At 46.1% G+C, this 117500-nt stretch overlaps 4 protein-coding genes and 1 long non-coding RNA gene across 5 annotated transcripts in view; 3 read left to right on the top strand and 2 right to left on the bottom strand.

The window, feature by feature from the left end:
- The window catches only part of clec19a (C-type lectin domain containing 19A), a gene marked incomplete at both ends in the record, with an annotated part of 3019 nt that extends 338 nt beyond the window's left edge, over nucleotides 1-2681 (bottom strand). The window contains 6 exon segments of the mRNA XM_080523207.1: nucleotides 327-459; nucleotides 1240-1326; nucleotides 1328-1334; nucleotides 1891-1960; nucleotides 1963-2051; nucleotides 2677-2681. Of these exon segments, the coding sequence (XP_080379333.1) occupies nucleotides 327-459; nucleotides 1240-1326; nucleotides 1328-1334; nucleotides 1891-1960; nucleotides 1963-2051; nucleotides 2677-2681 (391 nt within the window).
- An 18470-nt stretch (nucleotides 2682-21151) lies between these two features.
- On the top strand, nucleotides 21152-75293 carry smg1 (SMG1 nonsense mediated mRNA decay associated PI3K related kinase; the record flags this gene model as incomplete). The annotated part of the gene is made up of 64 exons (XM_080524022.1): nucleotides 21152-21228; nucleotides 22715-22872; nucleotides 24634-24786; nucleotides 25031-25167; nucleotides 25585-25643; nucleotides 25811-26024; nucleotides 27168-27293; nucleotides 27661-27733; nucleotides 27847-27944; nucleotides 28210-28383; nucleotides 31294-31515; nucleotides 36145-36246; nucleotides 38817-39083; nucleotides 39859-39989; nucleotides 40192-40353; nucleotides 40522-40640; nucleotides 40885-40972; nucleotides 41309-41410; nucleotides 41627-41767; nucleotides 41906-42156; nucleotides 42414-42610; nucleotides 42943-43104; nucleotides 43282-43436; nucleotides 44483-44628; nucleotides 45020-45337; nucleotides 45506-45650; nucleotides 46117-46267; nucleotides 46436-46556; nucleotides 46722-46976; nucleotides 47771-47922; nucleotides 48054-48195; nucleotides 48600-48744; nucleotides 48897-49035; nucleotides 49170-49391; nucleotides 49601-49781; nucleotides 49996-50157; nucleotides 50371-50594; nucleotides 50974-51128; nucleotides 51336-51558; nucleotides 58563-58809; nucleotides 59160-59389; nucleotides 59679-59930; nucleotides 60184-60322; nucleotides 60439-60548; nucleotides 60750-60968; nucleotides 61143-61336; nucleotides 61735-61907; nucleotides 63934-64213; nucleotides 64550-64822; nucleotides 65007-65241; nucleotides 65475-65701; nucleotides 65881-66037; nucleotides 66170-66359; nucleotides 66674-66963; nucleotides 67171-67380; nucleotides 67574-67711; nucleotides 67951-68103; nucleotides 68360-68539; nucleotides 69106-69333; nucleotides 71512-71723; nucleotides 72884-72984; nucleotides 73147-73323; nucleotides 73428-73534; nucleotides 73805-75293. The coding sequence occupies 64 exons, from the start codon at nucleotides 21152-21154 to the stop codon at nucleotides 73880-73882; spliced, it is 11049 nt and encodes a 3682-aa protein (XP_080380148.1). The 3' UTR covers nucleotides 73883-75293.
- A 1328-nt stretch (nucleotides 75294-76621) lies between these two features.
- On the top strand, nucleotides 76622-85239 carry arl6ip1 (ARL6 interacting reticulophagy regulator 1). Its single transcript, XM_080524024.1, has 6 exons — nucleotides 76622-76751; nucleotides 78726-78859; nucleotides 79485-79604; nucleotides 81167-81284; nucleotides 81938-82022; nucleotides 84133-85239. The coding sequence occupies exons 1-6, from the start codon at nucleotides 76716-76718 to the stop codon at nucleotides 84249-84251; spliced, it is 612 nt and encodes a 203-aa protein (XP_080380150.1). The 5' UTR covers nucleotides 76622-76715; the 3' UTR covers nucleotides 84252-85239.
- A 616-nt stretch (nucleotides 85240-85855) lies between these two features.
- Nucleotides 85856-87923, bottom strand: LOC308151199. The gene is made up of 3 exons (XR_013937283.1): nucleotides 87797-87923; nucleotides 86440-86641; nucleotides 85856-86114 (listed from the first exon to the last, which is right to left on the bottom strand). It is a non-coding gene; the product is annotated as an uncharacterized lncRNA (long non-coding RNA).
- Nucleotides 87924-90051: 2128 nt separating this feature from the next.
- Nucleotides 90052-96445, top strand: LOC308151198 (small ribosomal subunit protein uS8-like). The gene is made up of 5 exons (XM_080524025.1): nucleotides 90052-90063; nucleotides 90933-91070; nucleotides 91270-91349; nucleotides 91572-91657; nucleotides 96313-96445. Exons 2-5 carry the CDS (start codon nucleotides 90938-90940, stop codon nucleotides 96404-96406), a joined length of 393 nt encoding a protein of 130 aa, XP_080380151.1. The 5' UTR covers nucleotides 90052-90063; nucleotides 90933-90937; the 3' UTR covers nucleotides 96407-96445.
- The last annotated feature ends 21055 nt before the right edge of the window (nucleotides 96446-117500 follow it).

The following is a 117500-nucleotide window of genomic DNA, read 5'->3' as shown; positions in this document are numbered from 1 at the left end:
TGTGTGTGTGCGTGCGTGCGTGCGTGCGTGCGTGCGTGCGTGCGTGCGTGTGTGCGTGCGTGTGTGTGTGTGTGTTTGTGCGTACGTGTGTGTGTGTTTGTGCGTACGTGTGTGTTTCTGTGTGTGTGTGTGTGTGTGTGTGTGTGTGTGTGCGTGCGTGTGTGTGTGTGTGTTTGTGCGTACGTGTGTGTTTCTGTGTGTGTGTGTGTGTGTGTGTGTGTGTGTGTGTGTGTGTGTGTGTGCGTGCGTGCGTGCGTGCGTGCGTGCGTGCGTGTGTGTGTGTGTGTGTGTGTGTGTGTCTGTGTCTGTGTCTGTCTCTATCTCACCGCTGTTCTGTCTGTACCAGATCTCCACACAGTCCTCCTCTTCAGGGATACGGTGGATGCCGTCGTCTGGTTGGTTGCCGTCCCAGTAGCTGTATTCATAGTGGCTCCCATCCGTCCACTCTAGACTGCCCTCCTGTGGACAAACACAGTTGTGCAACATCAGAACATACAGGACTATGGCACCCTGTAACACTTTTTTTTCACACAAATAGCACAGACATTTTGATGTGTCTTTTTTGCTCTTTTGCTTTAAAATTCCACATTTGTGTGATCTTTGGGACTTTCGTGGACTTGGATCGATAATGGTTCTCAATCTGCAACCTGCAATAATTTGAATCATTATCTGCATACCTCTAGTCTACAGCATAATTCTAGTAGTCACTCTAGTAACACTTCTTCACATTCAACCCCCCTACTAATTTGACTCATAACCAACCATGCAACGATGTCAGCTCTACTCATTCTATATCTATGCTAACGGACACCAGTGGAGCGAAGAGGTCAGCTGAGGTCTGGCCTATTGAGAAAAGGCCAACATAGATATCTATGATCTAGATCTTAAAGGCTACTTGAAGACCCCTTCATAAATCCACTACAAAGAGTCTCCATTGCTCCAGAGCTGTAACTTAGTTCAGGTTTGTTTACTTAAGCAGCGTTGGCCTTTATTAAGCCTTAGCCTCAGCGTCCATATGGCTGTTACCTGACCTCTCTACAGACGTGGTTTATTGGGCCTGGGAGGCCTTTAGGGTGACTTTACCAGCCTGTGTGTGATTCATATAGGAAAAGAGTAGTCATTATCGACTTTGGGTTTCTGTGAGAGAGTGTGTGTGTGTGTGTGTGTGTGTGTGTGTGTGTGTGTGTGTGTGTGTGTGTGTGTGTGTGTGTGTGTGTGTGTGTGTGTGTGTGTGCTTACCTGTCTCCTGTCGTGAAGGCCTATCCAGATGTCAGTGGGGATCCCTGGGATGCGACTGTTGACCAGGTCATACACAAACACATTCTCCCTCCCAGCTGAGGATGACATATCACACACACACACACACACACACACACACACACACACACACACACAGTCTCTGTAGGCTTTTGAAGTACGATAAGGGGTTAGGTCTGCTTTAAGGGACTCCAGTTTTAATGCAAGGCTAAAGAGCTCTGGTCCTGGATTTTCAGCTATGCCTTTCAAGTACAGGCTGAGATGTTGTCCTTGCCGTTGAACTAAGGGGCTGTCTCCTACCCGAGAAACCAGGTGTGGGTACTCTCAATATGTCAGTACCATGATCAGTTGATCAGTTGATCAGTAAGAGGCAGGTAGAAACCAAAACCAGCAGGAATGCTGAACATGAGTCATGTATGCAGTACTATGTAATATGTATGGAACATAAGATGCTGAGATGAGTGGGAGTGTGTGTGTGTGTGTGTGTGTGTGTGTGTGTGTGTGTGTGTGTGTGTGTGTGTCTGTGTCTGTGTCTGTGTGTGTGTGTGTGTGTGTGTGTGTGTGTGTGTGTGTGTGTGTGTGTGTGTGTCTGTGTCTGGTGTGTGTACAGTACAGAGGTACTCTGATTCTTACCTGTGTATGGAGGTGAGTTTTGCTGACCGGAGGCCGTTGGAGAACTCGGCACAGTACAGGTCAGCCTCGGCCAGGTGCGGTTCAGGGGAAAGAAGCGGTAGCAGTGGCCCTCAAACTCTGTCCAGACAGGGGGCAGGACGCAGGGGGGCTGTGTCAGGGAGCTGCAGGGGGAGAGCTGAGGAGGGATAGGGTGAGAAGGAGAGAGGAGGAGAGTGGTGGTGGTAGTGGAGGGTGGGGGGGGGGGGGGGGGGGGGGGGGCATGGGTTAAATAGGAAAGAGGGCACAAGAGGAGGTGAAGACAGGGGGGAAGGGGAAAGAGGGAAATGGGAGAAAAGGTTAGGAAAAGAGAGTTAAGAGCGTTAAGAAGGTTTAAGAAGGAAAGGGGTATGGAGAGAATGCAAATAGGCCAAAGGGAGGATGAAAGGAGGAGATGAAGTGGAGAAGTAGACAGTGAAGATATTGAGCTATTGCACAAACTAGCAGTTAAACAAAACCATATTCAAAAGCACAGAGGTTTAATCATCATACTGTAGCTTTATTGCAGTTATACATACAAATGTACAGGTTTAGCAGGTTGCTAAAGTTACTCTAACTAATATTCTGTAGCTAATATTCAGCATTCGATGTATTCTGAATATTTAATCTCTTTCATAATCTTTCATAATACAAAGCAGACTGTCTATGTGTCTAATTTCTCTAAACTCACCGAAGTCTTAAAAGTAGGTAACATTTTCACACATCTCTTAACTCAAGCCATACTCTCCATAAAGACCCTAAAAGTCACACCCCATGTCTGAGACTGCTAGAGCAGAGTTGCCTTTATCGTAAAAATGCAAAGAATCAAGCCCAGTAGCTTTCTAATGCACTCCAGATTTCGGCGATCCCTCAAAATGCAGCCATCCGAATTCCTAGTCTTTCACTGAAATAAGTGCCACAAAAACATGCCTCGAAGAAGTGAGCTAAGCTAAGAAGTAAAAACATACCGTAATCCAAAGAAGAAAAATGTAACAATTGACCAGTAGTATGTTTGACTCACCGTGTGTGATCTTGATGTTGGTGGACGGTATGCTCCTCACAGGGAGAGCCCAGAGGACCAGGGCCAAGCTCAACTCCCAGCAGAGCATCTTCTACCACAGAGAGAGACACGGAGAGAGAGAGAGAGAGATCCACAGCCTGGGTGTGTGCGTGTGTGCGTGTGTGTGTGTGTGTGTGTGTATGTGTGCGTGTGTGTGTGATTACAACTTAGAGAGAGATTATGTGTCTGTGTGTTTGTGTATGTGTGTGAGTGTGGTGTGTGTCTGTGTCTGTGGCTGTGTGTGTGTGTGTGTCTGTGTGTGTGTGTGTATGTGTGAGAGAGAGAGAGAGAGAGAGAGAGAGAGAGAGACAAACAGAAGGAGAGTGAGAAGGAGAGAGAGGGGGAAAAGAGAGCGTTATCGTTCAGCCCCTTATTTTGCTTAACTGGCTCCACAGTTAAGAGAGAGAGACAGAGAGAGAGAGAGAGAGAGAGAGAGAGAGAGAGAGAGAGAGAGAGAGAGAGAGAGAGAGAGAGAGAGAGAGAGAGAGAGAGAGAGAGAGAGAGAGAGAGAGAGAGAGAGAGAGAGAGAGAGAGAGAGAGAGAGAGAGAGGGAGAGAGAGAGAGAGAGAGAGAGAGAGAGAGAGAGAGAGAGAGAGAGAGAGAGAGAGAGAGAGAGAGAGAGAGAGAGAGAGAGAGAGAGAGAGAGAGAGAGAGAAAGAACGAGAAGGAGACCCACACCCATATCCACATGCCCAATTCTCCCCGGTTTAATGAAAGAGAAGATGAACATTTACACTGAACACAAACACACTGTTCAAAAAAACATACAGGACAACTGAAGTGGAAAACTTGCCCAAAAGGATTCTCTCATCTTCACAACATATTGTAGCTGCCCTGTATAAACATCCAGATGTTGATTTAACCACCATCCCTTACATCAACCTCCTTTCATTCAGAGTAGTGATACGTTCAGGATGTTCTTTCATTAGACAACATTTAACTTTTAGGAGGTCAAATCAATCCCAGCACTGAAAAGGGTGGGAAAACACTTGAAATGACTTGAATCACTTGAAACTTTTATCAAGTGTATATTCCCATGCATTTCTAGTGCAGTGCTGTTCAAAAGTCCTAGTTGTTTGTGTTCACATTCTATGAACGTGAACTAGTTGAAATATTCTTAAAGGGATAGTTCCAATATCACATGGTTCCTTACCCTGAAGGGAGTCTATGGACGAAGGACAGACTTCAATCCACACTTGGGTTCTGTTTTCTGGGCACTCTGACTAAGCCATACATTTGCATGTCTGAAATTGCATTACTGAATCATCTCAAAATCATTCAAATCAAGCCATTGAGTCTTTTCACAAAATGTGGGATGTTTTGGGCTTGAAATTTCAAACATGCCAATCAGCCTGAAGAAGGTCTATGAAAGACCGAAACCTTGTGCAATAAAAACATACTGTAGCTTTTTGAGTGTGCGGATGCCCCTTCTTTTCATTCCATTGGTTTTTGGTTAGAAATGCTAAACGTTAGCAGCTAGTGACAGTGCCCAGATAAACAGAACCAAAGGGTAGATTGAAATCTGTTTTTGTCTATAGACTTCTTTCTGGGTAAGGAATCAAATATGTGATTTTGTCATTTTGGTATTATCATTTTGGCATTAATATTAATGAATACACTATTAACATTGGCTCCTCATGCCTGCTTGAGTGTAGTGTCACATTCACAACAGTCTCATACATTAGAATTTATCAGGAGTCGCCTCTACTTGGTTTCACAAGCATCTCAAGGTACATACTGTACACATTACGCAGGGCTCTCCAACTCCATATAAGGCGATGTCTTTGAGAATGTCAGGCTCTCAGGTCTTTCGACACTCCTCAATTTGTCATTGAAAGTGGACCTGATTGGAAACAGCCACTAAACTATTAGGGTTACCCTGATGATGACCTCTACAAAGTGCAAAGATCACAGTTAGCAACAGAGATTGCCAACCTATCCACAGTGGTCTTCATTTTAAGCTCCACGGGAGCCATACTAATACCTCTATAAAGTATTCCTTGCAGTCCAATGTACAAAAGGTATTCTGACACTATTAAAGGGACAGTTCACTAAAAAATCTAAGTTGGTCAGATGTTTTCAGACCTCATAAGTTGTTTATTGAGATGATTCCCTGTCTCTCACCATCTGTAGATCCAGCTATATACCAGGACCGCACGCCAATGGAAAAGATAAGCACCACCTACATTTATTTAGTGCTTACCTCCTCCATTTATTGTATTTATAATGTATATATATATATATATATATATATATATATATATATATTGCTGGATCAATAGATGGCATGTGGCATTAACTCACCTCCTCATTAAACCTCTTCTGAGATCTGAAGAGTTCTGAAAACAAGGTTTGATTTTAAAGTGAACTGTCCCTTAATGGAGGATAATGGAAATTTGAATAAAAACATTACATTATTAAGTTACACCCTTGGGGTTGCCTAGTTGCATTCGGTTTCTGCTTTAGCTAGCTAACTCTGTGATTGCTAAATGCTAAAGTAGAGACAGCAATGGAAGTGAGGCTATCATTGTGGTGCTTGTGCTTCCAAATCCACTATGCAGTGTGGCCTTCTATATGACATCAGGGAAACACCAGTGTGCGTCTGTCTTTTTCGTTTGAGCGGGAAACCACTTTTGCACGACCACATTTCTAATTCCATAAACAAACTAACAACGTCATGTGGAGAAGCTAATAACTTCCTCTAATAACTCTCTCAATCAGAAGTCAATTTGTCTCTCCTTGCAGAGGTCACCCCCTTGTGTGTGTGTGTGTGTGTGTGTGTGTGTGTGTGTGTGTGTGTGTGTGTGTGTGTGTGTGTGTGTGTGTGTGTGTGTGTGTGTGTGTGTGTGTGTGTGTGTGTGTGTGTGTGTGTGTGTGTGCGTGTGTGCGTGCGTGCGTGCGTGCGTGCGTGTGTGTGTGGGTGGATGGGTGTGTGTGTGTGTTTGTTTGTTTGTTTGTTTGTGTGTGTGTACACCACACCCTGCTTTTGCACAACCACAATGTCCGTCACAGTGAAGTCCCTCACAACAGTAAATCCATCTAGAGTCATCCCCATTATCCAACTCCACCCTTCAATCTGGGCTCATCTGGGTATGACACAGCAGACAGGGTTCAACGTTCCGGAAACTTCCGACTCTGTCACAGCACGCTTGGGTCCCAAGAGGAATGGGAATTATCAGAGAGGAATGGAGAAGGCCAGTTAATCATAACTATGTAAATAATACAGCAAGCTTTAGGAGGCAGGGAAAGGTCACTGTCTGGATGGAGAGATGACTTTCTCTCTCCCTCTCTCTCTCTCTCTCTCTCTCTCTCTCTCTCTCTCTCCCTGCTTTTCCTTCTCTGTCTCTCTCCTTCTACCACCTTCTCCCACTTTCCTCTCTCTCTCTCTCTTTCTTCCCCTCTCTGTTTTTGACTGATTAAAACTCTGCAGGCCTCTGCTGTTTTGACCTTGAGGTGTATCAAGTGGTGTTTTTACGGATAGAAAGGAAGCAAACTAGACTCTCCCATAAGAGCACAGCTGTGAAGACAGATCTTTTTCACTACTCTTTTTCAGCCACTAGCCAGCATTGCTATTCTATTCTATTCTATTCTATGCTACTCTGTAATTAGCTTCTAAATATGGAGGAGGTCATTTGGAATTGTCCTCTTGTGATGAGTATCCCTGGGATTTGTAAACGCAAGTTCCATGCACATTAACAACCCCCCCCCAATTTGGCATGGACACTTGATGAAGGGGTGTTCTTAGAATGACCATGGCTGCCCCTGTCTCTTTCTAGGACACTCTCTCCCAAGGATCTAACCCGTGACCCCTCACCTCTCACCCTCCTTGATGCTGAGGGAATCCACCTCTCTGGCCCTTTTGATCTTACACACACACACACACACACACACACACATTCCCCCTGTGTGTATCTACTGCCCTCTCCCCAACTGCCGCCTGGTCCTGAGAGCATGGGTGTCTGGAGCCAGAGGGGGCACATTCCTGCCTCTGTACCCATCTGATGAGGTCAAGGCTGGGGAAGACAAATGGCGTATACCCCTGACCCATAAAGCTCTGGGTGTACTGAGATATAATGATTTATGTGCAATAATTTAATTTGCTGTGTGTTGTGCAATCACTACTCATGTCAGTGATAATTGGTGATATCAACAAAAGCATTCACCCAGTTAAGCTATTACTCAACCTCAGTATTTTGTGCCCAGATGAACAATTTATAATAATAATAATAATAATAATAATAATAATAATAATAATGATAATAATAATAATAATAATAATAATAATGATAATAATAATAATAATAATGATAATAATAATAATGATAATAATAATAGTAATAATAATAACTACTATTATCGGTCAAACTGCCCATCTTTATCAAGGATTGAAAGAGATCTCTTTGCCTTGTCCTCAGCATAGGTGCATCTCATGTCACCTACTCTGTGTTGTCTCTCTGGCCTGTCTGTAAATAGCTCATCTCAGACAGTCCTCTGTAGTGGATGGTCTGTTGGTATCTCCAAGTCTCAAGTACGCTGTGGTGTTTAAATGTGTCTCTGCTGTTCCGTCGTCCCTTTATTGTTTATTAAACTGTTTGGTGCTGTTATGAGCCACTGTGTACATCTATAACATCTTAGTGGCTGAATTAAAGTATTACCTCACACATTAACACACACACACATACACATGGTTAATGAATTGCCTGTGTTCTCTGTGTGTGATTGGGAGGGGGCTTAAACATTCAGCGCCCACTTGGGCCAGACTAGATTTATGCTTCCAATCCCTTCTGACTCAGCCTTTTGGGCTGACAGAGCTGATCTATTACAGCACTTCTACATGTCCTCCCCCAGCTAATTAACTGTCTGTGGTGATGTATTTCTACTTCAGGGGGTCAGTTCTGTTTTCTGTGCCTATTGAGGTTGATTCTCTCCCAGTTTTACCACTCAATGATCCCCTGTCTTTCTTTCTCTCCTTCATTCTAAACCGCAGCCAACATCAGAATCATTCTCTGTGGACTTTCCAGCGACTACATCACTGGGTGTATCCACCATCCCTCCATGTGCAGATAATGTTCTCAAACACGTGAGGCTTCTAAATATAACCAATTCACTCCGGGGATCGATTTTAAGTCAAATCTAAGAATCATGGGTCAGCTGATACAGTACACTGGTGGAAGGATGGAAGGGTGAATTTATGATTCTACTTCGATGGACCAGACTGGGCTCCCTACCTTGTTAAAATACCATGAACCATATGTTAGTGCTAAAAGGTTAGATTCCCTGAAGGGCTGGCTGCATGGTGTGCAGTAGACCTCAGATGTAATGAGTAAAAAGAGATTGAGACCTTAGTGTGTCTTACAGAAGCTACAGGTCACATCCATACACTCTTGAAATGTGGCTTTCTTCTTCCTCTTCTTCCCTCTCTCTCACTCTCCTGCCTTCTTGTGTTTTCTTGTCTGCTGCCACAAATCTAGTCCTTTCCGATTGCAGGACCATAGACCTCAAGCGATATGGAGGCGCTGATCCAGGATGAGTTTTGCATTTCCCCCCCTTGACGGTAAACTGAGCCGAGATCTGAGCAAGATCTGCCCCAGGGGAGGAGACAGCTCTGCATGTCGCCTTTCCAGTGTACACTCTTCCAGGGTACTTCCAGTGTACCCCCCCCCCACACACACACACACACACACACACACACACACACACACACACACACACCCATTAAGAATCCATCCACTCACAATTAGAACATCAAGCCCGGTCCTGTAGAGCAGAATAGCAGAGCATCAAAGCGGGGAACAGGCCCATTGTTTTCACCGATTACACCACCCGCTAATTGATGCTCATTGACAAATGACCAGTTCCTTTTGTAATAGAGTTCTGTTTGGAATTAGCAGTTAATAGGCACTTGGTCCTGCTCCAAGCTTGTTCTGTCCTCTTATTAGTGAGTGTTATCAAGCAGTAATCTCTAGGCCGGAGAGAAGTTATAATGCTGCTGTCTAATTGTTTCTGGATCAATGCAGGAGCTTTGTAAATGAAGTGTGGGTAAGGCAGAGAATGGCCACTCAACTGAGACATTTTAGTTGATATACAAGATTCAGATTTAATTATGTGTATGCAGGAGTAAACACACAGCTGTAACCCCCCCCCCCCCTCCCCCATCAGAAAATACCCTTGACTTCTACTCTGTTTATTGTTCTGCATTTGTTACCTAGCAACACAATGTGTCTGAGTGAGTAAGTAGACACCATGGATAGAGGGAATATACATTAAAAGAAAGAGAGAGACAGACAGACAGACAGACAGACAGACACACACACACACACACGTACAGAGACTACAGACACACACACACACACACACAACACACGCACACACACACACACAACACACGCACACACACACAACACACGCACACACGCACATACACACAAAGCGAGAGTGAAAAGAGGGGACAGAAACAGAGAGAGAGGCAGACAATGAGAGTGACAGTTAAGCAAATAGGACCAATTCACTTTCTCATTTCATAGCTAGAAAGCAAATATGAGCCTATAATGCTTTCTTCTATTTCATGATAATGAGATGCAAAAATGAACTGTATTATTTGCCTATGCCTTAAGATCAATCTTTGCTCCATGCTGCCATCTTGTGAAATAATTTGATAACACATCAGCTGGGCCTCATGGGTGTGGCATGTATCTCCAATTGGATGAAGGGAAATTGGTTGCAGTGCTCTAGATGGTGGGATTTTGCTCTTTTTCTCTTGTTTTTCTTTCAAAGGATAATCGCACTCTCCTTTCATAATGTAATGCTTTTTAGACAGTTTTAGAGACAGAGGGGAGACAGATGAGATAGACAGGATAAGAAAGGCAGAGACAGGATTAAAAACCCTAGAAGAGTAGGGACACTAGAGTCTATTTTACACAGATGTCATCATGCTGTCTTCAGTCCTTCGATGGTGGTTCTGTTCTTAGGACTCCTTACCCCCTGGTTGCAGGACTGCTGATGCAGATGGCAGTGGCAAACTTGGTTTGGATGGAGTTAATTTAATTGGATTAGTATGGTGTGCCACTGCCTTCCCAAATATACAACATATACAGTGTGTGCATATTACTCAGCTAACTGTTAAAGAAATACTATTTCTCAGTAGCCTGCCAGTGGATAATTTGACTGACTGCATTTTCCATCTGTTGTCCAGGAGTGCAGCACAGTTGGCATGTACACACCCCTCATTTTCTGATTGTGTTAATTACACACATTCTTTTCCTAAACTGTCAATTTGTGTCTCAGGTTTCAGTGAAGTCTCTTGCAATGTGTCTCAAAGTTCAAGTAAACAGTCATCCCTGATGACCTGCTTTTTTGGAACTCTGTGTGTGTGTGTGTGTGTGTGTGTGTGTGTGTGTGTGTGTGTGCCTAGAGACAATAAAACAAGCCTTACATGCTACAAATGTGATGCCTACGTTTGCAAGGCACACTCTGACCTGATTGCAAAATGCCAATCCTGTGGGTGAACACACACACACAGGCAGAGAGACCTTGACCCTGACCACCGTTCTTGTGGTGTACCTCCTCTCTCAACCCAATCATCAAAATAGAATTATATGCACATGCAACACTACAGTAACAGCTATGATTGGGCAATGGTATAGTATATGTCCTGGCTTTCTTGCTTCTGCAAGCAAACACACACACACACACACACACGACTATTCATTCTGATGTTCTGTGAATTTGTTTTACAATAAATGTTCATTTTGGAATACATTTTCAGTGTCTATTCTTTCTATATTGCAGTTATTCAGGTTAACCAATAGTCTACATTGTTTATGTCTCATCAAATTTTGCACAGAGTATGTTGAGATGTTGAAGAACTGATCCAATGTGTTGTTTGGCAGAGATAGAGTTTCAGGGTGTAACTGGCCTTCTTATTTGAAATTCTCAAAAACGGAAATGAAATATTCAATTTCTACTGTGTATTTAGTCACATTACAGTAATTTTGTCATATCTATGTTCATTTTTAACATCTCACAGGTCTCAGCTTTCACCAGGTACCAAATTTAGCAAATTTGACAATGTAGTTTTTAAGATATGAAGCAGTTAATCAGACCGGTCTAATTAGACCGGGAACACCAAGGATGGGGGGGCAAACATGAACACAACCGGAGGGTTAAGAGTCAATTCTCTTCAATTGTGCAATCAACTCTCAACTCTCAACCTGCTCGGAAAATGGGCGTGGGGAACGACAGATTCCGGACTCTCTAGTCTCGTTCCCCAAGCCAGAAATCTCGCGTGAACCCATCCTTTTAATATTGCCTTTAAATTACAAAATAATTAAATTAAGATTATATAATGATTAAAGCACTTTGAGCCGCAACGTTTGCAGGAAAAGCGCTATACAAATAAAGTTATTATTATTAAGAAGAAGTCAGCTCGCTTCTTGATTGGCGAGCAGGGTTGCCAGATGGGAATGACATTTTCCACCCTAACCACAGTCTAAAACCGCTAATTCCACCAAACAATCTGGCAACCCTATGGTTTCTGGTCGGAAGTATTGAACACATTTCACATTGCAAACACACCTCACACCCCAGGATTTTGTTATAGGAAAATGTTAAGATCCATCTGATAACCGGGCGTTTTCTGTCGTTTTCAGACATCCGAAAATCGTGCCAAAACCGGCCAAAAACTCCTTATGTGTGTATCCCGCATAAGGGCCCAGCACTGACAGGGGCCCAAGAGAATCTTTTTAAAAATATACTATATTTATAATAATATTATTATTATCATAAGGAAGTTAATGTAGCCGACTTATAATTCTATGTATTAAAAAAAGTTACAAAAGAAACAAACTGGAGTTTTGTTTCTCTATGTTTGACAAAATTAAGCCTTATTATTTACCCCTCTATTTATTCATTGCATGGTTCAGTCCACCGCGCGCGAGAGGAACGTTACCGCGAATAGTGTGACAAGGATGGTGTGGTCATGGTGGGCAACGCCAAAGTCAGGTAAGGGTCTCAAAAGAGAAAAGTAAAAGTAAAGAACGAGGAGAGTGACAAAAAAGGGCGACAGCTAGTCACAAAGTAAAAAAAACAAAACAAAAAAACATTCACAGACCTTCTTTTGGGGTCCATAACATGTAGGCTACCTAGCCAACATTGTGTGGTTTAGCTCTAGCTAATCACTGCGTGGATGACCTAGTTAGCTCGCTACAGCTAATTAACATTAACTTCAAGTAAAGTTAACTTACAGTACACTGTCAGTATCATTTCAGTTAAATGTATGAGATGAGGGCAATTTTGGTCCAAATATAGGTTATTAGAGCTATGAACTCAGTATGAACTCAGACCCCATGAGTTCATACCCCTCCTACAAGCAATGGGGGAAGCATGTGGTGATATAGCTTCTGAAGCATCAGGGTTGCTGTACATATAATATACCTCATGTATACCTATGGCTTGCACTATGCACTATTGCACATCCTACTGTCTGTACATACCTTGCCTCTGTCTGTATATCTGTACACACCTATGGCTTGCACTATGCTATGGCTGGATGCCAAATGCATTTCGTTGTCACTGTACGTACTATGCCCATGACATTAAATTGAATCTGAATCTGAATCTGAATATTCTTATCATAGTATCATTTTTCGCTCATCATAGTGTTTTCCATTGAGCACATCAGTGTTCAATTGGTTCTTAGAAGTGTCTATTCGTTTGATGGCGTGTGTGTGCGTGTGTGTGTGTGTGTGTGTGTGTGTGTGTGTGTGTGTGTGTGTGTGTGTGTGTGTGTGTGTGTGTGTGTGTGTGTGTGTCATTTGAAGACAACATTTGAAAAGCTTGAATGCCACATTACATACATACACAGGCCCTCTCTCTCTCTTTGTTGGCACATGGCGTCACAGAGTAGGTTATAACGAATAATTTCTTCTAATACCCCTCCCCTCCCGTCCCGTAGATGTTTTTTTTTTTACGCTACTGGGGGAATGGTTAATCTCAGGATCTCATGGGAGAACTTTGCGCTCTCGACTGGAGTCATGTAACATAACGATTAATGTAACGGGTGTGTGTTTATACCTGGCGATATATAGAAGAGCGATTGAATTGCAAAATCGGCACATTTAAATGGCTTTTCAATTAATTGTTATCAATCGCTCTGACAACATGTTTTTGTTTTTTTGATAAGAATTCTACATTCTTGTTTAGTTTCAAAATGTTCAGTAAAACACAATTTTAGCTAGGCCTATTCCTCATTTCAAGGCACTGTTCAAATGTTCAAAAGTTAAAATGCTGTCATTATATTGGCATAGGCTTTCGACAAAATGTATTCATAAAAGTATGGCACAGAAATAGGATGACTGCGCGTGTCACAATGGTTTGTGACACGCAAATTGCAAATTACGTCAGAGCAAACGCAGTGGGATGCATATCTGGTTTGAAGTATCCGTTTCAGCCAGCACAAAACCTTGGCTGAAGGATAGAATTCAACCATGATTACACGTAATGTTGATTACACAAATGTTTCTCCAGGTAAACTCTTTCAGATTGTAGCTTGTATAATAGACACTTTTTAAATCGGATTATATATATACTGCATATATATACAGTATTATATATATTATATATATATATATATATAGTTTGACCGTCTGTGTATTAAACAGCAATTACTCAAGTTTGTTTTCATACATTGATATCATTAAGGCAACTGATTACTGTGCTTAATCATTATGACTCTCTATGTTATCCACAGCCCCCAACAGCTCTGACCAGAGTCAGGCTCTGAATGGGGGAGGAGGAGGAGGGCGAAAGAGGAAGAGGCCTGGATCCCACAACGCCAAAACCTCTGTTGCCGGCAAAGAATGTAGCGGGTCTGAGGAGTTGACTCTGCATGAGACTTTTGTTGCACCGGCACCCCCTGCTCCCAAGGTCCTGCGTAGGCGCCCTGTCAACGTTAGCCAGAGATGCTATGCTGTGACTTCCAAGGCCTGTGCTCCAGGCACAGGGGCACAGTTGGAGCCTATGGTCCACAGCCCAGCCCTCAACCCGGGCCAGAGGGCTGGGCCTCGGCCACTGCACCAGGGGGGACCAGAGGAGACCAGCCAGGGCCATGGATCCCCCTCCAGCGTCCGTCCCAAAGCCACTAAACGCCACCGTAACAGTAAAGGTAAAGTTGCTCTCTCTGGTGGGCTCTCTCTTATGAACAGTTAGTAGACAACTCTAAAAACGGAACACCTGCAAACCAATTCTATAAGTCTGTGCCAATTTGTTCTACATTTCTGCTTCTTTGTTAGTTTGCAATGCTTTTGTTTTGTTTGTAAACAGCCTACAACCTATTCCAAGTCTCTCCATATTGAGTGTGATTCACAATAATATTCATGATATACAATTAAAATCCCCAGGCCTACCTCTCCTAAAATACCAAGCCATTTGTTTGTTTCTAGAGGTATGCTGTACATCAGTCTGTAAAAATGATGTTCAAATAAGCCTGACACATGACTTTGAACTAATGACCTCTGACCATTTGTTACAGTGCGTCTGGCGAATCTTTATGCTAAGGGCCCGCTGTTGGGGAAAGGGGGCTACGGCTCAGTCTATGCGGGGACTCGCAAATCAGATGGCATGCCGGTGAGACAACATCCCCTTCCTCCTTCCTGTGTTTACAGCAAACCTCATGGGTCAAATGTCATTAACTTGAAAATATTTGAGCTGTGTGTGCTTGCTTTAGCTTGGAGTTTGCACTTTCCAGTTGTTTCCATTGTATCAGGCAAACACAATAAAGGCGGGCAGCTTAGGTATTTGACCCAGGTCAAATGACACTTAATTTTGTTTTATGGTTATCAACAATCAAAAGCTAGCCTGGGTGGTAGTCTACTGAAGCCTGTTGCCATCTGGCAAGTCAACAATGGAGTAGTGTTGAATGTAGGACTAGTTTGGTACCCAGGCTGTCTGAAACAGTCTGAAACAGCCATATTACTGTCAACATACTCAGTCTCACTGTCTCACATTGAAAGGACCTCATAATCTTAGGGAGTCTCCTTCTGTCTTGTGGATACTGTTGAATCATCAGTTATTTTAATTGACCGTATGGCATGAAGGCACCGCAGCTCCTCACATCAAGACATTTACATAACAGTCTACTTGAGTCAACTTCCTCACTCCGACACTCCCCCAACTCTCTTTCAACAAGCACACATCCTTCCCCAGCTCTACAGGAGGGCAACTCAGCTCTTTGAGGCATTTTTGATGGGACGAGGGAGCATTTTTTAAGTGAGAGAGAGAGAGAAAAAGAGAGAGAGAGGGTTGAGATGATGAATCCCGCTGAGGTAATGAATGTCTGCAGACAAAAGAGAGAGAGAGGGTTGAGATGATGAATCCCGCTGAGGTAATGAATGTCTGCAGACATGTGAAATACCTCCTGGACCATTCATAAACTGCCCCCAGTGTCCTGCTGCCACATTTCGATTAAGCCAATAAATCGCTTGATAAAGCACCAAATTTGGCACAAAGAAAGATTCTCTGAGAAAAATACGGAATGCCTCAGATATGGCTCCTCGGGGCCACTGATGTTGTCATATACAGAGCTAGTTGGGAAAGTAAAGCCAGATATACTGTATGTATGCTAGGAGCAATTCATAATAAAAGGTAATTCATAATAAAAGTTAGTTCTAGAGTTTTGAGTGTTATATCTGACTCAAACAGGTTAGCCATGTCACACATAGCTGCTATGAAATAAAATATGTCACTGCATGTGAACAATTTCTCTAGGAGGAGCTAAAATAGTATTTACCGACCAAAATACACATACTTTTACTTAAATTGCCACTAACTCCCTTTGAGACCAAAGTCTCTTTTTCAAGGGTGCCCTGCATACAACATATATACACATCACTATAACTTACATCAAGATTTTAAAAGGACACACATTATTATTTTTTACAGACAACAATCAATTATAACAACAGCAGGGTTAGGGTTGAAGCTAGGCCTAGGTTTGGATCTACTTTTTTTTTAGGGTTGGAGCTAGGATTAGGGCTGGTGGAACGCCTTGAAGAGGGCATCTGATAGGAATGTAAACAACTCTATCTTGTTGTGATCCACACGTAGGAAGTCCTGCCAAATGCCAATATCCCAGAAGGGCATGTCTGCAAACTCCTTGACCAAGTTTTGCTCTTGCTGTTCCCTTCAGAGAATCAACAGCTGTCCCACACAAGGTCAAGCCCTAAAGATCTGATGTATGACATTCAGTAGAATCATTAATTATACCGAATCTGTAGTGGCTCCATACAGTATGTACATCTTGTCAGGGTATTTTGGGGCCATTTTGAATACAGGTAGTCTGTGATAACCCTGACTCTGTGGGGGCGAGCATTGTCATCTTGGATGAAGGAGTTAGGTCCCAGATTGTGGAGATATGGGATCGCCACTGGCTGCAGAATCTCATCCCGATATCCCACTGCATTGAGATAGCCTTGTTTTACCAGTGATGGAGATACCGCCCCACACCATGACACTGCCCCCACCAAAAGCTGTTACTCGATCGGTGCAACAATCAGCATAGCGTTCAGCACGTCGTCTCCATACTTTGACCCTGCCATCCAACTTCCACAGACAGAATCTGGACTCATCACTGAACATGACAATCCCCCACATGCTCAGGTTCCATTGTTGGTGTTGCCGACACCAGCGCAAACGGGCCTGACGGTGAAGGGCAGTCATTGCAGGCTTCCTGGTAGCCTTATTAGCTCGGCAGTACCCAGCAGTTCCCATGCACACTGGTGCTGCCAATCAAGCACCTGATTGGCAGTACCTGGAGCTCAAAACAAGAGTGAATACCAACAGGAGAATACACTGTTTAGCATTGGCAATTGAGAATTTTGGCAAATTTTACTTGGGCGCTACCCACATAATTAGCTGTGCTGTTCATCCCACAACTGCATGATCCTAACAAGTTGGACATCGAGTTGGACATTATATAATGCCAATTGGCATTGTAACAACAGAGAAGTAATCGACCAAACACACATTTCTAGGGGTATCAAAAATTGTATGATTCCCTCAAATATGTCTGTTTAACCACTCCACTATAATTTCCCCAACAGACTGTCAATCAATGTAATTGCCCTCTTTTTCCTCCTCTGCCACGGTCTCTCCTTCGTCACAGTAGGTGAGCCTGTTATTATCGAAATGGAAAATGTGACACAACCCCAATGGTTTTAAACTCTAATTGGTGAATTAGATCTTAGATGGTGCAGCAAGGCAGATGTGCTAACATTCATTGGTAATGGCCTATTATGATAATGTAACTGCTGTGCTCCGGTGTCTGTCTGCTCAATCTGTCACGTCTTTTCTTTCATTTCCTTCTGCTGAAAAAAAGTCCTTCACTTTTCCCGGAATAACCTCTTAGCCCCATTTTTGTACTTTTGTACTGTTCTCTATTTTGCAACGATAATGTTATAATAATTTCCTTTTCGAGGGTTTTAATTCCTACACTTATATGCGGTCTTGTCCTCTTGTTAGGTGCACCAACTGTCAATCTTTAGGACAAGAGCATCTGTAAAATGACAGATGTAAATGCATCAAGGCTTTACAGACTTAGCCATTGTGTTATCAAGCAAGGACCGTAACTTGATCTTCCTATTCCACAGGTGGCCATCAAGTATGTGTCCAAGGCCATAACTGAGGAGCTGGACATTGTGAGTGTTTGTGGGCCCTGTGTCCGAAGAGCTCCTCGTAGGGTTTTAATCAGGATAGCACCAGCTTTTCAGATTGCACTCTATTAGTTAATGCTAATAACAATCCTAGTGTCAGCCTTTATTAGCACAACGCTAATTGCTAATGTAATAGTTGCTAATACTCATAGGAATCCTAACGGCACAAACATTTTTCCCCCTCATGGGTCCATCACACACACAGCCTGGGCAAGGGGGACCCATGCCCCTGGAGGTGGCGCTGATGAAGCAGGTGAACGTGGCCCCACCGAGCCCCTATGTCCTGCAGATGTTGGAGTGGTTCGACCAGCCCACGCGCTACGTCATGGTCCTGGAACGCCCCGAGCCCTGCCAGGACCTCCTTGCCTTCTGCCATGACCGGGGGGGTACCATGGGCGAGGGGATGGCGCAGCCGGTGATGGTGCAGCTGCTGTGGGCGCTGTGCCACTGCCGGGAGCGAGGGGTCCTGCACCGTGACATCAAGCCTGAGAACCTGCTCATCCAGACGGACTCATATCAGGTCAAGCTCTTTGACTTTGGCTGCGGGGCCCTGCTGAAAAATACCCCCTACAAGGACTTTGTAGGTGAGAGACAACAGGGGATGCATGTTGATAAGGTTTTTAGTATTGCCCTTGTTTGGTTTTACAAACTGAACTGTTGATATGTACTCACGATGGGATCTTGAGGGTTAGACATATACAATATTTAGAGCTTCTTAACAAAAAGGACTGGATAGGTCTAAGCAATTAGGCAAAATCATACCCTACCTAATCTTGCTTCATTTTTACACAATTACTTCCCTCTTAAATCTTCCCCCATGTCCGCCCCTCTCCCAGGCACCTTGGAGTACATCCCTCCAGAGTGGTTCCTCCAGAGGCGGTATCTGGCCGGCCCGGCCACAGTCTGGTCGGTGGGTGTCACCCTCTACAAAATGGTGTTTGGCTTCCTGCCCTTCAGCACCATCCGAGAGACCGTCAAGGGTCGTGTGCGCTTCCCCAAGAGAGTCTCCCCGGGTGAGCAGTCTCTTTCCACAACTACTGTGTCTGTTCCACATAGCTGAGAAAAGGGCTATTCCGCCCTCAAAACCAGAGGCACCAATCAGTAGTGTCTCGACTTAGGATGGAAGGGGGATGAAAGAGTTAAGAAAAGGGGGTTATGAGACGGACAGGTAGGGATGGAGTGATAGAGATGGTGGTCTGTGTGTCCCAATAGTGTGTGCTCTATTCCTCATATCCTCCTTCGTCTGAGGTTCCGCCCTTTAGATATTCTCTTCCAATGCTTTTTTTTTTTTTTTAAGTAATAGAGAAAAGACAATTGGAACGCAACCTGAGAGGGAGGAAATGTGGGTGGGTGAGATTACATGAGGTTAGGGTTAAGGATATATTGAGTCATCAAAACCCACAAGAGGACAAGATAACAATGACCGCTTCTTATAATGAAAGAAGTCTCTGTCCAATCATGCTCTGATTTCCTCATTGACAGAGTGCCGTCAGCTGATTCGCTGGTGCCTGAGCACTAAGGCAGTGGACCGGCCAACCCTGGAGCAGATCCAGCTCCACCCCTGGCTCCTTTGAGAGCCCGACCACACCCAGGTCTGCCTGGGTCTGCCCAGACAGCCAAACCCACTCTGGGAAAGATTGGTTAAAACATTTGCAATCTGCTTTGTCAGGAACAAGATAAACCTCAGATAACAAAACTGTTTTAGTACTATTTTTTACTTGTATCCAAATACGATGATCAGATCACAATCCCATCACAGTATACTGTGCCCACAGTGACCACATTTCTATCTCTCTTTGCTGTATTTAATAGGCTCTATGCACTTTCTGTGGCCAGATTGTGTCTAGACTGGATGTGAGAGAATGTGAGAGCTGAACAACAATAACCGGCATATTCCTAGAATTTGAATCAAATGAGTTTCAACCATGAGGGGTGTCATACAGAGTAATCTTGGCCCTTTACTGTGGCCCAACAAGTGCCTTGAAACTCACTTGATATGTGTACTAGAAGTGTTGCCGAGTGAATAGACACTTGAGTTGAGAAAGACGGGTGTTTTATGTCTGAACAAAGTCAAATGAAAGCTTTGCTCAAGAAAGACATTATCAAAATCACACCACATTACTGCGTCTCCTGAAACTGCAATGAAAAGATTGGCAGCTCTTTCAAAACATATGAAACCCTACAGGTATGCAAAACAGAAAGGGTTTCACTTAAATTTCCTTTGAAAGAAAATTCCTCCCTGAGCATCCCTTCACTGCAGTTCTTAGTGATTGTTATTATATCTCTTTCTTCTCCATCCTATGCAGAATAATATTTTTTCTGAATGTCACCATATCTCAGTGATAAATCTGCTCACATTCCTTTGTATGCAACTTTATCAACCTATTAGCTGCATCACTGACGCTCCAGGTTTGGTTCTCAGTGTGCATCCCTGTTTGCCCAATTTTATATTCATTTGACTCTGCCACTGTTGTCAGATGGGTTCATTTCCGTTGGGTTACTGGCATTTTGTCAAGCATACATTTCCCAGAAACTATGGAAAGTGGGAAGGTCAGACATTAAACACATTGTTGATTGGTTTCCTTATAGGAATTAAATGAAAAGTCCCTAAGCAAACATACTGTTAGGAATAGCTAGACTAGACAGGTTCAGTATAGAGCGCAGTTCAAACAGTACATTATCACATTTCACAATCCGCACCTGTGTTAGTGGGCAGTTATGACTAGGACCCAGGGCGGAAGTGGCGATGACGAAATGTTATGTGAGTGTGGGGGTTGGTGTGAAGGCCGCCACTGAAGGTTGGTGTGAAGGCCGGTTGGTGTGTGTGTGTGTGTGTGTGTGTGTATGTGTGTCAGTGTGTGTGTGTGTACTGAGCACCACGACCACCCCTCAAACGATTACGCTGGGGGGGACATATGAAGCATCGCTTGATGTGCATTCGCATGATCCCATTCCACCCCTACCGTGGCTACTCACGACTCACACTCCTACACTCGTGATGCTGTCGCTAAGCAACCTCATATTCCAAGCGATGTGCAAAAATGAAAAAATATCTGCTCACAATAAACTAGCTAGCAGTAGGAAAATAGACCTGCTCATACTAAACTAGCTGGCAGTGGGAACATAGACAATTGTGTTGATTGAGGGTCAGTTGCTTGCATTAGATCTCCTTTCAACAAAGCTTTTCTGGTTGCAATAATTTGTCATTTACCAAGAGTTGATTAGCTGCTGGGCGTTCGTTGTCCGACAGATGGCACTGCTATAAAGACCAGGGGGAAAGACCACACTATCAACAGGATTCGAAGAAGGAGTGGGGAGCAAGAAAAACGAGAGGAGGCCGACCCGACACAAAACATAACGCTCACTGGTAGCAGTGGCGGATCCATTAATGGACATGAAATAAAAAAACACACGGGAAAGTACACTTGTACACGGATTTGTATTCCCGTTGAGAGCGGGTCATGCTGTTCTCGCAAAGGTAATGAGCCGCAAATCCATTGGGTCTCGGCTTAGCAGCGCCCACAAACTGCAGCGAACCTGGAATGATTGTCAGCCCAGGTTGGTATCGCGCCACGGGCGCATCAGTCTAACATAGACCGGGGATCCGCTGGGCCTAACCTCAGCTTCTTTATTTAGCCTCTCTGGTGGCACACGTGAGGAGGGGAATCTGCTTTGTAGTAGCGTTAGCAATGATGTGTTGCCCTTGTGTAACAAGCCAATAACAATAACACACTGTAGCGGCCTAAGATGTCTAGTAACTAGTTTATATGTGTCCCATTCTCAGATTTAAAAAAAAAGTGCATTCCTCTTGTTCATTAGCAAGCTAGTTAGCCAGTTGCTATCTAGCTAACTTGCTAAGTTATGCTGACAAGCTAGCTAGCTAGCTAACGCCAGTTGTCTTTCCAGTTAGCAGTTTAGCTGTTGGTACATAACGCACTCTGCTGACGTCACAAGCTAGCGTAGAGTTATGTTAATATTAGTGCCTAGCCACATAGACAAGGACAATCTAACAACTGCATTTCGCATTACTATCCAGGATAACGACAGCTAACTGGTTCTCATGGCGCGTCGTGGCGCCCATGTTATTAACCAGCTAACGTCAGCTATTCAGCTACTTCTATTTAGCTAGGTCTCTACCTTTGTCTGCCGCGCAGATGTGCTTGTTAGCTGTTGTGTGATCGGGCTTGCGACGAGGATGGTGTGTGGACAAGCTTGGCAACAGTAGCATACATTACGAAGTCACGTTCACTGGTGTGTTATAGTGTCGGTTTGCTGCTAGCTGATCTCAGTTAGCCAAAACAATGCTTTAGGCAGGTAGCTGACGTTAGCTAGCTAGTTGGCTAGCAGCTGTTGGTAAACAGTGTCGTTTGTCACGATCCGATCTCATTTCACCCAATCAGTTTGTCATCTGGTAACGTCAGATACTTCACGTTAACCCGCTATTAGTCGGGTGTATTTAGCTAATTAACGGTCTCATTTGCTACGCGCGGCGCCACCCTTTTTATGACTGCTAGCTACCAAGCTGGCTAACGAGCTAACGTTAGCGTACGGCTAGTGTAGTGGAGGAACGATTTGGATTTAGGCTGTCAGCGATTGACGTGCATCTGTTCTGCATGTCTCCAATTGCATATCAATCAAGTTTAACGTGCAAGTGCGTTCAGGACGGGAGAAAGTTCTATTGATTTACACATCAAGACAATATTGACAGCTTTCGGTGAAGGTGCTTCAGAACATTCAGTTCAGTTCCGTTTATGCATTTCTGTTAAGAAAGGAATGTTGACAGGGTGAATATTAGTGCTACAACTCTACCTTTACTTGCTACCAATTGTCAAATTCGGAGGGATCCAGATCTATTTGAAGTCTGTAGCCTGGACCTGAACACATTTGGTTATTGCAAATTAGAAGGTTGCTAAGTGTGACATTGAAGTAGTAGGCTTCTGGGCTTACGAACCCAACCTAAATTGTCATTTTTAATGATTGAGCATTATGTGCCTGCTGTGTCTTCAATGTGTGGTGGATTTCACTGACTGTGTTTGTGGTCCAGAGGCGACAGTGTGTCAGCTAGCCAGGACGGTGTGAAGTGCAGCGCCTCCCGAGACCTCGGTCCAGCAGCTATCTACGACTCTGCGCCCTCGGACCGGCCTGGCTCCCCACCACCGCACAACGATGCCTTCACAGCCGCCGACACACTCGATGAAGGGGGTGGGTGCACTATTTTTTTCTCAGAGGCAATGTTGGACTATTCTGAAAAGAGCAAGATGAGTCTGTCAATGGGACCAGCGAGACTATGGTCCTGTTTGTGTATATATTTTATATATATATATATATATATATATATATATATATATATATATATATATATACACACACAAGTCTTGTATCCCCTATTCCTTGAAATAATGCTTAGTGTTTAAGTTCTCTCACTTTTTGGCGATAAGTGAAAGCAAGGCTTATGCTACAATGCTGACTGATTTTTTCAAAGAAGAAAGGAATATGCCATTAAACATATTTGAACAGGGTCACAGCCTTTGACCCTGTTTGCACACCCGATGCATGCATTTGCTTTTTCACCATGAATAGTTATTGCGTTACTATTATGGTGTACGGTAAGATAGGCCCTACATGCTGGCCTCTCTGACAGTTCCTCTCTCTTCCTCAGCATTGAGTCTCAGGGCAAGTTTCTGGTGAGGAAGTGAAAGAGAAAGTCAGTTTCAGATTAAATCAGTTTCTACCAAATCAGGAAAGCCCTGTATCTTCCCATCAATCTGTCTGCCCTGAAATTCAGGTTTTGGCACCTCCAGCTAGAGGTCTCCATGTGTTCAGCTCGGGTATTGTTCACATGTCACAGCTGATGGACACTGACCTGATTTACCTGAGCGTACCCCCCCGGACCCAATAAACAGCTCTGCTCATGAGACCGTTGTCATATAGTTGTCAGCATATCAATATCAAAACTAGCACCTGCTACACAGTCATCACATATCGAGAGGAAGTGCAACATAATGCAAGGTGGAGTAAGGTGAGCACTGAGCACCTCATCGCATTTGGGCTAAACAATCACGTTATATGCTAATATTTAGTTTCCCCAGTCGTATTTGTCATGACACATTCAATCATTCATTCCAACTGCGGCTGCGGGCATACATTGCCAGCTTTGCCAGCTCATGTTACTAGGGAGAAAGTTTGTTTCTAGACAATTTTTTTAAACCACTCTGGTCTAATCAGATCGGGCTAGAACCGGACCAGTGGAGTCTGTTCAGGTTCTGGTCTATTGAAATAATCCGGTCGGCTAGGAAATCTGTTTCGGGAAGATCTCTACCTCCCAGCTCTTCCTCATTAGTCACAAAGACGGGGGGGTAGTACTGGTGTATTTAATTTCTTTTGATAACAATGGTGAATATTGTGCACATTTCCCTTTTTGTGTCTGTGGTCTACTAGCTGTTGTTTAGAGAAAGGTACTGTAGTGGGTGTCAAAAAAGGAAGCTTGTATACTTTAAACTAGCATGCAGCTTGTATAGTTTAAACTACAATGACAGCTTCCTCCTCTAGCATGTTGACTCACAGAACATTTTGTTTACTTTGATCCTATAGGTAGAACACATTATTAATAAGTTGCAAGGCCAGAAACCAAGGAGTTTTTTCTTGCTCCAGTCATATGTGGTGGTCAGGAAAAACCTCTGGCTTAGTTGGTAGATATATCCATGTATAGATACAGTAACTCAGAGGGAGTTACCTGCCTCCAGACAGGTGTCGCTAAAATGTTTGAGAGATGAATTGCGTCTGTCCACATGTGACATATGCTGGACAATGAGAAGAAAGCAAATGTATCAACAGCATTATGACCATAGTTATGGTTGGGCTTGACCTGCTGTATGTCTTGACTAAACGTTTGAATTGCAATAACATTTCTCTCAGTGTTACCTAGCCTAACTTTTCTCTCTTTCTCCCTCTGGCCGCTCACAGGTGGATACGAAGCTGACGGAGGTCTCTGTGAAAATACTTTTGGTTGGAAGTCGCTGGGGCAAGAGTTGAGGACCAATGATGTGACCACTGACTTGACCACTTTTCAGCATGGAAACCGTGCTTTAGCTTCAAAGGACATGAGGAAATCACAGGGTAAGGCTCCAGGACAGCTGTGCAGGGTTGGTTTCTAGACTGGTGCCAATCTGAACAGCATCTATTCATCTCATGTGTCTTTAACAATTCTGATAATATTTTTTGTTGTTGATATACCTAAAAGTATTACACTGTAATGTAGGCTAGCGAAATCGCAATGCCGGTTTCTAAATCCATGCCGTTGAACAAGAAGCGAAACCTTCTAGTTTCCCATATAACGGTGATCCTCCTCCTCCTGCTGCAGACAGAGGGATGGCTCACTCAGATGAGTCTCGGCTGGCCAACCTCCTGCGCCGCGTGTCCCGGGAGGACGACAGGGACCGCCGCCTGGCCACCCTCAGACAGCTGAAGGAGTTCATCACCCACTCCGAAAACAAAGTGGTCAGTCACTCGCTCCATAAATCAGTCGATCTGTGTCAGTAAATTAGTCAGTCCAATGTTATTGGTATAGTGATTTGTTTTTAAGTTGTTGTTGCATTTGTCTCAGATCAGGTTTTATTGGTAGGCGTGTTAAGGACGCCCCTCAGGTGGCTGGGTTATCTAGGCCTGTGTCTATATGAGGGACTGTGGCATAGCAATGGTCGGGGACTCGAGGGGCTATGGCATGGCTTTCTGCCACACCCCCGGTATTGTTGTCGCCTGTCAGTCGAACCCCAGATAACCCACGTCTGTTTTTAGACTTGTGCTGCACGGCTTTATTTATGAGGTGGCGGATGGAACACCGCTTTAAGTGCAGCTGCCTCTCGAGGCGTCCTGTTGGATTGTGTTCACTGACAATGAAAGTTTCCCCTCTTCCAGGCCCTGGTGAAACAGTTGGATACGATCCTGAGTACCCTGAATGATATTTTAAATGAAAGGTAAGAGGAAGTTTCCCATGGCCCCTCCCTTCTCCCTCTCTTTACCGAAGCTTCGGCGTCAGCACCAACGCCCCTCCCCGCCCACGGAAATGAAGCTCTGTTACTGACCCAGTCAATTGAAGAGTGGATAAACATGCATACTTCCTAACCCCCCTTCCCCCCTATAGCAGCAAGCTGCTGTCAGAGCTGCGCCAGGAGGCGGCTGCGTGTCTCGGCCTGCTGTGTACGTCGCTGAGCTACGAGGCGGAGCGCATCTTCAAGTGGATGTTCCTCAAGTTCAGCTCGTGCGGCCGGGACGAGGTGAAGCTGCTGTACCTGGTGGCGGCCTACCGTGCCCTGGAGGCGGCTGGAGAGAGGAAGGCCTTCTCGCCCGTCATGCAGGTCGGCCGTCATGCAAATAAATGCAGCTCTGAATCGGTATCAAGAGAGATTTAATTTGAGTAGCTCTGAAGCAGTAGAACCAACGTGTTGAATTAATTATAATAATTAATTATATTTATATAGTGCTTTTCCGAGGCTCAAAGACGCTGACAATATGGGAAAATACAGAAATCAAAGAAGCAACAGATAACATGAGCACGTAGAACACAGAGTTAACGAACGGGGAACACGGTAACGGGGAACACGGCAGCAATGTCCAGCGGGGGAAGGGGGTGGCAGGGTTAGGGGAGATGGTTAGGGGTAGGGGAGGTTGTATGCGTGGGAGAACAGGTAGGTTTTGAGGTGGATTTAAAAGTGGAGAGTGAGGGTGAGTCTCTGAGTGGTTGGGGGAGAGAGTAGAAATACAAATGCTGAGATGGTATGTATTCCATTAGGTCAGTTATAGGTTAATGTTGTCGGTAGGAAAGTTATGTTTCAGCGCAGCCCTGGCTGTATTAAAGTAGCAGTCCCTTCGTTTTGATGACTGTGCTGGCCTTTCAATGGCGGAGATGCTGAATTAATAAGCTTTCTTCGAAAGACTGCAGGATAGCCTGGACATAACTTTTCTACCCCAGGGCCATCCAGGCCCTGAACACAGCAAAGACCTAGGTTCTGGGCCCTGGACAGTCTGGACGGATTGATGGCAGCTGCTGGATTGAAAAATCAGGTGTAGTGCTGAGGCACAAATGTGTACATTTCAAGCCTGCAAACTGCGACACTTTAAATGAATGTGCAATAACACTATGTGCAATATGACAACCCTAGGGTACATAAGGCTGCAGAGAAATAGGAAATGTTAGAATAGGTATAGCATAGCATAGAGTACAGCACAGTGTTTTATCTGTACAGTATAGTATAGTGGATAGTGTACATAGCCTTTATTTATGTAAACCAGCTCCTTTCCCTTCTTGTTTTTTTTTAGTTTTTTTTCTTTCCTAGCACCAGGGGAGCCACCCCTCCCAAATTTCGTTGTTTGGTACCTGTACTATAGCAATGACAATAAAGACCATTCATTCATGTCGGCAGCAGTTTTGGTGCAGATTGAAGTATTTCAAATGTCTGTATGAGAGTCTGGAAACTGACTGTGCGTTTGCCGTTCTCCAGCTGGTGATGAGCAGTCTACAGTCCATCCTGGAGAACCTGGACACGCCGGAGCTGCTCTGCCAGAGCGTCAAATGCATCCTGCAGGTGGCTCGCTGCTACCCTCACGTCTTCAGCACCAACTTCAGAGTGAGTGTGACACACACACACATACACGCTCGCTCCTCATCATTGCCAACTTTAGTGTGACAAGACACACACTCACTCATATGATGAGCCATACCTACAGATTAAAAGAAATACACTGGGGTACACACAGTAGCGCTTGAGCATCTGCCTGTGTTTTTCTCTTCCTCCTGTCTCTACACCTCTCTCCTTCTCACACATGCCCAGGCGTTCTGTCCTTTGAGACTCTCCATCTCCCTTTTTCCTTTCTCTTTCTCTGTCTCTCTCGCTTTCTCTACCAACCAGTCTTAGAAATGAACTCCTGATGGTCTCAGGTGAGAAGTGTGTGTGTGTCTGTGTATTTTCACTGACCGTACCTCTGATCTTGTAGGACACAGTGGATATCTTGGTGGGCTGGCACATTGACCATACACAGAAGCAGTCACTCACTCTCCAGGTCTCAGGTGAGTGGAAATTAAACCATTTGCATCTTTTCCTGTGTGTGTCCGTGTGTGTCCGTGTGCGTCCGTGTGTGTCCGTGTGCGTCCGTGACCTTTGATTTTATTTCTGTGTCCAGGCTGGCTGCAGAGCTTGGAGCAGTTCTGGGTGGCTGACCTGACCTTCTCAACCACCCTGTTGGGACAGTTTCTTGAGGATATGGAGGCCTATGCAGAGGTAGGACATCACCACATTTGCTTGCAGTTTGATAGAACATTTATTTGTGGCAGTTGGTAGAGCACTGTGCTAGCAATGCCTAGATCATGGCTTCTAGACCTGCGGAAAACAATGTACAAACAAACAGAAGCACTCAACTGTATTGTAAGTTACTTCGGATACAAGTGTCTGCTCAACGGAACCTCACAATTTTGGGGGGAAAAAAATCAAAAACAAAATGTTTTCCTCAAATCCAACTTGTCCCCTTGTCTAATCGTGTTTTTAGGATCTGGGCCACGTGGGGTCAGGGGAGGCGGTGGACGAGGACATCCCCCCGCCCACGGTGTCTCTCCCCAAGCTGGCGGCTCTGCTCAGAGTGTTCAGTACGGTGGTCCGCAGCATCGGTCAACGCTTCAACCCCATCAGGGGTCCTCCCATCACAGAGGCCTACGTCACTGATGTAAGGAGACACACTCACACACCAGAGATACTAGCCGCATCTCACGGCTCTCAGTGGTCACTGTGCTCTAGCACATCCAAAACACGCAGAACAGTAACCTTGACTCCGGTCACTGCAGTCGTTTTATTTAGACTAGATCAAACTAAATTAACTGATGAATTTATCCCTCACAACTACTCCTGAAAGGTACCTTTCTCCGCAAACCACAAACTACTCGCGCCGTTGTGAGACAGGGTTGCCAGATGGGGCGGGTTACCGCCGAATGGGCTACTGGGTTTAGCGGTGTGCCGTGAGAGATCATCAGATGTGCTGTGGGAAATGATCAAATTCCACTTAATTGGTCCAGAAAAATGAAGGCGCGAAAAAAAAAAGATTTCATACAGCTCTTGTATGGTTGCGCGTAGGTGGTAGGCCTGTAGGTGGCGGTAGCGCGATTAATAGCTTAATCTGACGTTGTTGATTTTTATGTGACAATGCTAACAACAAAGATGGATATTATTTATTTTTTTATACTTTATTGCAGGACTGTACATTACATTTCATAGGTTCATTTCATTCACTTTACAAGTTTTCCTCACTTGTTTAAGTTCATCCTGCATCATTTTTGTTTGTTTTTTAATTTTTTATAAAGTGGACAAGAAATAAAAATTAAAGAATAGAAACTAGAGAGAAAATATAGAAAAAGAAGATGGATAAATATTTGAAGAAAGATCCTGCTGCACCGACTCCATTGTGCTTTGTGGTGGACAGCTATCAAACGGTGCCATGGTCCCTAGCAAGCTTAGACACAATCTGCAAACAAAACACCCGTCACTCCAAAACAAGGACACAGACTACAGAAACAGGCAACTTGCGAATGCACGTTCTCACAGCTCTAAACGACGCAGAGCAAAGCGAATTTTATCAAAAACTCTGATTCCAAGTGAAGCAAATGTTCTAGTGAGAACACACCCTAAGAGAGACATTAATATTACTGGACTGCAAAGCCATTGTGAACACGATGCTTAGCTCTGATGTCATTAAAGACATTTCCAAAGTTCCCCTCTCGATTAAGACGATTGCCAGACGCATTGCTGACATGTCTGCAGACATCGAAAATGTTGTTTTGGAGAAGATACGTGGCAGTGGGCAGTTTGCTTTGCAACTTGAGTCTTGGCTCAACTCTTGGCCAATGCACGCTTTGTGGATGGAGACACAATCACAGAAAATTTATTTTTTGCAAGACATTGCATAAAAAAACAACAGGGGAGGAAATATTTCAGATCACATCAGAGTATGTCGAACAGGGAGGACTTCAGTGGAACAGCTGCGTAAGTGTCTGCACTGATGGAGCAGCAGCTATGTTGCCGAGACTTCCCAGCGGAGATATCTGATGTGTTGAATGCTGTTGTTCGTATGGTAAACTTTGTAAAAATAAGACCTCTGAAAAGCCGCTTATTTGCAGCATTATGTGAAGAGACGGGAGCGGAGCATAAGACGTTATTGCTCCATACGGCGGTCCGATGATTGTCCCGCGGAAAAGTGCCACCCGCGTGTTTTGAGGAGCTGAAAACCTTTTAACTGATGAGAAGTGTGATGACGCAAAGCTGCTTGCAAGTGACAAATTGTGCGCAAGGCTCGCATACATGGCCAACATACAGGGCCAACATACAGGGCCAGGCTTCGCACTGAGTGAGTATAACGACAAGTTCTTATAATGTTACGTATATGATAGGCTACTATGTATCATTTTGTAACATTTGGGATGGCGGTGTGCCGTGGGATTTTTTCAAGGTAAGAAATGTGCCGTGGCACAAAAAAGGTTGAAAAACACTGATTTAGCGGACTAGTTAGGCTGTAAATTGTCAATCCCATCTGGCAACCCTGCCGCTGTTTGTTCATCGCGTAGGCTAGTCTACACATTAACTCTTTGACTGCCAGCCATGTTCAGAGCGGAGAGCTCCACACTGCCAGACTTTTGGGGCATTTTCGCTGAACTTTGAAGACCCACCAAATATTGACTTTTCGGACTACATAAACATTGAACATATCTACCGAAACTTTAGACTCTCTTCTTTCATCAGCAAAAGAAAGTTTGTTTCTAGCCTCTTTGAGTGTTTAGAAATCGGCCGTAGAACATAGGGTGGTTTCAGCAAAAACACCTGATTTTGACCAATAAACAGAGAAAACGAGCTTTTTCTGCAGAACAGTTTTTTTTTTTTTTTTTTCTGCACTTTTTCTGTATCATCCGACTCTGAACTGTTTGAAGAGTCGCGCGATGGCCGCAATGCTCCGCGCCGCAATGCTCCGCGCCGCGTTTGGCACATACCCTGATCCGTTTCGCCATTACTACAACCCACAGCAAGCCACTTCCTTCTCCAGGCTTTTATCGAACTACTGCCCCCATCTGAGACCGAAATACATTACACCCAAGTCTGAAATTCTCTCGCTAAGTAGGTGTAGAACATGTCAATAACGCGATCCCCGCGAAAAATAAAATAAAATCTATAAGACGCCAATTGGCGTCTTTGGCAGTCAACGTTACTATTCTATAAGACGCCAATTGGCGTCTTTGGCAGTCAATGAGTTAATAATCAAAAAAAAAAAATAGCCTATATATTCGTCTTTTTTAATGTAGAAGGAATCAGAATATGTGACAAATTAATTTTAGCAAATTGTGCTTAGAGGGAATTATTTTCACCGGACATTATGACCGAAGAGGTTTAAATATGTCGGACTTCAACAGATTTTACCGGACAAAGATACGTTACTGATGAACAGACACACACACACACACACACTGCAGGAAATGTCTTAACATCAGCACAACCGTATCAACCCCATCTTTCCCTCCTCTCCCACGCACCTCTCCCCTCTATCTCCCTCCCATCTGTCTCTCTCTCTCTCTCTTTCTCTCTCTCCCCCGGCCAGGTTCTGAATCGTGTACTGGCGTGCGTCACCACGGCAAAGCAAGTGCTGTTCTCAGAGGCGGTTCTGACGGCAGGGAACGAGTGTGTGAGTGTTCTGCTGGTGAGCCTGGACCCGTCGGCCCAGCTGACGGAGGCGGTCATCACCTACGGCCTGGACCAGCTGGACTGCTGCAAGGCCTGCGGGCCCGACTACAGCCTGGCCGTGCTCAGCCTCGTCACCCTGGTGAGAAACACACCCAGATCAGTCTAGAGCCTGTTTACACTGGTGGTACCAAATAGGGCTGCAACTAACGATTATTTTGGTAGTCGACTAATCTGTCGATTATTTTTTCGATTAGTCGTGTGGCTTTTCGCTGCGCGTAAATGGCGACGCAGAAGCATAAATCCGGCTTAACTAGCTATCTAACCTAACGTTACGCCAAGCTACAGCTGCTCACAGAGCTAGTTGACTGGCTAGCTAGCATTGCTGGCTAGACTACAGACAGCTCACGTTAGTAGGCTACGCTTGGCGCTGTTTATCTTACAGACAGCTCGCTGGTGGACTCAACATAATTGAAATAGCATTCACTTATCAAGCATCATTCATGATCATCCACCATGACTACCTGGTATTTTAATAGCGACCACCCCTCACTTCATTTCATCTCGCGTTCTCCTGGCTTCAACATGGAAAACCCCTGCTACGTAACGTTACATACAAGCGCCTCTGTCTGTCACATGCGTGCCACAGGGCAAATAAATTAATAGCACAAACGCTCATAGCATGTACAGCCCTGTCCATGAGACGTTGTTTTCCAACATGTAACAGTAAAGCTAACATAAACATTACGACCCTAACAATATAACGTTAGCCAGTTGGCTAACAACGTTAGTTAAAACTTCCCCAGCTGATTCTTGCATGGCTCCCGTTTAAAAAAAAAAAAAAAAAAAACGTTTTTTTAAATATAAATTTTTTATGCGATTAGTCGACAACAACAATTCACGTCGACGAATTTTCGTAATCGATTAGTCGTGACTAGTCGACTAACCGTTGCAGCCCTAGTACCAAACCAGTCTAGAGCCTATTTACACTGGTAGTACCAAACCAGTCTAGAGCCTACAGTGTTTCCTCCAGGAATTTTTACAATGGTGGCGGATGGCCGTGACCGCACGCGCTACGCGCGCGATTTTTTCCGCGTGCACGCGCATGAAACGCGCACGCGCGCTCAAAACAACGATCACATTTTTTCTTTTATTTTTTTCTTTTCTAATCACAGCCAAAACTAGAGGATGGCCAAAAAAAAAAAAAAATGGATATACAGAATATAAACTTGTGACTGACAGTCACATACACACACACAAAGATCATCAGCTATAATATAATACGAAGTAGGCCTACATGAGCACAAAAGCGGCTAACGTTACTGATTAACTGTTTACTGTAGTGCGGAGAGATGGTAGTCGTAGGCGGCGTATCAAATGACAAAGCTAAACGTTTAATGAAGGACATGAACGATTGTCAACAACACACTCAAGCAGTAAATAGAACAGTCTAAACAACTTGGGTACTACGGACGGAACAATAGTCTCAACCTATAGTTCCGTGCGTGAATTATGTCAACCCACCACATTACAGAAGTAAAATCACAGTCAGATGGAGCATTCGGTAAACAGCTGAGTATCAGCTGAGTTAAAGAAAACAAACTCTTACCTTTGATGAGACCCACATGAGCCCTGTTTTCCCGTACTTCTCCCGTGTGTCTCTTATTGTCCAAATGTTCCCTGAATTTTAGCTGCATGTTTTTCCAGCATGTAATTCCGTTGTCAATAAAAAAATCGTTTCCCCTTCTTTTCCCCTTGACAATACTGTGTCGTTGCTAAAGTGACGGCACATAAGAATCGTTTTTTGACTTGCTAATGTCTGCTAACGTAGCACTTGAAACTGGCGCCGTTCTCTGGACTGCAGCTGCTCCCGCGTTAGCATTAGCATCCATCTTTTCTTCTCCCTTCTCACCGTCACGAGCTCAAATGACACTTGTCGGCCGATCTAACTCTAACACTCACTTACAGGACTTCTGACACCATGTCGTGTTATTCTATTAAACATACACGTGAGTCCTTCTGTATTTCAATGTAAGTGTCTTTATTTTAACTCGCTCTGTAAGCTCTACAATACCGGTCTCTTGTTGTCTCGTCGTAGCCTGCCCACCTGACCTGGGGGGTATTCCATCAACGTCGCTAAAGGAAAATCCTGGCTTATTTTTGATAACTCTCGCGAGACCTATCAGAATATGCCTGGATATTTTTAAGAACTCTCGCGAGATTTATCAGACTAAACCTGGATTTTCCCTTTAGCGATGTTGATGGAATACCCCCCTGATGTTACTACGGTGGCCTGTACACAATAACAATAATACCACAGTTCACATTTAGACCAATCAGGAGCCCTTGTGTCACGTCGTCAACTGAATGTCATTAATCTGATTTTGGATCAGCGGTTAGTGAGAGATGGGTGTGGATTTAGGTGCACCATTATAGCGCTGATCTAGGATCAGATATATTTTAATCAGCTAAAATGATTTTTTGCGAACTTTTTTGTTTTTTTTTGTTTTGTTTTGTTTTGTGCACTGAATCAATTCGTGGCGGAGGAAATTCATTCGTGGCGGCCCGCCACCAATAAATGCATGTAGAGGAAACACTGGCCTATTTACACTGGTAGTACCAAACCAGTCTAGAGCCTGTTTACACTGGTAGTACCAAACCAGTCTAGAGCCTGTTTACACTGGTGGTACCAAACCAGTCTAGAGCCTGTTTACACTGGTAGTACCAAACCAGTCTAGAGCCTATTTACACTGGTAGTACCAAACCAGTCTAGAGCCTGTTTACACTGGTAGTACCAAACCAGTCTAGAGCCTATTTACACTGGTAGTACCAAACCAGTCTAGAGCCTGTTTACACTGGTGGTACCAAACCAGTCTAGAGCCTGTTTACACTGGTGGTACCAAACCAGTCTAGAGCCTGTTTACACTGGTGGTACCAAACCAGTCTAGAGCCCGTTTACACTGGTGGTACCAAACCAGTCTAGAGCCTGTTTACACTGGTAGTACCAAACCAGTCTAGAGCCTATTTACACTGGTAGTACCAAACCAGTCTAGAGCCTATTTACACTGGTAGTACCAAACCAGTCTAGAGCCTATTTACACTGGTAGTACCAAACCAGTCTAGAGCCTGTTTACACACTGGTAGGAACAGAACCAAACCAGTCTAGAGCCTATTTACACACTGGTAGTACCAAACCAGTCTAGAGCCTATTTACACTGGTAGTACCAAACCAGTCTAGAGCCTGTTTACACACTGGTAGGAACAGAACCAAACCAGTCTAGAGCCTATTTACACACTGGTAGTACCAAACCAGTCTAGAGCCTATTTACACACTGGTAGTACCAAACCAGTCTAGAGCCTGTTCACACTGATCATGGCTATGAACAACTCCAGACCCTAAGTGTTACCTGGTCTCACTGGCAGTGTTATCAATGTGTGTTATTAGTGTTCTCACACAGTGTTAAAGATCACATCAAAGCAATTATGACGTGTTCTGTCCTGGGTTTCCGTTAACCGGCAATTACCGGTCTTTGTCCGGTAAATTTTGTTGAAGTCCGACATATTGAAAAGTCGTCGGACATATTGTCCGGTAAAAATAATTCCCTTTGAATACAATTCGCTAAAGTTCACATTCTGATTCCTTCTATTTTAAAAAAGACGAATATATAGGCTATGTATTTCTTTTATTATGATATGATTTGACACCGGCATGATGATGACTCCTAATGTGTAGGCCGGCCTATGCGAAACAGCGCACAGGTGCCACATGGGATTGATGCCAGATGGGATTACAGCTTAACCAGTCTATTACCGCTTAAACACAGTAGCCCATTCGGCGGTAACCCATGCCTATCTGGCAACCCTGCCAACCCGTCCACCATAGTAATACGGTTTCTTGATTTCCCATCTATGGGTGCGTTCGTAAACACGCTCTGGAAATCCGATCAGCACTCGCGGAACGCCTCTCGTCCAATCGAACGACTCGGTCGCTCTGTGACATCGAAGCCAGCGTGCGCTCCGGCGCTCTCAGAGCGTGTTTACGAACGCACCCCTAGAAGTTTCTAGCCAGCTAGCTGAAGCTGCTACACACACTAGAGCCATGGCGACCGAACGGCAAGTTAAACAACATACTATAAAAGTGACATTGTTTTACTCATTACTCATACATTTGTTGTCATTCAGTTATACAGTTATGTTCTTCCCATTGTCATACTCCCGAGCTAAACGAAATGCCTTCCCAACCAGCGAGACTTATAGAAATGACGTTGTTTTATTGATTTTAAAAAAAAAGGTAAAACTGGAAAGAGAAAATAGAAAACTCACATTAATCCCAAACAATTTAACAAACTTCAGTTAACGTAATGTGGAGTCCGTTCATTGATCGATGCTGTCTGTTCAGTTCCCAGTGAGGCGCCCGTTCAGCGCTGGATTTGACGCATGGCATAGCGCGCATCCGTCAAATCATGTTATATTATTATATATTATATAGCTCGCATCTAATCGTATCGGATGAGAAATAGACATTAAATGGCATATATAGGCCGCTACACAACAGTAATCACCGCGACAAACAGCTATATTAGATTTGGAGAAGAAAAAAAAATATGATTTTGCAAAAAAAATTTTTTATTATATTTTAATATGATGACCGGAATATATCACGTTTGTCCGGTAAATCGAATTCTTCCCGGACACGATGTCCGACGGCAAATTTTTCTAACGGAAACCCTGGTTCTGTCTGATGATACCCTTCGCTCTTTCTGTGTTTCAGATTGTGGACCAGGTCAACACCAAGTTGCCTGCCTCGTTTGTGGAGAAGCTGCTGGCACCAACCTCTCAGCTACTGGAGCTACGTTTCCACAGGGAGAAAGAGGTGTGTGTGTGTGTGTGCGCATGCATGCATGTGTGCAAGGTTATCGTTAAACCCATTTACACCAGCAAGAGAAGTGTGTGTGGGAGGGTGATAAGACATCAAAACCAGGTTTACAGTAGGAGAGGTGGAACACAGCACCTAGTTGAAATGGGGTGAGGTGTGTGTGTTTCCTAAATCAAGAGTAGAACAGTGTGGGTGTGTTTGTGCCTCTAGCTGTCTCTTAGTTTGACTGGAATGCACGTCGTACAAGAAAGTTGAATAGAAGCCAACTTGTATTCAGGTGAGACCTACAGGATTCCTCCTTGGTCAGGGCTTTTCCTGGCTCAAAATAAAGCTTAGGTGGAAGTGGAGGTGAAGCACATGCGTGAGAACTTTTTAGTGCGCCAGCAAACCAGGTGCTTGTTCTTATAATCGTTGTGCTGATTATTGAGGTGTGTAAAAAAATTAAATAAAAAAAATGTGTCAGTCATGTGTTCATTGTGCTACTCCCTCAAGGACAAGAACAATTACCTATTTAAACAATCGTTTGGTGGCTAATTAATTTGTTTGTTGTTGTTGTTGTGGTGGCGGTTACTCTATTCTTCTTTTTTATTAATTGTTTTTATTGGTTTGACTATACATGTTATTTTATGACCTTTGTAATGATGCAGTATTACGTATCCTGATCTCCTGAGAGATTTCTTTTTTCCACTCACAGTTGCTGTGAGGGGGGGGGGGGGTAAATTTCATGAATCTCCTAGGGCTGCCACAAACGATTATTTTCATAGTCGACTAGTCACCGATTATTTTAACGGTTAGTCGACTAATCGGATCATAAATTACAGCTTATCGCACAATTACTCAATCGCTCTTATTTAGCATCTTCTAAATCAGCTTCTAAATTTAGCTTGAAGTTGTTAGTTGTTGTTGTAGGCATGTGCTAACTAAAAATAAAGACAATTAAAATGATTGTTCACTCAAAAATAGATATTTTAATGAACTTTGCAGATTTATTTCTGGCATCACTTGCATGCAATGTAATGTAAAGAGTAGTAGAGAGTGCAAACTGCTGAGTAAAATGAGGTAGGCTAGGCACTAGGCAACCAAAAGAATACAAAAACAAAAATAAATACTTGTACAGAGTACAAAAGTTTTGCTTTGCTTCACTCATCTCTGGCATCAAACATACATTTTAAATGTATTGAATAGTGCTGCAAAATAAAATGAGGTAGGCACTAAGGCAACTAAAAAAGAGCAATTATCCACAAAAAGAAATGTTTGTAGAGAAAAGGTTTGGTCTCAATCAAATAACATAACAAAGAAAAGTGCAGGAGACTGAGCAAAGAAATTGTTTCTCTCCTGTGTGGACTATTCATTCATAGTGAGGAAAGTCAGCATTTCCACATGTTCTGGAGAGAGGCTTGCTCTCTTTTGAGAGCAGATGTTCCCTGCTGCAGAGAAGATCCTCTCGGATGGTGTGGAGGTTGCAGGGATGCACAGAAAAGATTTTGCCAGCTTTGATAGTGTGGGACTGGGGAAACGCCCCTAATGTGCGTTATTTTGGCAGGCGAGATGTCAAACTTTTCTACCACCTCCTCCTACAGCACATAACGTAAAATAATGTAAGAAGGCTTTTAACGTAACAATATCATTAGCCGCTAACTAGCTTACCGAGACGAGCCATCGTCTTCCTCGTCATCTGCCACAACGTGCTTCCTTTTTAGATGCTCGCGCATCATAGACGTGCTGCCATGATAAGCGAGTTCAGCTTTGCGAATTGTATATTTTACATTCTTTTTTTCAACGTTGTGGTTGAAATGCCCCCACACTTTAGAGGTACGAGGATGGGAAGACATTTCTCTGTTTGTTTTTCCGGGGATGTCACGTGTGCCCCGGATGACCGACACTGCGCATGTACATCAAAGACACTGGGAGACGCTAGCCAGTGGCAGCTTCAGGGAAGAAAAACGAATGCTTATCGCTTATTTCAGCTACAAAATGTAACATGTTTGCCTGGTTAAATAAAGGTAAAAAAAAAAAAAAAAAATGCGACGACGTCGATTACCAAATATGTCGGCGAAGATTTTGGTAATCGACGTCGTCGCGACTAGTCGACTAATCGTGGCAGCCCTAGAATCTCCCATCAAATTGTTTTGCCTTACTGTGACCAGCCCAGCTGTGAGCATGAGTGAAGAGTAGGCCTACATGTTTCCAGGCTGCCTAAGCTTTTTCAAAACAGGAAAAACCCTGTTGGTGTAGTGATGAGGTTTTGAGGTGACCGAGAATGCAGAAAGAGTACATTCATTGGCTAGAGGGCTTCTTGCATACTAGAGCCCTGAAGCTTAGAAAGTCAAGACTGTCAGTATGTGTTTGGACTTGATGTTGGTACGACTCACTGTGCTTTTGGATCTTTCGAGCGTGTGGTGTGTGTTGGCCTGTGCATCTCCTGTACATTCGTGTGTGTGTGTGTGTGTGTGTGTGTGTGTTGGCTTCTCGGTGCATGTGCATTCATGTATGCACTTTTGTGTGTCTCTTCTGCACATGAACAAATATGTGTGTGTGTGTGTCTCCGTGCGTGTGTGTTCCCCCAGGTGATGGCGGCGGCCCACGGCGTCTACCAGGCCGTCCTCAGCCTCAAGAACATCCCCATTCTGGAGGCGGCCTACAAGCTGGTGCTGGGGGAGATGGGCTGTGCCCTGGCTAGTCTCCTAGCCCCCCTGGGCGCCACCGCCTGTCCCCACATCCAACACCCGGTGTTCGCGTCTCTCACCCTGGACCCCGAGAGGGCCGAGTTCACCCTCATCTTCAACCTCACTGCCCTCACCACCATCGGCAACACTAAGAACTCCCTCATAGGGGTACGTTCGCTTTGTTTCTTTGAGCAAAGTGTGTACGTTTTCGGGGACCAGCTCTCTCTTGGCTAAAAGAAAGAGATTCTTAATCTTTAATGAGATTAATCCGGTAGAATAAAGGTTGGGTAACGTCTGATGATTATCCTATGAAATGCAGGTGTTTTACCTTTTTGTAGTTGTTTAGTCTTGGTGGTAAAGTGGTACAGTCAGTAGCCTGAAGTCTTAAGCTTTAGCCTTTAGTCAGCCTCAAAGTAAGTAAGTAAAGCTTTATTTATATAGCACCTTTCATACAAGAAATGCAGCTCAAAGTGCTTTACAACAGGAATAAGAAAGTGAATATAAAAACATATACAAGCATAGAATGAATATAAAAGCAGGGGAAAACAGTAAAAAGGTAAAGATAAATGTAAAAAAGGGAAACAATGTACAACCTCTGCCTTAACGATACGGCAGCGTCAGATCACAGTATTTTAACCAACTGCATTTGTACTGTCGTCTGTCAACTGGATCTGTAGCCTAACTGTTAGGCCCTAACAGACTAGAGAACCACGCCTGTTCACCTCAGACTAGAGAACCAGACCCGTTCACCTCAGACAAAGATAGCTTATAGCTATCAGTGCACTCGAACAACATTGTCTGAGCTTTTCCAAGAGTGCCATTGTATAGTGGTTTATGTCGATTTGATGTTCATGGATGTACATGTTGAGCGGAGGTTGACTGTTGTGCTCAGGTGGTTGTACATGTACCCATGCTCTCCCTCTCTCCTCTCCCTCTGTGGTAGATGTGGGCCCTGTCTCCCACTGTGTTTGCGCTGCTCAGCCACAACCTGCTGGTCGTCCACTCTGAGATGGCCGTCTACCACCCCGCAGTGCAGTACGCTGTCCTCTACACACTCTACTCTCACTGTACCAGGTAAACACACACACGCGCTATACCCACTCTACCTGAGGTCTGCTATCATGTCCTCTATTCACAATGTTCATGTGTACACTGCTCTTGTACTACGCGTAGTATCGCTGTACTCAATCCCCAATGGTCTTTGACTCCCCTTGTAGATCATTATAATTGATCTGACTCTGATCCCTCTCCCCCCCCCCCCCCCTCTCCCGTGCAGACATGACCACTTCATCTCCTCCAGTCTCTCGTCGTCCTCTCCCTCTCTGTTCGACGGCGCTGTGATCAGCACAGTCACCACGGCAACCAAGAAACACTTCAGCACGCTGCTCAGCCTACTGGGAATGTTGCTGAGCAAGGAGCACCTCTACCCGGAGGCCAGGTACACACACACACACACACACACACACACACACACACAGTCCGCCTTGAGGTGCCTACTCTGTCTACCTTATGATCACCATAAGCCAAGGCTATAGATAGATATCAAGAGGTCTGTTTTTTTTCTTCCCATCAATGTGGTGTTTTGTCTGTTTTTGCTTCTGTGCAGAAAGCTGCTGCTGACTTGGGCTCTCGAGGTGTCTCTGATGATGAAGAAGTCTGACACCTACTCCCCCCTCTTCGCCCTGTCCTCCTTCCACAAGTTCTGCAAAGGCCTGCTGGCCAATGGTGTGTGTGTGGGTGTCTGTGGGTGTGTGTGTGAGATGCTTTGTCTGCGTGGGTGGGTGATGTCCATCAACCATGATGTACATTTACAAAAAATCAGTGTCAACTTTGTCATGCCACTCATATCCATAGCCTTTTGGGGGGTGTATTAAAGTGTCTTATTTTGTGTGTGTGTATGCCGGGGGTCTTGCTTGTGAGCGTGTGTTAAAGTGAAGGGAGTGTGACGTCCCTCTGCTCTTCTCCATAGCACTGAATGAAGACCCGGCCGTCTGCCTGCAGACCTGCAACAGCCTCCAGGTCCTCTCCTCCTCCCTGTCTACTGAGCTGCTGCAGAGGTAACACACACACACACACACACACAGTAGTCTTATAAATGCTTGTGTGTATTGACATGCGGCGTGTGTGTAACATCTTCTGTTGTGTGTGTGTTAATATGCTGTGTGTGTGTAACATCTTCTCCCGTGTGTGTGTGTGTGTGTGTGTGTGTGGATATGCGTGTGTGTGTGTGTGTGTGTCATCTTCTCTCCTGTGTGTGTGTGTGTCATCTTCTCCCGTGTGTGTGTGTGTGTGTGTGTGTGTGTGTGTGTGTGTGTGTGTGTCATCTTCTCCCTTGTGTGTGTGTGTGGATATGCGGTGTGTGTGTGTGTAACATCTCATCCCTGGCCTGTCAGGTGTGTTGACGTGTGCCGGGTGCAGCTGGTGCACTCTGCGGTGAGAGTGAGGCAGGCCTACGGCAAGCTGCTGAGGACAATCCCCCTGGACGTGGCTCTCAGGTCAGCAGAACCGCCCGCCTGCCTCTGTGCGGTCTGTGTCTCTAGGACGTTACTCAACAGTATAGAGACCCTGTCCAGTCATGAGCAGACTTCACACCTGGAGATATCTCTAAGAGTGTCGTAAACGTTTAATGACAGCTATTATCAGTGTTGTGTGTCGCCACCCTCCCTGTTACCACGTACCACGGTGTTTCTAAAGGTGTGTGTGTGTCTCAGTAACCACAGCCACCCAGAGATCGGGGAGATCTCCCTGGCCATCAGGCGTCACATGGGCCGAGCCCCCAGCAGCACCTTCCACCCGCAGGACTTCAGTGACGTCATCAGCTTCATCCTCTACGGCGCCCTGCACCGCGGCGGGTAGGTCTAACACACTAGTGTGTGTGTGTGTGTGTGTGTGTGACTTTCTCAACAAAGAATGTGTGTGTGTGTGTGTTTCATCTCTGTGTGTGTGTGTGTTTCATCTCTGTGTGTGTGTGTGTGTGTGTGTGTCCACAGTAAAGAGCCGTGGCTGGAGCGACTGTACCACAGCTGCCAGCGTCTGGAGAAGCGGGACGGCGGGGCGTCATCTCGTGACGGGGGGGCGGGCGTCCGCGAGGGCGGGGGAGGCGTGTGCGTGCCGCGGGCCCTGCTGAAGACTGAGGCGGTGATGTGGCAGTGGGCCGTGTGGGAGGCGGCTCAGTTCACGGTGCTGTCGAAACTCCGCACCCCGCTGGGACGGGCACAGGACACCTTCCAGACCATTGAGGGTAAGAGAGAGTGTGAGTGTGTGTGTGTGCAAACATACGACACCTACCAGATCATTGAGAACACGCGCACATACCTGACACCTTCCACCATTAAGGGCAAGCTGACCATAGATGCACAAAGTTATGGCAAAAAAAAAAAATATGTCACCAAACACTAAGAAATAAATGGAGCAATTTCATTTTCATCTTGTAGTTGAGAATTCCAGAATTCAGAGAAGGTGTTCTCATCTGAATCTGTCTCTCTCTCTTTCCTCCAGGGATGATCCGCAGCCTGGCGGCCCACAGCGTGAACACCGAGCAGGAGCTCAGCCAATGGAGCGGCGGCGACACTGACGACGGTCACCATGCCAACCAGCTGCGGCTGGCGCTGCTGCTGCAGTTCCTGGAGAACCTGGAGAAGCTGATGTACAACGCCTACGAGGGCTGTGCTAACGCGCTGACTGCTCCTCCTAAGGTAAACACACACACACACACACACACTTGAAGTACAATGCCTGTCAGGGCTGTGTAAATGACACACACCTGGTGAGGCTGATGTCCACCGGGGTTGTGCAGGACTTACAGGTGGGTGTAATCACCATCAAGTTTTTCCAGTGATTTGAGTTTGGACCATCGTTGTTGGAAATAATTGTGTTCATTAGTGTTTGTCAACCTCTGGAATCATACCTCTGTTGATGTATGTCATTTTTCAACCCCCAAAATAAAATCCAATACGACACCTAATCGGTCGAGTCCATTCAGTGCCGGGTTTTGTGCTAAATTCCCCATTCCCGTCCCTTCTCCCAGGGCATCCGGACGTTCTTCTACACCAACCGGCAGACGTGTCAGGATTGGCTGACGCGCATCCGCCTGGCGCTGATGAGGGTGGGGCTTCTCTCCGGCCAACCGGCTGTCACCGTCCGCCACGGCTTCGACCTGCTCACCGAGATCAAGAACAGCAGCACTCAGGTACAGGCCTCCACGCTGCCACGTCCACTCAACCACCAGCAGGCCCGACACACCCAGGCTCTCTTTGGAATCACATACTACTACTGTACCTACTCAATGATTGCCTCCCCAGATTAAGTGAATGAGGTACAACATCCTCTCTCTCTTTGTCTCTGTCTCTTCTCTCTCTGTGTGTAGGGTCCGGAGCTGGAGGTTCCTCTGATGATGCTGGTGGAGGCTCTGTGTGAGCTGCGCTGCCCTGAGGCCATCCAGGGCCTGGCTGCCTGGAGCCTCTCCAACACAGGCAAGAGCTTGGCCTGGGTGGGCTCTGTGGCTCTGCAGGCCGAGGGACGGTAAGGAGATGCTGTTAATGTGCCATAGTGTGGGACAGTTTATAGTACTGACGTGTCCTACAGCTGACAAGTGTTCTAACCCTGCCCCCCCCCCAACACACTTCCTACTCCTGGTGGATATTCCATCAACGTTGCTAAAGGAAAATCCAGGCTTATTTTTGATAAATCTGGTGAGATTTATCAAGATAATCCTGGATTTTTATGAAGTCTCGTGAGGCTTATCAGAATAAGCCTGGATTTTTCCTTTAACGACGTTGATGGAATACCCCCACGTATTCTCTCCTCTCCTTCTAAGATTTCATGCTGCTGACTTTTTTAATTTTATTATTATAATATAATACATTTCAGTAGGACCTCTCCTCCTAAGAAAACAAGTCTTCCATTGATGTGTGAAGGCTGTTGTTTAGGGCTGGGTATCGCCACTGATTTCCCAAAACGATTCGATTCCGATTCACAGCTCCCAATTCGATTCGATTCACGATTCGATTCGATTCGATTCGATTCCGATTCGATCTAGTTACAATATACATTTTTTGCTTGAATATGAAAGAGATTCTCCGAACTAATGCTATAAATGGTTCAAGGAACCCTATAACATGTAGTATTGTTAAACATATCAATGAATTGACTCCAAAGCAGTTACATGAATGTGCTTTTTATTTACATATGACTTTGCTTTTGTCCAGCTCATCTCTATCGTCACATTTTTAAAATCCAAAATGCACCCAGACATCTGACTTTAAGCCTGGTGGTGACTTGAGTGTCCCTGCCATCGCCATGTTTTTAGATTTTAGTGTTGAGACCTCACGTTGCGTGAGATATGATAAATTCTTGTAGCGCGAGATCTGGCCACGAGATCTCGTTGCGGGTTGAAGCTGCAAGCAAAAAAAAAAAAAAAAAAAAATTTTTTTTTTTTAAAAATCGATCTCGGGATTTATGAATCGATATATCGCTCATTTAATGAAGATCGATTCAGAATCGGGAAATCGATTTTTTGAACCCAGCCCTACTGTTGTTGTAAGTGTGCTGGCTGCGTGTGTCGTCAGGTTTGAGAAGGCAGCTCTGGAGTACCAGGAGCAGCTGTGTGCCGTCACGGGGATGGACTGCTCCATCAGAGGCTTCGACCGCTCCCTACTCAAACTCTCCGGCTCCACCAACAGCAGCACGGCCAGCCCCAAACACACCAGCAACGGTGAGCGCACACACACACACAAACCTGAGATGGAGGATAAAGTCATACTCATTTCACACTACTGGTTATGCCTCCATGATATTGCTGAAACTGTACTGGAATGGATAATATGAATATGATAAATGTTTCAAACCAACACAGTATGGTTTCGATTGATCCTGCACTGTGTAATTTAAACGTAAATAGTTTATATCTAAATGTTTTATTTGGCCCTCATGTAGTAAAAATGTACCTCATTATACTGTGATAACAGTTCCTTCAAGGTAGTGTGGGTGATGAGAGATTGCCGAAAGTCAACATTTTCGAACAATCTCGTAGATTGTCTGAAACCCAACGAGTGAATGACCCTCGGCACACTTATTTTTCACACAAAACCGTCTGTCTTCTCCAGGTGACGGCAGGAAGACTGTGCTGCTCAAGTCCAGCGAGTGTTCGGCCGAGGTGCTCAACTTCCTGGCCAACAAGGCCAGCGAGTGCTACGTGGCGCTCTGCGACTGGACCTCGGTGCAGGAGTGGCAGGCCAGCGTCCACGCCCTCAAGAAGAACGCCAGCAACCCGGCGACGGTCAACCTCAAGACGGACTTCAACTACATCCGGGCGCTGAGGTGCTTTGAAGACGGAGACTTCCAGGAATGCCGATCACAGCTGGAGCTGCTGCCTGGAGAAGACTACGGCCTTCTGAACTCCACCACCACCAAGGACAAACTGGGTAAGAGAGCTCAGAGTGAGCTCAGAGAGAGAGAGAGTGTGTGTGTGTGACGTGTGTCTTATTGTGTGTGTGTGTGTGTGTGTGTGTGTGTGTGTGAGACGTGTCTTATTGTGTGTGTGTGTGTGTGTGTGTGTGTGTGTGACGTGTGTCTTATCGTGGGTGTTTCAGATCTCAAGAGACTCCTGCCGGCCGTGTTGAGCCCAGACCCCTCCGAGCTGCAGAAGGCCATCGAGGTGCAACTCCTCCGGAGCGCCGTGGGCATCATGACGACAGTCAATCACGACGACGAGCCGAAGGCCACGCCCACCTCTGAGTGAGTGCCGTTTGTCTGGGACATCAGAGCAGTGTCCACCAGTCTTGTTCTTGGGGACTCGCCCCTTCAGACCCAACAGCTAGGCCTTTTCTCTTGCTGTGAAGGGGCGGCAGGTAGCCTCGCTTAGAGAGGCTGTCTAGCAACCGGAGGTCGCTGGTTCAATCCCCGCCTCAGGAGGAAGTCGGATGTGAGCTGGTGACTGGAGGGTTGCTGGTGTCATATCTATAGCACCACTGCTGTTGTGCCCTTGAGCAAGGCACTTTAACCCCTAATTGCTCCAGGGGCGCTGACTATGGCTGACCCTGTGCCTAGGGCAAAAAATACATTTTGTTGTACTTGTATTTTCATTGACAACGATTTTTGTGTGACTGACAAGTTGAATCAAATTTTTTTAAAAGCTGGTGTCTGTCGTGGAAGTGGTGTTTATGTGATTGCGTTAACATGACTTCTGTGGTTGCTGCTGCAGCACCCTGGTTCGGTACCTGAAGCAGACGGGTCGTATCTCTCTGGGTCCTCTACGTCTCTCCACGCTCACCCTCTCCGACGCCCTGCCTACCCTCACCACCCTGCAGCTGCACTGTGCCTCAGCACTGGAGAACACGCTCACTGGACAGGAGGTACGTGCACACACACACACACACACTTCTCAACCTGCAGTTGTTGTACTACTGTACAAGCTTAGGAGAAATCACACTCTCAACAGGCACCAGGTCTAACTCTTTCTGTCTGTCTCTTTCTCTCTCTCTCTTGCTCTCTCTCTCTCGCTCTCTCTCTCTCCTGTGCAGGACGATCTGATTCCTCTGTACAGCGAGGCTCTGAGCACCTGTAAGCAGCAGGATGTCCAGCCCTGGCTCCACGCTCTCAGATACACCATCTTCCAGAGAGAACTCCTGCTCAAACTCAATGGTATGTTTTATTTCTGTGTTGAAAGCTCTGTGTGCATGTTTTAGACTGCCTGTGGGAGGGGGGGGGGGGTTGCGTAGGTGTGCAACTGATTTCTTACATTACTCTCTCCCTCCCTCCTCTCTCTCTCTCTACCTCCCCCTCCTCTTCCCCCCCCCCCCCCCCCAGGCTGCTCGGCTCCAGTCGACGCCCACCTGATGGAACTCTGCCTGACCGCCGTGAAATTCGCTCGGAAACAGGGCAACATCGCCCTGGCAACCCGTCTGCTCGGCCAATGCGGCGAGCCCGACGAAGAGGAGGTGGACGACGAGGAGGGGGAGGGGCTGAGCCGCGCGTTCAGACGTCTGACGCTAGAGGGCACCGTGGGGGAGAAGTGGGGCCCCGAGCTGCAGATCGAGAAGGCCAAAGTCCTGTGTACGGCAGGTGAGTCACGTCTATGGGCCTCTACAATAATGTATATGTCTATGGGTCTCTACAATAATGTATATGGCTATGGGCCTCTACAATAATGTTTATGGCTATGGGCCTCTACCATAATGTATATGTCTATGGGCCTCTACCATAATGTATATGGCTATGGGCCTCTACAATAATGTATATGTCTATGGGTCTCTACCATAATGTATATGGCTATGGGCCTCTACAATAATGTTTATGGCTATGGGCCTCTACCATAATGTATATGTCTATGGGCCTCTACCATAATGTATATGGCTATGGGCCTCTACAATAATGTATGTCTATGGGCCTCTACCATAATGTATATGTCTATGGGTCTCTACAATAATGTATATGTCTATGGGCCTCTACAATAATGTATATGTCTATGGGTCTCTACAATAATGTATATGTCTATGGGTCTCTACAATAATGTGTATGGCTATGGGCCTCTACAATAATGTGTATGGCTATGGGCCTCTACAATAATGTATATGTCTATGGGCCTCTACAATAATGTAAATGGCTCTCAAATGGCCGCCTCTCCTTCACTCTGTCTCATGGTAGTGCAATAGGGTGCACTTTGGCCGAGTCCTAAGAGCACTACGTAGGGAACAGGGCCACTGTACCCTAGACCCCCTAGTCCCTGCACCCTACACACTTGTGTACATCTGAAAAGATTAGATGGCGTAAGCAACATGGTGAATAACCTTGTTTGATTAGTCATCAAAGATGCAGCTTCTTACTGCCTTGCCTATAACCACCCCCTCCCTCCTCAGGTCAGTCCATGGCAGCCATGGAGATGCTGAGCTCGTGCGCCCTCTCTTACTGCCGCTCTGGCAAGTGCGAGCGCGCCGCCTGCCGCTCGGTGCTCACTCTGTGCAAGTGGCTGCTGGCCGACTGGAAGGACCTGACCCCGCAGCTCAAACAGGTGGGGAGTCGGATTACTCCGTTACGCCCGTTAAGCGTCCGTGATTGCGGCCTTATTCCGACGCAGCGCCGAGCTGCCAAGAATGGCTAAGCTTCTCGTTGAACACAAATGTTTTGTTTTTTTCTCTCCAGGTGGTGAAGAGGTCGGTGGTGGTGGTGAACCCGGCGACCCCTGCCGCGGCCGCTCTGCCCCCCCTCAGCCGCAACATCGCCGCCCTGCTGGAGCTGCCTCTAGAGGACCAGGGCATGCCTCGCATCACTGCTGAAACTACAGGTAGGCGAGAGAGCTGTGTGTGTGCGTGTGTGTGCGCAAGCTCTTACTCACACACACGCACAACCCGTCACCCTGTAGCTATGTTGATAGTTAGTTAGTTATATTAGGTGTATGTGGATTACTACTGCCTGCGTTGACTAAGTCCCTGTAATTTCCAATTGGGGATTAATAAAGTAATATTGTATTTAATAAGATTTGAGTCACGCAACACCACTAAGATCACGTGTCATTACTTTCTATGACTTTTCTATTCCTATTATTATTCTACCAGTCTATTGTTCGACAGTGAGACTCATTTTAATAGTGAATTTATTGATTCATTTTAGAGGCAAAATATCTGGTGTGCTTGTTGATATTTAGTATTATTAGCTTCCCCTAATGCTCTGTATGTCTTCTCTCTCCAGTGAGTGTGGGGGTAGGGGAGCCAGACTTCGTGCTGGGCCAGCTGTACCAACTCTCCACCACCCAGGCTCCGGAGGTGGCCAAGTCCTGGGCGGCCCTCGCCAGCTGGGCGTACCGCTGGGGCAGGAAGGTGGTGGACAACGCCAGGTCCGTTTACCCCCCCCCCCGATTAAACAGGAAGTTCTGACTTAAGACACTTACAGTATGTCAAGACCTGATCTGAGCAGAGAAGACGGTCTGTTTGGAGAGCAGAAACAGCCATGTCATTCTGTCTTTCTCTCTTTCTATCTCCTCTCCAGCCAAGGGGAAGGTGTGCCTCTTCTCCCGGGTGAGAAAAAGGAAATTGAGGAGCTGCTCCCATCATGCACCAGTGAAGAGGACAAGGAGACCATCTTCAGTATCCTGGGCCAGGCCATGTGTCGCCCTGCCGGTATCCAGGTAGGAGGCGCCAACCTGAAAGGCGACTGTCTCAAACACCGACATTTTCTAAGCTATCCACCCAGTCATCCCATCACTGTGTCATTTAAAGCCACTAACGTCGTCACTAACGACTTTTCCCCCGCCCCCCCCAGGACGAGGACATGGCGCTGCAGCAGGAGGAGGACGAGGAGGACGACATGGTGGACGTGATCTGGCGCCAGCTGCTGAGCTCCTGCCCCTGGCTGGGCGAGGCGGGCGAGGCCGTGACCGAGGGCCTCATCCGCGTGTGGCGGCGCGTGGTGGACCGCATTTTCAGCCTCTACAGGGTCTCCTGCAGGGCCTACTTCACCTTCCTCAAACTCAACGCCGGACATGTAAGAGACACCGCCCAACCCGTTTGACGACAACGCATAGATATGGAATATATACAAAACTAATAAGAGAATTCTTTATTTTCCGCTCAGACCCACACGTTTTAAAAGTAGGCGTTATTAAATAAAACATTTAGGTTAATATTGTGTTTCTCATTTATTTTCTTTTGATCTGATTATCCTCCCCGTTTTTTTTGTGTCGGATTCTCCAGGTGCCCATCGACGAGGACGACCCCAAGCTGCTCCTGTCCAATCAGAACAGCAAGCAGAGCAACGACGACGTGATCGTCATGGCCACGCTGCGCCTGCTCCGCCTGCTGGTGAAGCATGCCGGGGAGCTGAGAGAGGGGCTGGAGCTGGGACTGGCCTCCACACCCACCGCACCTTGGAGAGGTAAACACCAGGCTCCCCTCCCTGTCTGTGTCCTCCTCTGTATTAGCTTTGGCCCGGGGTGTAGAAGCTAGGCTTCCCCCTTTTATGGGCTTGAGGTTTTAAAAGACAAGTCGAAAGGGTGGGATAGCATTTGTACCTATTTCCTTGCTGTCTAGTGTCTACATGTGGCGAATTCCACAAGATAACGCTCTCCACCCCCCCAACCGCCCCCCAGGTATCATCCCCCAGCTGTTCTCTCGTCTGAACCACCCGGAGGCCTACATCAGACAGAGCATCTGCAGCCTGCTGTGCCGCGTGGCCCAGGACTCTCCTCACCTCATCCTCTACCCCGCCATCGTGGGCTCCCTTTCACTGGGAGGAGAGGCCCAGAACGCAGGTGTGCCCACACACACACACACACACGCACACACACTACTCAGACATAACTGTCAGCATTCCACACTTTTTCCCACACTCCAACCTTGAGTCATGAAATTCAGCCAACAGTTTTTTTTGTTTGTTTTATTTAACTACTGTTGTGGTTGTGCAACAGTGATGCATTGGCAGCCTGTATTTACTCTTTTTTTCTTTTATTCACCGCTGTCTCCAGGCAACAAGCTTCCGGCGGCCCTGCCCACGTTCCTGGGGAACATGCAGGGGGAGGGTCTGTGTGAGGGGGAGGAGCAAACGGGCAGCAACCCCGCCTCTCAGGAGAGCGGCGGGCGGGGGGAGGAGCTGGTGCTGTGCTCCAGCCAGGACCAGGCCATGATGCAGGACTGCTACAGCAAGATCGTGGACAAGCTGTCTGCCGCCAACCCCACCATGGTGCTGCAGGTAAATGTCCCCTCCCCCGTTGGATACCAATAGTGTGAATAGTGGCCACAGGTATCTTAAGGACAGTTCACACCAAAGATCCGAGATGAGACCTTTTTAGAACATCCAACTTCTGAATTATCTTTTGGTCTGAACTGCCCAGTTTTAGAATGTTGGTTGTCGAGTTTTTCTCTGCGACGCTCTAAAACGGTCTCGTTGCGGATATTTTGTTCTGAACCGGCCGTAACATGTAAATATTTCCCTCTGACCAGTTTCAGTTTTACCATAGTACAGGTATTCCAGGTGAATATGCCACTACAACTTGCCCTATTGTCAATCAACTATCTAAAGGGATTCTGATTGTTTCTGACGTGTGTGTGTGTTTGTGTGTGTGTTGCAGGTCCAGATGCTGGTGGGCGAGCTGCGCAGGGTGACCCTGCTGTGGGACGAGCTGTGGCTGGGCGTGCTCCAGCAGCAGCACATGCACGTCCTGCGCAGGATCCAACAGCTGGAGGACGAGGTCAAGAGGGTCCAGAACAACAACACACTGCGCAAGTGAGTCTCACACACACACACACACACACACGTGTCACCGATCTAGTCATATCAGATCAACGACTGCTTCAAGAAAGAAAGGGAGAAATTAAGGAGTCTTGTTAAATTGCGTTCAACCAGCGCCTCCTAGTGGTAAGAATGCTGCTACAACACCAGTGTGTTTCTCTCCCTCCCTCTCTCTCTTCTCCCTCCCTCTCTCTCGCTCAGAGATGAGAAGATCGCCATCATGCGTGAGAAGCACTCTGCCCTGATGCGGCCCGTGGTGTTTGCGCTGGACCACGTGCGCAGCATCACGGCGGCGGCGGCGGAGACGCCCCACGAGACGTGGTTCCAGCAGACTTACGGGGAGGCGCTGCAGTCTGCCCTGGACCGGCTGAGGAGCCCCCACAACCCTGCCAACCCCGCCAGCAGCTGGGTCCCCTTCAAACAGGTGTGTGTGTGGGGGGGGCCAATAAGAAGCGTGTGTGTATTTAACCCCCCTCCCCCTCCTGTGTATCTGAGTCTCCAGCAGAGTGTGTGGGTGTGTGTGTGTACAGTGTTAAAGCATTTCTCCTACCTCGCCCCTGGTGTGTCACAGATCATGCTGTGTGTGTACAGTATTCAAGCATTTAACCCACTTCCCACCTCCCCTGCTGAGTCTCCAGCAGAGGTGTGTGTGTGTGTACACAGTATTCATGCATTTAACCCCCCCCACCTCTGTGTATCACAGATCATGCTGAATCTCCAGCAGAGGTGTGTGTGTGTGTGTGTGTGTGTGTGTGTGTGTGTGTGTGTGTGTGTGTGTGTGTGTGTGTGTGTACAGTATTCATGTATCGCAAGGACAATAGACTGTAGCTCAGCTTCTACCCCAGGGCCATTCAGGCCCTGAACACAGCAAAGACCTAGGTTCTGGGCCCTGGACAGTCTGGACGGATTGATGGCAGCTGCTGGATTGAAATCAGGTGTAGTGCTGAGGCACAAATGTGTACATTTCAAGCCTGCAAACTGCGACACTTTAAATGAATGTGCAATATCACTATGTGCAATATGACAACCCTAGGGTACATAATGAATGAATGAATGAATGAATGAATAAATGAATGGACTTTATTGTCATTGCTACAGTACAGGTACCAAACAACGAAATTTAGGAGGGGTGGCTCCCCTGGTGTTAGGAAAGGAAAAAAAAAAAAAACTTTTAGAAAAAGAATAAAATCACAAGAAGGTAAGGAGCTGGTTTACATAAATAAAGGCTATGTACACAATCCACTGTACTATACTGCACAGATAGTTAACTAGGGTTGTCATATTGCACAAAAGTATTTTTTCACGTTATTTAAAGTGTCACAGTTTGCAGGCTTGAAATGTACATGTTTGTGCCTCAGCACTAGCATAAGGTTCAGAGAATAGGAAATGTTAGAATAGGTATAGCAGTGTTTTCTCCAGGATTTTTCACATTAGTGGCGGGGTGGTCGTCTTTCGCGCGCGCAGCGCGAGTGATATTTTTTTTTCCGCGTGCACGCGAAAACAAATATAATTTCTTAAATAGCGGTTAAGTCATTAAAGCCGAGCAGGTGATTTTATATAGAAGGTGATCAAATACCAATATTGTTATGTACGACAGTATGTCATTGCAGCACTTTGTTGCACTTTACGACGTCACGTTCTGTTAGAGCTTTACGACTGTGTGTGTGTGTTGTCAGAATGAATGGCACTTGACAGCAGTGTTGTTCCGATACCATTTTTTGATCCCGATACCGATACCTGACCGTGCAGTACTTGCCGATACCGAGTACCGATCCGATACCACGGTGTTTGAAAAAACTAAACAAAAAAACATGTTTTTTGAGCCGCATACTCACCTCGATGTAAAATTATTGCTAACACTTAGTCTGGCACTGCTCAAAACCTTTGTAAAACAGGAAAAAATACCAACAGAGAGTGAATACTGAATGAATACTTTTTTTTATTGTCTACCTGGTATGGTGACAAGAAAATCAACCCCTTATAAAACCTGAAATGTGGCTCTCACAGATGCCAATCAGTGCAATATCCATTTAAGATATAAAACAGTCGTAGTAGTAGTGCAACAGCGAGTGAACATTTACAAACAAAATAACTTTAGTACTTAAAAAAAAAAAAAAATATCGGATTTTTTTTTTGTGTTAGTACTCGCCGATACCGATACCAGCATTTTTGTGCGTATCGGTGGCCATGCCGATACTAGTATCGGTATCGGAACAACACTACTTGACAGTAAACGGATCTCAGTTTGTATACCTGTGTGGATCTACATTTATTAGTATAACACAAACATAATAAATTAGATAGAACAACCCTGTTCATTAATGTTCATTAATGCTTGAGTTCATGCTGTGTGTGTTATTGAGACCGTTGGGAGAGAGAGCTCGGGTGAACTAAGAAAGTTGTGTATGAGAGTTTACAATTAAACGCACAGATTACATGAGAGAAGCTATCTGTCATTATTTCAACCACTGTCCAAGTGGGGACGTTACAATACTTTCGTTTTAGAACGAAACGTTAGCCGCTTGCAGCGTTTTTAGCAGTCACCATTCTTGAGCAAAACATGATACAAACAAACATTCAAATACTCGTGTCGTCTTGATTTTTTTTTCGATTTCAATGTATGACGCATCATTTGAAAGCTTACCATCTGTAGTTTCAGACTATGTAAACAAACGAAAAATTACGTAAGCAAATGGTTATTATTTATCTGGTATTCATAGCTTTCAGTCACGTGGTTTCTTCCCTAGCAACCACCAACCTGACGGGCAAAAAGTATCATAGCAACATCGCTCAACATGGCGATTTACCGGCTGCCTACTATTTAGACCACCTCACCCATGAAGAACTATCAAGATAGTGATAGGAGTGGAGGATCGACTCCATTCAAATGGTTTTGGATTCCATGTCTTCTCCTCTATCCGGACACGTTGGAATTATTTTCCTAACCCCCGGAGAATCAAAGTTATTAACCCGCAAAAGGTGCGTCCTTGACCGGCTTTCTCCGTGAATAACGTAATATGGAGGTGGTACAAACACAAGACTATTATTGCTAAATTCACCATCAGTATACGGTCATTTTGAGCCCTTAACCACCTCGCTGACACCCCGAGAAGATATACTTTTAACTCTTTGACTGCCAGCCATGTTCAGAGCGGAGAGCTCCACACTGCCAGACTTTTGGGGCATTTTCGCTGAACTTTGAAGACCCACCAAATATTGACTTTTCGGACTACATAAACATTGAACATATCTACCAAAACTTTAGACTCTCTTCTTTCATCAGAAAAAGAAAGTTTGTTTCTAGCCTCTTTGAGTGTTTAGAAATCGGCCGTAGAACATAGGGTGGTTTCAGCAAAAACACCTGATTTTGACCAATAAACAGAGAAAACGAGCTTTTTCTGCAGAGAAGCAAATTCAAGCAAAACGGTGACTGACGTCCACATATTTTAGTTTTAGTGACACCTCAAACATCTGAAAAGTTGTTTACTTCTATGAAACAATAAAAACAACACAGGAAAAAAGGCTTTTGATGACAAAATAACTACATTTATTCACAGATTTAGAACATTTAGAATCATCATCACTCAATAATATTTTTTTTCTGTGTGGTAGGCTTTGAAGCACTCTCCTGAGTGCAGGGGTACATGGCAGGACCTGCACCACATTCTGGTCTCTCTCCTTTTACCCCTTCGAACGCAGACCCTACATTTTCTTGCTGGCTGTGTGTTATTGCTGGTGGGCCTTAATTTTTCCAACTCATGCCTGGCCATCCGGCCATCCAGCCTGCTGTCTGGGTCTCTCTGTCTTGCTGCCCTGGTTTGTCGGACCTCCTCCCCCCCCTCCTCCTCTCTCCCCCTCCTCCTCTCTCCTCCTCTTCCTCCTCCTCCTCCTCCTCCTCCGCTACATAGGTTTTTTCAGTCCACGACCTCGCCACCCTCCTCATGAACTCCAAGTGTGTTTTGCACTTCCCCGGGTTCCTGGCCTTGTACAGCACATATGCATTGAACACACACAGCTGAAATAAGTATGCCACAAACTTCTTTGACCAGTTGAGTGTTTTCCGTATGAATGGGTAATATGCAATGTTCTGGTCAAGTTTGTCCACCCCATTCATGCAGGCATTGTATGCCACAACACACTGCGGTTTGAGCTGACCCACCTTCTCCTTCTTCCCCTTCTGCCACACCTCCACCCTCTGCATGCTGTCATGGTGGCAGGTTGTCACCATCCTCACCAGACGCTTGTCCTGCCATGCCATAACCAGCACCCTGCCATTGTGCCGCACCACCCTCCCCTCCACACCCAAGTCGTTCTTTGTCGGCTCCCTTATGATCTGCGGTTCCCCCCTGTTTTTTCGCAGTGTTCCGCAGACGTTGGTTTTGGCTTTGATCAACTGCTCACTCAGTTGAACAGAGTTGTAGAAGTTGTCCATGTAAAGTGTGTATCCGTGTCCTGTGAGACGGTCAAGGAGGGAGAACACTGTGTCTGGGAGTGTGTTATGCTGGCCAACATAAGGCTTCATGTTAAAACAATACCCAGTATAAGAGTCACACAGTATGTAGGATTTAATTCCATACTTCACCGGCTTCTGAGGGTTATACACTTTGAATGATAGGCGGCCACGCCACTGCATCATTCCTTCATCAATGCAGATACTTTCAAAGGGCTGATACAGCTCTTTGAATTTGGCTACAACATGATCTAAAATAGGACGCACTTTATACATTTTATCTGTGGCGTCCTGTGATGCATTATTGTTGTAGTGGAGGAACTTCCAGATGAGCTGATACCTGTTCCTGGACATGGTTTTATTGAAGTATGGAGTGGCGTCCTGTGGATCCACACTCCAATACATTTCTATTTTTGGCTTTTTTATGTAACCGGTGATGAAAGTGAGTCCAAAGAATCGTTTCAGTTCTGGGACTGTCACCGGTTTCCATGACCTCCCTCTGGAGTGTCGGGATGTGTCGGGATGTGCCTGTAAAAACTGCTTGGCATACAGGTTGGTTTGATCTGCAATGTGCTGCAGCAGCTCATCAGGAATAAGCAGCTCCAGGAAATCAACCGGCCGGTCAGATTCCAGCTCTGCAGCAGCATTCTGGGGTCCAGGGGTTGCCGTGAATGGAACCTTTGTGGGTTGCCAGTCACCGTGACCCCAACCAGCAGCTTTCTCTGAAGACAGCCGTCTCCTTGCAGTAAACCCACTGGTTGAGGCACGTCCTCTGCTCGATTCAGGAACTGTAAAATATTGAAATATATACCATTTTATACAAAATATATATACAAAAGGCATGTTTTATTGCTTTGTAATGATGTAGTGTAATAGTAATAGTGTTATACTGCTCTAGTGATGGTTATAGTTTCAGCACAACACACACAGGTAGACATCAACACAGAGAGGTCACACACAGGTCATCAACACACACATCAACACACAGAGGTAGACTTCAAAGACACAGGTCACACACAGGTCATCAACACACACATCAACACACAGAGGTAGACTTCAAAGACACAGGTCACACACAGGTCATCAACACACACATCAACACACAGAGGTATACTTCAAAGACACAGGTAAACATCAACACAGAGGTAGACATCAACAGAGGTAGACATCGCACGCGCACACGCACGCACACACACGCACACGCGTGTGAAACAGCCTCTCTGACCTGAGGCAAGGCACATTTATTTGTGTAGCACATACATGTAGACCCAAGGTTACCCATAACTACCTCATAACTAATATTAGCCTTACATCACATTACCCATAAACATCCCCTCTTCATCTCCCTCATATCTGCACACACACACACACTCACACACACTCACACATACAGGCACACACACACACACACACACACACACACACTCACACATACACACACACGGTCTGTAAAGAATACAAAAAGAAAAACTCATTCATTCATTCATCATTCAACAGTTTTACCTTTGCTTTCCACACGTGTGTCTTGGATCGTGGATCCGCGCTGATCTGGAGAGGAGCCCCTGCTGCTATCCGATATGGGTGGCAACCACTCGTCTGACGAGTCGGGGTACTCGTCAGACGGGCCGCGCGTCTTCTATACCATGACCTGATCGGCACCACACTCCTTGCAGATCCACTGCCAGACAAGCTCTGTGCCAGTGTCAACTGCTTATAATGCTTCTCTCCTGCTCTCGCTATTTTCGCTACTCGTTTCGCCATCTCTTCAACCCTCAACAAGCCAGTTCCGTCTCCAGGCTTTTATAGCTGAGCTAAATCGAACTACTGCCCCCATCTGGGACCGAAATACATTACACCCAAGTCTGAAATTCACACACTAGGTGTAGAACATGTCAATAAAGCGATCCCCGCGGAAAAAAACCCAAAAAAACAAAGACGCCATTTGGCGTCTTTGGCAGTCAACGTTACTATTCTATAAGACGCCAATGTCTTTGGCAGTCAATGAGTTAATATGAAACTCGATCAACCGGGAGTTCTACCACTGCTGGACGAAACTCCCAACTCCCGCTGTTAGCGGGGCAAGGGAATATTTATATCCGGGAATTCGCTCCTTGCTGTGTCCATGGTGATAGGAGTGGAGGATCGACGCCATTCAAAAACTTTTGGATTCCATGTCTTCTCCTCTATCCGGACACGTTGGAATTATTTTCCTAACCCCCGGAGAATTAAAGTTATTAACCCGCAAAAGGTGCGTCCTTGACCGGCTTTCTCCGTGAATAACACCGGTTATGGAGGTGGTACAAACACAAGACTATTATTGCTAAATTCACCATCAGTATACGGTCATTTTGATGATCATCATATCATAGCTTTCATGTGACGTCTGATGATAGATACCACTTCTGCGCCGAATGTACCGCCACCGTAATTTCTAAACGGTTTGTGCTATCGAAAAAAATCCAACTGTCCCTGAAAGCTGAGATGTTGCACTTCAACCAACATATAGGATATTACGGTAAAATGTGACGTGAGGACATTCTCAGAGTCAGTTTACTCACAGTGATTGGCGGAGCGTTCAGGGACACATGCTTTTTTTCAGTTCTCCGGTCATAATAACTCGCTGCCTTTCTGCGCAGCCTGAATCAAAGTGGACTGTCTGAATCATTTGGTGGCGGAGGAAATTCATTCGTGGCGGCCCGCCACCAATAAATGCATATAGAGGAAACACTGGGTATAGCATAGCATAGAGTACAGCACAGTGTTTTATTTGTATAGTATAGTATAGTGGATAGTGTACATAGCCTTTATTTATGTAAACCAGCTCCTTTCCCTTGTTTTTTTCTTTTTTTTTTTTCTTTCCTAGCACCAGGGGAGCCCCCCCCTCCCAAATTTCGTTGTTTGGTACCTGTACTATATCAATGACAATAAAGACCATTCATTCATTCATATTTAACCCCCCCCCCCTCTGTGTATCACAGATCATGCTGAGTCTCCAGCAGAGGGCCCAGAAGCGGGCCAGCTACCTGCTCCGCCTGGACGAGATCAGCCCGCGCCTGGCCTCCATGGCCGCCACCGAGATGGCCCTGCCAGGGGAGGTGTCCGCCACCGACGCCCTGACCATCCAGAGCGTGGGCAACACCATCACCATCCTGCCCACCAAGACCAAGCCCAAGAAGCTGCACTTCCTGGGCTCGGACGGACGGAACTACCCCTACCTCTTCAAAGGTACCAGGCCGGACACGAGCCTGCCTAAGTGCTAGGGATAACTCTGCTACCTTTTAAATACCTTTTAAGTACTTATAACTGATATACTGACTAATATGCATATTCTCCATCAAGAGAATAGATAGAATACATAATATGCAATGCCCACCTGGTTGCACAATTTAGTTATTTTTACGTTGTGGGGGAAAAAGGTTCAATGAACAATCACCTTCTGCCTGAAAGTTAAATGTTTCTGGGGGGAAAATGCTACGGTTTTGAGTACCGTCAGCCTGAACCCTTAAGGTCCAGTTTCTCCATCCCTCCGTCCTTAATTATATCCCTCACCCGCCCCCCCCCACCCCACCCCCCAGGCCTGGAGGACCTCCACCTGGACGAGCGCATCATGCAGTTCCTGTCCATCGTCAACACCATGTTCACCAAGGTCAACCAGCAGGAGCAGCCCCACTTCCACGCCCGCCACTACTCAGTCACCCCGCTGGGCACGCGCTCTGGCCTCATCCAGTGGGTGGACGGCGCCACACCGCTCTTCGGCCTGTACAAGCGCTGGCAGCAGAGGGAGGCAGTGCTGCAGGCACAGAAGGTTAGGAGCGGTCGGTCGTCTTCGACATGAGGAGCAGATTTGATGAGATCTATCTGACCTAACCCGTACTCTAACATGACAGGCTTCTCAGTAACCTCTCACCTCTTTTTCTCTTCACCTTTCTTGCTGTCTTTCACTCTCTGTCCATCCCTCTTTCATTTTGTCTCTCTCTCTCACCCTCTCCTCCCTGCCTCATTCTCCAATTTTTCACACTCCCTCCCTCTCCTGCTTGCCTCTCCTCCCTCCCTCCCTCTCCTGCTTGCCTCACCCCTGCCTCCCTCTCCCCCAGGCCCAGGACTCGTTCCAGCAGCAGGCCCAGCCCTTGCCCCTGGTCCCCCGGCCCAGTGAGCTCTACTACAGTAAGATCGGCCCCGCCCTGAAGGCCGTGGGCCTCAGCCTGGACGTGTCGCGGCGCGACTGGCCGCTCAGCGTGATGAGGGACGTGCTGAAGGAGCTGATGGAGGCCACGCCCCCCAACCTGCTGGCCAAGGAGCTGTGGTGCTCCTGTACCACGCCCAGCGAGTGGTGGAGGGTCACACAGGTGAGCTAGGGGGGTTTCACAAAGGTGACACAGGGGTCAGAGGTCAAATGGGCGGGGGGGGGTTGTTGTTAAGGGGTTTGAAGTAAAAGTACCTGTGGTCAGAGCCATACACAGAGTACTCTGGCATGTGTGTGCCTGTGTCGATGCCCAGATAGGTTAATAACATGGAAGTCAATGTGAAGTAGTGATGGTGGTGAATGTACTGATTGTGAGGCTGATCTGCCCTCTCCTCTCCTCGGCTTGGCTTACGCAGTCCTACGCCAGGTCCACTGCTGTGATGTCAATGGTGGGCTACATCATTGGCCTCGGCGACCGTCACCTGGACAACGTGCTGATTGACATGACAACAGGAGAAGTAGTGCACATCGACTACAATGTCTGCTTTGAGAAAGGTGAGGCTTTGATTTTATTGCTTGCTGTGTGCATGTGTTTGTATGTCATGATGATCATTTGTGTGTCTGTCTGTAAATACATGATATGTAAATGTGTGTGTGTGTGTGTTGTCCAGGAAAGAGCCTGCGTGTGCCGGAGAAGGTGCCGTTCCGTATGACCCACAACATTGAGACGGCCCTGGGCGTCACCGGGGTGGAGGGCATCTTCAGGCTGTCCTGTGAGCAGGTCTGTCATTGCTGCAGTGTTTCTAAATGAATAAATGACAATTACACATTACAACATTTTAAGTATGCTTTATTAGTAGCTGGAGGAACGTGGATGAGGAATATAACCAACGCTGACCAAAACAAAAAAAACTATAAGATGTAACGAAACGCTTTGCTTTGTGGGTGAAATGCTTAGTTAAACGTCTCTTCTGTGCACCAGGTGGTGCAGATGATGCGCAGGGGCAGGGAGACCCTGTTGACCCTGCTAGAGGCGTTCGTCTACGACCCCCTGGTGGACTGGACGGCCGGGGGGGAGGTGGGCTTCGCCGGGGCCGTGTACGGAGGAGGGGGCCAGCAGGCGGAAAACAAGCAGAGCAAGAGAGAGATGGAGAGGGACATCACCCGCTCCCTCTTCTCCTCCCGCGTGGCCGAGATCAAGGTGAGGCAGCCGGGGCAGGAGGAGGGGCTTAGGTAGACGTGGCACCTGTCTATCAATCGCCTGTGTTTCGCCTCGATTTCTTGCCTCCTTTTCAAATAACATTGGAGGAGGAGGAGTGTGACGTCACGCCTCGAGTGTAGCTTTCATGTAGCTTTTCTCCTGCGTGTGTTTCAGGTGAACTGGTTTAAGAACCGCGAGGAGATGCTGGGGGTCTTGCCCCAGGTGGAGGGGGCGGTGGAGGAGTACCTGGGCCTGCAGGAGCTGCTCTCCCAGGGGGAGAAGCTGCAGGGCACGCTGCTGGAGGAGATGGGCTTCCTGGACGGGGCCGAGAGCCGAGCCGACCACCTGGTACTCACCCTGGAGCACAGGTCAGAGCCTCACACACACACACACTGGTACTCACCCTGGAGCACAGGTCAGAGCCTCACACACACACACACTGGTACTCACCCTGGAGCACAGGTCAGAGCCTCACACACACACACACACACACACTGGTACTCACCCTGGAGCACAGGTCAGAGCCTCACACACACACACACACACACACACACTGGTACTCACCCTGGAGCACAGGTCAGAGCCTCACACACACACACACAATTTTGCTTTCTGATACTCTGAAAACTCTGAAGAGTTGTGTGTGTGTGTGTGAGAAAAATGTATGCATTCGCTGCAATGTAAGTCGCTTTGAATAAAACCGTCAGCTAAATGGCATATATTATTATTATTATATTAGTAACCCCAGGCCCCTCTGTGTGTGTAGGTATTCGGAGCACACCCAGCTGCAGTCCCGCCAGCGGACGGTGCAGGAGGCCATCCAGGGGAAGCTGGTGGACCTGGACCAGTGGATCTCCCATTACCAGGCAGCCTTCTCCAGCCTGGAGGCCACGCAGCTGGCCAGCCTGCTGCAGGACATCAGCAGCCCCATAGACCTCGGTAGGACACACACACACCAGGGTTTCCGTTAGAAAAAATTGCCGCCGGACATCGTGTCTGGGAAGATTTCGATTTACCGGACAAACGTGATATATTCCGGTCACCATATTAAAATATAATAAAAAAAATATATTTCAAAATCATATTTTTTTCCCCCAAATCTAATATAGCTGTTTGTCGCGGTGATTACTGTTGTGTAGCGGCCTATATATGCCATTTAATGTCTATTTCTCATCCGATACGATTAGATGCGAGCTATATAATATATAATAATATAACATGATTCGCATGCGCGCTATGCCATTATGTCCAGCGCTGAACGGGCGCATCGATCAATTACGTTAACTGAAGTTTGTTAAATTGTTTGGGATTAATGTGAGTTTTCTATTTTCTCTTTCCAGTTTTACCCTTTTTTAATCAATAAAACAACGTCATTTCTATAACCATATATCTCCGCAACTTGCAATGCGCATTAGCCGTGTTGTAACGGTTTTCCTCGTTGACTTGGTTGTCCGGGGTGCCAGTCAGGGCGAGGCCTGACAATTTGAGTTAGTGTGGGGTTGTTTTAGTCAGTCTTTAGTCAAGTTAAACCTTTACAAGCGCTACATGCATCAAAACATGAACCCTTTTTTGTTATACACATGTGAATAGGTTATTGTAATATTATAGCATTTTGCACAACAGACGAAAATTTGTACACAAAGGACATGTGTTGCAATTCAGGTGCACTGTATTGTCACGAATAAACAAAGAACTCTCAAAAAATCTACTCAAATATGCAACCAGCGTTAACTTGGGAGTGTCCAGTTCACAAACTCCGATAGGCTTAGTGGTGTCGGGTTACCCGCGCTGCTTTAGATGAGCAGCTCCTGCTCTCTCCCCAGCTCCGGTGCAAGCGTATGACATTCCCAACGGCCTTGTATCCAACTGTATCCTTACGGGGCATTGTATCCAAAGGAATCATTACGTTTCATCCAGCTCTTCGCGGTCCGAGTAGGCTAAAACATTTACCGAGACGCAGACAGCAGACGCGACCTGCGGCACAAACACGAACGGACGGAATAATCCACTTCCTGGTTTGTTTGAATCATCCCGCTCTCAGCACTCGGTGAGAGACACCTTATCATTTCGCGTCGTCTGTAGAGAACGGGGATTGGATGATTTACGATTGGATACCGGCAGCGTGTGACGTGTGACAGCATGTGAAAAAATCGTGGAAGTGACAGTCGGCGGCGGAGACATGGCAGATGTGACCTTGCCCTCCCCAAGGCGACTTCGGTCCGCAGTTTTAATTCGGTTACAGGCACACTGGAGAATACAGGGATTTTTTTAAAATAGAAGGAATCAGAATGTGAACTTTAGCGAATTGTATTCAAATTGTGCTTAGAGGGAATTATTTTCACCGGACATTTATGTCCGAGTTTTCAATTTGTCGGACTTCAACTAATTTTACCGGACAAAGACCGGTAATTGCCGGTTAACGGAAACCCTGACACACACACACAAGTACATACGGAGTCCAGAAAAAAGGGGAAGAGATATATTGAGGCTTTCATTAAACGGAATCGATTCCATGGTCGAACCTTTCTCAGAGGGAAGCCATAACTAACTTACACTTGGTTTTGCCAACGTTTATCCTTGGTGCGGACCGTCTGTTGTTTTTGGTGATGGGCAATGCATTTGCCACGCGGTAGAGGGGTATGTCTAGACAAAACAAGACCATGTTTTGGAGGGGATTGATTCACGACCTTGCGAGAATTGTGTATAGGAGACTCGAGGCACAGAGGGGTTAAAATGAATTCTTAACACGCTCGCAAGGTTTTGTGGGTGGGAGGGTTTGATGTGGGCTGGGACCGTAGTTGTGTGTGTGTGTGCCTGCACAGCCTACTGCAGCAGCCCTATAGGGGGGTGAGTGCACGCCACAAACTAGCTTGCTAGCCTCAGTCCACTGTGCATGCTTTCCACCTGTTAACAGATCCAGTGCCTTGACCTTCTGCCACTTCTCTCCTGTCCCCCCCGTCCTCAGGCCCACCCAGCTACGTCCCCGCCACCGCCTTCCTCCAGAACGCAGGCCAGGCCCACCTCATCAGCCAGTGCGAGGGCCTGGAGGCGGAGGTGAGCGCCCTGCTGCAGCAGCGCCGCGGGGCCCTGCGAGGCTGCCTGGAGCAGCTGCACAGCTACGCCACGGTGGCCCTGCTGTACCCGCGGCCCGTGCTGCTGCGCCACAGGGCCCACCAGTGGAAGCAGTGGATGGAGGAGCTGGTCTGCGACATGACGGTGGACCACTGCCAGCAGATCTACAGACAGTGAGAGAGACACACACACACACAGTCTCTTTGTTTGTTTTCTTCCTCCTCCTATTTGTCTTTAGTGAATTTCCCCCACTCTTTTTCACAGCTCTCGTTCCCTTTTTTTGTGTTTCCCGGCGTTTGCCTGTGCCCTTCTCTCCTTTACTGTTGCTTCCCCCCCGTCTTTTTTATTATCCTTTTTTCCTTCTTTGTCCCTCTCCATCTTTGTCGATGTGCACCTGTAATGTGACGTATGGACGTATGGATGTTTGTGTTTGTTGTGTATCGTTGATACAAAATGTTGACCGTCCTAACCGTCCCCTCCTCTCCTGCTCCCCCCTCCTCTTCTCCCAGGTACGAGGTATTGTTTGCGCCCCAGCCCCCCCCGGCCACCTGCCAGTTCCTCTCCAGCGTGGAGCTGGCCCTCCAGCACCAGGCGGCGGAGACCAACACGCGGGTGCTGCGGGAGGCGGAGCGGGTCAAGGCGGAGGGCACCAGCACACACGCCTGCGAGGAGCAGCTGCAGGAGATCGAGCGCTGCATCGGCGTCTTCCTGCACGAGAACCCGGAGCAGGGCTCACCCAGCCTGGCCGGGATCATCGCCTCGGCCCTCTGCGCTCTCACCAGGTGTGTGTGTGTGTGTGTGTGTGTGTGTGTGTGTGTGTGTGTGTGTGTTTTTTCGTGTGTGTGTGTGGGCTTGTGACTTTCTCAACGAAGAATGTGCGTGTGTGTGTGTTCATTTTAAACCCCTTTTTCATGTGTGTAATTTGGAGATATGTGTGCTTTTAACACCCCCTCTCTCCCCCCCCAGACGTAACCTGGTGATGGAGGGGGCGGCGGCCAGCGCTGGCGAGCAGCTGGTGGAGCTGACGTCACGTGGCGGCGCCTGGTTCCTGGAGGAGCTGTGCAGCATGAGCGGCAACGTCACCTCCCTCAGCCAGCTGCTGCAGCAGTGCCAGCTCCTCCCCCACGACCTGGACCTCCCCTCGCCCGCCGAGACCGCCCAGGCTGTCTACCTGTCCAACGCTGTCTACACCTGCCTGCAGGTGTGTGTGTGTGTGAGACCTGGGTTGAAATAGCGTTTGCTTTAGCCTCTCTGGAGCTCTGTCTGAGTAGAACCTTTGGGACTATTTTATCGGTCCCATTGCAGCAGTCAACCACATCTTTATGTATCTGACGGTCTGTGCCTCGTTGAATTAGGTGTCATTTCAGGGCTGGATGAAAGCCTGCGCCTACTGTGACCAATTACTCCCTCTCCCTCCCTGACCTCCACCTCCAGGAGCTGAACACCAACTTCCGTCAGATCATCTTCCCAGAGGCGCTGCGCTGCATGCTGAAGGGTGAGCCCACCCTGGAGAGCATGCTGGCGGAGCTGGACCAGCTGGTGGAGCAGTGCTCTGACGGCCTCTCCCTGACGGGGCTGGCCGACGCCCTGCACGCCCACCTCCGCAGCGCCGCCATGGGCCTGGAGGAGGAGCCCCACTCCCACTGCCTCCACATCACCAGGTAGGGCTGGGAGGGGTTGGGTATCAAATAATTCATTACCAGTCGATATTTAATTTGTGTCAGTGGTAATGTATGAAGATATTTTTGTTGTAGTTCCGAGGGCTCGACCCTCCTCTTTCAGTAGTCATTAAGAGATGTTGTCAAGGTTTGAACACTTACACGCTCCTCTCTCCCCCCAGGATGTTGCGTGCTCAGTACTCTGAGCTCATCCAGCCGCGCAGCATGGACGGCCCGGGCCAGGAAACGCCCAAGATGTCCGCAGGACAGATGCTGCTTGTGGCCTTCGACGGGATGTTCGCCCAGCTGGAGACTGCCTTCGGACAGCTCACAGAGAAGGTAACAGACGCTTTCGCTTTCTTCTTTTACGGTTGCTGCCTGTGAGACAATACAAATACTATACAGATTGGTCTGTGAAATTGAAACGCTGCTGTTTCTCTCTCTTCCCCCCCCCCCCCCCCCCCCCTCCAGCTGAGCTCTATGGAGGTGCCGTCGGCCTGGCGCAAGGTGGACGTGATCCGGGAGGCGAGAGCGGCGCAGGTGCACTTCTTTGACAACGCAGCCCACCGGCAGGTCCTGGAGGAGGTGTTCTTCCTCAGGAGGCTGCAGACCATCAGAGACTTCTTCAGACTCTGTGGCTCCTTTGCCCAGACCCTCTCTGGTAAGACCCCTGGACCTAGTGGTTTATTTTCTTACTCAAATCCCCCCTTTGTCTACAAACTCGTAGTAATGTAATCTTAACATGGTAACTGACCATGAAGTATTTTCATAAGCGCTTTGTTTTATCTGGAACTTAATTTAAAGCTCTATTATGAATGGGTCTGTGTGTACAGTATCAAATCCCCACTATGTCTGCTGAGCTAGGGACGGACAAAAGTCCCAACACGTCCTATGGGTCTCCATGACTGCGGCAGTAGATGTCTGCGTCAGCATGATCTATTAACCCCTTCCTCTCCTCTCCGTCCCTCCCCTCAGGTACGTGTCCCCCAGCGGGTGAGGACCCCCCTCCCTCCAACGGCCCTGTGCCCATGGGCCTGGCCAAGCCCCTGTACCGGGGCGCCCCGGCGGCTGGAGGCCTGGTGGCGGTGGTGAGCGAGGAGCAGATGACGAGGCCCATCAAGGCCTTCACGGCAGAGTTTGTGCGCCAGATGCTGATGGGGCTGCCCACCCAGGCCCTTGGGCTGGCGCTCTGCAGCGTCCTCTCTGCCCTGGGCCTGGACCTCATCGCCCAGGTGGAGGCCAAGGACTTTGGGGCCGAGGGCAAGGTAGGGTGGCGATGGAGCACAGGGAAAATAAACAGTCAGTCTGTCAAAGGGGTAGTTCACAAAACCTTTCTTTTTTTTTTTTATTGTTCATTGACATCCCCCCCCTCGCTCGTGTTCAGTGTAGCATTTCATCACAAAATGTTAAACAAAAAAAACAACAATCTTTTTTTCCCCCTTTACGAAACGTCTTCTCCTGCTTGGTGGCAGGTGTCTCTGGACGAGCTGTGTAAGAAGGCGGTGGAGCAAGGCCTCGCCGGGGGCCGCCTGTCCCAGCTGCTGCTGAACCGGGCCAATGTGCTGGTCTCCTCCTACGACACGGCCTGGAAGAAGCTGGACCTGGTGCGCCGGCTGGACGCCAGCCTGGACGCCTGCAAGGTCAGCCTGCAGAGGACCCAGCTGCACATCGCCATGTTCCAGGTGAGGTGAAGGTGTGGAGGTGTGTGTGGGGGGGGAGGTGTGTGTGTGTGTGTGTGGGGGGGGGGGGGGTGGTGGTGTTTGTGACGTGACTCCAGCTGTACATCACCGTATTCCAACTAAGAGGGGGGAGAGCGACGTGTGCATGTGTGGGGTTGAAAAGCCCCTGACCCTGGTGTGTGTGTGTGTGTTACAGTGGCAGCACGAGGACGTGCTGGGCGCTAGGACCCAGCCCATGAGCGTGAGCCCTCCGCCCCGCTCCATCATCCTCAGCAGCATGAAGAAGAAGCTGTACAAGCTCAGTCAGGACGAGGCCGCCATCGCTGCTGTACAGGTCAGCAGGAACATCCCTCCTACAACTACATTATCATTTAAAACTCAAGAGGCTCCAAGAAAGCCATTTCTCATATTCACATCAGCGTGGCCCGTCTCTGTGTAAAATGTTCATATTGATATAAAATAATGCCATGTTGGATACTAATCACTATTGGGCCTTCTGACTTAAACGTGCCGTTTTTTGTGTGCTTTGATATCTCGGTGAAATGAAATATCTGCTACGTCTCCCTCCCGCAGGACAAGTTGGCGGTCCTAGAGGGCAGCATCGAGCAGCGTCTGAAGTGGGCAGGGGGTGCCAACCCCGCCCTGGCGCCGGTGCTGCAGGACTTTGAGCTGACTATCGGTGAGCGGCGGTCCCTGGTGACCCGAGAGAGTCAGCGCACCAGCCAGGTACGTCCTTCCCATGGGAGCAAATGAACAGGGGTTGAGTGAAGGCCCCTCTTAATTGTTATGTTCGGGTTCATGATTTTGGGACCGGGAAAAGCTGATCCTAGAACTGCTTTCACTTGTTTTTGTAGTTTATTGAGATCCGAGGTGATGGGAAGGAAGGGAAGGCACTCATGGACAATTGAGTCATCCATCTTAGATGCCTCGAAAAATAAGAACTTCTGCAGAATTACATTTGTTGTTGTTTTCCTCTCGCCAGGTCACATTCCTGTGCTCCACCATCCTGAACTTCGAAGGTCTGCGCACGCGGACCCCCGACGCCCTGAACATGGACACGGCTCTGTTTGAGCTGCTGAAGCGCTGCCAGCAGACGTGCTCCTACGCCGCCCAGTTCAGCACCACCGTGTCCCCGCTGGAGCTGCAGCTGCTGCACAGGCTGGTGAGTCTGACCCTCGTCTCAGTCCCCCCCCCTCAACCCCCACTGTCTCAGGAGGGGAATGACACCCTCTGACGCTCTGAGCCTCGGTCGACCTCTGGTAGGACGTGGAACCGATCTGGAGATGAGAAAGCATCCGTCATGAATTAGGTCCTAGTTTTTTTTATGTTCGTGCGCCCTCTCATGACTCTGTATGGGACTGCTACTTACAGTACGTTACCAAACCAGACCTGATGAATCAATTGTTGGTTACTGTTGTTAACATGTGTTCATTTATATGCACTGTTACATTTACACAACTGAGAGTAAAGCGCCTGAAGTGTTTCATGTGGAACGTGACTGGCTCTGTCGACTGCCTCGCTGAATAATTTGATAGATTTTTATGAACATTTCCACACTAAATGGATGCTTCACCTTCGGCCACAGATAATGTGATGCTAATTTCAAGATCATGTATCGAAGACATTCGCTGGTCTCTCTCTCAGGTCTTTAGACAGCTACCTGCTATGCCTACTAAATAATCTAAGTATTCCATTTCAAACACAGCCTAAATGTGTGTTTCCCCCCAGACCCCGGCTTTGGACCTCCCCATCGGCAGCCCTGATTGGCTGTCATACGCCCAGAAGACCCTGAGCCAGGAGCTGTCTTCCCAGAGGGCTGTGCAGGAGGAGCGGGAGCAGCAGCTGGACACGGCCACAGAGACGCTGCAGCTGCTGGTGGACTCCATCAAAGGCACCCTGTCCACCCACAACCGCCAGCTGGCCGACGTCAAACACCTGCTACGCGCCATGGCTAAGGTATGAGCTGTGACACACACACACCTGCGACTATTTACACTGCTCCACAAAACACCTCATATTAGGGCTGCATGATATATCATATATATTTCAGCATCGTCATCGCGATGTGCGCATGTGCAATAGTCACTAGGGCTGGGACGACGCGTCGACATAGTCGACGTAATCGACTACGTCGACTTGCGTAATGTGCGTCGCAAATAAATAACATGGCTGCGACCAGTGGAAACATGGAGGAGGCTACTAGCTAATGTTACACAAGCAATGTAGCTCACCACAGTTTGTATGTCTTGTCTTCTGGTGTTAGTAACGTTAGCTATGTAGCTGGCTAGCTACGGTAGCCTATTGTCATTGTGGTGATCGCACCTACGTTATCTAGCTCGTAGCTCGCATGCTACGTTAGCATCAATTTAGCTAATCATAACATAGCAGCATTTCTAACTGCAATAGCGGCACTGCGCCGACGTGGTGGCGGGGGCGCTGTTTTGCAAATAAGTTAGCTTTTGTTTTTGCTAGCGAAATAGCTGATAGTATGTTGACTGCTCAAGGAGAATACATATTTGAAAGTACAGAATGCCTGAGCCTTATATTGCATTATATTATATTATATTTTGAATGGTCATCTGGTGCCTGAATATTGTGTTTTCCTTTACATAAATAATGACATTTCCACCATAAATTGATGCAGAAAGGGCACAAATTGGTGCATATCAATTCACCAGAATGCAAGAAATTAAGTGTTTGATGTTTAAGGACCCCCAGACAGCCCTGCTTCATGGGCCCCCCCGATGTCAAACACCACTGGTACCACCTCCGCCTCATTTTGAGCCAGGAAAAACCCTGATGGCCATGTTGGCATTCAAGTTGGCTAAACATAGCAGTGAGTCTGCCCTGTGTCTGGGGCTGTTTGACAGAGGCAGTTACAGTAGTAGTAGTAGTAGTAGTAGTAGTAGTAGTAGTAGTAGTAGCAGGTCGCCGAATTAAAGGTGTCTGTGTTTAATTGCAGGCCCACAGACAGCCCCCATACATCAGCTGATCATTTAAAGTGGCGGCCGTCTGAGTAATGTGCATGTCACACGCTGCTTTGTTTTATAAGAGCAGCAGCTATTACCCAGAGTGCTTTATAAAGACACTGTTAAACAGAGAGACAATACAGCCATTATTTTGGGGGAAATTAAGTGATGCATTAACCGAACAGTAAAAAAACAAAAACGTTAGACTAATCGTTAAATTAGTCGTTAGACTAATAGAAAAAATAATCGCTAGATTAATCGTTAGAAAAATAGTCTTCCGGGACAGCCCTAATAGTCACAGCACATCGCAGCACTTGCAATGTTTTGATTCCAGTGGTCTAGCACCACGGTCTACTGTGCACACATATATGTCGGCATGGGTTCGAATCCGGCCCATGCCCTGCTGACATGCCCTCTTCTCCTTACTTTCCTGTCTATCTTCACTGTCCCTATCCAATAAAATGAAAAATATGAGTAGGATTGCCCCACTCAGAACCTTAAAAAAAGTAACGTCAGTTGTATGGAATTATTTCCACTACAGAAAAGACGATGTTGACCAAAAACAGGTACTTTTGTCAACAGTGCCTAGCGATTGTTGCCATAGCACGAGGTAACATGACTAATTTATTTAACCATTTAAATTGGCACCACAAAGCTCTGTGTGACGAGAGCGAAGCCAGAAAGACAGACTGCCTTTGCCGGTGGAACACTAGAAAGGTTCCAAAGGGCAAAGGGAAATCACTGATGCGATAACTTTTCACCTTGCGAAAGACATGGTACCAATTTACACAGTTACCAAAGACGGTTTTAAAAAACATGATCCGGTCGCTTGACAAGCGGTAATACCATCTTGTACCATGTACAAGACATGCAAAGGCCAAGTTGAAACAGAAAAACAGTTATTTTTTACCATTTTTATTTATTTTTTAGTTGTTTTTTTCTATGCAGATAAACTCCCTTACAAAATCATTCTAGAACAATTTATTAATTAATAATTTCCAAATAGAGCTATTCAAGTCTTCTGGTGAAACATTCCTGTCTTTTTTTCATTTCGCAATGTATATTGCATAAAAAAGATATATCGCAATGTCCGGTTTTTTTCAATATCGTGCAGCCGTACCTCATATTATATGAAACACTAACATCTCGCCTCTAAAACCCTCAGGACGAGGAGAATGCGCTGGCGGAGGGGGAGGAAGTGACCTACGAGGGCAGTGTGCGGGAGTTCCTGTCGGACTACAAGGCGTGGCAGGACAACGTGCAGATGGTGCTGTTCACCGTGGTGCAGGCCACCGGCCAGCCTCGCAGCCAGGAGCAGGTGGAGCTGCTGCAGGAGATCCCTGCCACGCTGAAGGAGCTGCACACGCAGAGCCAGAGGTGTGTATGGACACACACACACACACACACGCACAGAGAGCCAGAGGTGTGTATGGACACACACACACACACGCAGAGCCAGAGGTGTGTATGGACAGGATCCTGCATACACACACCCACAGAGCCAGAGGTGTGTATGGACACACACAGAGCCAGAGGTGTGTATGGTGTCCTGAAAATCTGAGTTCAGACTGACTGGTCCTTGGTGAAACTTGAAAAAAATGCGATACTTTTGAGTATTTAGTAGTTGCAAGCACGACTCTGCTACTCAAGAACAGAGCAGAAGTTACCTAGACATGTACATCTTTACTCAAAGCTCTCCTCTCCAGGGCGGGGCTTTCACACGTTAGAAATCTGAGGTGGTAGCCTTGGACAAACGGAATGGCTTCTGAACAGGACAATGGTTCCTCACAGGAAGCATATTCTCTGATCTCTAACAGACAGTCAGGTGTTTTCTCAGCCGTCGCTGCCTGCTCCCCCAGGGTCATCTGCATTATCTAACGTGTTTGTAGCGTTATAGGAGGACTGCTCGTAAATACAACGTTACACTGTCGCCCCAGAGTGGTCAACCTGTCCATTCCTTAGTTTAAATTGAACATACACAGGGGAGATAATCAAAAGCAAGACTGCCAGATCAGAGACAACTTCCCTGATCAAAAGGTATCTGTCCTCTCTGAGTAGAACCAGGGGTCACTCCAGTCAGCACACCTTGGTTAAAACTTCATGGGCCGGTTTCACAGACAAGGCTTAAGCCTAATCCTAGACTAAAAAACATCTTCAATGGAGATTTTACATTGAAAGTGTGATTTAGTCCAGGACTAGGCTTAAGCCTTGTCTCTGAAACCGGCCCCATGTCTAGGGGTTGTGTGTTTGAACTAACAACTACATACATACATGTTTAACGATTAATAACAGTAGAGTCATTAAGGCATGTTAAATGGAAGTATTACACTCACTAAACAATCACTATTACATATACATATTTTGCCATCACAATGGACACGCTGCTGCATACACACACACACACACACACACACACACACACACACACTCACAATGAAATGAAGGGACTACGTATACAGAGCCCAGAGGTATACACACATTACACACCTGCACACACGCACACTAATGTAATCTGATGTTCTTGTCCTCACCCACAGTGTGTATAACGGTCTGGTGGGCTTTGCGTCTCCGCTGGTGACAGAGAGGGGCAGTGACTGTGCCAGCCCCACCTCTGCCGCTCAGACCAGCTTTGCAGCAGGTATGTCCCTTTTAAGGATCACATTCTTACAAGCAGCCAAGTTATGGCTAGGACATCTTTTACCACCACTTGCTTTGAAGGGAATATCCCTAATTTTTTTGTTCTTCACATCTTTTCTTTGTTTCTCTCTCTGTTTTACCCTCATTCTCTCCCTCCCTCTAGCAGTACGATGCAGTGGGGTTAAGACAGAGTCTGACTCCATGTCCCAGAATGCCCGCAAGCCCTTGCCCCGTAACCTGGGCACCCCTGCGGACACCCCGCCCAGCACGCTGCTGCTGACCAGCAAAGGCCTGAACCCCAGCCCCAAACGGGCCGTACGCGACCCCAAAACGGGACGAGGTACAGTACTTAACCCCAGTAGAAGCACATGTGCATCTGACTCAACGTCCCAGGTCTTGCGTCGTGGGCTAGTCTGACCTGCTGGTCGTGTGTTTGCGTTGCAGCTGTCCAGGAGAGGAACTCGTACGCAGTGAGCGTGTGGAAGCGGGTCAAAGCCAAGCTGGAGGGGAGAGACGTGGACCCCAATAGGCGGATGAGCGTCACAGAGCAGGTACGCTACACGACTCCTCCAACGTTGTTCTCATCTAACCTCATCGGCTGTTTTAGGGCGTCTCTTGACAACCCAAATAGATGGAGCGTTTACACCGTAACAGATTGCCTTACCTGCTTGGAGATTTAGGCAGTTTAACCCCATTGAGACGTAGCTATTTTGTGTTCCGTGTTATGTGACATTGATCACTTAATTTCTGTCTTGACTTTTTTTTTCCCTTGGTACCACCATTTGCCGCTCCTTGCCATACCTCTATTACGCCCCCTACAGGTTGACTATGTCATCAAAGAGGCCACGAACATGGACAACCTGGCCCAGTTGTACGAGGGCTGGACGGCCTGGGTGTGAACGGCGACTCCGGTAGATCTCTTTGGTCCAGCGAAGGGTTAGACATCCACCAGAATCCACCGGGTCTGGGGCGAAGGAGCCGCGCAGCACCCGTGCCGCACATGAGGGGGGAAGGGGGGCGGACGCCTAGACTACCCCCCCCCACACTCCTGGGGCACCACCTGGGACCCCTGTAGCACAGCTGCACCCACCCCCGGCGATCCAGCTAACACAACGCTAACGGGTCTGCACCCGTCTCCTTAACGGTGTTTAGGAGGGAGCTGTCCGGGACGGGGAGGGGGGAGGGGAGCAGGGGGGCATGATGACATGGCCCCCCCTTGCTTTGAATAACCTTTTCCCCCCACCCCCACAATCCACCACCAACCTCCACCCACGATTACCACCGCCCCTGTTGACCTAAAAAACGACAAACACGATTGATGGTTCGCCACAGGGGGAAATTCAGCAGGAAATGCAAATACCTTATATGGGCGCACGCCTGGGTTCATTTACATCCCGTCCCTTAAAGAGCAGAGTTGGGTTACCCAGCATGCTGTTGGGGTTGGACCTCTTAGTGGGGTCAGAAGAGGGGCGGAAATCCAGGTGTCTTCTGAAGAGCCTATGGGCTGCTCCTATTTTTTGAAATCTTCTCCCTGATGGTACAGTGATTCTGATTGGCCAGTGGCAGATCTGCGTGCTATGTGATTGGGCAGGTGTGGCGTGGGGAGGCGGGAGAATTCGTAGGCTCAATGGACTCCATCCAAAGCCTGGGAGAAAAATTATTTCAGGAAAAGAAAAAAAAAAGACGTTTAAGACTGTGTAATCAAGACTTTTATTTCTCCTCTAAACATGACTTGTAAATGAAGAAAAAAAATTATGAAACTACTTATTTTACACCTCTTTAAAACGTGTATCACTCAAGTTCACATTAAAAATTGATTGTCAAGTGGAGATGGTTTTTGAATGTCTTAGCACTGTGTACAATGTGCTTCAAGTTAATGGATCCTTTTGTCCGAGGTTTTTTGGGTTGATTTGTGGATGGACAGAGGACAAAGTAGGGAAATATGTAAATTCTCTGAGCGATGAGACCTTGGAGGGAAATTCAATTTCTAACCCCTTTTCTTAAATGTGCATCTTTAATCTCTGTTGTGTACCGTTGGCTTTTTCTCCCTATCCCTTCTTTGAAAGTAACTTTAGACTTAGATTGCTGCCTTTTTTTGACTTGCCTGTGGAAAAACTTTCCTGATATACATCCTTCCTGATATGAACCCCCCCCCACCCTTCTAGCTTGCGTTTTACTAATATTGACTTTCTAGTTTTACATTTTTAGTGGAGGAGAAAAAAAAAGTAATAGTGATGTTTTTGGTGATGGTGCAAACTGTTATTTCTTAAAGATTTTATTAGATTTTGTTTGATGCCAAATAAACTTGGATTTATACGCTCCTCTGTCTCTTTTCTTTGTTGAAAATAAACAAACACTTTTAATGCACATTGCCTTATAGGATTTTGGGTTTTGTGACAGTAAAAGAAGAAATTACTTTAAAATAAGCTGTTATAAACTAGGGGTCTGAGCATTCAGCTGTAACATTGTAGCTGTACATTCTTTCGATTGATCTACATAGGATTTATAATTTGTATTATAATTATTGCATTTCTCACATTTGTATGGTAACTACAATCCTCTCCCCACCTGAATGCTCAGAGGGTAGTTCTGCTAGTTCTCTTTGGATCTACCTACACATGTGAACAAACATTCTCAGTGATGAAGTTCAACAAATACAGATACAGATCCTCTCTCACTGATGATCAGCTGTCCTTCGCATCTCCACCTCAGACATTCAACCAGACTTCAGTGCACTTGTTCAAGCCCAAGGCAGACTGGACTTTTCTCACTGAACACAAAAAATAACTGAAAAATATCAAAAGCACTTGTTGCTTTTTCTACTCAGATGCTTTGCTCTGTGTGTTGTAACTTTATAGTAAGTTACAGTTAAAATAGATTGATTAATATGTTACATGATTGATTCAGTTAAAATAGATTGATTAATATGTTACATGATTGATTCACTGTTAAAATAGATTGATTAATATGTTACATGATTGATTCGCAATTAAAAGATATTGATAAATATTGTGATTGATTCACAGAAGTACATTTCTGTTGTATTAGCTAAGAAGAAGAACTGCATGTTCCAGAATGTCTTGTAGAAAGACGTCATATAAGTTGACAGTTTGTTGTTTTTGAGAAGTGTGAATTGTACATTGAATTGAAAGTGAATATCTAATAGCTCGTTTTATTGAAAAAGAAAGTGATCACAAGTGTATGTCAGCAGATTTGTATATAAAGAACCTTTCAACGCAAAGTCCTAGCCATCATTTCAGAAGGTTGAAATACTGCACTGTGACTCGTAATGTTGTATGTATGTAATGTTAATAAATAATAGGCACAAACTGATGTTGTAAAAGGTAAAAAAGTAAATAATAATAATAATAACTTTTATTTACTTTTCCTGCAAACGTTGCAGCTCAAAGTGCTTTAACATATGTAATGTAAATAAACTCACATGTGATCTGAGTTTTCCCATATGTAACAAATGTTTGAATCATAAAATATGTTAATCAATTAATATCAGTGAACTCTGGCTGAGTGGTTTTCTCTCTGGAGCCCTTTGCACTACCTTTCCCATAAAGCCTTGCGCTATGACGCAGAATTTAGGATAAAAACATCCTGCCAACGTCCGTTGGGTTGTGACCTGCCAGAGAGACTAGAGGAGGCGTGTGCTGCGTCCTGGAGCCGTTTTAAAATCCCCTTCAAAACCACCGAAACCCTCGTAGGTGAACACAGTTGCTAGCTATGGCTGACGGAGACAACAAAAGTGCAAACATGCTCGTAAGTATCCCATCTTCGATTTGTACAACATGTCAGCTAGCTACTGCTATGCAGCCCTGGCCCAAGGAAGCGATGCTTTGTTCCTTGTGTGTTCGCTAGTACTACCAGATATTAACTACTACTGGCTACTAGTGCTACTAACTACTACTAGCTACTAACTACTACTAGCTACTAACTACTACTAGCTACTAACTACTACTAGCTACTAACTACTACTAGTGCTACCAGCCAACTGTCGTGTCAGACCTATGTAGGTAAAGTCTGGCGTGTCAACGCTGGATGACCAACAACATACATTAGCTAGCTGTCATTTAATTGACGAGGATTAGCGAGTTGAAATCTTGCCAAACAACAAAGCGCTAATCTGGCCATCTGCTAAATTAGCAAATGTAGCGGAGCATCAGATTAGATACCTACGATAGTTAGAGCATCAGATTAGATACCTACGATAGTTCGACTCGGAGGTTCGTAAACAGCGGTTCATTGTTGGCCTAGTTAGCTAGCGTGGCCATATCAGTAGCTAACGCCATCAAGTACAGGATTCTCTACTAGTTGCGTAAATGGCAGGTGGGTTGTTGAAAGGATGTGCTCTGGTGTGTTTCTCCTTTTTCAAAGCTAGCTAAACGGCTGCTAGTTAACTGGCTACTGGAGTGTGTTGAATGTGACCATGCAGTTATAACGATAGGACACATTACATCGCGGCCATTCGGCAAGTGTGATATTCCGTGATGCGTAGTGTCATTATTATTAATCAGATTAACCAAGAATCTGGCCCTGTCGACCACGATGTTGCACGGCCAGACAACAACGGGTGAAATGCGATGGCATTACGCTAGCCTGTGTGCTATTGCTTGGAAACTAGGCCATGTCAATAATATTTTTAGTTGACATGGCCTAGTTTGATTTGCTGCCCTGCCAAATAACCCTCTACTAGTCTCTTAGTCACCGTTAGGCTGTAAACGAAACGTGCTGCTGCATAACAAAGTCGTGGACCTTAGAGGAACAGTCAAGGCCTCTGGTTGACAGATTGTGCTGCACTTGTCTTGGCAGGAGGCAGCTGCGTGGGAACGGCCCATGCCAGAACAATGCGGGATTCTTCCTCTGACTCTAGCCATCAACAATGACACAACTGTGCTTGAGGCTTTTTTTTAAACGTTCAATGCTGACCAGGTTAATTGATGATGGTGTTAAAAGGCAGACACAGTGGTTCTTATGGCATTAGCCTGGAGGAATTAGCTAACCGGTGGGTTGTATTTCTGTAGTTGGATGGTAGTCTGTTCCTGCCTTGGATGTCTGTCCTGACACTAATGCAGGCTGATATCTCTGTCTGGCAGAGTCCTGCTTTATCTGATCTCCCCGCCTCTGGCGGAGGGAGTGTCACATGCCTGCGTGTGCTCTCACATACACAGTACTTCATCATCCTGTTCAGCTCATACTGCAGTAAGGGTGTGTGTGCCAGCCAGGGACTAGACTTTTATAGGGCAGCCCTGAAGGAGACATGATCTTGACTTTTATTTAAATGTATCATGTGTACAGTACACTTGAAATGTAGACTCCCCGCCCAATGTCTCTTATTGTACAGCCAGAACAGGTACATGGGCACATTTCCCACTGATTGCTAGGTGGGAGGTCAAAAGATATCGCTCCTTAGGGAGTGTGGATGTGTGATGACTTTTGCAGGCGTTCTTATAATTTCTTCTCTCTAAAGGTTTACTGTTTTGTTTTTTTCGGAGTTGGGCAGTCCCCTTCATATTTTTCATTTTATTGGATAGAGATAATGAAGGTAGACAGGAAAATAAGGAGAAGAGGGCATGTCAGCTGCAAGGCATGGGCCAGGTTCAAACCCACACCAACAGGGGCATATGTGTGCACTGTAGACCACGGTGCCAGACCACTGGACCACCTCAGGACACTTTCCTGTCCTTTCTGACTGGCCCCTTGTTCCCCTTTCTAACCCCTGGTGTCTCTCTCCAGGCGCAGGAGACTGCCCAGCTGGAAGAGCAGCTGCAGGGCTGGGGGGAGGTGATCCTGGCCGGGGACCAGGTGCTGCGCTGGGAGAAGCCATGGTTCCCTGGGGCCCTGGTTGGTGTCACCACCTTGATCTTCATGTGAGTCACACACACACACACACACGTAGACTATACCTTCATCTTTCTCTTTTGCATATAGCACACAATTTCAAATGCATGTGTGTATATACATACTCACACGTGTGCATACTCGCCCTTCTCTTACACATGCCCGTCTCCCCCATTATCTCATTGTACAGCCTTCTCCTGTGAAGCCTTCCTACTACTACTAGTACTGCATACTACTGTCAGCAGATCTCCGGCTTGCCCTCTGCTGCTGGTTTAGTGTTGCAAGCCTGTTGTCACACTACGGGGGGAGGGGAGGAGGATATAGGAAATGCCGGGCCATTGGTGTTGCATTAATTATTCACATGATGAACACACAGGGCGTTGTTACCACTAGTGTTGCTTTCCTTGCTAACCATTACCCCTGTTTTGGTAGAACATGGGAACAGAGGCTGTGCATCCATCCACATCACCTGTGTTATGATGCATGTTCCTCTTCTCTGTGTATTATTGACTCTGCTTGCAAACCAAACGTCAATTCCTCCCACCTTCCTGTATCCACTTATCAATAAAGCTGTTTTTAATAATGGTTTGAAGAGCAGCAAGCAGTCGAAGATGATTTCTGACTTTCTTTCTTTCCGTCTCTTTATCCTGGCAGGATGATCTACTACCTGGACCCGTCCGTGCTGACAGGGCTGTCCTGCTCCGTCATGATCCTGTGCCTGGCTGACTACCTGGTTCCCACTCTCGCCCCCCGAGTGTTCGGCTCCAACAAGTGGTGAGGGGATTGAGAAGGATCTGGGCTGTTAAGATGGGTGGAGGTGACGGGGTGAGCGGTTCGGTGTCATCTGGGGATGGGTGCTGAGGTCAATATTACCAAGTCCTGGGTAAAAACACTTAGCCCTCACAAGCTCTGTGCAAAACCACAGTTTTGTGGCAGGCTTGGTGGCAAGGTTTCTTATTTTCCTTTTGCTGACATCAGGTAATTTGTGATATAGTGGCTCTGAAAATGGACCCGGAGTGGCATTTTTATCAACAGCTCTGGGTTTCTGCTGTACCCAGCTACCGAGCTAAGATGTACTTTGTTCTCAGACACTGACTTGGGTCCATGAGCTGTTTTTAGTTGTTTTTAGTTGTATGTTGTCCTCTGGTACCTGCTGAACGTGAAGCCAGTTGACATTTCCCGTCTCTTAGGAAGTGACTGTTAGGCATTATGACATGTCCTTGTGGGAAGCCCTCTTCGCTCAGGGAGAACTAGACACCCGAGGCAGGATTGAGTGACAACCTGCAGTTGCTGCTGCGGCCGCTGCTGGGTGTCTGGTGTCTGTCCTCTAGCCTGAGTCAGCAGCTGTCTGTGAGCACAAGCAGGCCTTGCCCCTTTGCCCTACTACACCTTCCACGGAGACGAGCACACGGGCACACCACGGCAGAAACCTGAGGCGTGTTCAAGACCTCATAGATTATCAATGGTTTAAGGAAGTTCAATGTTATGTAATGCTCCGATATAACCCTAGCCATTCTACAATTGGTTTCTACCCCTGCAATGTTGCAAATGCAGGCCTGAGGTCTGTGAATGGGGTTAGTTCGGCGTAAAGGTCTCTGGCCTATTTTAGAAGTCAGGAACCTGTGGAGGATATTCTGTCTGTTTTATTTTGGTTTCTGGCAAAGGCCTCGTCTCACTCCCTCCCAGGGAGACCTGCCATGTTCTCACTCCCTCCCAGGGAGACCTGCCATGTCTCACTCCCTCCCAGGGAGACCTGCCATGTTCTGGGGCCTGAAATAAGTAGTGGTGTATAAGCAGAAAATGGACTTCCATCTCTACACCCCCCTCCCCCTCTGGCTCTGACATCTATCCATACAGGATAGATCTGTAGGCCTGTCGTCCTTGTCCAACTGGTGTGCTTGAGATTTTGGGTGTTTTGAATTAATTAATTGAAGGACAATGGACTGGTCTTGGATGCATTACTACATTGACCATTGCTAGTTGTTTAGCATACACCCGCTTGACTGACCACATGTGGTCTCCTGCGCAAATGGTTCTGAAATGCAATACGGCACATTTGATCTTTCCCTGGCATTGCGTGGTCCTATTAAAATTCTTTGGAGTTGCTCATGATGATTCAACGTGAGTCAGTCAACGTCTAGTTTCCATTGCGTTGCTCTCACCAGTATTCATGTCAGATTAGTCATTAACTTTGAAAGATTTGATATTTCAACATCGATGTGGTGAAATGGGGCCTGTTATGTTTGAATTGGAAGATAATTGAGGTTATAGTTGAAGGCCACACCCTGCTGCTACTACTACTGTACCTCCTGAGTCTGACCAACATCTCCCTGCAGGACCACAGAGCAGCAGCAGCGCTTCCATGAGATCTGTGGCAACCTTGTGAAGACCCAGCGCCGCACGGTCGGCTGGTGGAAACGCCTCTTCGCCCTCAAGGAGGAGAAGCCCAAGATGGTATGCATACATACACAAGCCGAAGGGCTCTGTCTCTGGTTCTGTTTTGAATACTTGGGAAACGCATCTTTCTTACTTGAAGTCATCATTGATCTGACTGTTGGATCAGTCAAAGCAATGGGGTGGAAACCACCCCCACCACACTTAAAACAATAAATAATAGTTATATATATATACACTTTTTAAAATGATAAATCTTATCTCTCAACATCGTTGGTTACCACAAGCGTTTGTCGAATAGTATTCAAACAGGGCCTTTCACAGATGGATTAAATGTAGTATGTTACATCTCTGGCCTCAGATTAAGAAGCATGTGACTTCTTTTAAAGGAAGGAATAATGGTTTAGTTTTGCCCCTTCAAGGCCGTTCATGGCATAACTGAAGACACCCAGTCCTCGTCCGCTCTGGAGCTGTACAGTACGACAGTGTCACGGTGTCTTATTTTATAATGGGCCCTTTCTCTCAGCAGATATAGATGTGACCTGTCAGCTGATTCTCCCTGCTGCTACTCCTCCATTTAGTGTGCCGTGAGCTGGGCTGTATTGAATGCCAGGCTGTAATGACTCAAATTGATTTCCCTGTGTAGAATGTTCCTGTGTCTCTCCTCGTCCTCATGCAGCATGCCTTTTGTCCTTTCCTGTTCTCTCCCACAGTACTTTGCGTCGGTGATCAGCAGTCTGGTGGCAGTGGCCTGGATCGGACAGCAGGTCCACAACCTGTTCCTCACCTACCTGATTGGTGCGTATAAAGACACTAACTTATAACAGCGTATATTTGAATGAATGGACTTTATTGTCATTGCTACAGTACAGGTACCAAACAACGAAATTTAGGAAGAATTGAATTGATGTCCATCGCCCTTGTTCGGTATCATTCTGCACATATCTTCGCACCCGTCCTGTAGATATTACACTGTACATAGATTGACTTTTTATATTCATTGCACATATACTGACTTTATATTAATTTATTCACTCTAATACCGTAGACTAGGTGTGGGCGGTTTTCATTTTTTATACCGGGAAACCGTCCCCAATTTTCGGTTAAACCGTGGGATTTGTCTGAGCTGCCATTTTCGATTGATTAAGCCCTTTCCTTTCTGCAAACCTGCTCGAACACTTTCCATGAGCAGTGCTGAAAAAAATGCACTATAAATAAGTACAAACAGCTCTAAAAATACTTCTGGTTCGTAATGAGACTATGTTGGGACAAATTTTACTATGTATGGGAAACACTGAGGAGGATCTTCGAGAATACTCATGACCCTGTCTAACTTCAGAGAAATTACGTTGCCATGGTTGAAAAAAATAAAACAAGTCAGGGTCAACACATCTCTGAAATACCATCATGATTTATATCCTACCACAGTCTACACATCGCTGCATATAGGGATTTTCCTGATTTCAGGCACGTGTCAAGAAAACTTGAAGCTTCATACAACGTAAAATCTGTGACAATAATATTGTATCCCCTTAATGTGAAACTTATTGAATGGCATTGATCAGCAGCTGCTCAAAACTGATGCTGTCAAACGTGCTCCAAATCTCACTTGTGAAGAGTGAATACAGGAAGTTGCTGTGTTTCTCTTCCTATTTCACCAGCTTCCTTTTAGACAAACAGCGTCACCTCTAGCAACTGCAGCACTGCGAAAAAAAGCGGTGTCAGTATTTAGGCCATGAAAGGAGGCCACTGTCTTTCCGCAAAAAAAAGCATGCATTACCCTCCTTTCTCCGCCCGTAGTAACAAGGTCTTGTTCTCTGTAGTTTCATTTGATGTGCCAGAAGACGTTCACCAACAATGGCACCCAGTTTGTATAGGATTGCTTTGCGTAGTGATTTCGTTTTTTTTTGTACCGTTAATTGTTGGTTAGTCGGGGCACGTTTGGGTTTTAGACATGGATGACCTTCAACTGTAAAGGTGCCATACTACTAATCTCTTATCCCAGGTGGGAGTTCAGCTTTATGATCACATCTTGTTACTGTAAAGCCTGAATGCTTTAGGCGTGTTGCAATTCCTTTAATGGTAAAGTTGAGTCATTGTCTGCGTATAGCTTGAAGATGCCTTATGAACTCCTCCCCATCAGCCTAATCTCTCTGTCATCCGTGGGGACGGTGACGGGTGGTGAATCACCCTGCACACCAGTTGGACCTGTTTAACTGTCAGTGTCAGTTCTCATGGGGCAGGAGAGGAGTTATGACTTGAATGATGTAATTAAGGACAGGGAGGGGAGAGTCATGGAAGAGGCCAGGAAGTAGGCCACACACAGTGCCAACTGTTCCAATTGTTTCACAAGCTTCCATTCACTGCAGGGGCTGCGTCTCAATAGTCTTTTGTGGCGTGATGGCTCTCAGAGCCTGTATGACGGTGCTGATCAAGGAAAGGAAGCTATGCAAGACTGTTGACATTTGGCTCCTAGTGTGTATATTATATACTGTAGATATCACTTTTCAAAAAATGCTGGTTGAGAGAGGACGCTGGCGTTGCTTGTTCGCCGCTTCTCCACCCGAAATCTAGGTGTAATTGCAGTATATTGTAGATTGTCCTACAAAAACACTTAGATTTATATTAGTAATCTAAAAATTTATTAGACCCCTATACTTTCTTTTGTTTCTTTTTATTATTATATACTTATTATTACTACTCGATCTTTTCAGTTTGTGAAGCGTCTTTGAGTGTTTAGAAAAGCGCTATATAAGTCCAATGTATTATTATTATATCCTTCCTCAGAATCTTTATTCCTGACATCTGATCATTCTTCATCTCAGTGGAATCAGCAGCCTCTTATTTAGTCCTTTCAAGCATGGTTGTCTTAGTAACTGACCAGTCTTGTTTCCTGTCTCCTCCTCAGTGAGCTTCCTGCTCCTCCTGCCTGGCCTGAACCAGCACGGGATCATCAGCAAGTACGCCGGCATGGCCAAGAGGGAGATCAACAAACTGCTCAAACAGAAGGAGAAGAAAAACGAGTAAAAGAAAGGACGTTGAGAAGAGGGGAGGGGGGGATCTGCGAGATGGACGACGAACGAAAGAAAGGATGAAGAAAAGTTGATTCAAAGAGAAGAAGAAAAAAGAAGTAGAACAAAGGTCGCCTGCTTCCTTAGTCTCGGCACAGAGCAAGACCAATTTCACATGCTGAATGACTCTTAAACCCTCTCACCAAACCCATTCATCTGGTTGGGGGGGTGGGGGGGAGGGGAGGGGGCGGCTTTCTGAACATCCATCCCCCCTATGCATGCAGTCACCACATTGGGGGGGTAATTCGTTAAAATTGTGTTTCTCACCTGTGTTTAAGCCCACACAAACACTTACTTACACACACACGCACACACAAAGGTCTTGCCCTTTTTGTTTCTCTAGCACATGTATACATGTTTAAGATGCCGGTCAGTAATGTTTATTTGCTTTTTAAGCCATTCCCCCTTTTCTCTTTTTTTTGGGCCAGAAAAGCGACGACTACTGAACCGAAATCTAAATACCCTCACTGTCCTCCGTTTCTCTCTAAAGATATTGTTTATGTGATGGGCGGTAGCCTCCATGTTGTTTTGAAAAAAGCTGGGGGAAACGAGATGTTACAACAGTTTACCTTTTTAAGCTTTCTGCTTCTGTTTTAATATTGCACTGAAACTGTAGAAGAAACTGGATCTAGAGTAAAAACAGACTGTCCTTTGGTGGCGTTGCATGTGCTAGTGTGAGGCGCAACTGGTTTAGACCCACTGCTGTAAACGCTGCTAGCTGGACCCACTATGGTCCATTAGCGCGCTCGCTTACACCCCTCTCTCTCTCAAACTCCTCTGGTCTGGGGTGCCTCTTATTGTAAATATGCCTCCCTCTGTCAGTCTATCTTTATGTGTTGTATCTTTTGCCTAAGCTCTATTCCTGACCTCTTTTTAAGCCTCTCCTTCATTTCACCTGTTATTCTTTTTGAGTTCTCTACAAAGAATGAATAAAGTCTGATTTAAATTAATGTTGACTGCTTTTGATTTTGTTTTGTCATGTTTTCCTTTTGTTTGTGGTTCAAAGTAGTCACATACATTTGAGGTTGGAATTCTAATTATATATTGACTGCAGTTAGAGCCAGGAGATCTTGCTGAATTCAGAAATGTTTAAAAAGAAACTCCTTTTCAACTGTAGCTTTCTATCCTTCTGTTTTTGAACGTTTTGTTTATAGAAGAAGAAGAAAATCTGTCCAGGTACAGGCAGCTTCAAACCAGTCCATCTCACTAGCTTTTTCCCTTCAGGGCCAATCCTGTCAGTAAAACATGGTGTCAAACTTGGCCTTCATTAAGCCAAAAGAAAGAGCGCCTAACAGATGGCGTATAGCCATTGGCTTTACTTCACATCAGTCATCTCCCACAGTACCCCTCGGAGCTACACCTTGCTGCCGTGTGATTCGCTGAACTCAAATACTAACAAATACTTGAGTCATTGTCATTCCAGGTATATATGCGATGTGCTCAATAGCCTGGGGACAAGGTTATATAAAACATGACGGCATACTCAGACTTTCCAGTCATTCTGAAGCAAGTATTTATTCAGAGAGAGCCCCGACTCCAGTGTGTGATTTACAGGTTCAGTTGAGCTTCGGGGGGTAGTTTTCTCAATGAGGCTGAGTGGTTTGTGTCAGTGTGTTTTAGTGTCTGGTGCTCCATGTAGTGAGTAGCTGGGTTTAACGTGCGTCAAGTTGACTTGCAGGCCTCAATTGGAGAGTATGTGAGTGTGTTCAGTTGAGTCTGAGAGCACAGCAGTCAGTCTCCCAGCGTTGTGCAGCCCACAGCATTCTCTCCCCAGACTGTCTCCTGGGCTTCCCTGGGCCTGCTGGACCCCTCTGCTCACCTATAGGACACGGCAGAGGTAATGATGTGTGTGCACGGTCCAGTCCCATAACCTACGGATAACGTTTTTTTTGGTTCTCGGGAACTCTTCAACCAATGAGATTTTGGTTGCAATCCACAATGAATGTTAAGAACCTACATACATTATACATACACTTCTGATTGTTCACAATTCAATGGTAATTGTTCAGAAACATTTTTACCAATTACTGTAAAAAATCAGGAAGGTAAAAGGTTACAGTGGATACTGTCTGAGTTTACGTACAGCTGCACCATAAGAGTGTCTTCATAAAAGTGTGTGTCTGTGTGTGTGTGTCTGTGTTTACCAGTGAGAATGTTGTGCTGATGCCACAGTGTAGGTCTGCCTGTAGGGCTGTTTTGTGGGTGGGCGGGGCCGGGGCTGTTGTGCTCGCTCCTATAGGTTGTCCAGTAAGGGGTGGGCTCAGGAGGGTTGGTGACCTCTCTCATGGCCACACCCTCACGGTTATTAGTCCAGTTCCTCTGGCCCAGACTTTGCAGGATGTCGTACTAGAATAAGAAAAAGGGGGAAGATTAAAGGGGAAGGACGGAGTAACCAATGAAGGTCGGCTTTTGGTACAGAGAGTAACGACATGTAAGAGAGATGGAGATACTGATGGATTGGAGATGGAGGTATAGAGGAAAGGAAACAGACCTGTCCCAATTCTCCACCCTGCGGTGAATACTTGTGCATGTATGGATTTAAAAGCATTGGACTGGTGTAAACCTGGCCTTTTTCCACACCAATCATGTGCTTTCAAGTCCAGTTGAGGTAGTGCACAAGGATACCTTCAGGGTAAAGTCTGGACCATTGGGACACAGAGACACATGCTCAACGCACACATACAGCTGACAATGTAATCTATATTAGTTTTACATACAGCCTACATAATTATTCTACTGCCCCTTTCTGTTTCTGTCATTGTCTTTTTAAATAATTTTTGCTTTTATATTGCTGTTTAAACTACATAGTTTTTTTTTTATTATATTGTTGTTTTTATCTTTATGTCCTATGCACCAACCACACCAAGTCAATTTCCTGTATGTGCGAATATATTTGGCAATAAAAATAATTCTGATTCTGAGATAGAATGTGAGATTGGATGGTAGGGCTGGAAAAACTGGAAGGAAATATGAGGAGGAAAGTGATGAGCAGGTGATGAGAGAGAGGAGGGAGTGGAACACCGAACAGGAGGAGGGATGGAAAGGGACTCATACCCAACTCAGTCGAAAGGACACAAAACCCTTGACTCTGCAATGTTCCCATATTGGGGTCACACGATACTGCACACGGTACTCAAAGCAAAAATCATCTCCTGCTGATTTAAGCAATGTTTGGGGATGGACGGAGGACTTTGAAGGGACATGAATCAATGTGCACCTTGATAGTTCGCAACCTCTAAATATGAGGCCACAGTGCTATCTACTGTTCTGGTAGAGTATTACAAGCAGGCTTTTATATTTTATGGCAGCAGTACATGTTGGCAGTCTCTTGTAGCACTATGACCTAGAGGTAGTAATGAGAAAAGCTACATATCAGGAGTCTTTATCTATGACCAACTAAAACACAGCACACACTATCAAACAGCACACAGTACATCAATTAGTGACACAGTTTCTATGACCAGCACTATAGGTTAGTGTGGCAGTGCCAGTGTCACATACTGGGATGATGTCTTTGGGACAATGGACGTCTCTGCTGTGCGTTTGTGATTGGTCGGTAGGTGTGTTACTCAGGTCCAGCTGTCCGGAATGCTGGGAGGGGTATCTTGGATCTCTGGGGAAGAAAATGAGTGGCTGTCCATTGGCTTCCCTGCCGGAGTAAGTCTGTAAAAAGTGCCAGGATTAGGAAGAGGATGGGCATCACTCACACACTGAATTATCCCTGTGTGTGTGTGTGTGTGTGTGTGTGTGTGTGTGTGTGTGTGTGTGTGTGTGTGTGTGTGTGTGTGTGTGTGTGTGTGTGTGTGTGTGTGTGTGTGTGTGTGTGTGTGTGTGTGTGTGTGTGTGTGTGTGTGTGTGTGTGTGTGTGTGTGTGTGTGTGTGTGTGTGTGTGTGTGTGTGTGTGTGTGTGTGTGTGTGTGTGTGTGTGTGTGTGTGTGTGTGTGTGTGTGTGTGTGTGTGTGTGTGTGTGTGTGTGTGTGTGTGTGTGTGTGTGTGTGTGTGTGTGTGTGTGTGTGTGTGTGTGTGTGTGTGTGTGTGTGTGTGTGTGTGTGTGTGTGTGTGTGTGTGTGTGTGTGTGTGTGTGTGTGTGTGTGTGTGTGTGTGTGTGTGTGTGTGTGTGTGTGTGTGTGTGTGTGTGTGTGTGTGTGTGTGTGTGTGTGTGTGTGTGTGTGTGTGTGTGTGTGTGTGTGTGTGTGTGTGTGTGTGTGTGTGTGTGTGTGTGTGTGTGTGTGTGTGTGTGTGTGTGTGTGTGTGTGTGTGTGTGTGTGTGTGTGTGTGTGTGTGTGTGTGTGTGTGTGTGTGTGTGTGTGTGTGTGTGTGTGTGTGTGTGTGTGTGTGTGTGTGTGTGTGTGTGTGTGTGTGTGTGTGTGTGTGTGTGTGTGTGTGTGTGTGTGTGTGTGTGTGTGTGTGTGTGTGTGTGTGTGTGTGTGTGTGTGTGTGTGTGTGTGTGTGTGTGTGTGTGTGTGTGTGTGTGTGTGTGTGTGTGTGTGTGTGTGTGTGTGTGTGTGTGTGTGTGTGTGTGTGTGTGTGTGTGTGTGTGTGTGTGTGTGTGTGTGTGTGTGTGTGTGTGTGTGTGTGTGTGTGTGTGTGTGTGTGTGTGTGTGTGTGTGTGTGTGTGTGTGTGTGTGTGTGTGTGTGTGTGTGTGTGTGTGTGTGTGTGTGTGTGTGTGTGTGTGTGTGTGTGTGTGTGTGTGTGTGTGTGTGTGTGTGTGTGTGTGTGTGTGTGTGTGTGTGTGTGTGTGTGTGTGTGTGTGTGTGTGTGTGTGTGTGTGTGTGTGTGTGTGTGTGTGTGTGTGTGTGTGTGTGTGTGTGTGTGTGTGTGTGTGTGTGTGTGTGTGTGTGTGTGTGTGTGTGTGTGTAGCCAGTGGAAGTCTGACCTGAGCATGTGTGGTGGTATAACTGCTCTCACAAGCCTGACCTCCCAGGGTCAGGGTGCTCTGGTGCATCAGGCGTCCACACCCACGCCTCTGGCCTACAGCCTGGGCCTCGCCTGGGTGCCGCTGCCCAGCCGGAGTGTCTCGAATGTGCGACATCTCCCCCCAGCTGGCCATGGACACACTGTCTACCTTGCTACCCTGGCCGAAGCCCACAGTCCCTGTAGCCGTCCGCTTGTCCTTAGACATACTGTTGGTGTCCAAGGCCCTGTAAAACAACCAGGTGACCCCATTGAAAGCACAATGATGACAGCATCATCGGCAAAAACATTGATGAAATGAATGACATGGAAATTCACTGAAATGAATACTATTTAATGTTATTTCACAGCACTGCCATGTTGATAAAAAATGTATTGACATATACTGATAATTGAAATGATGCATTTTATATTCATCATAGTACTCATAGTGTGGGCTCTTTAGTACTTACCCAAACTACAGCCAATATTATACATACAGCACAACTGTTGCAGTTCTATTAATTGTTGAAGGTTTGTTGTTATGGATACAGGAAAACAAGTCCAGCTGCAGCATAGATATAGAATTACAAGAGAGGACTGACAGAACCATTTAGCATTGCGTAATTTTAACACCTGAGTGGTGCTCCCCCATACAGTTTCAATATATATATATATATCTATCTATGGTGGTCCCCTACCAACAGCAAACAGAAAGTAGTTGAGAAGTTCCTCTGCTGCACAAAACCATCTTGCTCTTGAACGTACCTCCTTATCTGCGTCTATTTCCGCCTCCAGCCGCGCGAGAATTTTCTTCTTCCAAGTCGCGTCGTAGACTTCCGCTCCCTCTTCTTTACGCCATACTGCAGAACTGGTAAGGCTGGCGAAAGTTGCTACTCCTATGAAATCCCTCTGATATCTAAGTCATCCGACCAACTCAGAGTGCGCAGTCTTCGAGGGCAATGAGCTGATGAGACAGGCATTTAATGATGAAATCCTGTCAGATATAGCTTATTGTTTCCTCAAGATGTTATGCCCCAAATCCAGAACAGTCCAGCCCAAGATATTTTGCCTCTGTATCTTGTATGTGAGCTGTCTTCCTACTGCCATGAACGTTGGCGTAGATCTAACAGTCCACACCGCATATCTGAGCCTACTATCGGTTGTACCAACCAGTATGATGTGACTGTCGAGTGTTGAAACCGCAGTTGTTAGGTAAATGTCCTGGATATAGCTAGCTACCTATTGTAGCTTGCCAGTCATGTCCGGGGTCTGTGTACAAGTTGCTGGGTAACAGCCCACCAGCCCCACTCCTACAAACTGGCAACACACAACTTTACGACCTAGAGTGCTGTTCCACTCAGCCAGCTATGTCATGGTTTTGGAGAAAATATAATCTTGCCTGCCAACTGGTGTTAGATGATACCATCAATCCCAGATGCCCTACTCAGTTACTGTTTCCTACCTACTGTCATGCCCTGACTACGAGTTTGAGAGTTGTGTAGCAAATATTTTCAATACATTGTATTTCTCCATAGAGAGTGTGATATAGGTTGTCCCTTACACACTCAGCTGAGGACAATTTGGCAACTGGCAAGAGGTCTAGACCTTTTTAGCACAGGTGGTGGTGCTCTTGCCCTGTAATCTAGGGATGCTGGTGTTTAACCATTGCAGATAATATAGGCTCAAAGCTCTAGTGTTGCTTTTAAATGTAATATTGCTGTGTTTGTGTTGACCCCATAGGCATCATGGTGCGTATGAACGTACTAGCTGACGCGCTGAAAAGCATCAACAATGCAGAGAAACGTGGCAAGCGCCAGGTTCTGATCAGGCCGTGCTCCAAGGTGATCGTGCGCTTCCTCACCGTCATGATGAAGCACGGTGAGTTGAGGGAGAAACAATTGACAGCTAATTACCCTCATATACACACACACACGCACACACACATGCATGCATTTGTCCTTGAGAAATGATGTTAGGAAGGTAATGTTGTCCTGACTGGGCCCGTGCCCAGGCGTAGCCTAATCATCCTCACAAAAGATGAGTTTAAAATGAGCCTCATGTCTCGTCCTCTATCCAGGCTACATTGGCGAATTTGAGATCATCGATGATCACAGAGCTGGAAAAATAGTGGTCAACCTCACGGGCAGACTCAACAAGGTGAGTGGATTCAGGCTTTATTTCCACCCCTGTCCCCTAGTGAATTCAATCAGTAGTGTTTCATGGACTTATAGAGTTGTGCACTTCGCACTGTATACTCATTGTCATCTGCTGTAATTAAGCCTCCTTTTCAGAACATTCATTTGGCATTCTCCAGTGTGATTCACCTCAGTGTGCCTGGGCCCTAATGTGTGTGTGTGTGTGTGTGTGTGTGTGTAACAGTGTGGAGTCATCAGCCCCCGGTTCGACCTCCAGCTGAAGGACCTGGAGAAGTGGCAGAACAACCTCCTCCCCTCCAGACAGTTTGGGTGAGTGACATCACTGCTCCTTCATGTGTTTCACTTGTCTGGGTTTGCCCTCTGTCTTGGATGCGTGGTCTAGTCACAGTTGACTGATGTCCACATTACATTTACATTGCATTTTTGGCATTTAGCAGACGCCTTATTCCAAAGCGACTTACAATCAATACATTTGACTAAGCAAGTGAATCATCAATCCACCAGTCGTAGCAGGAAGAGTAATCTAGCTCAGGCCCGGGGCCATTGGCCGTCTCAGTGATGGAAGGAAAAGTTTTTTTATTTGTATATATATAGACACTGGAGAACAGGGGGGGCATAGGGGATACAGTAAAGGGGAAAAGCGGGTGTCTCAGGAGACGCAGTGCTGGGGGGTAGTAGATGTCTCAGGAGGAGCAGTTAAGGTGTAACCTGAAGAGACGGGTCTTCAGTCTCCGACGGAAGATGGGGAGTGACTCTGCAGTTCTGCCAGCCGTGGGAAGCTCATTCCACCAGCGGGGAGTCAGTGTAGTGAAGAGACGTCGGGCAGTGCAACTGTCATGTAGGTGTAGAGGTGGTGGGGCCAGTCGGCCAGCAGAGGTGGAGGAGCGGAGGACAGATGGGAAGTGTTCCATGGTCCTTTGTTAAGGAAGATTCAGATTAGGTTGGAGAGTTGCAGGAACCTCAACTAGAGCTCACATGGCCAGCCCAGGTACAGGTACATGCCCAGCCCAGGTACTTACTGTGTTTCTGGGACTTGAACGTGCTGCTTGCAGATACACAGGGGTGCTGCAGCTGGAATCAAACGATTGGAAGGATTTGCCGCTCTCCTCTCTTCAAATGGGAAGAAGGTTAGAGAAGGTTAATAGGTTGTTGTATGCCTCAAATGTAGACATCGCCTTTCTTGAACCCTGTAACTCCGGCAGTAACTGTCTTATTGAGGCTGAGCATTTCTGGAGCCTTAGTTGTGATGATGGTGGTCTTCAGGGTGTGGAGAGTGCTGGTGGGAGCATGGTACTGTACATAATCCATTCAGGCGTGCGTGCGTGCACATGCAATACAGTGTTTCCTCCAGGATTTTTCACATTAGTGGCGGAGCGGTTGTCTTTCGCGATAAACAATGTTTTTTTGCACAGTGTTTGAGTGTGCGGATGCTGTTATTATGCAATCATTATTAATCATGAAATGTATTTTGGAGTCAGATATAATGGAATGTTCAGTTGTGCAAGTTGGTCATGTGACCACTTGTATGAGTTTGTTCAATCATGTCCTTGACTGATGAATAATCAGGAAATAATTAAATAATCATTTGGAACAAATGTATGTCTTATGCTTGACCTGTCATCTATTTTCAGTGTTTTCTTTTCATATTATATGTAGTATATGTATAGTGTGTTTGACAGTCAAAAGTTGATTTGTGTTTTGAAGTTTCGACAGGTGTACGTGCAGGGTACCGCAATTGAGTTCTATTCTGTTTGTGGGTAACGTGCGTTCTCACTGCAAATGGATCACTTCGTGAAGCGATAGCAAGCGTACCGAGACCACCCTCTCTAGACGGACTCGGTCTGGTTGATTTGCTTCGGAGCAAAGTGCGATTGCTGTGTTCACATATTCCCAAACAAACCGAATTAGGAGGTAAACACTCCCTGATTCAGACCAACAAGCTAGGTGTGAATCCACCCTTAAACACATGTTGAAAGTAATCGAGCCTCGTTACGTAGTTCCCTCTCGTCTGCATCATGACCGATGGGTGGACATCTAGGGCCACTGAGTTCAGTAGTTGCGCACTACATCACAAATGTAACATTATTATACAAGTGCAGTACAGTTCATCAGTAAACCACTGTCTAATAATAATTGGAAAAAACGAAACCGAACTGTGACTTAAAAACCGCGGTACATACCAGACCGAAATGTTTGCGTACCGTAACACTCCTAATATATACATAGCTTGCATACAAGTTACGTTTTGTGGTCTTTCACCATCATTTGTGATTGATTTAGTAGCCTAAATGTTTGGGACTTGGGTTAGGCCATAGGTTTTCTGCTACTGCAGTCATGTTGCATTCGTGCTCTGTTCACATAGCTTTTTACTCCTATGTATCTGGAAGGCAGAACTCAAATGGCCTATATACAGCATCTACTGGAGGTGTTATGCATGTGGAAGTGTTAAAATATTTGTAAGCTGCGGTTCCTCAAGTATTGCTGCTTGTGCAGATTATTCAGCCGCTATTGCAGGCGGCATTGTCAATTGCCCAAAAAGCGTCTGGTCTATCTGCTGGCCATTAGATTAGTATCATTCAGCACTACTGCTTGCCTGGAGCCAGACAGAATTCTGCTTCTATTTCAAGTGAAATGGAACCAGAATTTCCATCTGGCTCCAAGCAACACAACTGCTGCCACCACTGATAAACAAGTCACTTAGGCAGCAGGATATCACTATTCTAAAGCTGTGAAATGTGGGACCCTGTTCAAATGCTTTTAAATGCATCCATCCCTCACCAACGTACTGTAATAATATCTGGTCTATAGCCTACGTTATTGGATAAGTCAGTCAAGGGCTTTCTACCCTGCCTTCGCCTATTCCAACTTCACATTTGTAACGTTTTTTTAAGTGGGCTGTGGTTCAATTCACAAATGTACCGTATTTTCCGCACTATAAGGCGCACTTAAAAGCCTTTAATTTTCAAAAAAAACCGACAGTGCGCCTTATAACCCGGAGCGCCTTATATATGGATCAATTGGTTAATTTGTTGATCCATACTGGTTGTACACGGCGCTCAAGGCGCTCTGTCAAAATGTTTCAGTACGACTGGTAAACTACAAAGCCGCACCGCTTGCAGCATTACGGTAATCAGTAAACACCAAGTAGAAGCGTCTCTACAGTCACTATTCGAATGAAGGCAACAGCGCGAGCACGGGACATGAACATCGATGAATTTCGAGGCGGTCCTTCTTGGTGCTTTCAACTTGAAGTTTTAAAGTACCCACTCGATATAATAAACAACAGTTTAACGATCACTAAACACTTATAATTTGTGTATTGGATTCATTATTCTCGTTTGCCGGAGGCTACCGGTAAGGGAGGGTTGACTTGTAAACATCGTTTTAGCTCGTGTTCAAAAGCAAGAACTGTGTGTTCATCTAGTTATGTGTAGTTATGTGTTTTTAGCATGTCGATGTTCTCCCAGTATGTTGTCATGTTATTAAAATACAGTTGAGACCTTCGTAGCGATGTGTTTTGTTAGGAGCGTTCGTAGCTGTGGCTGCGTTCATAGCTGGGGCTGCGTTCAGAGTCACTTTTCTCCCATTCAGTGTTTGAGGTGAACCAACATTCAAATACGCCTGTCGTGTTCAATCTTTCTCTGATTTGAATGTATGACACATCATTTGAAAGCTTACCATCTGTAGTTTAAGCATGTGTAAAAACTGAAAAATTACGTTGCACATTTCACCAGGAGCTGTCACATATTGGTTGTTGGTTATAATTGTATAGCCTATTGGTTGTTTTCTGGTGTTGTTTTGCTCTGTTTGTAGTCTACTTGATGTATTTTTTATCAGCTGTTAAATCACCACAGCGGTTAATCCACTAATAGAGATAATAGCAGATTGAAAATGCTTGTAGCTAACTACTCTATATCTCGTGGTCGCAGCTATTGCGAATTGCTATTCACGCGAGTCAGCTGTGAATCACCGCAGGTCCTTGACGCTTGTTGCAAAAATGGATGACGAACGGCTGATACTTGAGGTGGAAAAAAATATATTTTTGACAGTGGAGCAGGTAGAACGTTGACGGTGACAACGCTCAGGTGGAGCATGGACAACGGGAAGTTGACACAACACCGATGGAGAGGTGACGCAACGCAGTAGGTGGAGCTTGGGCGTAACGCAACCCCAGTCAAACGTTTGACTGCAGTATTCTATATTCTATTCTATGCGCCTTATAATCCGGTGCGCCCTATATATGAAAACAGTTCTAAAATAGGCCATTCATTGAAGGTGCGCCTTATAATCCGGTGCGCCTTATAGTGCGGAAAATACGGTAATAGACTGGTGAGATGATTCATTGATGACTGGCTAAAATATTGAAGAAAACTCTTAAAGTGATGTTCCATTCCGTATACATCTTATAGTAGTTTTGCACTTGGATTTGATGTAGTCATTTATCTGAAGTAGTTTTTGTGTGTCTCGCTTCTGTCAATGTTTAGATGCAGCTTTTGGTCAGCTTGTGTTTCCTATTGAAGCCTGTTCATACAGTAAACATCTTAAAAACACTCAACACTCGAATCAAGGATATGTTATGAGTCCTTCTTTATTTCATTATTTATAAACCCACTTCTGAACCTAATTTTAGTTCCAATTCAAATGGCAAGTTTTAGTTTCTATCAGATAGTGCACCTGAGTCAATCCAGTTGCGCATTTGTTAGGAAATACCATGTTCCAAACGGGACAGAACATGTTATTTGGAAACTAAAACTTACATTTTTAAATTGCCGTTGGCAAAGTATTTCAGAGTTAAGTTTGAGTGTTACTTTTTAAAAATATATATATTCAGATTATACAACATAACTGTCAGCGGTGGTACTAGTGCTAGACAACTATAGGATGTAGAACAACTATAAGAAGAAGAACATCTCTTAAAGCAACATGTTCTCTAACCTAACAATGTGTCTATCTCACCTCTACAGCTACATAGTGATGACCACTTCGGCCGGTATCATGGACCACGAAGAGGCCAGGAGGAAACACACTGGAGGAAAAATCCTTGGGTTCTTTTTCTGACCTTGTTCATGTGCCAGCAAATAAAGTTTATTTCCAATGGATTCTATTTTTGAAACGTCTTTATTGACTATGAAGCCTGATGGGTATACAATATTTGAAACAGTTGTGCAGATATATTGATTGACCAGGCTCTCTTCATGCATGTCAGATTTCCTCAGTCCTGGTCTGTGTGTGTGTGTGTGTGTGTGTGTGTGTGTGTGTGTGGTCAGGGCTAGAGCTACATCTTACTGCTTCTCCTGATGTAACAAAAACAACTTCTAGCGTTTGTGCGTCTGGGGTTAAAATGCAGGAAATTGCCTATTCAGAGGGTCGATCTATTCTACAGTGTATTGGTACACATTCACCCCAGGGCTACAATCACCACTCAGCCATCACAGAGCCACTTCACAGGTATTGAGTGGTGATGACACTGCACAACTGCTGTTTTGTATTATCTGTGGTCATTTCAGGGCTACCTACGGCAATAGCTTTCTCATTCTCAAAAGAGAGGCAGTTGTGTTGGGATGGGTGTATTAAGTACAGTCATCAGACAAGCCCTTATAGAGTTTTGGATAAGGCCTTACCAGATGACTTGTTAATGTTTCAATGAGTTCTGCTCCCACATCAGTGGTGACTTCTCATGGGGCACTGGTTGGAAGTGGGGTGGTAGCAGAATTCGAAGGGGCAATAATAACAGTAGGAATTACGGTCATGTAAAGACAGGGTTATGATGATATTACATAATTAGGTTGTCATACAAGCCATCACTGGTCCTGTCAAGTGCTTCTGTCATCTGTCCAATCACATTAGGCATTAGGTTCCTCCCAAGGGGTTGAATATGTTTCACCCTGTGTCAGTTATATAGCCTCCACCTACTCTGAAAGACTCTCCTATCACTGAGCCAGACTGGAAATAATGACTTACAGCCACACTGCCAGATTCTGACAGTTAGAGACTCATATTCAACAAGCTTTACTGGAATGTGATTGAGAGTACATGATCAAATGTGTCTCATATTGAAAGCATCACCTGCTGTCTCACTCTCAGGGCCTTATTAGCTAACCTACAGCATTCTGCTCAGCGAGCGTGGCCATAGATGATGGATCAATCAGCGCCATGGCAACAGAAGGGCAGGTAACCCATCTGTGCAAGCAGTAGAGGGCGTGAACTGCCTGTCGGTTAATTAGCATCATTTATTTGGCAAAGTGATGGCTTTATTGTACTTTGACACAATTATATCATGTCATGCAGACTGGATCATTTACAAAGAAGTTTATCTTAATTTCACTTACGCATGTCAACAAAAAGTTCAAAAATACCAAACAAAAACTAAAAAACAATTGCCTATTACAGTACAGATGGAAGAGAGAACCTACTATGACCTCAACCACAACTGATACATTTAGGCTATATCCACAGGACCATTTCTATGTGCAATAATATCAGAAAGATTATACTTTATTGGCAGAAACACACTTTCTTTGAAACTGATAGAAAAATATGAGGTGTAATCAATAAGCTTGTGCACTAGTTCTGTTGCCTGGGCAAGAATGGGCACTGCCACTTCATACGCCAACAAATCGTTATCGAAATTCAAAGTTTCATAACGCTGATACTCAAAAGCAATGAAAGAGGAATCGATCACAAAGATATCCTTTATCAATCCAAACACAGGTAAAGTATCATCCACATCCGAGATAATCATAGACTTCCCACTGATGTACTTATTACCATTGAGGACAATCCATTTCACAGAGATGACAGATTGTATGACATGAATGCCCCAAAAAATCTCTGAGTTTAGCCTTAACATAGTCAGTATTCATCACCTACGAGACAGGCCCCAGTACTCTCTCATTTGCAAAAATATGATGCTCAATGCCTTTTACATTCTGACAGCATTCAAGAAATTGATTATGTTTTACACGTGATTTACAAACATTTTTAAAGTTTAACTTAGAAGCCCACTGCTTAAAATAACTGTGCTTTGCCTCAAATCGCATGCACATACTCCTTATTAAAGGACCAAGAGATTCGATTTGACTAGGAAGATGCAACATGTAATGCTGCTTGGGTATTATATTAGATTCAGGGAAAAGTTGTTTAAACTGATACAGGTGTTGCTCAATCATAGTTTTGAGTCGTGCTATGGTTTGTAAAGAAATAATGGGAGCAAGAACTATCTCAATCAACTTAATAATAAATGTAACATACTCATTGTCCAAATCATTCAAAAGGAAAGGTAGTATTTTCAAAAGTATTAACATTTGCCCACACGACTGTGTAGCCGTACAGGATATACTAGGACCCTTGAGTACACAACAAGAGGAGGCGATCTATATTGCAACAATACGTTTATTAACAATTCATTAAAAACACCTGCACCAGGATCAGGACGAGTAATATCAAAAGTATAAAATCAATCTCTACGGCAGAGTGGTCAGGCGGCACCTGGCTTATTTCAATTGGGGTCCTTGATTCTCAATTCATCGTTACATGTAAGACAGACAAAAAAACTAGTACTATCTACAAGATAATACAGACAAATAACTAGTACTATCTACAAGATAAACATACATCCATCATGGGAAGAACAATACAACAAAACATAAGGTATGTACAGCGGGTAGGACAGGTGGGGACCCAGTGAGCAATAGACGTCTTTTCAACCTCGCGTCTAGAATATAAACCAATATAGACCAGCTATATTACGGCTATATTTTCTACTTATCTTAAATGCATGAAAACCGTTATTAAACCCCTCTAAACTGTCAGAATACGTCCCAGACGTCATGTAGTATGAGATTCCATGTAGTCTAGCATAGTTATTCATGCGGAAGTGGTGGTTTAAATTGCGTCTATACGTCGCTGTCCTTTAACCCAGATAAATGCGGTCTGTGTCTAAACCTGTTTTAGTCTAGCAGCACGTTGAGTTTAAATTAATACCCTAAACGCCTGTAGATTGTCAAAATATGTACCAGACCGTCATTTAGTCTGAGATTCCATGTAGTCTAGCATAGTTATTCATGCGGAAGTGGTGGTTTAAATTTCGTCTATACGTCGCTGTCCGGAGATAAATGCGGTCTGTGTCTAAACATATTTTCTACTTATCTCAAATGCATTAAAACCGTTATTAAACCCATTCTATTGTCCTTACGCTCTACTCTATGACTATGAGGCTGGGAAGACAAATCGGCAACACACTACATTAACTGAATTGAGATTATATAGAAAAATAGTCATAGTACCTGGTGTTGATGACTGCAGAGGAGAGTCTATCATTGTAGAGTCATCAGTGGCTTTTCAAACAAAGATCAAAGCACATGAACAACTTTAAACAGGAACAAGTAGCACAGAATGAGAGGAAAGACCAGTTATATTTTAAAAATACAAACGCATTGCTTACAGGCATATTCTTCTTTGTCCTTTTCTTTTAATTCAAAGAGGTCCATAGAAACTGATCGTTAAAAGGAAATATCGTTCAAATGTGCTTTCTTAAATACAAAAAACGTCACATAATAATCGCATTACGTTTTGCTACATGTAACCGGTTGGTTATTATTTCCAGTTTGCGGTTAATGTAATTTTGGTTAACAAATGCTTTCTTTCGCTACGATTGGAGACGGGTTACCACGTGACCATGGGACGTATTGAATTTCCCGGTTGGAACAGTGAAAAGTAGTATTTTTGGGATGTTTTGTACATTGGCACTACATTATTATTGTTAAAACACTATTCCGCTAATACCATTATTATTATATAGTGGAATGCCTATAGAAACTATTGTTGTGGTTAAACCGTGACCTACATTGACGTGCCAGAGAATGACTACCCTCCCTCGAAACCATCGCGGGTATCGCTTCTCGGCCTTTTGGCTAAGATCAAGTGTATCTGGTCCAATCAGACAGTGAAAATGACTGGAGCTTGGCTCAACCAAAACGCAAAAGACCACAAAAAAAGGCAATCCGGAAAAAACCAGACAAAAAGACTACTCCAGAACCCAAACCCCAACGCCATACAGGTAAGCCGGCTCCCCCCCCCAAACCCTCCTCCCCACCCTCTTCCTCTCTCCAGTCATCACATGCTCCTCACCCTGCACAGCCCACCAGCCACCCCCAGTCCATGCTCACCGGACCGTACGGGCCACCGAAAATCACCTCATCAACAACACAGATGAGGGGGCCACCAGGCAGTCAGAGGGGAGACAACCCCCACACCATGAGCAGCCAAGGGGAGGTACCACACTATCTGGCCCCCAACGACCCATTGGAGGGCCTCAACCTCATGTGCAACAGTTTAGCAAAAATTGGAACAAACCAAATCCAAGAACCATGAGGATAACAATCTCATCTCTCAACACCAGAAGCCTCCGGCAACCAGACAAACGGGAGGTCGTCTACCAGTACATCACCCAACATCAGTCAGACATGTATATCCTCCAGGAGTGCGCCATCCCATTCAAGGAGATGGACGCCACCCTGGAGGAGGAATGGACACGGGGGGACTCTCTCTGGTCAGGCTCAAACATTGATAGAGCTGATGGGGTCGGCATTTTGGTGGCCAACCCTTTTCTGCAGACCAAAAAGGGGGAGGTTGTAGAGAGCGGGCGAATCCTGGTTCTGGACCTAGAGATCCAGGGTTCGCCGCTGAGGGTCATCAATGTGTACGGCCCAACCAACGTGGCCAAGAGAGTCTCCCTTTTCAAGAAACTTCGGTCTCTCCTCCTCATCCCCACACCAGTCCTAGTGGGGGGAGATTTCAACTGTGCCCTCCGGGATGAGGACCGCAGCAGGCCCAGGAGAGACCGATCCACTACAGAACTTCAGTCCATCATAGACGACTTCCAACTGGTAGACGCCGGTGGCACCTCCCCGCCGACACACACAAGGGTGAGTTCCTCCGGGAATTCTTCCTCCAGGATAGACATGTTCTTGCTCTCGCCAGGTCTGAGGATGGGAACCCTGACCAGCCAGGCGGCCCACTTCTCGGACCACAGGATGTTGACAGTGTCCCTGGAATGGGATGGCCAAACAAGAGCGGGTAGGGGTACCTGGAGGATGAATACATCGATCCTTCAGGACCCAACAGTGGTGCATTCCTTCTCCAGGCGCTACCTGGAGTGGAGGACCCTAAAAGAACTGTTCGACTCCCCGATAGAGTGGTGGGAGATGGTTAAGGCCAGGACAAAGGGCTACTTCGGGTCAGTCGGAAGGAGGAAAGCGGCAGAACAGAGGGCCAGGTTTCAACACCACAACGCGGCCCTCCAACGCCTAAGTCTCCTACAACTGGGTGGTCTGGATGTGGCCCGAGAACTGGCTGAGACCAAACAACACCTTGCCACCCTCTACCGGGAGCAACAACAAAAGAAACAGTTCAGGGAAAAACTCCAGGGCCTGGAGGAGGAGGAGAAATGCACACGCCACTTCTTCCGCAAGGCACGGTCAAAACACAAGCCTATCCTGTCCCTATACGACACCAATGGGGACACCGTGTCAGACAGAGGCAACATCCCGGGGGTGGCAAGAGAGTTCTACGAGAGTCTCTACAACATCAAGACAACCGACGAGACTCTCATGGCCACCTTCCTGGATGGTCTGGACCGGGTCCCCGAGGGTGGTGAGAGTGAGAACCCAGAGCTGACCACGGAGGAGCTCACCCGGGCCGTGCACTCCTTGAATACACACAAGGCCCCTGGACCGGATGGGATCCCAGCAGAGTTCTACAAGACTCTCTGGGATCTCCTCAAGGAGGACTTGGCGGAGGTCTTCAAAGCCGTCTACAGGGAAGGGAGGCTTGGAGAGTCAATGAGACAGAGTACGGTCACACTGATCCCCAAGAAAGGGGACCTCAAGGACCTCCGGAACTGGCGCCCCATCAATCTCCTCCCAGTGGACTATAAAATTATGACAAAAGCCCTCACCCAACGGTTTCAAACCCTCCTCCCCTCAGTTATAGCCCCTGACCAAACCTGTAGCGTCCCCGGTAGGTCCATCAACGACAACCTGCTCCTGGTAAGAGACCTCATCCTGCACTCCCAGGAGCGGAGGTCCCCTTTAGGCCTTCTCAGCCTGGATCAGGAGAAGGCCTTTGACAGGGTTAGCCATGGTTTCCTGCAGAGGGTGCTGAGGGGCATGAACTTCCCCCAGCACCTGCTCAACTGGACCGAACTCTGCTACAACAACATCACGAGCAGAGTTCGGATCAACAACCAGTTGACAGACCCCTTCCCCATCAAAGCTGGAGTACGGCAGGGATGCCCCTTGGCCCCTCTACTGTACGTCATCTACCTGGAGCCGTTCCTACGGAAGATCAGGAGCTCCCCCAACATCATGGGCTACCCTCTACCAGGGGCCCGGGGGGAGAGGCTCAAGGTGGTGGCGTACATGGACGACATTACCATCGTCGGCACAGATAGTCGCTCCATTTCCACAGCAACGAAAGTGGTGGAGGACTACTGTGCAGCCACTGGCGCCCTGATCAATAGGGGTAAGTGTGAGCTGTTTCTGTCGCAGCACTGGCAGGAGAACCTGGCAACCTCCTTCCCTGTAAAGACGGAAAACATTAAGCTGCTGGGGATCACCTACCAGAAAGATGGAGGAGCCTCCGGCAGCTGGAAGGAGACCATCCGCCAGGTCCAAAAGAAGATCTGTGAGTGGAGTGCACGGCCTCTCACAATGACAGGCAAGATCCTGGTCCTGAAGGCTATTGTTCTTCCCATTCTCCTTTACCTGGGCAGGGTGTTTCCCCCAGACAGAGCAGTATCCAAAACCATCGAAAGGATCATGTTTACCTTTGTCTGGGGGAGCCAGATGGAAAAACTAAAACGCACCACCCTGTACAAAACAGTGGAGAATGGGGGGAAAGGGGTCCCAGACATCCTAAACATCATTAGGGCACAGGGACTCTCCAACCTCATCAACAACATCAACAACAAAGATAGGAAAGCCAGGTTCTTTGAAATATACTATGCCACACCCATCCTCCGGACACTCAGGGTGACCGCATCAATAAATCACACTGTGCCCTACAGCTGGGACCCCCCTCCAGTCTACAAGATATGGAGGGACTTTGCCTTCAAGACAGGATTGTCCGCGGCTGGGCTGGCCTCATGGAAATACAAAGACATTATGACCTTCATAAGGTCGAAGGAAACCATTACTCACCCCAAGGCCAGCACAGCCGTGGACTCCAAACAGGTATGGAAAAACATTAATCATAAATGTACTAACAATAAACAAAAAGACATTGCCTGGATGGCTGCTCATGGTTGTCTCCCCACTAGGGAATTCTTGCATAGGCGGCACATCGCAACGACTGATAAATGCCCCCACGGATGCACGGACACAGAACACATTAACCACCTGTTCTGTGAGTGCTCCGTGGCCAGGCGGGTCTGGGCCCTGTTTGTTCCCTCTGTCTCCCTAAACAGCCTGCTGACCCTGCCCCGCTTGACGAGCGAGAACATCCTGTATGGTCCTCCCGGGGGGTGCACAACCCCCCAACTACAACAACAGTGGAGGATCATCAGCGCCGTCAAGCAGGTACTCTGGGAGACGAGGAACATCAGGGTCTATCAGAAACAGAGCGTCCACCTGACAACCCTGAGGAGGAGAATCACCCTCTGCCTCAGGGACCATGCTATTGTTGACTTTAAAAATAACCCGGATCAAGCAAGAGCGGTGTGGGGGGTGGAGAGATGGAAGGACGTCATCCTCTAAATCCCCCCCCCATGCCGCGCCGCATCGCCCAACCCCCCCCCACCCCGGGCCTACCTCACTACACCACCAGTTCCTGCACTATCACCTTCACCACCGTTCCAGCACAAGCCCTGGTCAGCAGTATCACCATCACAAGGACCAGGAGAGGAGCAGCGCACAACACCAACAGGGAAGTTTACTGCACCTTCCACCACCTACACATGTACACAGCACTGACCCACTTCCTACCCTCACCAGAATATCACCACACACAACCCACAGCCGAACCAGCCGTCTCTGCCAGCACCACCAGCACCAGGATGACCAACACCACTGGGTCACAGGGAAGTACTGATCACCCGCCTGACACCAAAATGCACACTACACAAACCATGCACACCTCCCTTCTCTCACTCCTGTATCTTTTCAGGCACATGTCATATCCAGCTCTGACACCTACCCAGGCTTCCAGACCCAGGAGCAGAGACCGGCGGGAACCACCACGTCACCCCAGCACCAACCCCAGGTTCCAACTCAGCGACCCCAAACCCCCTGTTCCGGGCCCCCCCCCCCAACTCCAGGCCCCCAGCTACAGGCCCAGTCCCCTACCCGCCAACCCCCAACCCCCAGCCCGGAACAAGCTGAGAAGAGCCAGGGAGCTTTTTCCCTGGATAAGCTGTGTACAGGTTTTTCGCCTCTGCTTGCCTGCCATGCGCCGAGCTCTCTGGGCCTCTCCTCAGGGGCCTCCGGTCGGCCTGCGTGCTCGATCTGCTCCGCCGCTGGGGCGCCTGGTCCGGCTAGCCTCGTGAAGGGCTACAGGAGTCTGAGCCTGGTGGGCTGGGCCGGATGCGCCGGTGGTGGGGCGGGTCGGGTGAGTCGGGTGTGTGGGGTCCCTCGGGGGAGGGAGGTGGGGGAGCCACGGCTTTGCACTGGTGGGCAAACTGGATAGTAGTCGCTCTACAACTAGAGGGCTGCAGGGGAATTTTTTCCCGGATGCACAGCGAACAGGTTTTTTACCCCTGCCTCCTACCGACACTGGAACCTGGACACTGAACACTGAACACTGAACATTACACTACACTGGACAATACACTGAACACTGAGCACTTTAGTTAGTTTAATGTTGGTTGTTGTTGAATGTAATGTCTTAAATGTCTGATTGTTTGATTAATTGATTGTATATACGGTGTTGTGTTTTTATAAAAACCAATAAAAAACACCTGTTCTTATCAGTTTAATATCTGATACGTCCCCTACCCGGGGACGTTATATTAAATTGTTTTTTGGAGCAGGGAGATGGAATAGGGGCTTGCTCCTTCCACACCACGCATCGACCTGGTATTGCAGTACCTGCAGGAACATAATATTTCAACGGCATTTCAAGGTCTAAATATAGGCCAAATTGGAAATTGAAACAACGTCTATGTTTAGACGTTGAAATGCCGTTGAAACATAGACAGGGAAACAACGTCTATGTTTCAACGGCATTTCAACGTCTAAACATAGACGTTTTTTAAATTTCCAATTTGGCGGATATTTAGCCTCGATTTCGCCTAGACGTCTACGGGCCATTTGGACGTTGTTTAGACGTCTAATCAACGTAAAATTGCTCACTGGGGACATACACCACAGGTGGGGGCGGGGGACAAAACACAAAGTATGTACAGTGGGTAGTTCGGGTCTTTTCACTGCAAAACCGTATCACTGCAAATACACTGCAAAACGTATCACTGCAAATACACTGTTAAATAAAGTATGGGGTAGGTTGTACCCAATAAGGCATGCGAAACACTACACACTGCAGCTGACTACACTGGTCCTACCTGAACTATACTGTTACCTCCAAGCGGGCAGCCGAGACTAGGCTTCTAACCGGAACCCTGCTAAAAAATACTAGTATACCTAAAACTACTAATAGTAATGGCATTTTACCAGATATTTGACCAATCTGCGAAGTAAATCGTTACCAATAAATTTCTTCACCAATGTGTTTCTAAAGGTGTGTAATAACATGTCCTAAAAGGTTGAAATTCAACTCCCGTGGGAAACCTCATAAAAAACTGCTCAAAGTTGGGGTACCGATAACCGATTTTCGAAAATTCGAAAATGCTTAAATTGGACTTGAGTAACTTTTGAGGGGTCAAACTAGGCATTTTTCATGATTCTGAGTTGATTGCAAGCATTTATTTGTCACCAAGAGCACATCCTGGATGGGGGGTGTTTTGACAAGGCAATCCGTGCCCACCTCCTCATTGATGCAGCCATCTATCAGCACATCATGAAACATGCCTTCACTGAGGAGGAGCTTGGTGAAATGAGGACCTTAATGGAGAAGGTGGCTGATGGTAAGATGGGAGCCCGACACACAGATCCAGTAGTGGCACTGTTTGAACATAGGTTTGAAGAAAACTTCAAAAGACTCGCTGAAGGCCCCGCGGTGGTGTAGCGGTCTAAGCACTAGCCACTAGTGCAAGCTGCCCACCGGGGACTGGGATCGAATCCCAGCTCGCCAGACCCGGATATGGCCGGGGCACACACAGGGAGCGGCATATTGAGCGGCCGCTCCTGAGGGCGGTATAGGAATATTTCCGGACAAGGATCCGTCGCGCAACAGCGCCCCCGGGGTGCCGGAATAACGGTGCTGGGCTCGAGGAGCCAGTCAGCTAGTCTGCCTGGCGGTCTCCTCTGGGGCTGCCGGCCACAGGGTCGTGCGGCGGATCCTACGCAATAGGCAGGGGATAATTGGATGCTAGGTTGGGTTCAATTGGATACCAAATTGGGTGAAAAAGGGATAAAATCTGAAAAACAAATAAATAAATAAAAAAGACTCGCTGAAGGAGGAAGAACGCCTACACTCTGGGTGCAGTACCACCACATGGTAGATGTGATCAAGACCTTCATCCAAAGTGAGCGGCTTGCAGACCACAAGGGGCACCTGTCCTGCATTGCTACCAGGATGCTGGACATCTTTGCAGCTGCGGGCCATCATCAATATGCCAAAGGTGCACGGCTGTACTGTCAACTTATGAAGGAACTTGAAACGTTGCCTGCTTACAAAGAGACCATAGAAAGTTTCACTGCCCATGGAAACCATGTTGTCCGTTACTCCAGCCATGATTGGTCTGGCACCTGGTGTGACATCTGTATTGAGCAGACATTAATGAAGGCAGCCAAATCAGAAGGTGGACTGAGCAGAGGGAGGATGAGAAACAGTGATTCTGGCCACAAGTGCTGGGTGCTCACCCTCAGTCACTTCTCCAATGTCAACCAGTGCATGGAGGAAGATGTCAAGGAACATGCTCCACCCCACAGAGACCTTGCCAAAACACAGATGAAGCGAGATGCTGAAGCAGTTGAACTTGCCCTCCAATGGTTTGAGGAGAACAACCCATTCGACCATGATCGAGACAAGGAGATGCTTGTATCTTTCTCTACAGGATTCACAAGCACAGGAGATGACCCAGTCAATGCTGAGAGAGCAGCTGAAGTAGGGAGAGAGATGCAGATTAAGCTGGATGGACAGTCAGTGACATCGACCATGGAGGTGAAGTCAAAGGTACAAGCCCTGTCATCACTCAGAAAGATTCCCAAGATCAACGAGAAGAAGATTCACCTTGACTCACTCAAGTTGTTCAACAGTTACCTAAGCTACATGCAGTGTCTTGGCCGTAACTCTCAAAGGATCATTGTGGTCTTTGATGGCTATAACAGATCGCCAAAAGATCATGACCACATCCGACGTACCAAGAAGTCATGCTGTGACCTCCAGATTCGACCGGATATGATACACTGGACACCAAGAGCGAAGTTCTTGGACAACACTCATAACAAGAGTGAGCTCATTCACCTCCTCTCTTCAACATTCAGAAAAATTCACATCACCGTGGAGCAGAGTGACAATGATGCTGACACTTCGATTGTGAGAGAGGCATTGGCTGCTGCTACAGATGGCTCTGTTGAGGTCAGTAACATTTGTGTAGGTATTTTACTTGCATTAGCTATGACTACTTTAAAAGAAGAGTTTTGACTATTTTTATATATTATATAGTTGAACATGCATTGCATATCTTCTTCTATTTTCAGTTGCGGGCAGAAGACGCAGACGTGCTGGCAATGCTGGTGCACCATAGCTCAAGCACCAACCACCCACTCTTCTTAACCACATCGAAGGGCTCTTATGATGTCAAGAGGATCCGAGAAGCTCTCTCAGATAGAAAGAGACGCTACCTGCTCTTTTGTCACGCCTTCACTGGGTGTGATACGGTTTCTGCTATCGCTGGCCATTGGAAAACAACTCTGTTTGACAGGTAATAATAATAATAATATTATATCATAATGAAATATTTGTATATTGAAATATCTGAAACAAACCTTGAAGTGCATTCTTTTACAGGTTTTGTGCAGGGGACATCGACGAACATATGGACATCTTCCTTGACATACACGCTACCAAGGATGCAGTGATTCAGGCTGGTACTAGGATCTTCCAGTACATTCACCATGGGCCAGGTACTACTCTGGGTGCAATTCGATACAACATGTTCTCGCGAAAGGCAGCGCCTGGGCTGATCAAACCAGAAACTCTACCTCCAACAGAGGGTGCAGCTGCACAGCATTCTCTCCGTGCCTACCTACAGACCCGGGACTGGATCCTTCTACAGAGCATGTCTCTGGACCCCAGTGACTATGGATGGACATTAGGTGTTCATGGTTATGTGCCAGTTCCAACCTTAGACCCCATGGCTCCTGACGAGCTACTCCAGTTCACAAGCTGCAATTGTAATGGAGATTGCAGCAACCGGCGATGCAGCTGCAAGAAAAATGCTGTCAAGTGCATCTCAGCATGTGGAGTTTGTAAAGGCATTACATGCAAGAATGGTATTCATGATGTTGTTGAAGAAGACTCAGACATTGACTCCTGAAGCATTTGACCTATGGTGGATCAGTATTTGCTCTGAGTATTATGCAGCTAATTTAAATAAATGTATATGTAAAAAAAAAAAAGGGCGTGGCAGTTTCTCTACCAGGAAGTGGTCTTGGTGACAAATAAATGCTTGCAATCAACTCAGAATCATGAAAAATGCCTAGTTTGACCCCTCAAAAGTGACTCATGTCCAATTTAAGCATTTTCGAATTTTCGAAAATCGGTTATCGGTACCCCAACTTTGAGCAGTTTTTTATGAGGTTTCCCACAGGAGTTGAATTTCAACCTTTTAGTACATGTTATTACACACCTTTAGAAACACATTGGTGAAGAACATGTTTGGTAACGATTTACTTCGCAGATTTTCATATGTTTCCCTTACTATAAACCTGATGGTGAGGATAGTTCGAATGGATAGCGCCGCCCACTCAAGGCCCAACCCACAGTCTCGTCCAATCGGGAGAGGGGTGAGAGGGTTTCAATTTGTTGTCGTTAGCTGCCAAAGTGTTGACACTAACAGGACAAGGCTTATCCCGTATATCGAGAGGTGAGTAAGGAAAACTCTGAATGGCTGAATTGAACGCATCCAATTCCAGCTGTCCTGATAAAATAAGGCGTTTTAATACAAGCTTAACTTCCATTGGTGCTGCACCTTCAAAAATTACATGCATTATATCCTGTGGAGTTTGTTTGATTAGGTCAAATGCAGGAACATCTACTAGTCTGCTTCTCCTGTTAATTCCATAAGTGGTTCTGAGGGATGCCTTCAAGGTATCTGTGCTTGCTTTGTCTATTTCAAGACACTGTCTAATGTGCTTCTCTAGTGTTCTTCTAACAAACATATTCTCATCATAATGTCTTTGCATATCCTCAAATGTGCATTCACACTGTCTACACTTGCTATAGGCAAACCCAACACCTTTTTCGAATGATCCTGCCACTCTGCCTCTGATTGGCTAACCCTAACCCATGTGGTAGAAGAAAAAAAAACTCTTAACTTTTAAAACATCGCCATTTAACATTAAAAATGGAAGCCAACATTTTATAATGACATACATTCTTGCAATTCTGTTACTAAATATATATATTGATTTAGTTTTTTATACTCATTCTTGCGCAGACAAGTATATAGTTTGTCCCAACACGAGAGAGAGATCGGAGAGAGATTTTCCCGTTGTCTGAGAAGCATTTTCGGAGTGCAGAGACAAACGGAGTGCCCGTTGTTTTTTAGCAGGTACGTTTGGGAACCAGCGACCTGGAAATATAGCCTAGATGGCATCCAGCATGGATGGCTTCGATGATACTTTGGATACTTTCATGTCAGTGTTAAGGGGTAAGTCGTGTCAATTTGTGGATTCATCTAATAGCTAGGCTAGCTAACTAGCAACGTGTCCACGAGGTGAATGGTGCTTGTGTCCGTAATAAATTACTTGTGCTAGCTACTAGCTAGAACGTGCTTACTAGCTAGTGCCCTACTAACGTTACTAGATAGATACATAGATGGATAGATAGGTAGGTAATAGCTAGCAATGAGTTCTATGCTCTTTTGTTCGGTTGAAAAAAAGAACTTTGTGCACAGAGCACATGTATGACCAGAAGGTCTCGGTGCTGAAGAAGGAGGTGCGCTCCCTGCTCATATCAAGAAAGCTAAGCCTGTCCCCGGACCAACTGAAACAGGACTACATCAACATGATGGGCCAACCTCTGCCTCTGAAGGCCCTGGGCTTCAGCAATGTGCTGGACATGATGATGGCGATGCCTGACGTGGTGAACGTGAGGTATTTGACAGACGGCAGCTTGGTGTTGAAAGGTAAGCCCAGTCTTATACTTTGACCTGCACAGAGCACATGTGTGAAATGAAAAACAATGACTTCATTCCATCCAATCCCTTTGCTTCTCTTTTTCCTCCCATCCCTTGGTCCCTCTGCAGCGGTTGTGGACGACAGCACCAGAGGCATTGGGGAGCTGGTGGCCAGGCAGTGCAACCCCAAGATGAAGAAACCCTGCTTGAGGGCTCCCATTTCTGTGAGGGTGCATGTGGTGAGCGATACGTGTGTTATTTAATCCGCCCTGCTGTCGGGATCAAAGATGAAGTGGAGGAGCTACTTGACCTCCCAGAGCTGAAGTACATCGGGGTGACACAGGTCAACGTCAAGGCCCAAGTAGGACCACTGACCCTGTATCACGCCCTCAGATTGAACAAGAGTGTGAATGTGTACAATAGATAATGCATGTCTATTAAAAGTAAATCAATTAGATTATTATAGTTTTATAATATTACTCCGACCTTCTAAAAGGGTGTTGTATTGTTTAATGCACAAAAAGTAATCCCAACAGTACCTTTTCGGTATTGTTTGCCCTGTTTTATACTTGGCAATGCCGTGGAAACACTGGCTCACGTGAATTAGAACAACGTTTTTTTATAGTTACCATTATAGCATTATACCTTTACTCTTGTTTCTCAGTAGCGTATCTGATGGCTTATCAGACGTCATATCCAATGCCTTAACTGTTCTATTGTGTGTAATGTTTTAATGTTGTTAATAGGACCAGGGGTGGACCCCGGACCCCCCCACCCCAGAGGTGGTACAGCCCAAGGCAGCCCAAGACCTGGGTTACCATGGAGACACAACTGAGGTAAGGACACAGGCTTGACTGTGTTTAGTCAGTGATATCCTAAAATGAAACACACCGTTCCCTGCCTAAGTAATGGGACAGTCAAGTGTTTTTTAGTCTCTTGACTCTACACTCCAAAAGTTTGGATTGGAAATCAAAAACAATAACCATGAAGTTACAGTAGAGATTCTCAGCTTTTATTTGAGGGTTTGTGTATGGACTGGTTTCACTATTTCTCTCGGTTTTCTTTGAACAAGACTAAATCCAGCCAGTTCCAAACAGTCGTTATGAGAAAGCTCATTTAGTTGTCCCAGTCTATGCATGTACACTACCGTTCAAAAGTTTGGGGTCACTTAGAAATGTCCTTAATTTTTAAAGAAAAGCACTGTTTTTTTCAATGAAGATAACGTTAAATTAATCAGAAATACACTCTATACATTGTTAATGTGGAAAATGACTATTCTAGCTGCAAACATCTGTTTTTTATGGAATATCTACATAGGTGTATAGAGGCCCATTTCCAGCAACCGTCACTCCAGTGTTCTAATGGTACATTGTGTTTGCTAATCGCGTTAAAAAGCTAATAGATTAGAAAAACCTTGAAAACCCTTGTGCAATTACGTTAGCACAGCTGAAAACGGTTTTGCTGGTTAGAGAAGCTATACAAATGGCCTTCCTTTGAGCTAGTTGAGTATCTGGAGCATCAAATCAAATCAAATCAAATTTTATTTGTATAGCGCATTTCTTACAAGATGCAACTCAATGCGCTTCACATACTGACAGAGCCACAAGCAGGCAAAAGCAAAAACCTGTACACTATGTAGCCAGGAAAATTCCCTTGCAGCCCTCTACACATAGAGCGACTACTAGCCAGTTTGCCTAGCATCACATTTGTGGGTTTGATTATACTCTCAAAATGGCCAGAAAAAGATAGCTTTCATATGAAACTCGACAGTCTATTCTTGTTCTTAGAAATGAAGGCTATTCCATGTGAGAAATTGCCAAGAAACTGAACATTTCCTACAACAGTGTGTACTACTCCCTTCAGAGAACAGCACAAACAGGCTCTGACCAGAGTAGAAAGAGAAGTGGGAGGCCCCGGGGCACAACTGAGCAAGAAGACAAGTACATTAGAGTCTCTAGTTTGAGAAATAGACGCCTCACAGGTCCTGAACTGGCAGCTTCATTAAATGGTACCCGCAAAACGCCAGTGTCAACGTCTACAGTGAAGAGGCGACTCCGGGATGCTGGCCTTCTAGGCAGAGTGGCAAAGAAAAAGCCATATCTGACACTGGCCAATAAAAGGAAAAGATTAATATGGGCAAAAGAACACAGACATTGGACAGAGGAAGATTGGAAAAAAGTGTTATGGACAGACAAATCGAAGTTTGAGGTGTTTGAATCACACAGAAGAACATTTTTTTGAGATGCAGAACAAATGAAAAGATGCTGGAAGAGTGCCTGACGCCATCTGTCAAGCATGGTGGAGGTAATGTGATGGTCTGGGGCTGCTTTGGTGCTGGTAACGTGGGAGATTTGTACAATGTAAAAGGAATTTTGAATAAGGAAGGCTATCACTCAATTTTGCAACGCCATGCCATACCCTGTGGACAGCGCTTGATTGGAGCCAATTTCCTCCTATAACAGGACAATGACCCAAAGCACACCTCCAAATTATGCAAGAACTATTTAGGGAAGAATCAGGCAGCTAGTATTCTGTCTGTAATGAAATGAACACAACAAGCAGGAGATACTGGTGGCCTTCTACCGCGGCGCAGTGGAGAGCATCCTCACCTACGGCATCTGCAACTGGTTCTACAGCTGCACAACAGCGGAGAGAAATGCGCTACAGAGAGTCGTGAGAACAGCACAGAAGATCACCGGCGCCCCCCTCCCCTCTCTGGAAGAGCTGTACAACACACGCTGTCTCAGGAAGGCCTCCAAGATCTCCAGGGACCCGACCCACCCTGGGCACGTACACTTTATCAGGCTGCCCTCGAAAAGGAGGTACAGGACCCCGGCCGCTAAGACAAACAGACTGAAGAACTGCTTCTACCACAGGGCCGTCAAGGCCCTGAACACAGCAAAGGCCTAAGTTCTGGGCCCAGGACAGTCTGGACGGATTGTATGGCAGCTAGTGCTGAGGCACAAACATGTACATTTCAAGCCTGCAAACTGTGACACTTTAAATAACGTGAAAAAATACTTTTGTGCAATATGACAACCCTAGTTGACTATCTGTGCAGTATAGTACAGTGGATTGTGTACATAGCCTTTATTTATGTAAACCAGCTCCTTACCTTCTTGTGATTTTATTCTTTTTCTAAAAGTTTTTTTTTTTTCCCCTTTCCTAACACCAGGGGAGCCACCCCTCCTAAATTTCGTTGTTTGGTACCTGTACTGTAGCAATGACAATAAAGTCCATTCATTCATTCATTCATTCATTCAAGTGGCCAGGGGAGTCACCAGATCTCAACTCTATTGAGCTGTTGTGGGAGCAGCTTGACCGTATGGTACGCAAGAAGTGCCCATCAAGCCAATCCAACTTGTGGGAGGTGCTTCAGGAAGTGTGGGGTGAAATTTCTTCAGATTACCTCAACAAATTAACAGCTAGAATGCCAAAGGTCTGCAATGCTGTAATTGCTATAAAGGGAGCATTCTTTGACGAAAGCAAAGTTTGAACGACAAAATAATTATTTCAAATAAAAATCATTATTTCTAACCTTGTCAATGTCTTGACTGTATTTTCTATTCATTTTGCAACTCATTTGATAAATAAAAGTGTGAGTTTTCATGGAAAACACGAAATTGTCTGGGTGACCCCAAACTTTTGAACGGTAGTGTATATAATCTATATGTCTGAATATAAACAGAGACTTCAGCCCCTCCCCCTCCCTCAGACATGGAAGCAGCCTCCGCCCAGAGGGAAGGAGAAGCAGCAGCCCTGTCATGGCTGTGTAGGGGAGGGGGGCGCTCCCCCCCAGCCCCCCATCCTGAGACCACTGAGCCTCCACACCCCTGGACTAATGCACACCCAGAGCTCCCCATATGGTGACTACTACCCAAACACACACACACACACACACACACACACCAGGGGCTAGCCAGAGCACTAATGATGCTAGAAAACCCCATTGAAGTTAGCCTCATGAAGGGCATGTACATTTCAACCCTGCAAACCCAGTGGTAGATGGTTACCACTGATGATGTTACCACTGAAGAGATCTGTCCTCTCTAAGGGTTTTTTATGTCCTGTCCAGGTGTGTGTGTGTCCGCCCCAGCCTTCTGGGCAGCCTCCCCCAGCTTCATCATCCCTCTCTTCGGGTCGGGGAAAATGCTCCATGTCCGTCACCCCTGGCATTTCAGCCTGGGCCCATCTGCCTGCCTGGCGTTAAATTTGGTTACATTTGTTAAATTCTGTTAAATTTTGTTAAATTTGGTTAAATTTTGTTAAATTTGTTAAATTCTGTTAAATTTTGTTGTTGTTCTGTTACATGTTGTTGTTGTTCTGTTACATTTATTATACTTTTAATAAAAATGTAATAAAAATCAGGTAAGAGTTTTTAATGTTCATGATTTCTATTACGCATAGAGACTGTTTGGGTGGTAATGTCGTATCAATGTCATGCTGCAGGTCTAACCACGACAAAGAGATTGTGTTCATGTGATTTATTCTCTGCATGTTATTAGAGAAGATATATGATCAAATGTATTGCATCTCCAAACTGCTCCTAATTTGAAATAATTGATACTACATATTAAACCACTGAGCCAGATGATCTACTGTATGGCTTTGCTGGCTGATACGTGTTTGTTTATAGGACCACCCTACAGAAGGCGTGGGCAAACCTTTTGGCTCAGGGGCCACATTTGGTCTTGAATACCAGGTTTCTCATTCTCATTTTCAGACTATTTTCTTTTTGATCAAGGTTTTTTTATTTTGTTTTCCGCAAGACTATTTTCTAACGGCCATATCCATTTTATTTTTTTAAATTCAGGACTCAGAAAACAGGCAACGGGCCACAGTTGGCCCGTGGGTCGTAGTTTGAACACCCCTGATCTACTGGCTTTTCTGGCTGATCCATGTTTGTTTATAGGATCGCCCTACAGCCTGCAGCTACAGCATTCCCAGAATGGGAGGGTGGGGGACTGAGGCTAGAATGAGAGGAAGGAACCATATGGAACCAGTTGTTCTGGAGTAATAAAGGATCGCTAGAGACAAATGTGAGCATGTTCCCCTTATTTCCCATTCATTCCAGATGCTGTGGGCGTGACTTACAGAGCATATAAGGAGACGTTTCTCATGAATGCCTCACACACTGTGTATATGAAAAGTTAGGATTAAATGAAGATATTATTTTGGGTGTAAAATGGGGATGTGGACATCGATAAAAATCATCCATAATGTCAAACCACAACAACCTCTCTACTGTAACAAAACATAACCCTCATTCCACCTCAAAGAGGAACTTGATCATTCTGTCTGCCAACAAATTTATGCTGAAGGGAGAGACAAGGAGTCAAATGGAAGGCTGGGGAGATTTTATGAGGAGAGAAAATCGAGATCAAGTAGGGGTCAGCGGTTAAGACCCTGGTGTGTAAAAACCAAACACCTGTGATGTCATAGGTCAGAGTGATAGGTCAACGACATCATTGAGGAGAGTCGCAGTGGAGAATTTACATTTCTTCCATAAATATCCCTGTGTAGAAAGGCGACATGATTTGTTTTCTCACTGCTGTTCTCTCGCCTTACTTATAGTATTGATAAAAGTAAAAAGTATCAAAGGGTGATCAATTACATAAAGATTTTCACCAAGAGAATAATGGTACAATGCAATCTTTCAAAGCTCAATTTTACAGTCTGGCCTATAAACGTTTGAAACAAAATGGAGTCGTGATGTATTATTTAGACAATGCTTTTGTGTTCCGCCCGAACCAACCAACCATCGCACCATCTTCCTACAACCCTTTACCCTCGTGGATCAATATGTCCAACAGCTGACATTTTATGTTTTTTGGAACAATTCACAAATACCTCAAGTGCAAAACCGTAGAGGTGTCACAGAGGGAAAGGTAGGTGTGAAGACAGAGATGACTGAGTTTGTGGAAGTGGTTGTTGAATGGCAATTCACTTTGTAGTGTGAATGAAAGAACACAGACAGGAGATAGACCTTCATCTGCACAATTAAATACATGTATAGGCTTGCAAATTGATAGGCAGAGAGAGAGCGAGAAGAGGGGGGAAGCTTTAGCGTAGACATGCTGTAACTAAATACTTTAATAGAGAAATAGACAGGGGAGGTTCAAGAGAGGACAGCGTCAACTTGGAGTCAATAAAAAACTGGGTCAAGAGTGTCTCTTAATAGTCTTTAAGGAAATGGAAAAAGGAACACTCCTCCTAATATAATTACCTAAGAGTCTGTAGCGTTTCAACCTAGGACCCCAAGACGGTAATGTACAACAGTTCTCTTGATACACGTGTACACAAATCTGAAATCAAATTCCGCTCTCGCAATAAGACATTTTAAACAAAAGCCTCCGTGACGTGAAAGGCCTGTTTCCTCCCTGCAACCTCCACTCACTGTGCGCGTGTGCGTGTGCGTGTGAATGTATCATCCCATAAAGGAATATACTTCCCTACACCATGACAGTAATAAAATATGGTCTAGCTTTCAGTGAGCCAGACATTCCATTGAAAGAAACAGATTAGCCTCAAGAAAACATGGAACACAATCTGGGTAAACAAAAACCGCTGAGCCCTGTAAAAAGTCTGTATATGCTAGTGTGTGTGTGTGCGTGTGTGTGTGTCAGTAAATGTGTGTTTTCTGTGCTAATTGGCTGGCAAAAATGCATCTCCTCCATCACATCTGCTATTGTG

Source organism: Nansenia antarctica (assembly GCF_963989245.1).
Source record: "Nansenia antarctica genome assembly, chromosome: 2".
NCBI lineage: Eukaryota > Metazoa > Chordata > Actinopteri > Argentiniformes > Microstomatidae > Nansenia > Nansenia antarctica.
This window is presented reverse-complemented; position numbering and strand designations above follow the sequence as displayed.

Excerpts from the sequence above, each read along its gene's own strand:
- arl6ip1 (XM_080524024.1), top strand. The coding sequence starts at position 76,716 with ATGGCTGACGGAGACAACAAAAGTGCAAACATGCTC. Across the intron at positions 81,285-81,937 it reads AGGAGGAGAAGCCCAAGATG|TACTTTGCGTCGGTGATCAG; the intron begins GTATGCATACAT and ends TCTCTCCCACAG. Across the intron at positions 82,023-84,132 it reads GTTCCTCACCTACCTGATTG|TGAGCTTCCTGCTCCTCCTG; the intron begins GTGCGTATAAAG and ends TCTCCTCCTCAG.
- LOC308151198 (XM_080524025.1), top strand. The coding sequence starts at position 90,938 with ATGGTGCGTATGAACGTACTAGCTGACGCGCTGAAAAGCATCAACAAT. Across the intron at positions 91,071-91,269 it reads CACCGTCATGATGAAGCACG|GCTACATTGGCGAATTTGAG; the intron begins GTGAGTTGAGGG and ends TCCTCTATCCAG. Across the intron at positions 91,658-96,312 it reads CTCCCCTCCAGACAGTTTGG|CTACATAGTGATGACCACTT; the intron begins GTGAGTGACATC and ends TCACCTCTACAG.